Source organism: Oryctolagus cuniculus, chromosome 17 (assembly GCF_051225735.1).
Source record: "Oryctolagus cuniculus isolate XC-2025 breed Fujian yellow rabbit chromosome 17, ASM5122573v1, whole genome shotgun sequence".
NCBI lineage: Eukaryota > Metazoa > Chordata > Mammalia > Lagomorpha > Leporidae > Oryctolagus > Oryctolagus cuniculus.
The window spans coordinates 23802646-23930235 of NC_142883.1; the positions used below are offsets into that span (position 1 = coordinate 23802646).

The 127590-nt window shown below is 44.3% G+C and overlaps 1 protein-coding gene and 1 pseudogene across 3 annotated transcripts; both read left to right on the forward strand.

Annotated features, from left to right (window-relative positions):
- The first annotated feature begins 6951 nt into the window (after positions 1-6951).
- On the forward strand, positions 6952-120107 carry NPEPPS (aminopeptidase puromycin sensitive). Of its 2 annotated transcripts, XM_002719328.6 has the most exons (23): positions 6952-7471; positions 23207-23291; positions 58034-58111; positions 66935-67056; positions 72540-72647; positions 73911-74111; positions 74561-74657; positions 74772-74805; positions 75623-75737; positions 80013-80177; positions 81014-81118; positions 82090-82150; positions 83356-83465; positions 88149-88212; positions 94994-95133; positions 99441-99575; positions 100757-100976; positions 105559-105701; positions 106924-106980; positions 113055-113162; positions 113706-113861; positions 114114-114161; positions 118625-120107. In XM_002719328.6, the coding sequence occupies exons 1-23, from the start codon at positions 7211-7213 to the stop codon at positions 118775-118777; spliced, it is 2766 nt and encodes a 921-aa protein (XP_002719374.2). In that variant the 5' UTR covers positions 6952-7210; the 3' UTR covers positions 118778-120107. The 2 variants fall into 2 exon arrangements, with proteins under 2 accessions (XP_002719374.2, XP_089174211.1); XM_089318085.1 differs by lacking the exons at positions 6952-7471; positions 23207-23291; positions 58034-58111 and adding an exon at positions 64934-65034.
- Positions 52199-54383, forward strand: LOC149121145 (Y-box-binding protein 1 pseudogene; annotated as a pseudogene). Its single transcript, XR_016224119.1, has 2 exons — positions 52199-52203; positions 52936-54383. The product of XR_016224119.1 is annotated as a Y-box-binding protein 1 pseudogene (transcript).
- Positions 120108-127590: the final 7483 nt, after the last annotated feature.

A 127590-nucleotide genomic window follows, 5' to 3' on the forward strand; every position in this document is an offset into this window, starting at 1 on the left:
GGCTGACAGCAAAAAGATTTTCATCCAGTTATTTATGTGGCTAAGGCTTCAAGGGAAACTGCTTTTATAAAATCATATCCCATGAGATGTGATTCTACCAGCTTGGCAAGACTTCATGTGTTATGCCTCTCTTCACCCCACCCTACACCCAGGGTTGGACAAAAGTTGAGCTTATTGTCTTTGCTAGGCACAGGATCAGATATTGAGATATTGAGTGAGGATTAATTCTGATGTCAATTCTTGTCAGGGTTTGAAGAAGCAAACAGAAATCAAGCCAAGGGTGGAGAAACTGAGGCCCTCTGATCGTTGCCAAGCTGCTGAGACTTCTAATGCTCTTGGTTCAACCTGAACCCGCACTGATATTTTTGGATCTGAAGTCAATGCAAACTCGATTCTGGCCTGCCAGCTCCAGAACACTGTAACCTTTAGAGACTTGGGATTCCACGGGAAATATTGTAGCAGCATTCCAGAGACCCACGCATCAGGCACCGACATATGCATTCTTGCCTGCAGCACAGGGTGTTGGCTTCCATCCCTAACTCACATTCTGCAAAGCCCTGATGGCAAACCCTTCACCAAAGAATGGAGCCAAACAGGCTCATCTCATTTTGAAGATCATGAACAAAGGGACCTGGTTTTAGTCAGGTAGCTGCCAGTCACTCAGGATTGATAAATAAGCCGACAGTAGTGGTTTTGAAAAAGGAAGCATAAGTCCTGAGGAGGGGGGAAGGAGGGGTTGCAAATAAACAAGACAGGTGGAAGCGTGTGACTTTTTCAACTTCCTGATGGAAACATACCAAGAGAAATAAAGCTCTATGGGACCAGATGGGACATTTCTTTGGCCACATTTAGATGTATAGAATGTCATATTGTCACCCTCAAATTAATCTACATGTATCCTCTTCATGTGTATCACGTATGACTTCATCGTATTTTGTTATCTATCTATAACTTTCAGAGCAAATGGAATTAACCCACTTGCCTTTCCTGGGGAACACAGCATGGGAGGGCAACGTTCTGTCCACTCACGTTTCCAACTGTCATTCCAACAGCCATTTTCATTACAGAATGAGGCTGGGCTCTCCCGGTATCAGCTTCCTATGGATTGCTCTTTGACGTTTTGTGTCCCTAATTTTTGGAACCCCTTCATCATATTCCACAGGTAAGACTCATATTAATGGAATCAGAGTGGTAATTTTGACCCTGGAAGGGCATAGTTTCAAGTCAGTGAGGCTACCTGGTAGCAGCTAAGCTTTGTTTCCATCTCAACACTACAGGTTTTGCCATGGTCTCCCAAGCTTTCCACATCTTTCTCCCTCTCACTGCTTCATAGCCAGGGTTTCTTTTCCTCCTACCTAAATACCTTGGCCCACAACCCAGCTCCCTTCTAGTCTCTCTCTCTCTCTCTCTCTCTCTCTCTCTCTCTCTTTCTTTTGAAAGGCAGAGTGGACAGTGAGAGAGAGAGAGAGACAGAGAGAAAGGTCTTCCTTTGCCATTGGTTCACCCTCCAATGGCCGCACCGCGCTGATCCGAAGGCAGGAGCCAGGTGCTTCTCCTGGTCTCCCATGGGGTGCAGGGCCCAAGCACTTGGGCCATCATCCTCCACTGCACTCCCGGGCCACAGCAGAGAGCTGGCCTGGAAGAGGGGCAACCGGGACAGAATCCGGTGCCCCGACCGGGACTAGAACCTGGTGTGCTGGCACCGCAAGGCAGAGGATTAGCCTGTTGAGCCGCGGTGCGGGCTCTTCTAGTCTCTCTTCTTTGGGACCTCTCTCCATGACTTACGTCTACTCGTGTCCTTCCCTCCCACTCTTTACTACTCTTGCTACAAATACCCTTCTGACAGTCATACAATGACGGGCTTTTTCATTTTCTTTTTATTCTCAAACCACAGGTGAAATAATATTGCACATATCTGCTTTAGGGATGGGAAAACCAAGGCAGGGAAATTTTAAGACTTGCTCTAGGTCACAAAGTCCATGATGATACTGAAACTATTACTTCGTGTCCTCAGACTCTCAAACTAATGCTTGAAGATTGAAGGCAAAAGTGCCGCTGACTTGGGGCCGGTGCTGCGGCACAGTGGGTAAAGCCACCGCCTGTGACATCAGCATCCCATATGGGTACTGGTTCCAGTCCAGCTGCTCCACTTCTAATCCAGCACCCTGCTAATGTGCCTGCGAAAGCAGCAGACGACAGCTCAAGTGCTTAGGCCCCTGCATCCACGTGAGGGACCAGAAAGAAGCTCCTGGCTTTGGCCTGGCCGTTGTGACCACTTGGGGAGTGAACCAGCAAATGGAAAGATCTCTCTCTCTCTCTCTCTCTCTTTTCTTCTCTTTGTAACTCTGCCTTTCAAATAAATAAATAAATCTTGAAAAAAATCTTTAAAAGCAAAGTGCTCTCACTAGAACAGCTCCCCCCCCCCCCTTTCTTTTCTTCCTTCAAAAAAAAAAAGTATTTATTTAATTGAAGGGCAGAGCAACAGAGGGAGAGGAAGACACACATGGATAGAGATTATCTTCCAACCTCTGCTTCACTCCCCAGATGGCTGAAATGGCTGCTGCTGGACCAGGCCACCTGAAGCCAAGAGCCAGGAGCTGGGAACTCCAGCTGGGTCTCCCATGAGGGTACCAAGTGCCTGAGTACTTGTGCCATCATCTCTTGCCTCTCAGGGTGCACATCAGCAGGAAACTGGAGTTGGGAGCAGAGCCAGGACTCGAACTCAAGCACTCTGATATGGGATGCAGGTGTCCCATATAGTTTCTTACCACTAGACAAATGCCTGTTCCCTTTTTTGACTTTTTATTGATATATACAGATTTCTACAGGTTTTTTTTTTTTTTGTTGTTGTTTGTTTGTTTGTTTTTACTTGCAGGTTCTCATCAAGGGCTTGGTAAACAGAGAAGCCTGGAAGTAAATAGGGGCAATACTGGACAGGGCCTAGTAGTCAAGATACTGCTTGGGATGCCCACATCCCACATTGGAGTGACTGGGTTTCAGTACCAGCTCCATTCCCAATTCCAGCTTCCTGCTAAGGTGCACCTTCGGAGGCAGCAGGTAGCTGCTCAAGTAGCTGAGTTCCTGCTACCCAATGGGAGGCCTGAACTGAATTCCCAGCACCTGGCTTCAACCTGACCTACGCTTGCAGGCATTTTGGGGAGTGAATGAAAGGATGAGAGATCTCTCTCTGTGTCCATTTTTATCTCTCTTCCTTTCAAACAAATTTTTAAAAGTAGGGCTAACCATTTTGAGACATTAATGATGTCCCCTTGCTGTCTTCTTTTAGATTTATTTATTGATTTCAAAGGCAAAGTGACAGAGAGAGGGGAAGACACAGATCTTTCATCTGCTGGTTCATTCCCCAGATGCCTTCAACAGCCAGAAATGAGCCAGCCCCGAGGACTCCATCCAGGTCTCTCACATGGGTGGCAGGGACCCGAGTATTTGGGCAATCTTCCACTGCCTTCCCAGGTGCACTAGCAGGAAGCCGGATAGGGAGCAGAGCAGCTGAGAGCAAGCCTGCACGATATGGGGCATTACAGACTTTACCTATCGTGCCACAGTATCAGCCCCCTCTCCCAGACTCCTTTCTGAAGCACAGTGGAGAGAAGTGAATTTCCAAAAGCCCTGTGCTCTTCCTTTCCATGATTTCAGAGAAGACTGCAGGGAGCGCAGGCCAGGCTGCCGTCTGGTCGTGTGTAAGGGAAACTGCATGTGATGGTCCACTCCCTGATTCCAAGTCCATGGCCCTGGCATTTTTATTTTTCATGTTTTCTGTGATTTTTAAAAAGTAAAATAGCCTCTTTCCTTAGGCTTACACAGTTACTCTGTAGAGCACACATCTTGTCTATAAAGGAAAAGCCAGAGACTGGATGAAATCTTCTCTCTTGGTCAATTGGTTTATCACCTCATTAACAACTGAGACATTTTTTGTGCAGTAGCCAGAACTGAGAGTAATAAAAGAATGATAAAGCAAGTTCTTGCTAGAAGTACATCTTGTGAAGATATACATATAAAACAAATTTCAAAATGCAACAACAGAACAAAAGAACATGTACAAATAAATCAGCAAAAGCTGATGGGAAAAGGGTTAGAGTTGGGTGGAGTTAGTCAATGAGGACTTTCCGGAAAAGATGAGTTTTGTAGGAAGGGAGGGGCAGGGGTTTGCCAAAAATGATGAGGCCATTTCAGCAACAGCGCATGAGCAAGGGTAGAGAGGAGAGAATGAACCACCTGTAAGTGCCAAACAGTAAAGACTTTAGCTTGTTAAGACTGGAGCATTTATGCTGAAGGGTAAGAAAAAAATAACTCTGAACATGACAAGGGCAGTTCAGGGAGAGCCTTAGAATGGTTAAGAATCAGATTTGCTTTAACAGACAAGAAGGAGCCTTATGGGTTCTTCTTCTTCTTCTTTTTTTTTTAGATTCATTTATGCAGAGATACAGAGAGAGAGAGACAGGGAGAGAGACAGGGAGGGAGGGAAGGAGGGAGAGAGAGAGATCTTCCATCCATTGGTTCACTCTCCAAATGGCCACAATGGACAGGGCTGGGCCAAGCCAAAGCCAGGAGTCAGGAGCTTCTTCCAAGTCTTCCATGTGGGTGGCAGTCCAAGGACTTGAGCCATCTTCTGCTGCCCTCCCAGGCACATTAGCAGGGAGTTGGATGGGAAGTGGAACAGCCAGGACTTGAACCAGTGCCCATATGGGGTGCTGGCACTGCAGACGGCAGCTTAACCTTCTACACCACAGCGCCAGCCCCCTTAAGGGTTCTTGCACAATGAAAATAACATTTTGAGAAGCTGACATACAGATAGATTAGAATACAACAAAAATGGAGAGTTAGAAAAACAGGGAAGCTGCTGCCAAATTCATTAGCAGAAAACAATGCCTAAGTCTCTGTTCCAACACTGGCGAATATTAGCTAGATGAGCTTGGGAAAGTCACTGTATTTCTGTGCACCTGCTGTTACATCTGTAAAGTGGGGATAATGGCGTCCACCTCACAGAGCTGTTGAGATTAAGTGAATTAATGAATGACAAGTGTTTAGTAAGTGATCAATATTCAATTATAATCTAATTATTTTATGTTCCTTAGATTATTGTTATTTTTATGACCCATAAGTGGTCACAGAAATTCATTCATATAACAAAAGCCTTCATTTCATAACTCAGTTTGAAAGGATTGCAGCTTTTCAGACGGTCCTTCTAAAATGTAGGATTCAGAGGACAAGAGGGCAGGCCCAGTGTCCAAAACTGTGCTGCCCACCACAGTAGCCACCAGCCATGGGTGGCAACTGAGCACCTGGAATGTGGCTAGTCAGAACCAAGGAGTGCTTGTAAGTGCAAAATGCACACTGGATCTCAACAATAATATAAAAATTAAGTAATATTCATATTTTTAAAATTGGTTACATGTTGAACTGAAAATATTTTGGGTATGTCAGGGCCGGCGCCGCGGCTCACTAGGCTAATCCTCCGCCTGCGGTGCCAGCACACCGGGTTGTAGTCCCGGTCGGGACACCGGGTTCTGTCCCGGCTGCCCCTCTTCCAGTCCAGCTCTCTGCTGTGGCCCGGGAGTGCAGTGGAGGATGGCCCAAGTGCTTGGGCCCTGGACCCCATGGGAGACCGGGATAAGTACCTGGCTCCTGGCTTCGGATCAGTGCGGTGCGCTGGCCGCGGCAGCCATTGGAGGGTGAACCAACGGCAAAGGAAGACCTTTCTCTCTGTCTCTCTCACTGTCCATTCTGCCTGTCAAAAAAAAATATTTTGGGTATGTCGGGTTAAAAAAGATGTATTATTCCACTGCATTTTTTTCATCATTTTGTGATGTGGCTGCTGGAAAACTTAATACCACTAGTGGTGCACAGCCTACTTCTGTTGGGCAGCATTGGTCCACCACAGCCCTCTGCCTAGAGTTTTGGGGATGAAAGCGTTCTGCCCGAGAAGTTTCTCCAAAGGCACCTAGACTGTGGATAAATCTCTGTGGGGAAGCATCCATCAGAGCTGCCAGAGTGAATAAGGAAGGTGCAGCCAGTACACCACTGAAGAGGCCTCAACTGGTGCAGGGCTTTTTCGTTTAAAAAGGCAGAAACAGCCGGCGCCGCGGCTCACTAGGCTAATCCTCCGCCTTGCGGCGCCGGCACACCGGGTTCTAGTCTCGGTCGGGGCGCCGGATTCTGTCCCGGTTGCCCCTCTTCCAGGCCAGCTCTCTGCTGTGGCCAGGGAGGGCAGTGGAGGATGGCCCAGGTGCTTGGGCCCTGCACCCCATGGGAGACCAGGAAAAGCACCTGGCTCCTGGCTCCTGCCATCGGATCAGCGCGGTGCGCCGGCCGCGGCGGCCATTGGAGGGTGAACCAACGGCAAAGGAAGACCTTTCTCTCTGTCTCTCTCTCTCACTGTCCACTCTGCCTGTCAAAAAAATAAAAAGGCAGAAACAAAGATGAAGGGGGGTGGCAACACTTTATTTTAAACATTAAACTATGGAAACAAAACTGTTGCTAATTTTTGAGATCACTTCCTCAAAGGTCTAAATCGCACTGGAGGTGATAACCTGGATTATTCAAGGTCTTCTGACTAAAAACTTCTTTTTCAAATCATCTCTTGAACTCGCTCCTTAAAACAATAAGAATTAGGGTCAAAGAACTCAAATCAGGGCTTTCCGCTGATCTGGAGTTGGGGTTGTGTTTTGAATTTCTATTTTAACATGTTACCGCGACTGAACTGGCCAGTGGTGCGGGCTTCCACTTCCCAAGGCAGCTCAGGGAGCCCTCACGCCTTCCTCGCCGCTTCTCAAGCGCTTCCGGGTTCCTTGCGGCCCGCAGGCCGCCCCCTCTCCCGAGCCGGGGTGACAGGTGCAGCGCCGCCGGAAGCCGCCTCTGGCCCTCCTGCGCGGGCGGCCACGCCCTCGCCACCCCGCCCCCCGCCCCGGTGCGCGCGCGCACTCCACGGGGGCGCGCCCGGCCGCCGCCGGCGGGGCCGCGCACGCAGCTGCCGCCGCCGCCGCCTCCCTCTCTCCCTCCCTCCCTCCCTCCTTGCGGGCCCTCCTCCCCTTCCCTCCCCTCCGCCCCCTTCCCCGTAGGCAGCCCGCCCGCCCGCCCGCCCGCCGGCCCGCCCGCACGGCCTCCCTCCCGGCCCCTAGCGCTCCGGCTGGGTCTGTCCCCCGCCCCCAGGCTCCCCAGTGGCGCTCCTCCGGCGGTCGCCCGCGCTCGGTGGATGTGGCTGGCAGCCGCCGCCCCCTCCGTCGCTCGCCGCCTGCTCTTCCTCGGCCCTCCGCCTCCTCCCCTCCTCCTTCTCCTCCTCAGCCGCTCCTCTCGCCGCCGCCGCCGCCTCCACAGCCTGGGCCTCGCCGCGATGCCGGAGAAGAGGCCCTTCGAGCGGCTGCCTGCCGATGTCTCCCCTATCAACTACAGCCTTTGCCTCAAGCCCGACTTGCTGGACTTCACCTTCGAGGGCAAGCTGGAGGCCGCCGCCCAGGTACGGCGACCCTCGGGCGCCGGGGGCGAGCAGTTAGGCCGCGCCTGCGGGCTGGACCTGGGGCCCGGCGGGGAGGGCGGGCGGGCCTCGGAGCCGTGGGTCCGCGGGGCTGGGGCTGGGGGGCCGGCTCGGGGGACGGACGCGCCCCTCCGGGCGGCCGCGGGGCGCCAGGGCCGGCGTGCTCTGCCTGCTCGGCTGGGGCTGGGCCCGGGGCCGCGCTGCGGAGCGGACGGGCCCAGGCGAGCACACCTGTGTGGAGCTCCCCCCACCCCTGGCCCTGCGGGGCTTGGTAGTGCCCGGGGAGAGGCCGGAGGGGTCGTGGCAGCCCCCGCTCCGTCTCAGTCTCCCGCTCAGTTCTTTTCTTTGGTTCTCCCTACACCCGACGGGGATCGATTGAAAGGGGCGGTCATCTGCGAGGCCGGCCGCCGCGCTGGAGCGAGGAGGGGAGCTTCTAGAAAGGGTGTGTGTGTGGGGGGGGGAGAGGGTGAGAACGAGAATGTTAATCCCAGGCAGCCTTGCCGAGTTCTCTCCGCCTGCTCCGGCTCGGGGGCTGGGTTTCCGAGATGATCAGCCCCCTCCCCCTCCCCCTGAAGTGACAGTGCAGCAGTGACTTTGTTCTCTCCTAACCTCCGGAGAAGCTGCGGGAGGATCCCGTGTCCGCTCTTGCCCCTGTCTTCCCAGCTTTGCCACCTTCCAGGCGGGCGGATTTATTGCTAGAGTGCTGGCTGTTGCTTAGCCGTGCCCTCCGCTGAAAGAAGCTGCATTAGTTTTTGCATACCGCGGGTGAAAATCTTCCATTACTCTTCATTGCAATTTTTGGTGATTCATACTCCCCCCCCTCCTCCCACAGCATTATCTGTAGTATTGTTTGATTTTTGGAGACCGTTCGGTATAGATGCCCTACAAAGATCCTGAACAATAGACATTTATGATACCATGTTACAGGACGGGTTATATGAAGTCCCTAAGGAAAAATGGGAGTTGCTTAATAGTTATCTGTGAAAAGAATGGTGTATATTTTGTTTCAAGCTTAAAAAAAAAAAAAAAAAACACCAGACCGTATGTAGCAACGAAATGAAAGAAATGTAGACTAGTACTCCCAACGAATTGCAAGTGGGAAGTTGCCTTTAGTGCCAAGAAGGTTTGATAGTTACATTGAAAATGTATCTAAAAGTACAGAATTAAAAGGTATATGGTCAGATTCAGGGTGCTGTTGTGACGGCCTGAGGGCTTCAGGGTCTGGCTGCTTCCAGGCGGAATTCAGCCCTGGGAGAGTCAGTTGACTTAAAATTTTTCCATTAAGAATGTGAATCAGAATGAGTGCCTCTTGGGTCTAAATTAGGATTTGAGTGAGTTCTTGGGAAGACTGCAGTTTAAGCCAAGTCACTAGAGTGTTTGATACATATTGGCAGGGGGCAGATGGGAGGGATTGTAAACAGTGGTGTGTCTTGTGACTTGGCAAACCTTTGGGAAGAGGGAACTAGCAATGGATGAGTTCGCATTATGTGAAAAGACTAACATTTAAAAAGTCATTTGTGTTTTGCTCCCCGGGTTGGCATCATGAGTTGATAGTTTGGGGAGGCATACATGTTTAGGAAAAAAGTTTCAGAAGAAAAGGATTCAGATTTTTAAAATGGTTATTGAGAAGTGAGTTTTATTGAAGTGTTAGAACAAACAGCAGTGCTTCTCCTTACCCCTTTTCTAGTTTTCCCAAGATGTGAGGAGTACCGGGTATGTGCCATTGAGGCAGCACTGATAAGATATTCATTAGGTATTAGCAGGGACTTGCTAATGTGATACAAGGAAATAAAAGGATCTTTTGAGTAATAAGAATTTTTTGAAGCATTTTTTTTTCAGATTAGGTGGCAACACAAAGAGAGCGTGGTAATGAATTTTGGTGGATTTGACTGCAGAGTGATTGGACCCTTTAACTATACCCATTGACACCTTTGGGAATACAAAAGAGGGGTCAACATTAGAAAGGAGTACCTGGAAACTTAGGGATGTTTTTGAAATCAAACTGAAGCAGTAAGTTTTTAAATGGCGCTGTCAGGTGGTATCTTGTGGAACTGTGAGGATAATGACAAAACATCTCTCTGGAAACCTAGATTTATAACTGATGATGGGTCAGTTTCCCAACAGTTGGGATCACATTGCACAAAGTATTCAAGTTGTTATGTTGCTTTAGTTGCAAAATTTTATGATAAGACCAGAGTATTTGTACAGGTTATATATTAGAAACTTAGTGGATTTTTAACCTGGCCTGGGGTGTGGACTCCAGGGGAAGGTGAAGAAATTAGAGTGTGTGCAGTGATTTAACAATTAGTTGTCTTCCATGTAGGTGAGTATAGTCCAATCCGGTAGGTTTTGAAACTGTCATTATGAGCCTAGAGAAATTTATCCAGGCTTCTTTGATTTCTTTCATTCTTTTTTTTTTTTTTGACAGGCAGAGTGGACAGTGAGAGAGATAGAGATGGAGAGAAAGGTCTTCCTTTGCCATTGGTTCACCCTCCAATGGCCGCCACGCTGCAGCCGGCGCACAGCGCTGATCCGAAGGCAGGAGCCAGGTGCTTATCCTGGTCTCCCATGGAGATGGGAGTGCAGGGCCCAAGGACTTGGGCCATCCTCTACTGCCATCTGGGCCACAGCAGAGAGCTGGCCTGGAAGAGGGGCAGCCGGGACAGAATCCAGCGCCCCGACTGGGACTAGAACCTGGTGTGCCGGCGCCGCTAGGCGGAGGATTAGCCTATTGAGCCGTGGCGCCAGCCATAGGCTTCTTTGATTTCATTCCCTCTTCCCTCTCTTTGCATTAGCTCTTTGAGAGCAATGGAGTTTTATAGTTATTGCAAATTTTGACTCTCTTTGTAGATAATTTTAAAAAGTATTGGAAGGTTTATGTGAGTGTTGCTACAATTCTGATTGTGTATGGTGGTTGGTACAGTAATTGGGTTTCCTGTCATGGAAAGATTTTACCTGTGCCAGAGAAATGAACTTCGTTCTTCGAGGTCAGAAGTCAGGATAGACTAGCCAATCCCTAGCCTCCATCAACAGAGTACTCGCGTTGGAGATGACTAAATTGGCACTGATAATCAGAGAGTTACAGATATAGTTGTTTGTTTGGCAGGCTAGAAACTTGGCATCTAAATGGATGTTATTGTTAACCCTGAGTTACAAATTTTTCTGCCCAAATTTCGCATACTTTCTATGCAGTCATTTTGGCCATTTTTATTCCTTTCAAGTAAATGGTAGGATTGTATGTCAGTGTTGTGCTAGAGCACTAAATGGTCTTAAGAAATTAAATTTAAAAGATTAGTGATAAGGAACTGAATTTATTCAGATTTTCTGTTCTGCTTTTTGAAATTTTGAGAAAAGATGTAAAAGAAACAGTTTTAGTTGTTAACCTTTATCTACTTGTCATCTGGCAGTGAATTCTGCAGGGAGTTTTCCAGATAACTAGAGTTTACCCTTTGAGGCACTTAGACTTTAAAAAACAGACTGATTTGAATGGAAATATTCCTACAGTATATTATGTTTTGATCTTTGTAGTTCCTCATAAGGTGAGGTTGTTTGTTTTCAAATTTCTTCTAGGTATCTGTAATTGATGCTGAAATACTTATAACCATAGAAGTTATCTCAGACTATGTACAATAATTTATTAGTTTCGAATCTGTTCTTTGAAAGTTCTGTTTGTTTTCCTTACTTAAGGTTTTCTTGCTACTTATTGTGCCTTGTCACTGCCTGTTGTGCCGTTTTCCCCCTCTTTTATTCTACTGGTCTTGATCTAAAGAGGTCTAAGTGACCAGATAAAAATACATTTCTGAGATGAGAGTCTGATGGGTTCTCTTCTGAGTAGAGTGTATAAGCTTTATTATGGACTTCATATCATCTAGTCTTGCTTTTTATCCAGGCCTTTTTTTTTTTTTTTTAACTTCCTGGTTCTAGATAATTGATATTGCTAAAACAACCTGTATAAATGTGGTCTTGTGTAGTAAATTATCTGTGAAGCTACTTTGAACTTTGCCACCTAAATGAGCCTGTGCTTAAAATTTAAGTTGTATTGTAATCTATATGGGAGTCAATGGTGAAGGACTGAGTCTTCCGATAGCTGTTTTTTTTTTTTTTTCTTTTTTTGACAGGCAGAGTGGACAGTGAGAGAGAGAGAGAGACAGAGAGAAAGGTCTTCCTTTGCTGTTGGTTCACCCTCCAATGGCCGCCACGGCCTGCGTGCTGCGGCCGGCGCATTGCGCTGATCCGAAGGCAGGAGCCAGGTGCTTCTCCGGATCTCCCATGGGGTGCAGGGCCCAAGCACCTGGGCCATCCTCCACTGCACTCCCTGGCCACAGCAGAGAGCTGGCCTGGAAGAGGGGCAACCGGGAAAGAATCCGGCGCCCCGACCGGGACTAGAACCCAGTGTGCCGGCGCCGCAAGGTGGAGGATTATTAGCCTGTTGAGCCGTGGCGCCGGCCTCCGATAGCTGTTATGTTGTTAACTGAGATTACTGTTTTGCAGATTTGTGTGATTTCACTTTGAATATCACACAAGTGTGTGTTCCTGGTTTATTTGATCATTTGTAATCTCTTTAAAACTTTGTTTTCTTGGGAAATATTTCAGAAATAGGAAAATAACCCACCACCCAGATTTTTTTTTTTAAAGATTTATTTATTTCAAAGAGTTACAGGGAGAGGTAGAGACAGAGAAAGGTCTTCCATTTTCTGGTTCACTCTCCAAATGGCCACAATGGCTGGAGCTAAGCTGGTCTGAAGCCAGGAGCCAGAAACTTCCTCCAGGTTTCCCACTTTGGTGCAGAGGCCCAAAGAGTTGGGCCATCCTCCGCTGCTTTCCCAGGTGCATTGGCAGGGAGCTGGCCAGGACTCAAACCAGTGCCCATATGGGATGCTGGTGCTGCAGCCGGAGCTTTAACCCACTGTGCCACAGCACAGGCTCCCACCACCCAAAATTAACAGATATTAATATTTTGCCCCATTTACTTCAGACTGTGTGATGTTTTTTGGGAAATAAAGTGTCACAGATACCAATAAAGCCCATTTTCATATCTTCCCACTTCCATCTTAAGGTAGTTACATATTATTCCCATGTAGTTTTAAATTTTTATTACATATGTAATTAACCATAAACTGTAAATACCAGTGTTTGTATGTAAAATTTTACATCAACAATACTTAAAATTGACCTTCTGCAACTTGTTCTTTTTTTTTTCTTAAGAGTTTTTTTTGTTGTTTTTGTTTTTGTTTTAAAGATGTATTTATTTACTTGAAAGTCAGAGTTACACAGAGAGAGGAGAGGCAGAGAGAAAGAGAGGTCTTCCATCTGCTGGTTCATTCCCCAATTGGCCACAACTGCCAGAGCTACGCCAATCTGAAGCCAGGAGCCAGGAGCTTCTTCCAGGTCTCCCATTCGAATGCAGGGGCCCAAGGAATTGGGTCATCTTCTACTGCTTTCTCAGGCTGTAGCAGAGAGCTGGAGCAGAAGTGGAGCAACCGGGTCTTGAACTGGTGTCCACATGGGATGCTGGCACTTCAGGCAGTGGCTTTACCTGCTGTGCCACAGTGCTTGGCCCTGCAACTTGCTCTTTTCAACATCTCTTTTGTTATAAAATGTGTCTCAATTTGAGTTCACTAATTGTTTGATTTTTGTTGTCTTTAGAAATTATAGCATCATTCCACCAAAGCAATGATTATTTCAAAATTTTACTAATGAAATCACTTATTAGGCCAGGTGATTCAGGCTTCGGGTTGGTTGGTATTTGAAATTATACATAGTGGAGATTTTATTTTACTAAAATCTCCTGACTTTAAATCAGAACAAAGGAAAACCTCTTGAGTCCTGCTATAGTAAATGCAAGATGTATTCTTGAGTGATGTAAAAAGACTCATTCAGGAAAAAATTGTCTCAGATTGTGGCCTCCCTTGCTCATGGGAAGCTTCCATTGTGAAATTCTTACAAGAGTCAAGTTGCCTCTTTAGTGCAACCATTTCTCAGTATCTGGCTCAGTAGAAGTACAGTGTGCAAAGGGTCCAAGAGGACTTCACCCTGGGTGTGAAGCAAGGGAAGGATATGCTACCATGCCATCCTATCATAGCATCACATAGGAAGACTGAAGATGAGCTTGTTACCAACACAGGCTATATGCCAACTAAACAGTTCACTCTTATTTTAAACTTGGAAATCAAAGATTTTAATGCTCATATTCCCTTGAATTATTCCCTGTTTTGTTTGTTTTTTGACAGAATGCAGGTAATGTTTATGAACACGATTGTGTCAGCATATGAGAAACCACATACTGCATCATCAGTCAGGTCAATGCTGTTGTTGAGAAAGTATCAGAAAGAGCAGTGTTGAACTGTATTGTCAGCGCACTTATTTATGATACTGTGGGTATTTAAATTATGCTCTTGGGTATACTGCTCCTATCCAAAATGCTAAATAGTATAGTGTATAGTTTTAACATTTTACGTCATTCTCATTGGGCACTTTATAAACTGTTAGGTGAATCCTGTTAGATGATATGAGAATACAATTTTTAAGTAGCATGTTACTTTCTTTTTTAAAAAAAAAAATTATTTATTTAAAAGGCAGAGAGAGAGATTATCTTCCATCTGCTGGTTTACTCCTAAATGCTTGCAACAGCCCAGGCTGGGCCAGGCCAAAGCCAGGAGCCTACAACTTGTGGGTCTCCCACATGGGTGGCAGGGACCCAAGAACTTGAGCTGTCATGCGCTGCCTCTAGAGTGTGTGTTAGCAAGAAACTGGATCTGAAGCAGAGCCTGGACTTGAACCCAGAGACTTCAGTATAGGATGCAGGCATCACAAGCAGCGTTTTCACTCTTGTGCCACATGCCCACCTGGATACCAGAGCACATTTAATTGTGTGTATATGTGTAACAGAATGACATCTTTTAAGGGATTACTGTGTATCAGGTACTAAGTACTAACACAGATACTTAATTATCCCATATTTGGTAAGCTTTTTATCTCTTTTCATTTAAAAAATCTTTTTTAAAAAATTATTACTTGAAAGGCAGAACAAGAGAGAGAGATGGAAGGGAGGATGGGGAGAGAGCGCCCATGGGGGCTTACTACAGTCCAGTGGTTCACTCCCTAAATGACTGCAAGGCCTGGGGCTCGGCCAGGCTGAAGGGGGCAGGAGCCAGGAACTCCATCTGGATCTCCCGTATGAGTTGCTGGGGCCCAGGTACTTGAGCCATCTTCTGCTGCTTTCCCAGGTGCAGTAGCAGGGAGCTGGATCAGAAGTGGAGCAGTGGGGACTCAAAACTGGCACTCATGTGGGATGTTGGCATGTCAGGCGGTGACTTAACCTACTGGCCCCTAAAATTTGTTTGTTTTTTTTTTTTTAAGATTTATTTTTAGGGGACAGTGCTGTGGCATAGTGAGTTAAGCTGCTTCCTACAGTACTGGCATCCCATATGGTATCCCATATGGGCGTCAGTTGAATCCCAGCTGCTGCACTCCAGTCCAGCTCCCCTGATGCTCCTGGGAGGATGGCCCAAGAGTTGGACCTCTGCACCCATGTGGGAGACCTGGAAGAAGCTCCTGGTTCCTGGCTTTGGCTGGCCCAGCCCTGGCATTTGTGGCCATTTGGGGAGTGAACCAGTGGATGGAAGACCTCTTTGTGTACCTTCCTCCCTCCTTTCTCTCTCTCTCTCTCTCTTTCAAATAAATAAAATAAATCTTTAAAGATATTTTTATTTATTTGAAAGGAAGAATGACAGAGAAGGTGAGAGGGGTGGGGATGGGAGAGAGAGAGAGAGCAATCTTCCACCTTCTAGTTCACTCCCCAAATGCCCACAACAGCGAGAGTTGGTCCAGACAGGAGCCAGGAGTCAGGAACTCCATCTGAGTCTCTCACAGCGGGATGAGGAACCCAAGTACTTGGGCTATCACCTGCTGCCTCCTGGGCACATTTGCAGGAAGCTGGATTGGAAGTGTAGAGTAGTCTGGACTTGAATCCTCAAGTAGGGAATGCAGGTGTCTCAAGCAGTGGCTTAACCTGCACCACAGTGCTCACCCCTGTTTTAAAACATTTGAATGAAATCGTGGTTGTTTCCTTTTTTTGGAGAGGGGAGTATTTATTTATATTTATTTGAGAGAGGGAGAAAGAGAGGGAGGGAGAGAGACTGAGATTGAGCTGGTTTGTTCCCCAAATAGCCTCAACAGCCAGGGCCGGGCCAGGCCAAAGCCAGGAGCCTGAAGCTCCATACAGGTCTCCCATGTGAGTGATGAGGGCCCAAGTACTCTGTCCCTCTTCTGCTGCCTTCCCAGGAACATTAACAAGAAGCTGGATAGGAAGTAGAGTAGCCTGGACTTGAACCAGTGCTCATATGGGATGCTGGCATTGCAGGCAGTTGTTTGACTTGTTGTGCCACAGTGCAAGTCCTCTTGAATTCTATTTTTAAGACACATATTTTTATCCCTTTGGTTGGTCCTTCTATTCTTTCAGAAATTGAGGTATTCTGGGAAAAAAAAATTAAATGGCAGCTTAATTCATTAGTATAAACAGGTGGGTTTTCCACAAACACAGGAGGAATTGGAATGTACTTGTAATTGGATGTTTTGCACTGTGCCTTTCCAAAGTATATAAACACTTTCTCTCAGAATGATTATACAAGTAGCACGCTAAATGTGATTTGGCATATATAATGTACAGGTATCTTGACGTTGGTATATTAACTGCTTGGCTGCTATTGAAATTCACTATAGATGTTGATGGATAAAAATGTGGTTGCCTAGATTAAGGATTAAGACCAGTAGCTATACCTCTATTATTATTCTGTTGGGAAACTTCAAACTCTGGAAGATTTTTATTCATTTTACTTTCTGGAGCAAACCCCAGTAAATGTGTGCTTTTGAAATTTTTTTAAAGTCAATTTATGAGCAGGCAGAGAGTTTTTTCCTTTTATGTTTGAATGTAGTGCTATAAATAACCAGTTTGGCATACAGGTTTTAGTGTTATTCAGGTATGTTCTGTTGAAATAAACAGAATGAAGGAATATTGCCATTTCAAAAAAAAATCTGTTCATTAAATTACATTTTTATTTTGGAATAAAATGAGAAGGATTTTTTTATTTTTTATTTATTTATTTATTTATTTTTTGACAGGCAGAGTGGACAGTGAGAGAGACAGAGAGAAAGGTCTTCCTTTGCCGTTGGTTCACCCTCCAATGGCTGCCGCGGCCGGCGCGCTGCGGCCGGCGCACCGCGCTGATCCGATGGCAGGAGCCAGGAGCCAGGTGCTTTTCCTGGTCTCCCATGGGGTGCAGGGCCCAAGCACCTGGGCCATCCTCCACTGCACTTCCTGGCCACAGCAGAGGGCTGGCCTGGAAGAGGGGCAACCGGGACAGAATCCGGCGCCCCGACCGGGACTAGAACCCGGTGTACCGGCACCGCTAGGCGGAGGATTAGCCTAGTGAGGCGCGACACCGGCCGAGAAGGATTTTTTTAAAAAGCCAAAGTAGTTTCACACGTTTTGAACTTTTGACAACTTGTTATATGTTTAATATCATATGCTTTTTAAATTTAAATCGAGTGATTTTAGCTTATAATCATAATTATTATTGATTCTTAATAAAATGATTTTTTTTTGGTAAAGATTTATTTAATTATTTGAAAGTCAGAATTACACAGAGAGAGGAGAGGCAGAGAGAGAGAGAGGTCTTCCATCTGATAGTTCACTCCCCAATTGGTTGCAACGGCCAGAGTTGTGCCAATCCAAAGCCAGGAGTTTCTTCTGGGTCTCCCACGTTGGGTGCGGGGGCCAAAGGACTTGGGCCATCCTCCACTGCTTTCCCAGGCCGCAGTAGAGAGCTGGATCCGAAGTGGAGCAGCTGGGACTCAAACCGGTGCCCATATGGCATGCCAGCGCTTCAGGCCAGGGCGTTAACCTGCTGCACTACAGCGCTGGCCCCAATAAAATGATTCTTGGATATAGCTTTTTCATACAGATACCACATTACTTGTGTCCTTACCTAGTTCTGTGGTTTGTTCAGTAGCATGAAGCACTGTTGAAATGCACACAGGTTTTGTTTGGTATTCATGGTGTTTTTGAAAGCTTTGAATTATTTCCCACCAATTAAAAAATTGGGAAATACATTTTTTAAAAGGTTTATTTTATTTATTTGAAAGACAGTGTTGGGGCTGGCACTGTGGTGTAGCGGGTAAAGCAGTGCCGACATCTCATATGGGTGCCAGTTTAAGTCCTGGATGCCCCACTCCCAATCCAGCTCTCTGCTATGGCCTGGGAAAGCAGTAGAAGATTGGCCCAAGTCCTTGGGCCCTGTACCCAGGTGGGAGACCTGGTAGGAGCTCCTGGCTTCGGATTGGCCATTGCGGCCATTTGGATAGTGAAACATCGGATGGAAGATATCTTTCTGCCTTTCAAATAGATAAATCTATTTTTTTTTTTTTTTTTTTTTTTTAAGAAAACAAGTGTTACAGAGAGACGTAGAGAGAGAGAGAGAGGTCTCCTATTCGCTGGTTCACTCCCCAAATGGCCACAACAGCTGAAGCTGGGCTGATTCACAGCCAGGAACCAGGAGCTTTTTCCTGGCCCCCTGTGTGAGTACAGGGGACCCAAGGACTTGGGCCATCTTCTACTGCTTTTCCTGGCCATACTAGAGAGCTGGATTGGAAGTGGAGCAGCTAGGACTTGAACAGGCGTCCATATGTGATGCCGGCACTATAGGCTGTGGCTTTACCTGCTATATCACAGCACCGGCCCTGAATTTGCAACTTTTTACATTGGGAAATTTGCCAATATCAAGTGTGCTTTTCTCTATAGCAATGATTGGCTTCAACATGGCTACCTGCTCCTTTCTTTAGGGTATGATGCATAGATAGCTTCATGTGGTCCACTACACTTGTTTGCCTGACTGGCCTCTGTGGGCACATGTTTGTGATTTAGGGCATTTGTATTTTTGTTATTTTAGATTTAGACTATTCAAGTGTTTGAAAATAAATGTGAAATTTTGTTTGAAGAAACTAAATATACATAAATAAGGTTACAACCAAATTGAAACATGAGCAAGAGTTTTAAATTTATATTTACTATTTTTATTTGAAAAGCAGAAAGAGACAAATAAACAGGTCTTCTGTCCATTGGTTCAGACGCTGAATGCCTGAAACAACCACGCCTGGGCCAGCCTGATACTAGAAGCCAGGAATTCAATCCAGGTCTCAACTATTTATCTGTTATCTATTTGAGCTGTCTTTCTAGGGTATACTTTATCAGGAAGCTGAAATCAGAAGCAGAACTGGGATTTCAACCCAGACATAACTCCAATATGGAGGGAATGCAGGCATCTTCATCTCTAGGCCAAATGCCTGCCTCTGGGCAAGGGATAATTTTTTTTTTAAGATTTTATTTATTTATTTAAAAGACAGTTACACAGAGAGAGAAGGAGAGGCAGAGAGAGAGAGGCAGAGAGAGAGAGGCAAAGAGAGAGGTTTTTCCATCCACTGGTTCACTGTCCAATTGACTGCAACGGCTAGAGCCAGGAGCCAGGAGCTTCCTCCAGCTCTCCCACACGGATACAGGGGCCCAAGGGGCCATAGCAGAGAGCTGGATTGAAGAGGAGCAGCCAGGACTTGAACCGGAGGCCATATGGGATGCCAGCACTGCAGGCTGCAGCTCTACTTGAGACATCACAGCGCCCCCCACCCCCCAGGCAGGAATTTTAAACAGTTAATTCACAGCAAAAAGGAACTTAATCTCTCTCTATCCCCCCCCCCCCCAAAATCATTAGGAAAAATTTTTTTTTTTTAAGATTTTTTGATTTGATTTGAAAGGTGGAGTTACAGAGAGAGAGGTCTTCCATCCGCTGGTTCACTCCCCAGATGGCTGCAACTACTGGAGCTGAGCCGATCTGAAACCAGAAGCCAGGAGCTTCTTCCGGGTCTACCTTGCGAGTACAAGCATTTGAACCACCTTCCACTGCTTTCACAGGGCTGTAGCAGAGAACTGGATAGTAAGTGGAGTAGCCAGCACTTGAACTGGCACCCATATCAGGAAATTCTAATTAAAACAATAACGGAATACCATTTAATATTGTCAAATGTCAAACAATTTTGTTCATTTTAGAAGATGCTGCGGGGCCAGTGCTGTGGCCTATTGGGTAAAGCTGCTGCTTGCAGTGCTGGTATCCCATATGTGCGCCGGTGTGAGTCCCGGCTGCTCCACTTCCAATCCAGCTCTCTGCTATGGCCTGGGAAAGCAGTAGAAGATGGACCAAGTCCTTGGGCCCCTGCATCTGCATGGGAGAGCTGGAAGAAGCTTCTGGCTCCTGGCTTTGGATCAGCACAATTCTGGCTGTTGCAGCCAACTGGGGAATGAACCAGCAGATGGAAGACCTCTCTCTCTATCTCTGTCTCTCTAATTCTACCTCTCGAATAAATAAATATTTTTTTAAAAAAAGGAATTTCTTTATTTTTTCATGGAGTATTTTTTTAAGATTTATTTATGTGTGGCTATCTGGGGAGTGAACCAGCAGATGGAAGATCTCTCCCTCCCTCCACCCCCTTGTAGTTCTGCCTTTCAAAGAAATAAATAAATCTTTAAAAAACTATTTAAATACAAAAGTGGAAATAACTTTACTTCCTTCAGAAAGAGATTAAATAACTGGTTTGTTCATATGCAGGAATTAAAGTAAATGAATTAGGTCTGCATCTATCAGCATTCACTTGTTTAAAAAATTATGTTAAGGGGCCACCTGTTGTGCCAGCATCCCCATATGAGCACTGGTTCTAGTCCTGGCTGCTCCACTGTCAATCTAATTCCCTGCTAATGTTCTCAGGAGAGCAGTGGAAGATGCCCAATTACTTGAGTCTCTACCACTCATGTGGGAGACCCAGATGAAACTCTACTGGTTTCAGGCTGGCCCAGCCCCCAGTATTGCAGCTGTTTGGGGACTGAGGCAGCAGGATGGAAGTTCTCTTTATCTGTCTACCCCTCCCTCTGTAACTCTGTCTTTCAAATAAATAAATAAAGCAAGTTACAAAAGGTTATGCATACTTTGATACCATTTGTGTAAAATATAAAGAACATTGTTTGCAGATACAGATATGAAGCAAAAGTACTAAAACATATTGGAAAGACAGACATTAGCTTTTGAATGGAAATTATCTCTAGGGAGAGAGAAGGGAAGGAGTATGGAAACCATAGATAATGCCAAAACGGTAAATATAGAATGTATTTTCCTATATATATATATTTTTTTTTGACAGGAAGAGTGGACAGTGAGAGAGAGACAGAGAGAAAGGTCTTCCTTTGCCATTGGTTCACCCTCCAATGGCCACTGTGGCTGGTGCGCTGCGGCCAGCGCACTGCGCTGATCCGAAGCCAGGAGCCAGGTGCTTCTCCTGGTCTCCCACGTGGGTGCAGGGCCCAAGCACTTGGGCCATCCTCCACTGCACTCCCGGGCCACAGCAGAGAGCTGGCCTGGAAGAGGGGCAACCAGGACAGAATCCGGCGCCCTGACCGGGACTAGAACCCAGTGTGCCGGTGCCACAGGCAGAGGATTAGCCTATTGAGCTGCGGCGCCGACGTATTTTCCAATATTCTGTACTGTGTTGCCACATGGTACTGGAGTTAATCTGTCCTTTCATGGTTTTTGCCTTGGTATCTCCTTTGCATCACTTCTCCTGCTCTCTGGGAACTACTGTTAAGTAAAATAACCATTCCTTGAACACTTGAGCACTTTAATACTTAACAAACATGTGTTTAAAAAACCAGGATGGCTACTAAGTGATAAATGACTCAGTGACTAATGAATAGATAGTGCGCATGGTGTGGATACTGGGCAAAGGGATGATTTCCAGGGTGGAGCCAGATTTCATCATGTTATGTGTGTCACACGATTTAAAATGTATGAGTTTCTGAAATTTTCTATGTGATATTTTTGGGCTGCAGTTGACTTCAGATAAAGGGGTCTAGTTTCTTGGTTCTGAAACAAATAATGCGATCGTAAAAGTTGATTTAATCTCGATGGTGGGTCATTAATTTACTAGTCCATTCCTCAGATGGCCACAAAGGCAGATGCTGGGCCAGGAAGAAACCAGGAACTCCACCTGATTCTTCCTTTGGGTGGCAGGAGCCCAAGCACTTGGAACATTATCTGCTATTTTTCCAGACATTAGCAGAGAGCTGTATTGGAGGTGGAACAGCCAGGGCTTGAATCTGTACTTCTATATGAGATGCTAATTTTATAAGCTTCAGCATACCCTGCTGTACCTCAATGCTGGTCCCAGTCAAATGTTTCTTTGGGAAAAGAAAATTTAATGTTTTATGAAGTTTTTACATAGTTTGTGATACCACCTTCCTTCTATCCTCACAGATCATCTTCTGGTGGGTTTGACATACAGGTTAAAATACATAATTATTGCAACATGTAAGAATATTTACTAATTGATTTTTTGAAATTAAAAATTTTTAATTAAATTGGGGTTGGAGCTGTGGCACAGTGGTCTAAGCTGCCACCAGCATCCCATATGAGCCCTGGTTTGAGTCCCAGATGCTCCATTTCCAGTCCAACTCCCTACTAATGCCCCTGGGAAAGCAGCAAAGATTGCTCAAGTGCGTGGACCCATGCCACCCAATGGAAGACCAGGACAGACTTCCTGGCTCCTGACTTTGGCTTGGCTCAGCTTTGGCTGTTGCGGTCATTTGGGTAGTAAACCAGCAGATAGAAGATTTCTCTCTCTCTCACTCTGAATTAAAAAATGTTTTAATCAAAATGTTTTAAGTCAAGGTTTAGGTAGGAAAAATAATTTGTCTCATTGGTCTTTTTTGAAAAAAAAAAAAAAAAGAATTGAAAGAGGGACAGAAAGAGAGGGAGGGACACAACCAGAGGTCTTCCATCCACTGGTTCACTTCCCAAATGACCGTAATGGCCGGAGCTGAGCTGATCCCGAACTGGGAGCTTCCTCTAGGTCTCCCACCTAGATACACGGCCCAAGGACTTGGGCCACATTCCGTTGCTTTCCCAGGTGCATTAGCAGGGAGCTGGATCAAAAGTGGAGCAGCTGGGACTCAAACTGGTGTCCGTATGGAGTGCTGACATCACAGGCAGCAGCTTTACCCACTATGCCACAACACTGGCCCTGGTCAGGTTTTTGAGTGGTATGAAATAAACATTTGGTGGTGGTGTTAATGTAATTTGCAAAATGTGAATTGCTTTGGATTATTAAAACTACTTGTTTATTTTTACCACTGATGCATAAATATTCAATCTAGATTTTAGTGAAGTCCAGATTTAAAAAAAAAAAATCACCTGTGACATTATTCCAAGATGAAGATGTACAATTTTTTTTTAAGATTGATTTATTTATTTGAAAGTCAGAGTTTATACAGAGAGAGAGAGAGAGAGAGAGAGAGAGAGAGAGAGAGGTCTTCCATCCGCTTGTTCACTCCCTAATTGGCTGCAGCGGCAGAGCTGTGCTGATCTGAAGCCAGGAGCCAGGAGCTTCTTCCGGGTCTCCTACATGGGAGCAGGGGCCCAAGGACTTGGGCCATCTTCTACTGCTTTCCCAGGCCGTAGCTGGGAGCTGGATCAGAAGTGGGGCAGCCAGGACTTGAACCAGCACCGATATGGGATGTCAGCATTGCAGGCAGCAGCTTTATCTGCTACACCACAGCACCGGCCCCAGATGGACATATGATTAATTCAGGCTATTTCTGACTGCTATTTTTTCTTCTTCCCTTAGGTGAGGCAGGCGACCAATCAAATTGTGATGAATTGTGCTGATATTGACATTATTACAGCTTCATATGCGCCAGAAGGAGATGAAGGTAAGAGTTGTTTTCCATTTTAATTTGGGATATGTTTGTGTGTGTGTATGTCTGAGAGAGAGAGAATACTTTCAGGTTAAGACATTAGTATTTGTGGAACTGGTCCTGTGGCGTAGAAGGTTAAGCCATTGTTTGCAGTGCTGGCATCCCATATGGGTGCTGGTTGGAGTCCTGGCTGCTCCACTTCTGATTCAGCTCACTGCTAATGGCCCAGGAAAGCAGCAGAAGATGGCTCAAGTGCTTGGGCTCCTGCATCCATCTGCACCTGGAGGAAGCCCCTGGCTCCAGCCTGGCCTAGCACCAGCTATTGCAGCCATTTAGGGAGTGAGCCAGCGGATGGAAGACCTCTATCTCTGCCTTTAAAATGATTACATAAATCTTAAAAAAAAAAAAAAAAGGGCATCAGTATTTGTTAAGAAATAGGAAAATTCTTTGGAAGTTTTTCGGAAATATTTGAATAATTTAGTTGTAGGATAAGATAAAGAATAAGTCACAATTTAAATTCTACTTCAAACACTAACTTATTTTGTGATCCTGATTAATTACATTTTTCCAAGAATAAAATAACTATAACAGAATGCATAAAATTGCTGAATTATTTTAAAAGTTAAGTACTTTGAACCTGAAAGCTTCATGAAGGGGTTTAGTTTATATGTATTCTTTTTTTTTTTTTTTTTTTTTTTTTGACAGGCAGAGTGGACAGAGAGAGAGAGACAGAGAGAAAGGTCTTCCTTTGCCGTTGGTTCACCCTCCAATGGCCGCCGCGGCCGGCGCACCGCGCTGATCCGATGGCAGGAGCCAGGAGCCAGGTGCTTCTCCTGGTCTCCCATGGGGTACAGGGCCCAAGCACTTGGGCCATCCTCCACTGCACTCCCTGGCCACAGCAGAGAGCTGGCCTGGAAGAGGGGCAACCGGGACAGAATCCGGCACCCCGACCGAGACTAGAACCCGGTGTGCCGGCGCCGCTAGGCAGAGGATTAGCCTAGTGAGCCGCGGCGCCGGCCGTTTATATGTATTCTTAAAGGTTTTTTCCTTCTTGAAAAATTGAGATAATAAGTTTATTCACAGTAGGTACAAAAGTACTTCCTTTGTGAGACTGATAAGGAAGGTAAAAAGATGATGGAATGAGTTATAGAACAATATGTTAAAAAGAAACATAATTAGTGAACATGAGAAAACCCTGTTAACATTTTTAAAATGAGAACTATTTCAGAGCTTGTTTCTATAAGGTTGTATTCAATTTTGTCCTGAAATCTTTTTCCTACTTAAGTTACATTTTTTAAAAAAAGATTGATTTCTTTATTTGAAAGAGCTACAAAGAGAAGGGGGAGAGACACAGAGAAAGATCCTTCATCTGCTGGTTCATTCCCCAAATGGCCAGAAGGGCCAGAGTAGGGCTAGTCTGAAGCCAGGAGCCAGGCGCTTCTTCTGGTCTCCCATATGAGTGCTGGAACCCAAACACTTGGGCCATCCTCCACTGCTTTCTCAGGCACATTAACAGCCAGCTGGATAGGAAGTGGAGCAGCCATGACTAGAACCGGCACACATATGGGATGTTGGTGTTGCAGGTGGTGACTTTACCTGCTAGGTACAATGCTGGCCCCATATGCTACATTTTTAAAAAATTGCAAGTTTGGCATAAACTTATATAGTACTGAAATTGAATTGCTTTATTACTTTCAACTTCATCTTGGTATTCCTTGTCAAATGGCTTCTTGTTTACCCTGAGGCATCCTCTTAGAAAGTCTTATTTATAAGTTTAACAAATGGTTTAAATTTTTTTAGAAGATTTATTCATTTATTTGAAAATTAGAGTTACACAGAGGAAGAGACAGATTGGGAGAGATCTTCCATTCTCTGGTTCACTTCTCAAATGGCTGCAGTGGTCCGGGCTGGGCCAGGCTGAAGCTAGGAACCAGGTGCTTCATCTGGATCTCCCACATGGGTGTTGGGGCCAAAAGACTTGGACCATCTTCCACTGTTTTCCCAAGCCATTTGCAGGGAGCTGGATCAGAAGTGGGCCAGCGGGGACTATAACTGGCTCCTATATAAGATGCCAGTGTCGCAGGCAGTGACCTAACTTGCTATACCACAATGCCAGTCCCTGATTTTTTTTTTCCCTGAAGGTTTATTTGTCTATTTAAAAGGTAGAGTTACAGAGAGAGGAGAGACACAGAGATCTCTCCAAATGTCTGCAACAGCCAGGACTAAACCAGGTCAAAGTGAGTAGCCAGAAACTTCTTCATGAACCAGGCCAAAGTCAGGAGCAAGGAGCCCCCTCTAGGTCTGCCACATGGTTGAAGAGGCCTAAGCACCTGAGCATCCCCTGCCACCCTCGAAGGCACACCAGTTGGGAGCTGGATTGGAAATGGAGCAGCAGAGAATTGAACTGGCACCCATATAGGATGCCAGTGCTGCAGGCTGAGGCTTTAACCTTCTGAGCCAGGTGCCAGGCCGGCCCCTGATTTTTAAAAAAAATTTTTAAATTTTATTTTATTTTGAAAGGTATATACACACACACACACACACACACACACTTCCATCTGTTAGGTCAATCCCCAAATGCCTGTAACAGCTGGGACTGGGCCAGGCTGAAGGCAGGAGCTGGAACTCGATCTGGGTCTTCTACATGGATGACAGAGACCCAACCACTTGAGTTATCTCCCTTTGCCTCCCAGGGTGTGCATCTGCAGGAAATTGGATCAGAGCCAAGAGCTGAACGAAGGCACCCCCATGTGAGAAGTAGCTGTCCAAACCAGCATCCTAACCACTATACCAAACAGTTGGATCCAATGTAGGGTTTTAAGGTGTTGTCCAGTTTGTAGATCGGTAGCTGTAATAAAATAAATGCACAGTCTTCAGCTGACGTGTTGTCTGCGTGTGTCTGGGTTTTATCTGCCTTTATTAATAAACATGCCAGGAAAGAATTCAGAAGACTTAATTTTTTTTTTTTTTTAAGATTTATTTGAAAGGTAGAGTTACAGAGAGGCAGAGGCAGAGAGAGAAGTCTTTTTTTTTTTTTTAAGATTTTATTTATTTATTTGACAGGCAGAGTTACAGACAGAGAGAGAGAGAGAGAGAGAGAAAGAGAGAGAGAGAGAGAGAGAGAGAAGGAAAGGTCTTCCTTCTGTTGGTTCACTCTCCAAATGGCCACAATGGCCGGAGCTGTGCTGATCCAAAGCCAGGAGCCAGGTGCTTCTTCCTGGTCTCTCATGCGGGTGCAGGGGCCCAAGCACTTGGGCCATCTTCTACTGCTATCCCAGGCCACAGCAGAGAGCTGGACTGGAAGAGGAGCAACTGGGACTAGAACCAGCACCCGTATGGGATGCCGGTGCCACAGGCGGAGGATTAACCTAGTGCGCCGCGGCACTGGCCCCAAGAAGTCTTTCTGTCCACTGGTTCACACCTCAAATGGCTGCAGTGGTCAGAGCTGGACCTATCTGAAGCCAGGCCCTAGGAGCTTCTTCTGGATCTCCCATGCAAGTGCAGGGGCCAAAAACTTGGACCATCTTCCACTGCTTTCCTAGGTGCATTAACAGAGCTGGGTTGGAAGTGGAGCAGCTGGGACTCAAACCAGCACCCATGTGGGATGCTGGCACTGTAGGTGGCAGTTTTACTCGCTACGCCACAGTGCCAGCCCCTTAAAATGTTTTGTCTTGTTTTGTTTTGTTTTATTTTTAAGATGTATTTAGTTATTTGAAAGGCAGAGTCACAGAGAAGCAGAGGCAGAGAGAGGGATCAAGGTGGCGGCTTCACTGACTGTGCCACTGCACTGGCCCCTAAAGTGGGTTTTAATATGTGTAACTGAGTGATGCTAGTATTGTATTGCAGGGAAGCTGAGTCAGTGTTTTCAATAAGAGTGTCAGGGGGAATATCTTAGAGAACTTGAATAGAGATTCAGAGAAAACATTTACTTTTTTTGGGGTACATAAAATATTTTCCTTCAGAGACAGCTAAGAAACCTTTCTCAGTACCTTTCTCCTATGGCAGCTGGGAAAACCTGGAATCATTATCAGTCTATTTAATTTTAGAGTATAAGAGATAAGCTGGGGGGCCTTGGGACCTGGATTTGTTTTTCTAAATAAAGTTGGAAAAGCAAAAAAAAAAAAAAGAGAGAGAGAGAGAGAGAGATAAGCTGCATTAATTTGGTGTTTTAGGGTTTGGATCAAGAACAAAGATAGGTTTGGTCTTCCACAGGTACATATGTACATATGACTTTGTGTGCTTACTTTACGGGAAAGTATAATATGTGCTTTTTAAAAAAGATTTATTTATTCATTTGAAAAGTAGAGTTACAAAGAGAAGGAGGGAGGGAGGGCATGAGAGAGACAGAGCATATGCTTCTATCTACTAGTTCACTCTCAAAATGTCTGCTCCTGGACCAGGCTGAAGCCAGGAGCCTGGAACTCCATTCTGGTCTGCACTGTGGGTGCAGGGACCTAAGGACACAGACCATCTTCCTTCCACTGTCTCCTAGGCACATTAGCAGGGAATAGGATTGGAAGTGAAGCAGGCTGGCGCCGCGGCTCACGAGGCTAATCCTCCGCCTGTGGCGCCGGTACACCGGGTTCTAGTCCCGGTTGGGGTGCTGGATTCTGTCCCGGTTGCCCCTCTTCCAGCTCTCTGCTGTGGCCCAGGAGTGCAGTGGAGGATGGCCCAAGTGCTTGGGCCCTGCACCCGCATGGGAGACCAGGAGAAGCACCTGGCTCCTGCCTTCGGATCAGCGTGGTGCGCCGGCCATGGCAGCCATTGGAGGGTGAACCAACGGCAAAAGGAAGACCTTTTTCTCTGCTCTCTCTCGGTCCACTCTGCCTGTCAAAAAAAAAAAAAAAAAAGGAAGTGGAGCAGCTGGGACAAGAACCGGTGCCCGTTTTGGATGCCAGAATTGTAGGTGGTGGTTCAACCCTCTGCACTACAATGGTGGCCTACATTTTTTTTTCTTTACCAGGGCTTTATACTGGTGACAGGAAAATAAATGAGTTAATACAAGAGATACCATTTTTTAACCCAGCTAATCTTATTTTGTACCTATTAATACATAATGATTGCCTTCTACAAGATTGATTTATTAGATAGTTGTAGCCACTAAATCTAGGTGCTTTAAGATACAACCAGAAAATTATTTGAAGTCATGAAATTATTGCTTTTTTGTGTAATTTTTTAATTGATGAAGAAAGGCTGTCTTGTGATAATTTGCAGTAATCCTGAAAGAATTATTGGCATGTACTCTTTAAGATACTGTCTTTTAAAACCTATTTAAGGCCAGCACCGTGGCTCACTTGGTTAATCCTCCGCCTGCGGTGCCAGCGTCCCATATGGGTGCCGGGTTCTAGTCCCGGTTTCTCCTCTTCCAGTCCAGCTCTCTGCTGTAGCCCAGGAAGGCAGTGGAGGATGGCCTAAATGCTTGGGCCCCTGCACCCTAATGGGAGACCAGAAGGAAGCACCCGGCTCCTGGCTTCGGATCGGTGCAGCACCGGCCGTAGCGGCCATTAGGGGAGTGAACGAATGGAAGGAAGACCTTTCTCTCTGTCTCTCTCTCACTGTCTATAACTCTCTCTTTGTCTCTCTCTCTCACTGTCTAACTCTGCCTGTCAAATAAATAAATAAAAACTTTGCTGGCCACATAGAACATTTGTGTGCCACATTGAACATTTCTGTGGCCATACTGAATACTGTTGAATTTTCCACCTCTATGGAAGGGTTCTTAGGGAACAGAGGTGAGTTGTGCATATTCTCTATTTACTTGGACCTGAAGATACAACTTAAGCTTAATGGTCTCATTAAAAAGAGGGAACACTGGCCGGCGCCGCGGCTCACTAGGCTAATCCTCCGCCTTGCGGCGCCGGCACACCAGGTTCTAGTCCCGGTCGGGGCTCTGGATTCTGTCCCCGTTGCCCCTCTTCCAGGCCAGCTCTCTGCTGTGGCCAGGGAGTGCAGTGGAGGATGGCCCAGGTGCTTGGACCCTGCACCCCATGGGAGACCAGGAAAAGCACCTGGCTCCTGGCTCCTGCCATCGGATCAGCGTGGTGTGCCGGCCGCAGCGCACCAGCCGCAGCGGCCATTGGAGGGTGAACCAACGGCAAAGGAAGACCTTTCTCTCTGTCTCTCTCTCTCACTGTCCACTCTGCCTGTCAAAAAATTAAAAAAATAAATAAATAAATAAATAAAAAATAAAATAAAAAGAGGGAACACTTTCAAGATTCTTATAGGTTCTTAATGGAAAAGGATATAAATAATGTTTAATACATCATTATTATTAAACATATTAAGGGAATTGTTTTAGTTTGCTTTAATCTACTCCAGTGGAATATACTCAGATATTCAGAATCTATCATAATACTTCTTTTTTGGTAGCTTTTAGTAAATTTGCCTCATTTCTGAGATTTTGAATATGCATATGTGTTTGTTTATATCTTTGGTTTTTATTCACTATTCCTGAATGTACTGAGTGTTGAAAATTTTGAGCATGCAGTCTGTTTTGTGCTATTGCTCTTCTGTAAAATGGGTCAATTTATGCATAAACTAACCACTAATACAGGCTGTGGTTGAGGAACCAAATATTTTCCCAGTTTTTTTTTTTTTTTAAGATTTATTTATTTGAAAGTCAGAGTTATACAGAGAGAGAAGGAGAGACAGAAAGAGAGAGAGAGAGAGAGAGAGAGAGAGAGAAAGAGAGGGGGGTGTCTTTCATCTGCTGGTTCACTTCCCAAATGGCTCAATGGCCAGAGCTGAGCAGATCCGAAGCCAGGAGTCAGGAGCTTCTTCCAGGTCTCCCACGCGGGTGCAGGGGCCCAAGGACTTGGGCCATCTTCTACTGCTTTCCCAAGCCACAGCAGAGAGCTGGATTGGAAGTGGAGCATCTGGGACTTGAACTAGTGCCCATATGGGATTATGGTAAACTTTTTAAAAAATATTTTTTTATTTGAAAGGCATTAGAGAGAGGGAAAGACAGAGGGAGAGATCTTCCATCTGCTGGCTCACTCTTCAAATGGCCAAGAGTTTCTTCTGGGTCTTCCACATGGATGCAGGGGCACAAGCACTTGAGCCATCATCCCTTACTTTCCCAGGTGCATTAGCAGGGAGCTGTATTGGAGGTGGAGCAACTGGGACATGAACCAGGACCCATATATGATGCAGGAGTCACAGGTAGTGGCTTAACCCACTGCATCACAGTGCTGGCCTTAATAAACTTTGTTTTTCAAGGGCCGGCACTGTGGCATAGTGGGTAAAGCTGCCACCTGCAGTGCCGGCTTCCCGTATGGGCTCCAGTTCTAGTCCTGGCCCAGCCCTGGCCATTGCAGCCATTTGGGGAGTGAACCAGTGGATAGAAGAGATCTTTCTCCCTCCCTCTCTCTAACTCTGCCTTTCAAATAAATAAATCTTTAAAAAAATAAACTTTGTTTTTTTTTTTTTTTAGAGCAGTTTTAATCTCACAGCAAAATTGAGCAAATACATAATAGAATTCCATTTACCCCTATATCCCCAAACTCTCATAGACTTACTCCTCAACTATCAATATCTGTTTGTTATAGTTGCCGTGGTACAGCAAGTTATAGCCCTGGCCTGCAATGCTGGTATCCTATATGGGTGCCAGTTTGTTTCCTGGCTACTCAACTACCGACCCAGCTCTCTGCTAATGTGCCTGGGAAAGCTTCAGAGGATGGCCCAAGTGCTTGTGCCCCTGCACCCATGTGGGAGACCCAGAGGAGGCTTCTGGCTCCTGGCTATAGATCAGCTCAGCTCTGACCATTGTGGCCATTTGGGGAGTGAACCAGTGGATGGAAGATCTGTCTCTCTCTCTCTGTTTCTATCTCTCTCTGTAACTCTGTCTTTCAAATAAATAAAGTAAAATCTTTTAAAAAAAAGTCATGAGGGCCAGCGCTGTGGCGTAGAGGATAAAGTCACCTCCTGCAGTGCTGGCATTCCATGTGGGCACTGGGTCAAGACCCAGCTGCTGCACTTCTGACCCAGCTCTCTGCCAGGGCCCAGGAAAGCAGTGGAAGATGGACCAAGTGCTTGGGCCCCTGCACCCACATGGGAGATCTGGAAGGAGCTCCTGGCTCCTGGCTTTGGATCTGCTCAGCCATCATGGCCATTTGGGGATTGAACCAGCAAATGGAAGATTTCTTTCTCTGCCTCTGCCTCTCTGTAACTCTTTCAAATAAGTAAATCTTTAAAAAAAAAAATCATCACCACCTAAAGTCCATAGTTTATAATAGGATTCTTAGTGCTGTGTAATCTATGGCTTTTGACAAATGTATGATATATATTCACCATTATAGTACCTTACAGAGTAGGCTTCTACCCTAAAAAGTCTCTGTACTCTGCCTATTCATCCTTCCTCCATCCATATTCCCTGGTAACCACTGGTCTTTTTACTGTGTCCATAGCTTCCCTTTTTCCAAAATACATGGTTGGACTCATAGAAGTATACAGTATTTTCAGATTGTCGTTTCTCACTTAATAATAGTCATTGATGTTTTCTCATTCTTCATGGCTTAACAGGTCATTTCTTTTTAGTGCTGCCTAATACTCCATTGTCTGGATGTACCACAGCTTATTTACCCACTCATCTATAAGGACATCTTGAATGCTTCTAGGTTTTGGCAGTTATGACTAAAGCTACAATAAACATGTGTGCTGGTTTTTGTGTGAATGTGTTTTCAGCCCATTTGGATAAATACTAATGAGTGTGATCACAGTCGTCTGGTTGGAATATGTTTAGTTTTGTAAAAACTGCCACTCTTTTGCAGTGGCTGTACCATCCCCACCACCAGTTATTGAGAGTTCTGTTGCTCCACATCTTTTCCAGCATTTGGTGTTGTCAGTGTTTTAGATTATAGCCATTTTGACAGTTTTTTTTTTTTTTTGACTTGTTAGTATTGTTTTAATTTGCATTTCCCTGCCCGCATATGATGTTAAGCATCTTTTCACAGGCTTCTCACCTGTATGTCTTTATTGAAGAAGTGTCTATTTAGATTCTTGCCATTTTTAAATTGGGTTCTATTTTTAAAAAAATGTTTATTTTCACCTACTTGAAGGGGAGGGGTGGGAGTGAGAGAGGAAGAGGTCTTCCATTCACTGGTTCACTCCCCAAATACCTGCAAGCAGCTTGGCCTGGGCCAGACTGAAACCAGGAGCCAAGGAACTCTATTCTGGTCTCCCACATGGGTGTCAGAGATCCAAGCTCCTGGGCCATCGCCTGCTGCTTCCTAGAATGCACCAATAGGAAGCTGGATTTGAAACAGAGGTTCTGGAACTCAGACTAACCCTCAGATGTGGGATGTAGATATCTCAAATGGTGGCTTAACCCACTCTCCAAATGCCTGCCCTTCATTTTCTTGTTTTACATGTCTTATTTTCATTTACTTGGAAGGCAGAACAATAGAGAGAGAAAGAGAGAGAGAAACAGAACCCATTTCCTAGTTCACTCTCTAAAAGCCTGCAGTAGTTATGACTGGGCTGGGCCAAAGCCAGGATCCTGGCACTCTATCTGGTTCACTCCCCAGATGGATGTAATGGCTGAAGCTATACTGATCCAAAGCCCAGAGTTGGGAGCTTTTTCCAGGTCTCCCATGTGGGTGCAGGGGCTCAAGGACTTGGGCCATCCGCTACTGCTTTCCCAGGCCATAGCAGAGAGCTGGATCGGAAGAGGAGCAGCCAGGACTGAAACCGGTGTCCATGTGGGATGCTGGCACTGCAGGCAGCAGCTTTGCCCACTACTCCACAGCGCTGGCCCAGGAGCATCATTTCTTAAAATGACATTGTCTTTTCTCCATTGTATCGTCTTTGCTCCTTTGGCTTTTGCTCTTTTGTCAAACTGTGTGTAAGTCTGATCTGTTTGTTCTTTTAGTAATGCTACACTCTCTTGATTACTGTAGCTTTTTCTTTTCTTCTTAAGAGGCAGAGAAACAGGCTCCCATCGGCTGGTTCACTTCCCAAATGTCCACAGCAGCCCCCTGCTGGGGCTGAAACTGGGAGCTTGGCAACTCAATCTGGATTTCCCACATGGATGTCAAGAACTCAAAAACTGGCCGGCGCCGCGGCTTACTAGGCTAATCCTCCGCCTTGCGGCGCCGGCACACCGGGTTCTAGTCCTGGTCGGGGCGCCGGATTCTGTCCCTGTTGCCCCTCTTCCAGGCCAGCTCTCTGCTGTGGCCCGGGAGTGCAGTGGAGGATGGCCCAAGTGCTTGGGCCCTGCACCCCATGGGAGACCAGGAGAAGTACCTGGCTCCTGCCATCAGATCAGCGCGGTGCGCCGGCCGCAACGCGCCGGCCACGGCGGCCATTGGAGGGTGAACCAACGGCAAAGGAAGACCTTTCTCTCTCTCTCTCTCTCTCTCTCTCTCTCGCTCTCTCTCACTGTCCACTCTGCCTGTCAAAAAATAAATTAAAAAAAAAAAAAAAAAACTCAAAAACTCAAAAACTTTAGCGTCCCAGGTCAAAGCCAGGAGCCCAGAACTCAGTATGGGTTTCCCACATGGATGGCAGAGTACCAAGTACTTGAGCCATCACCTGCTTCTTCTCAGAATGTACATTAGCAGGAAGCTGGATTTTGGAGGCGGAACATCCAGGCCATGAACCAGTGCCCATTTGGGAGGCTGGCGTCCTAGGTGGTGGCTTTACTCACTATGCCACAATGTTGGCCCCTGCTTAAAAATATTTTGGAATTTCTTCTGGGATTCTCCTTTGACCCATGTATTATTTAGCAGTATGTTGTTTAATCTCCAAATATTTTGGAATTTTCCATCTTTATTTCTGCTGTTGAGTTTCAATTTAATTCCATTGTGGTATTAAGACAAACTGTATGATTTCTGTTCTTGTAAATTTGTTAAAATGTTTATGACCAAGAATGCTGTCTGTCATGGTAAATGTTCCAGTATGAACAAGAGAAGAATGTGTATTTTGCTGTTGTTAGATGCGGTAGTTTATAGATGTCAGTTATATTCAGTTGATTAATGATGTCATTACTGAGTTTCTGTCTGATGTATTTCTGCATTTCTGATAGAGGGATGTTCAAGTCTCCAATTGTTTATCTTTGTAGTTCTGTCAGTTTTTGTTTCTCTGTTTTGATGCAGTGCTGTTAGATGAATATATATTAAGGATTGTTACGCCCTCTTGGACTTTTGACTGCTTTATCATTATGCAATACCCCTCATTATCCCTGATAACTTTACTTGCTCAAAAGTCTGCAAAATAGCCACACCTGCTTTCTTTTGATTAGTATTAGCACAATGTATCTTGTCTAACACTTTACTGTTTTGTTTGTTTGTTTTTGGACAGGCAGAATGGACAGTGAGAGAGACAGAGAGAAAGGTCTTCCTTTTTCCATTGGTTCACCCCGCAATGGCTGCTGCGGCCGGCACACCGTGCTGATCCGAAGCCAGGAGCCAGGTGCTTCTCTTGGTCTCCCATGCGGGTGCAGGGCCCAAGGACATGGACCATCCTCCACTGCACTCCCCAGCCACAGCAGAGAGCTGGACAGGAAGAGGAGCAACCGGTACAGAATCCGGCACCCTGACCGGGACTAGAACCCAGTGTGCCAGCGCCGCAGGTGGAGGATTAGCCTATTGAGCCACGGCACTGGCCATACTGTTTTTTTGTGTGTTTTTTTTTAAAGACTTAATTTATTGGGGCAGGTGCTGTGGCACAGCAGGTTAATCTGCGGTCTTACAGCACTGGCATCCCACATGGGCACCAGTTCGAGTCCCAGCTACTCCACTTCTGATCCAGTCCCCTGCTAATGCGCCTGGGAAATCAGGAAAGATGACCCAAGTCCCATGCCCCTGCACCCACATGGAAGACCTGGGTGGAGTTCCAGGGCTCCTGGCTTTGCTCTGGACTAGCCCCAGTCATTGCAACCATTTGGGGAATGAGAGATCTCTTCTATCTGCCAATCCATGCCCTGATTGGCTGTAATAGCCAGGCCAAAGCTGAGAGTCAGAAACTTCAACCTGGTCTCCCATGTGCATGGCAGGGACCCAAACACTTGGGCCATCTTACACTGGCTTCCGAGCAACATTTATTTGGGAAGCTGGTCGGAAGTGGAACATTTGGGACTGGATCTGGCTCTTCAGTATGGGTTGCTGGAGTTGGCAGGTGGCAGCTTAACCTGTTGTGCTTCAATGCTAGTGCCTCCAACCCTTTACTTTTAAGTCTATGTGTAGGGCCGGCGCTGCGGCTCACTAGGCTAATCCTCCGCCTTGCGGCGCCGGCACACCGAGTTCTAGTCCCGGTCGGGGCGCCGGATTCTGTCCTGGTTGCCCCTCTTCCAGGCCAGCTCTCTGCTGTGGCCAGGGAGTGCAGTGGAGGATGGCCCAAGTGCTTGGGCCCTGCACCCCATGGGAGACCAGGAGAAGCACCTGGCTCCTGGCTTCGGATCAGCGCGGTGCACCGGCCGTAGCGTGCCGGCCACAGCGGCCATTGGAGGGTGAACCAACGGCAAAGGAAGACCTTTCTCTTTGTCTCTCTCTCTCACTGTCCACTCTGCCTGTCAAAAAAAAAAATTAAAAAAAAAGTCTATGTGTATGTTCATATACAGAAAGAGGTTTTTTGTAGCCAGCATTTAGTTGAGTTTTGTTTTTGATCCATTCTTACAATCTGTATGTAGACTGTTGACTTTAAAAAAAATTTTATTTATTTATTTTAAAGAGTTACAGAGAGGCAGAGAGAGAGAATGAGATCTTCCATTAGCTAGTTTACTTCCCAAGTGGCCACAACAGCCAGGATGGGGCCAGGCCAAAGCCAGAAGCCAGGAGCTTTTTCTGGGTCTCCCACATGGATGCAGGGGCCCAAGTACTTGGACCAGCTTCCACTGCTCACTGCTTTCCCAGACTCATTAGAAGGGAGCTGGATTGAAAGTGGAGCAGCCAGGACCTCAGCTGGAGCCCATATGGCAGCAGGCGCTGCAGGCAGCAGCTTTACCTACTGTGTCACAGCACTGGCCCTGACCATTGACATTTAAAGTGATTATATAGGGGCCAGTGCTGGGGCAGAGCGCTGTAGTGCCAGCATCCCATATGGGCACTGGTTTGAGTCCTGGCTGTTGTACTTCCAATCCAGCTCTCTGCTATAGCCTGAGAAAGCAATAGAAGATGACCCAAGTCCTTGGGCCCTTGAACCCTCGTGGGGACCTGGAAGAAGCTCCTGGCTCCTGGTTGCTGGCTTCGGATCAGCCCTGCTTCAGTCGTTGCAGCCATTTGGGGAGTGAACCAGTGGATGGAAGACCTCTCTCTCTCTGCCTCTGCCTCTCTGTAACTCTGCCTTTCAAAGAATAAATAATTTTTTTTTTGAAAAATAAAATTGTTATATAGTTGGCTTAATATTTGTTATGCTTTTTGTATTTATCTTACCGTTCTTTGTTCCTGTTTTGTCTTCCATGCCTTTTCTGGCACGGTAGTTTTGTGGTTTCACTTGAACATTTTATGTTTAAGTTTTATTTTCGTTTTATTTGAAAGGCAGAGACACAGAGAGTTTCAACTTGTTTATTGATTTTTTTTTTTAGATTTATTTATTTATTTGAAAGGTAGAGTTACAGAGAGCGAGAGAGAGAGAGAAAGAGAGAGAGATCTTCCATCAGCTACTTTACTCCCTAAATGGTAACAATGGTCAAGGCTGAGCCAGGCCAAAGCCAGGAGCCAGGAACCTAGTTCCTTGAGCCCGCGTCCATGTTTCCCAGAGTCTTCAATGGCGGAAAACTGGAGTCAGGAGTGGAATTGGGAATCAAATCTAGGTAGTCTGGTGTGGGATATGGATGGATATCTTAACTGACAGGTTAAACACCCACTCCATTTGCTCATTATTATTATATTTTTAAGATTTATTTATTTACTTCAAAGGCAGGTTTAGAGAGAGAGAGATATCTTCCACCCGCTAGTTCGCTCCCCAGATGACCTCAATGGTCAGGGCTGGGCCAGGCTGAAGACAGGATCCAGGAGCTTCATCCAGGAGCTTCATCTGGATTTCCCATATAGGTACTAAGTGTGCAAACACTTGAGCCTTCTTCCGCTGCTTTCCCAGGTGTATTAGCCGGAAGCTGAATTGGAAGTGAAGCAGCCAGGACTCGAACTGGCACTTGAACATCAAAGATGGTGGCTTAACCTAGTGTGCCATAATGTCTGCCCAATTGCTTATTTTTCAATCAGTTTGTTACTTAGTGGGTTCATATAATTTCTTCATATATTCTGGATATGTCAGATTTATGATTTGCAATATTTTTTTCATTGTGTGGGTTACCTTTTCTGTTGAGTTTTTTTACTTGGATGTATAGAAAATTTTGAGTTCAAAGTAGTCCAATTTGTCTTTTTCTTAGTTGCATGTGATTTTGAGATCATATTCAAGGAACTATACCAAATCCAACAACCTGAAGTTTTTCCTTATACATTTTCTTCTAAGAGTATTATAGTTTTAGTTCTTTATTTCATATCTTTGATCCATTTTGAGTTAATTTGGAGTAAAGAATCAAGCTTCATTCCTTGTGTATTGATACTAAGTTTTTCCAGGAATTTTTCCTTGTCAAAAATTTTTTAAAATTTTTATTTATTTATTTGACAGAGTTAGACAGTGAGGGAGAGAGACAGAGAGAAAGGTCTTCCTTCCATTGGTTCACCCTCCAAATGGCCGCTACGCTGGAGCTACGCTGATCCGAAGCCAGGAATGAGGTGCTTCTCCTGGTCTCCCATGCGGGTGCAGGGCCCAAGCACTTGGGCCATCCTCCACTGCACTCCTGGGCCACAGCAGAGAGCTGGACTGGAAGAGGAGCTACTGGGACTAGAACCCGGCACCCATATGGGATGCTGGCGCCACAGGTGGAGGATTAACCAAGTGAGCCACGGCACCAGCCCCCTCTTGTCAAAATTTCATGCTTTGAATTTTGTCTTTTTGAACATAGTAAACAAGTATCTGAATAGTTTAGTGCTGTGTAATGGGTTCCTGTTGCACATTATTTCAACTGTTTTTATTTCTTTTATCTTTTTCCTCTGATGTGCCAGGATTTATTTGATTAAATGTTAGATAATGAATTAGGAAAATTGTATGATCAAAATAGAATGGTGTTAGCTTTATCTAGAGATTTTTGTTTGCTTCATCCTAGGGTTACCAATACTCAGATATCATCTTTTTTATAATATTAGAGAATCCTATTTTCTAGAGTTTAATTGTACTCTATGTGTGGATTACTTTTTTGATAAATATTTATTTTTATTTTTCTTTGAAAGAGTTACAGAGAGAGGTAGAGACAGAGAGAGGTTTTCCATCTGCTGGTTCACTCCCCAAATGGCTGCAACCACCAGAGCTGAGCCAATCTGGAGCCAGGAGCCAAGAGCTTTTTCTGGGTTTTCCACGTGGTTGCAGGGGCCCAAGGACTTGGGCCATCCTCCACTGCTTTCCTAGGTGCATTGGTAGGGAGCTGGGTCAGAAGTGAAGCAGCTGGGACTCGAACCAGTGCTCATATAGGATGCCAGCGCTGCAGGCAGAGGCTTTATCCCTCTATGCCACAGTGCCAAACCCTACTTTTCTTTCTTGTTCTCTTTTATTATTAGGCTATCATTTTTTGGGGTTTCAGGCCCAAAGCAAGGAGTTGTTTACCAAAGTCCCCAGTCTTGACTGGCCCTGGATTCCAACTTTTGTCTGTAGAGCCTTGCACACTCAGTCTTAGGCATCTTTGATGTATCAACAAATAACCTCAAGGCAAAAGTGGCCTAGAGTACAAAGCTTCCTCCTCCTGGACTCTGTCGTCGTCTTCATCTGACTTCTTTATCTTACTGTACATGCCTTCCACCCTCCATATAGCTTTTTTAATTTTAAGGGAGTTGAGTAATGGAGGAAATGTTTGAATTATATACTCCACCACATGATATTAAGTCCATAATTGTTTTACTGATGAAGGACTTGAGATCCAGACAGATGAAGTAATAGTGTACGACCACAAAATCAGTGTCAGAATCGGATCTAGAACACAAGTATTTGTATTATTCTAGTATTTGTACTACTGCTGAGTAAATTTACCTAAATAATTAGTAGTCATTTATTAAGAATAGGTCTAGCGATAGAAGAGATTTCCCTGTTCTTTTGGGTCAAATTTATATTTGACATCTGCTAATTCTCTTTAGACTTTTTAGATAGTCTGATAGTGTAGGACCGTTACTGTCTTATATAAATATTAAGTTCATTTTGAAATATGGAACTGTCAGTGACCGTACTGCTGGGGCTTTAATTATGCATATATCTGAATGGTTCTCCCTAGACTGAGAAGGAGGTCCTCTTAGAACCTTTCAAAATAAGAAGTATCGCTGAGCTCTTTGTTCTATTTTTCTCTTTAGCCTCCTTTGGAATTTTTCCAGAATGGTGAGTTTCTTTTTCCCTATTGCACTAAATATACTCTGTATTTTTATTTTTTATTTATTTGGAAGGCAGAGTTATAGAGACAGAAGGAGAATTAGAGAGAAAGAGATTTTCTATCTGCTGGTTCATTCCCCAAATGACTGCAGTGGCCAAAGCTGGTCCAAGCCAAAGCCAGGAGCCTTGAACTCCACCCACATCTCTCATGTGGGTTGCAGGTACTTGGGCCATCTTCACTGCTCTCCTAGGTGCATTAGCAAGGAGCTGGATTGGAAGTGGAGCAGCTGGAACTTGAACCAGAGCTCATGTGGGATGCTGGCACTGCAGGCAGCTGCCCCACAGTCCTGTCCCCACTATTTTAAGCATTATGAAGTAGCAGGTGGCCATTGCAAGCCCTTCTTTTTTATTGCACCATGAGCTGCTTTCCAAAACCACATGAACAATGTGGTGGGTAGATTGTTATCTGAATAAAAACCAAAACAAGGGGCAGGTGTTTGGTATAATTCTTAGGATGTTGCTTGTGGTGCCTACATACCATATCTCAGAGTACCTGGGTTTGTGTCCCACCTCTGCTTCCAGTTCCAGCTTCCTGCTTATGTGTACCCTGGGAGCAGGTGATAGCTCAAGTTATTGAGTCCCTGCCACCAGGTAGGAGACTTGGGTTGACTTCCTGGCTCTTGGGGCCAGTGTTGTGGTGCAGCAGGCTAAGTTGCTGCTTGTGATGCAGATACCTCGTATCAAGGTGCAGTTTGAGTTCTGGCTACTCTGCTTCCAATCCAGCTCTTGCTAATGCACTGGGATAGTAACCAGGGGCCCCTGCCACCCATGTGGGAGACCCAGATAGAGTTCCCAGCTTCAGCCTGGTCCAGGCCTTACTGTTGTGGTATTTTGGGGAATAAACCAGCAGATGGAATATCTATTTCTCTCTCTCTCTCCCTCCATCTTTCTTTCTGTTTCTTTTTCTCTGTATCTCTCCATCTCTGTCTCTCTGCCTTTCAAAACAATCAGTCGAAAGAAAGAAAAGAAGCCAGAGAGTGAATGAGACCAAATCTGGTCTCTTGTACATTTTGAGGGCATGTTCCCAATGAACACGTAGGCCTTTAGGGGACATTCAGCATCTAAGACATAGCATTTTGCCTATGGCCCCCAAAGGTTCATATCCACTTCCAATGCAAAATGTATTCATTTCATCCCCAAGAATTCTAAAGTCTCATTTGTGATTCAAGGCAAATTTCCTTAACTGTGAGCCCCGATAAAAATTAAAAAGAAAAAAAAAAGAGAGAGAGTTACATACTTTTAAGGTATAGTGGTGGAACCAGCAGAGGGTAAATATTCCCATTCCAAAAGGGAGAACTAGCAATAATGAATTAGCCCAAACAAAAATGAAAGCCAGCAGGGTAAATGTGAAATCCTGAATGCGCTGTGTTCAGTATCCATTACACTCTGATGGGAAATGGGTGCCCAAGGACTTGGGCAGCACTGCCCCAGCTGTATGCTGGGTACAGTCCATGTGCTCCTCTTTTGGGATGGTTCTGTGTGCTGCGTACAGCTTTCGCCATGACTGCTGCATATTGCTGTCACCTCTGCCTTCCTGGGGTTTCCCCTGCAACTGCGCTCTCACAGCTCCACTACGCACCTCTCCATCAGGGCCTCCAGCCCTGTGCAAAATGTGCCTGACCTCTTAGGCTTCCTTTGAAATCTCAGTGGAAACCACCATAACTCTATTTTTTTATTATTTATAAAATATATATTATTTATATTTATTGCATACCTGCCAAAATTAGCATCACGTGGGAAATGCCAAGGCCTACTGCATGTGTGAGTCCACACCTGGACCAGCCTTGGAGCACTTTACCAGCTGAATGTTAGAAAGGAATCTCCAGGGTTAAGCCTCTGTCTGTGGCGCTGGCATCCCATATGGGCACCGATTCCAGGGATGCTGCTCCACTTCTGATCCAATTCTCTGCTAATGACCTGAGAAAGAAGTGGAGGATGGCCCAAGTGCTTGGACCCCTACACCCACATGGGACACCCTGAAGAAGCTCCTGAATTCTGGCTCTGGCTCTTGTGGCCTTTTGGGGAATGAACTAGTGGATGGAAGACCTCTCTTTCTCTTTTTGTTGCTGTCTCTGTCTCTACCTCTCTCTGTCTATAACTCTGCCCTCTTTAAAAAGAAAGAAAGGAATCTGTAAGTGATCTTGAGTAAGCCTGCAGAAAGTGTCCTGAGGTTCCATGAAACAGTCCTGCCCTTCCCCTGCCTCCTGGCTTGTGATGGGAGAGGCATCAAAGATTTGTGAGATGCCCTTGAGGCCTTTTTCCCATTATCTGTTGGATTAGCATATGGCTTCCTTCTACTGGCTCTCATCTCTTTAGCAACTGCTTTCACTGCCACACTCTCCTGTTCCAACCACTTTTATTTATTTATTTATTTATTTATTTTTAAGATTTTAATGGAAAGGCAGAGTGATGGAGTGGAGGGGGGGAATATCCTCCATTGGCTGGCTCACCTTTGAGGGTTGGGCCAGGCCGAAGCCAAGAGACAGAAGCTACATCCAGGTCTCCAACATGGGGGCAAGAACCCCAGTATTAGGGCCATCTTCTGCTTTGCTGCTTTCCCAGGTGTGTTAGCAGGGAGCTGGATCAGAAGTGGAGCAGCTGGGACTCGAACTGAAGCTCATATGGATGCTGTCGTTGCAGTCAGCGGCTTAACCTGCTGGCCCCTAGGCACTTTTTCTTCCTCCTCGCTTGCCAACCTCTCAATTTTCCAAATATTCCACTCTGCTTATTTTTGCTCCTGATTCTCACTGGAAAACTAAAAGTAGCCACCAATACCCATGCTACAACTGGAATACTTTAATGTTTTGAAATCTCCTTCTTCAAATATTCTTCCTGGCCAGCACTGTGGCTCAACAGGCTAATCCTCCGCCTAGCGGCGCCGGCACACCAGGTTCTAGTCCCGGTCGGGGTGCCGGATTCTGTCCCGGTTGCTCCTCTTCCAGGCCAGCGCTCTGCTATGGCCCGGGAGTGCAGTGGAGGATGGCCCAAGTGCTTGGGCCCTGTACCCCATGGGAGACCAGGATAAGTACCTGGCTCCTGCCCTCGGATCAGCGCGGTGCGCCGGCCGATGTGGCCATTGGAGGGTGAACCAACGGCAAAGGAAGACCTTTCTCTCTGTCTCTCTCTCTCACTGTCCACTCTGCCTGTCGAAATAATAATAATAATAATAAAACCAAATATTCTTCCCCGCTCCTGGCTTTGGATTGGCACAGCTCTGGCCATTGGAGCCAATTGGGCAGTGAACCAGTGGATGGAAGACCTCTCCCTCTCTCTCTGTCTCTCTGCCTTTCCTGCTCTCTCTGTGTAACTCTGACTTTCAAATAAATAAATAAATCCTAAAAAAAAAAAAAAAATGAGGTGACCAAATGGCCCAACCACAAGCGTCAGTAGTACCCCACCCTAACGGGATTTAGTGCTCCCACTTCCTTACTTCTGCAAGGAATATAAGACCTGTTCTCCTAGTACAGGCTGCTCTTCTCTCACGCACGGGGAGGCAGCCTGACAGGTTTCCCTCACCCGACAGTAAGCCTTTCCCTTTACTCTGGCATTTGTTGTGTTTTATGGTGGCCTTTCAGTAGGTCCTGGGAGGCAGCAGTGATATTGAGTAATTGGGTTCCTGCCACCCATGAGGGAGACTTGGATTATGTCCCCAGCTCCCATCTTCAGCTGGGTCCTGGCTATTGCAGGCATCTGGGGAGTACACCAGCAGATAGGAGCGCTGTCCGTTCATCTCTCTGCATCTCAAATTAAAAAGCAGAACCGAGAAGGCTGTTTGCTCAAGGTTCTGGTGGTTTGTAGTCCAAGACCAGGTGGGCCCTGTTGTTTCAGCCTCTGTGATTCTTATTGGCAGAGTCCTGGGGTGGCATAGGATATCAAATGGCAAGAGAAAGAGAGCACATGTCTCTGTATCTTTCTCTCACCTTTTATAAAGCCACCTGATTCAATCATGGGACCCTGTTCTGATGACTTACTAAAGACCTTGCCTCCAAGCACTGTAACTGCATTAAGTTCTTACTCATATACCATTAACATAATACTTTGGGAACTGGACTGTTGAGTTTGAGGGGATCAGATATTCAAACTACAGCAATCTGTATCCCGGTATTGTACTGGAATCCACTAGAAGCTTATAGTGATGAAATAACGATAATTTTGCTTGACTTTATTTTTTTCTATTTCAACCTTTTTTTAAAAAGAACATTTGAAAGATTTTTGTTGTTGTTTAAAGATTTATTTACCTATTTGAGAGGCGCAGTTACAGACAGAGAGGGAGAGACAGGAAGAAAGGTCTTCCATCTGCTGGTTTACTTCTCAAATAGTCACAATGGCCAGAGCTGAGCCAATCCAAAGTCAGGAGCCAGGAGCTTGTTGTGGGTCTCCCACATGGGTGCAGGGGCCCAAGGGCTTGGGCCATTTTCTGCTGCTTTCCCAGGCTGTAGCAGAGAGCTGTATTGGAAGTAAAGCAGCCGGGACTTGAACCTGTGCCCATATGTGATGCCAGTACTACAGGCAGCGGCTTTACCCACTAAGCCACAGTTTCGGCCCCTTCCTCATGTTTTATGATTAAATAGTACTTTTTTTCCTCGAAGTTATACAAGTTTTATGTAGGTTAAATAGTATTCTTCAGAATAAATTTATAACCCATCAAGTCATTCTTCTACCAATAGTCATTTAAGTGAAATTCCATGTTGTAATTAACAGCCATACACATATCTCATGTCCTTTTGACCATATGAGGAAACATCTATGGGATAAATTCCTGGAGTGGAAAATGCTGGGAAGAGGGTATATTTATTTGTAATTTTGAATGATATTGCCAAATCGCACTTCAAAGATACTGTACTAACATCCACCAGCTAATTAACTAAACAGTTTAGTCAATACCTTCACCTTATGATATTTTGATCTTTGGATCTAGTAGGCAAAAGGGATTACCTTTACTTTACATTGTAAGATAAATAATATTTTCATATATGCTAAAAAACTCTTTTGTCTTTTTCATAATCTGTCTTCATATAATTTCTTTTTAAAATAATTTTTAAAACATTTTATGTATTCATTTTCATTTCATTGAAAGGCAAAGAATGACAGAGACAGGGAGATTTTTCATCCACTGGTTCACTCCCCAAATGCCTTCAAACAGCCAGGGATGGGCCATGCTGAGGGAGGGAAGGAGCTGCTATGACTCAAGTGATGGGATTCCTGCCACCCCTATGTTGAGTTCCTGACTCCCATATTCAACCACAGCTGGGGGCTGTTGCAGGCATTTGGGGAGTGAGCCAGTGGATAAAAGCTTTCTCTGTCTGCATTGGCAGGAAGCTAGCGATAGTGCTCTGGGTGTCAAATCCAGGCACTGTGGTAAGGGATGCTGCTCGTTGGACCTGAATCTTAGCTGCTAGGCCAAACACAATTATCTTCTGAAAGCTCTTTTGTCTTGACTTTATTATCTGCTTCTTAGGTGTGGGGCAAGTCCAGGCCAACTCCTCTCCTCCATGGAAATTTTCTTGTCCCATGTACCACTTAGTAGAAACATTATCTTTTCGGGGCTGATGCTGTGGCTCAGCTGGTTAACGCCCTGGCCTGAAGCGCTGGCATCCCATATGGGTGCCGGTTCTAGTCCCGGCTGCTTCTTTTCAATCCAGCTCTCTGCTATGGCCTGGAAAAGCAGTAGAAGATGGTCCAAGTCCTTAGGCCCCGGCACCCACGGGGGAGACCCGGAGGAAGCTCCTGGTTCCTGACTTTGGATGGGCGCAGCTCTGGCTGTTGTGGCGTTGCAGCCAATTGGGGAGTGAACCATTGGATGGAAGACCTCTCTCTCTCTCTCTCTCTCTCTCTCTCTCTCTCTCTCTCTCTGCCTCTCCTCTCTGTGTAACTCTGACTTTCAAATAAATAAACAAATCTTAAAAAAAAAAGAAATATTATCTATTCTCCACTGCCCTTTCCATTCAAAATGGTGTTTTACATACTAGTAGTAATGTTTTTAATATCTGCTGACTTAGAAAATTGCACTTTTTGTTCAGTCTACTATGAGTGAGTTTAGAAATATTCTTGGGGCCGGCACTCTGGCATAGCAGGTTAAGCCTCTGCTATGGGTGCCATTTCGATCCTGGCTGTTCTGCTTCTGATCCAACTCCCTGCTGATGTGCCTGGGAAAGCAGCAGAGGATGTCTCTAGTACTTGGGCCCTTGCAACCACATGGGAGAACTGGAAGAATCCTGGCTCCTGGCTTTGGCCTGGCCCAGCCCTGGCCATTGTGGCCATTTGGGGAATGAACTGGCAGATAAAAGAGTGTCATATTCTCATTCTCATTCATTCTCTCTCTCTCTCTCTCTCTCTCTGCCTCTGGCTCTCCTTCTCTGTAACTCTGATTTTCAAATAAAGTATTTAAGAAGTATTCTTGGCCGGCGCCGCGGCTCAATAGGCTAATCCTCTGCCTGCAGCACCGGCACCCCAGGTTCTAGTCCTGGTCGGGGCGCCGGATTCTGTCCCGGTTGCTCCTCTTCCAGTCCAGCTCTCTGCTGTGGCCTGGGAGGGCAGTGGAGGATGGCCCAAGTCCTTGGGCCCTGCACCTGCATGGGAGACCAGGTGGCTCCTGGCTTCCGATCAGTGCAGTGCGCTGGCCGCAGTGGCCATTGTGGGGTGAACCAACAGAAAAGGAAGACCTTTCTCTCTGTCTCTCTCTCTCACTGTCCACTCTGCTGTTAAAAAAAGAGAAGTATTCTTAAAATATATTAGGAGTCTTCAAAAACTATAGAAAAATGGAATCAGGAGGGGCAAGTGTTTGGTGCAATGGTTAAGTTACTGCTTGGAATACCCACATCCTATGTTGGAGTGCCAGGAGTGAATGCCAGCTACTCTGCTTTTGACCCGGCTTCCTGCTAATGCACACCCTGGAAGGCAGCAGAAGATGGCTCAAGTACTTGAGTTCCTGCCACCCATGTGGGAGACTCAGGTTGAGTTCAGGCTCTTGGTTTTGACCTAGTTGACCCTGGCTGTTACAGACATTTGGGGAGGGAACCAGCAAATGGAAAATCTGTTTTGGTCTATTTTTCTGTCTCTCTGCCTTTCAAATAAAAAATGGAAAGAAAAAAAAAAAGAATTAGGAAACAATATGAATTTTACACAAACTTTTTGAAGCTCCCCTTTATTTGATTTTTAGGAATATCAGTTGTATTAAATTTGAGAAAAACATAACATTTCAATATCTAAATAACATTTTATGCTTTAATTGTTAATTTAAGAAATAAAACAGTGACACCTTTGGGAAGGAAGCCATTCACTTCTTTTTTTTAGACATTTATCTGAAAGGCAGAGGGAGGGACAGTGTTAGCAAGAGCATGCACTTCGGTTGGCTGGTTCACTCCTAGGTGGCTGCAACAGCCAGTTTGGGCCTTCCTCTCCAGCTTTCCCAGGTGCTTTAACACGGAGCTGGATTGGAAGCAGAGCAACCAGGACTTGAACCAGCAGTACAATATAGGATGCTGGCATCACAAGTGGCAGTTTAACCATAATGCTGCCTCCTGTTTGTTCTTTATTCTTTATATTTAATGCTTTATGTAAGAGTACTGATTGGCCACATGGTTAATTTGAGGTATTACTAGAACATAAGGGCATGTGGACATACTTACATATTTTTATTTAGGAGAAACATTGATCTAGATTTTATTTAATAAGGAGGGCAGGAGTTACCAAATAATTATTGATTGTGTTGTTCATTTATAATTCAAATTGATTTTAACAGCAACAGTGGGTTCCCTGTGGCAATGTGTGCTTGCCAGAGAAAAGTCACAGTATCTCTCTTGAGCCATGTTATAACAGAAGGAGAGAAAGAGAATTAATATGTTAAATAACAGAATGGAAGAGGCCAAGGGCCTGTGCTGTGGCCTAGTGGGTAACACTACCACCTGCCGTTCCAGCATTGTATATGGGCCCTGATTTGAGTCCCGGTTGCTCCACTTCCAATTCAGCTCTCTGCTGTGGCCTGGAAAAGCAGTAGAAGATGGGAGACCCACAGGAGGCTCCTGGCTCCTGGCTTCAGATTGGCCCGGCTCTGGTTGTTGGAACCATCTGGGAAGTAAACCAGCAGATGGAAGACCCATCTGTCTCTCTCTCTGCCTCTGCTTCTTCCTCTCTGTTACTTTCACATAAATAAATCTTGAGAAAAAAAAAAAAAAAAAAAAGACTGGAAGAGGCCTGCAGTGAGAGTGGTAATTATGAATTAAGTAATGGGGGTTCATGGTGGAGTTCATGGAAGTTGGATTTGTTTCATAAGGACTCTGGTATTCCTTGTGAAAGTGAGCAGGGATATAAGGCAAGCATTGCATCAAATAACATATCTGCACAAATGTTGAACAGAAAACTATTCTCAAAGTACTCTCATGAGAGAGGTGCTGAAATTTTCGCAGTAGCTAAGTGGCATGGTAATTAAGAGAGCTTGACTTCTTTTTTTTTTTATATATATAATTAGAACATCATTGCATGCTGAAGGCTGTTACCCTCTGGAAAGACTGAGTGTGCAAACAAGATGAGCTTCACCTTCAGAAAGGTGTTGTTTTTTTGTTTTTTTTTTTTTTTTTTTTTTTTTTTTTTTTTTTTTTTTTTTTGGACAGGCAGAGTGGATAGTGAGAGAGATAGAGAGGTCTTCCTTTTGCCATTGGTTCACCCTCCAGTGGCCGCCACGGCTGGCGCGCTGCGGCCGGCGCACTGCGCTGATCCGATGGCAGGAGCCAGGTGCTTCTCCTGGTCTCCCATGGGGTGCAGAGCCCAAGTACTTGGGCCATCCTCCACTGCCTTCCTGGGCCACAGCAGAGAGCTGGCCTGGAAGAGGGGCAACCGGGACAGAATCCGGCACCCCGACCGGGACTAGAACCCGGTGTGCCAGCGCCGCTAGGTGGAGAATTAGCCTAGTGAGCCATGGCGCTGGCCCAGAAAGATTTTAAGCATTTAAAAACTTTTCATAGGTATACAACATAATGCCAGATTCAGAAGGTAAAGGTGATATACATTACAAAAGGTCTATTTCCCTTTCCTACCTCTTAGCTCCCCTTCATGGTACTAGACTTGATAAGTTTCTGCCATTTTCCTTGTTAGAGTTCCTGTGTACTTTATAGACATACGTATTCGTACATGAATATGTATATAGAGAGAGCATGTGTTCCAAAAATGATAGTGCATTGTGTATATGGCTCAGAGCTTTTTTTTTAAAGATTTTATTTATGTGATTTATTTGAAAGGTAGAGCCACAGACAGAGAGAAGGAGAGATAGAGAAGTGTTGCATCTGCTGGTTCACTCCCCAAGTGGCCGCAATGGCTGGGGCTGGGTCGAGCCAAAGCCAGGATCCAAGAGCTGCTTTCGGGTCCTCCTTGTGGGTGCAGGATCCCAGGCACTGCACCATCTTCTGCGGCTTTCTCAGGCCATTAGCAAGGAGCTTGATCAGAAGAGGAGCACCAGGACACGAACCAGTGCACATTTTTTAAAGATTTATTTATTTACTTGAAAGAGTTACACAAAGAGAGATGAGAGGCAGAGAGAGAGAGAGGTCTTCCGTCCACTGATTCACTCTCCAGTTGGCCGCAACAGCCAGAGCTACACTGATCCAAAGACAGGAACCAGGAGCTTATTACTGGTCTCCCACGCAGGTAAAAGGCCCAAGGACTTGGGCCATCTTCTTACTGCTTTCCCAGGACATAGCAGAGAGCTGGATCAGAAGTGGAGCAATCAGGTCTCGAACCGGTGCTCATATTGGATGCTGGCACTGCAGGCGGTGGCTTTACCCGCTACGCCACAGCGCTGGCCCCCAGACCAAATGATTTCAAGGCATTATACGGCCTATAGGCCTGGTGTTCCCCACCTATTTAAGCAGAACATATTGAATATAGTTTCACTTTTGTTGCTATCTAGAACAATGACTTTTTAAAAACATTTATTTGAAAGAGTTACAGTAGAGACAGAGAGTAAAAGGTCTTCCATCCACTAGTTCACTCCCCAAACGGTTGCAACAGCCAAAGCTGGGCCAATTTGAAGCCAGGAGTCATGAGCTTCTCCCACGTGGATGTGGGGACCCAAACAGTTGGGTTGTTCTCTGCTGCTTTCCCAGGCCATTAGCAGGGAGCTGGATTGGAGGTGGAGCAGCTGTGATTTGAACCAGCACCCATTTGGGATGTTGATGTCACCGGTAGCTGCTTAACCCGCTATGCCACAGTGCCAGCCCTGAAGGAGTATTTCTTGATGAACATAACCAGGCACTATGCTAAGCACTTTACAAAGAGTATATTGTATAACTTTCAGATATTTTAGAAGTAGATAATTATATTTATTTGAGAGGCAGAGTTATAGACAGAGGAAGAAAGAGGTCTTTTTTTTTTTTTTTTTTTTTTAAGAATTATTTATTTGAGAGGCAGAGTTACAAAGGGGGAGAGACTGAAAGAGAGGTCTTCCATCCACTGGTCCACTCCCCAGATGGCCGCAATGGCTGGAGCTGCACCGATCCAAAGCCAGGATCCAGGAGCTTCTTTCGGGTCCTCCATGTGGGTGCAGAGTCCCAAGCACTTGGGCCATCCTCTGCTTTCCTAGGCTGTTAGCAGGGAGCTGTATCAGAAGTGGAACAGTTGCATGGCAGGCTGAGGCTTAACCTACTATGTCACAGCACTGGCCCCAGATTTTTTTTCCCTCTCCCTCCATCCTTCCCTCCTTCCCTCCTTCCTTCCCTCCTTCCCTCCTTCCTTCCCATTTGACAGGTAGAGTTATAGACAGTGAAAGAGAGACAGAGAGAAAGGTCTTCCTTCCGTTGGTTCACTCCCCAAGCCATCCTCTACTGCCCTCCCGGCCCACAGCAGAGAGCTAGACTGGAAGAGGACCAACCGGGACTAGAACCCGGCGCCTATATGGATGCCGGTGCCACAGGCGGAGGATTAACCAATTGAGCCACGGCGCCATCCCATTTTTTATGCTTTAAATTAAAATACTTTTTAAAAAAGTTATTGGTGAAGTTTGGCCGGCGCCGCGGCTCACTAGGCTAATCCTCCGCCTTGGGGCACCGGCACACCGGGTTCTAGTCCCGGTCGGGGCTCCAGATTCTGTCCCCGTTGCCCCTCTTCCAGGCCAGCTCTCTGCTGTGGCCAGGGAGTGAGTGCAGTGGAGGATGGCCCAAGTGCTTGGGCCCTGCACCCTATGGGAGACCAGGATAAGTACCTGGCTCCTGCCATCGGATCAGCACAGCGCGCCAGCTGCGGCGGCCATTGGAGAGTGAACCAACAGCAAAGGAAGACCTTTCTCTCTGTCTTTCTCTCTCACTGTCCACTCTGCCTGTCAAAAAATTAAAAAAAAAAAAAAGTTATTGGTGAAGTTTAAAATGTTATACATGATGCATTGTGAAGTGTCTATGTACAATGCTGAATTTTAAATGTGTAAAGTTTGAATATATTAATATAAACTCAGGAAGGATTGGGAAAGTTGTTTTTTGTGTTTTTTTTTTTTTTAAGTGGACAGTGAGAGAGAGAGGAGAAAGTTGATTTATAGATGCTAAGTTATAGTTAGAGAAGACATTCCAGTGTCTTGTTGCAAAGTAGGGTAACTGTAGCTAGTGTACTGTATAATTCTCTTAAAAAAAAGTTAGTGTAAAGGATTTTTAATTCATTTACCATAAATAAATAAAATGGTTTTTAATATTTTCACCATAAAGATGTTAAATATTGGGGGTTGGTATCGTGGCACAGAGGGTAAAGCTGCCAACTGCAGTGCCAGCATCCCATATGGGCTATGGTTCTATTCCTGGCTAGTCCACTTCTGATCCAGCTCTCTGCTGTAGCCTGGGAAAGTGGTAGAGGATGGCCCAAGTCGTTGGGCCCCTGTGCCCATGTGGGAGATCCGGAGGAAGCTCCTGGCTCCTGGCTTTGGTTTGGCGAAGCTCCTGGCTCCTGGCTTTGGTTTGGCAAAGCTCCAGCTGGTGTGCCATTTGGAGAGTGAACCAATGGATGGAAGACCTCTCTCTCTGTCTCTGCCTCTCTGTGACTCTGCCTTTTTAATGAATAAATAAATATTTTAAAATGTTAAATATTTGAAGAGATAGCTATGTTTATCCTGATTGGACATTATATTGTACATGCATGTATAGAAGCATCAGGGTACCCCACATTTGTACAATTTTTATGTGTTTGTTAAAATATAAAATATATATCAGAATTAATGCTAATTTTTAGAAATATTACCTTTTCTTCTGTAATGAGGCATATTTAGTCTTTCTTGTGCATCTTTAGTATTAATGACTTTGCATTCTTTGAGCAGTCTAACAGTTCCAAAGCAAATATCTTCTAAAGTGTTTGAGACAGATTCATATTTGAATTAATGTTGTAAATGGAAATTTTATCTTTAGACATAGGTCCTCTCATATAACCTTATAAAGGTGTTTTTTTATCAATATATCTTACATGATGATCTCTGTGATGTAATCATCATATCATAATAATGACATAAAGGTGGTTTTTCATTAATATAATCTTACGTGATGATCTCCATGACGTAATCACTTAGTCTGTTGGCTTTAGAGGTGATTCACTCATTCTGCAAATATTTGCTGACCCCCCACTAAGTGACAGAAACTGCTAGCATTGGAGGTGGAAAGATGAATAAAACCTAGTCTCAGCATTATCTTTGGGGGCCCATGCTGTGGCATAGCAGGTACAGCCACCGCCTGCAGTGCTGGCATCCCATTTGGGCACCAGTTCTGCAACTGATTCCAACTTCCAGCTAATATGCAGCCTGGGAGGCAGCAATGGTGGCTCAAGTCAGTTATATCCCTTCCACCAACATGGGAAACCTGGATTGAGTTTGTGGTTTCTACCTGGCCCATCTCAGCTATTGTGGACATTTGAAGAGTGAACCAGTGAATGGAAAATCTCTACCTTCATATCCATGTCTTTCAAATAAAAATAAACTTTAGCCAAGAGCAGGAGCAGAGTAGACCGCAGAGAACTCTTTGAGGAGCCCCACAGCCTCCACCGCCCTAGTTACCATCACAACACGAGCAGTGAGGCTGAGACCCAGCAGCCACCTGCAGCCTTCCCACTTACCTCCTCCCTCTGTACTGTTCAAACCAAGCCTGACACCACAGGCCACAGCACTGGGAGCAGTGACCTGGGCGACCTCACATCAGAGGCACCTGTCAGCAGGGACAAAAATGTCATTGCAGTAAAGGCTTTGGGAACAGTAAAAATGATTAATTGTAAGAAACGGATATGGTTTCATCAACAGGAATGACGCCAAGGAAGGTGTAGTTGTACACCAGGCTGCCGTAAAGGAGAACAACCCCAGGAAGTGCCTTCACAGTGCAGGAGACGGAGAGACTGGAGTGCAGAACTGTTGAAGGAGCCAAGGGTACGGAGGCAGGCAGTGTTAGAGGCCTTGGTGGAGCTCCAGTGCCAGGCAGTAAATAGGCAGCAGACCAGAACTATCCGTAGGGTCCTCTACACAGTAGCCAGCAGGTACCAGGTGGTGAGAGAAGGGAAGAGAATGAGGGATCCAGGGCACTCCCGAAGGCCAGGCACAGACACGCTGGCCCTACTGCGGGCGAAGGTTCTCACCTTACTACACGTGGAGATCCTACAGGCATGGACCACAGGATTCCAACCCTCATGTGCAGGGAGAAGTGGAGGGAGGTGCTGACAGCCAGGGTGCAGGAGAGCAGGGTAGCCCAGTGAGACAGAATACATATCAGGGTTGTAGACCATGATTCTGCAGGGGCCTCCTTTCCAAAGACAGCCTAGAGGGGACAACAGTGAAGAGGGTTAGGGAAATCCAGGAGATAAGACCCAAGGCCAACAACCACATCAGCATCAGTACTGCTACACTTAAATTCTGATGCAGATGCACCAGAGAGCCCTAAGCCCTAAGATGGCGAAGAGGTAACAGCAGTAACAGCAGCAGATCCACCGGCTGCTTCATCCTCTCCCAGGGCTTAGCAAACACCAGCAACTATCTCTGCCATCAGCCGGGTCAGTCACCCAGCAGGAAGACATGGATGTGAAATTCCAGCAGTAAGGACTGAAGAGAAGATTGGTGCAGAAGGCGTGAAGTGCTTGTACCTTGCCCCTTGACCAGATTCCCAGAACTGTCAGCATTATCTCTGCAGCATGAGGAATTTATTATTTTTATCCAAAGATGTCTCTTTGTTAATGACAAATGTGCTTTTATAAAAAGCCTGATTTTTGTCAATACATCTTTAAATATTTTTAAATTGTTTTTATATCTGGTCAAATTGAGAATTTTAAGAACTTCATGTTAAATTTGTAATAAAAGTTTACAAGTTGATTTTTTTTTTTTAGAAAAGCCAAAAAACTGCACACACATGTTAAAAAAAGGTCCTTAATAGATGTTTTAAAAACCACATAAAGGGGCCGGCACTGTGGTGCAGCGGGTTGAAGCCCTGGCCTGAAACGCCAGCATCCCATATGTGTTCTAGTCCTTGCTACTCCTCTTCTGATTCAGCTCTCTGCTGTGGTCTGAGAAAGCAGTACAAGATGGCCCAAGTCCTTGGGCCCCTGCACCCATGTGAGAGACCCAGAAGAAGCTCCTGGTTCCTGGCATCAGATTGGCTCATCTCTGACCTTTGCAGCCATCTGGGGAGTGAACCAGCAGATGGAAGACCTTTCTCTCTGTCTCTAACTCTCTCTGTAACTGTCTTTCAAATAAATAAAATAAATCTTAAAAAAAAAAAAAAAACAAACACATGAAGATACAAGGTGAGAATTGTTCTTTACAATGACAAGAACAAGGATGGTGCCACAGCTCAATAGGCTAATCCTCTGCCTGCGGCGCCGGCACACCGGGTTCTAGTCCCGGTCGGGGCGCCGGATTCTGTCCCGGTTGCCCCCCTTCCAGGCCAGCTCTCTGCTGTGGCCCAGGAGGGCAGTGGAGGATAGCCCAAGTGCTTGGGCCCTGCACCCATGTGGGAGACCAGAAGCACCTGGCTCCTGGCTTCAGATCAGTGCAATGCTCCGGCCGTAGCACGGCGGCCATTGGAGGGTGAACCAACGGCAAAAGGAAGACCTTTCTCTCCATCTCTATCTCTCTCACTGTCCACTCTGCCTGTCAAAAAATTAAAAAAAAAAAAAAAAAAAAAGAAGATGGTCCAAGTCCTTCAGCCCTGCCACCCACATGGGAGACCTGGAAGGAGCTCTTGTTCCAGGCTTCAGGCTGGCCCAGCTCTGGCTGTTGAGGCCATTTGGAGAATGAACCAGTTGATGGAAGATCCCTCTCTTTCTCTCTCCCTCTTTCTCTAACTCTCTAACTCTGCCTTTCAAATAAGTAAATCTTTAAATAAATAAATAAAATGATAAGAACAAGTACCTAAAGAAGTTTATTTGAACAGGGACCTGAGTAATATAAAGTGTTTCCTTATCTAGAGAAAAAAGATGCAGAAACCCTAGGGTAGGAGAATGCTTACAGTCTTTGAGGAACAATAAAGAGGCAACAGAGTGAAACAGACATCTCAACAACAGTTTTGTTCTTAAATCTTTTAAACATTCCCCATTCTTGGTCCATGGGCATCAATTCGAGTCCTGGTTGCTCCACTTTCGATCCAGCTCTGTAGTGTGCCTGGGAAAGCAGCATAAAGTGGCCCAAATGTTTAGTCCCCGATACCCACATGGGGACCTGGATGAAGCTCCTGGCTCCTAGCCTTTGAAAGGAACAGTTTACGTTGGCCGGCGCCGCGGCTCACTAGGCTAATCCTCCACCTTGCGGCGCTGGCACACCAGGTTCTAGTCCCGGTCGGGGCGCCGGATTCTGTCCCTGTTGACCCTCTTCCAGGCCAGCTCTCTGCTGTGGCCAGGGAGTGCAGTGGAGGATGGCCCAAGTGCTTGGGCCCTGCACCCCATGGGAGACCAGGATAAGTACCTGGCTCTTGCCATCGGATCAGCGCGGTGCGCCGGCCATGGCGGCCATTGGAGGGTGAACCAACGGCAAAGGAAGACCTTTCTCTCTGTCTCTCGCTCTCTCTCTCACTGTCCACTCTGCCTGGGGGGGGGGGGGGGGTGGAAGGAAAGGTTTAAGGAAGGAAAGATAGACACACACATATAGAGAAAAAGGGATCTTCCACCTGCTGGTTCACTCCCCAAATGGCTGCAACGGCCGGGGCTGGGCCAGGCTTGTGCCAAGCTGAAACCAGGAGCCACATCTTGCATGTGGGTGCGGGGGCCCAATCACTTGGGCCATCTTCCACTGCCTTCCCAGGCCGTAAGCACAAAGCTAGATTGGAAGAGGAGTAGCTGGGATACAAACCTACACCCACCTGGGTTGCCAGCACCACAGGTGGAGGCTTAGCCTACTGTGCCACAGTGCTGGCCCCTGGCAGTCTATCTTTTTATCTATGGATTGGCCTGTTCTGAATATTTAATATTAATATTCTTTTCATGTCTGGTTTCTTTAACTTAATTTTATTTGGAAGGTAGAGTTACACAGAAAAAGAGGGAGAAACAAGAGAGATCTTCCATCCACTGGTTCACTCCCCAAATGGCTGAATCCTCAGAGGTGGGCCAGACTGAAGCAAGGAGCTTCATCCAGGTCTCCCACATGGGCGCAAGGGCACTTGCACTTGTACCATTGTCGCTGCTTTCCCAGGCATATTATCAGCGAGCTGGATCGGAAATGGAACAACTGGGACTCAAACCTGTGCCCATATGGAATGCCAGTACTGCAGGCAGCTGCATGACTTATTATGCCACAGTATTGGCCCCTAGCTTAGATTATTTTTCAAGATTCATCTACATTGTAGTATGTTTCAGCACTTCATTTCTTTTTATTGTTGAATAATATATAAGTGTATGGATATTCCACATTTTTTCACCCCTCAATTGATGGGCAGTTGGGTTGCTTTCACTTTTTGGGCTATTAAAAATCATGCTACTGGGCCCGGCACTGTGGTGTAGCGGGTAAAGCCTCCACCTGCAGTACTGGCATCCCATATGGGCACTGGTTTGAGATCCGGCTGCTCCACTTCCAATCCAGCTCTCTACTGTGGCCTGGGAAAGCTGTACAACATGGCCCAAACCTTTGGGCCCCTGCACCCACGAGGGAGCCCCGGAGGAAGCTCCTGACTGCTGGCTTCAGATCGGCACAGCTTCTGCTGGTGCAGCCATTTGGGGAGTGAACCAGCAATGGAAATCTCTCTCTCTCTCTCTCTCTGCCTCTCCTTTTCTCTCTGTGTAACTGTTTCAAAGTAACTAAATAAATCTTTTTTTAAAAAAATGCTACTGTCAACATTTGTGTACAAGTTTTTGTGTGGATGTGTGTTTTCATTTCTCTTGGGTGGGTGTATACCTAGGACTGGGATTGCTGAGTCATGTAGTAGTATATAATTAAGCTTTGAGGAACTGCCAGACTTTTCCAAAGTAGCTGCTCCACTTTACATGTCCACCAGCAATATATGAGGGATCCAGTTTTTCTGCATCTTTCCTTATGCTTATATCATTTTGATTATAGTCATCCAAGTAGGTGTGAAGTGGTATCTCATTGTGATTTTCCTGAAGGTTAATGATGTTGAACATCTTTTCATCTGTTCACATGCTTATTAAGGCCAAATTTTTCTTTGAGTGGGGATGAGACTATGTGTAGTTGGAAGTTGGTCTAAATTATCAATCAAGTAAGCAGTCTCTTACAACTAGTAGAGAGCAGCTGAAAGCTTGCATTTAATTTTCACGTGTGGTTTCATCTTTATTTCTGTAAAATGTACTAACAAAGAATTTTACACAAAGTGGGTATGATTTATATATTAGTTTGAAGTGTTCCTATTTAAAACTCATATATATATATATGAGAGGTAGAGTTACAGAGAGAGAGAGAGAGAGAGAGAGAGAAAGATCTTCCATCCCTAAATGGCCACAATGGTTGGAGCAGGGCTGATCTGAAGCCAGGATCCAGAAGTTTCTTCCAGGTCTTCCATGTGGGTGCAGGGCCCAAGCACTTGGGCCATCCTCCACTGCACTCCCGGGCCACAGCAGAGAGCTGGACTGGAAGAGGAGCAACCAGGACAGAATCCGGCGCTGCATGCGGAGGATTAGCCAAGTGAGCCGCAGTGCCGGCCGGGAAGACCTTTCTGTCTCTCCCTCTCACTGTCCGTGACTCTACTTCTCAAATAAAAATAAAAAATAAAATCTTTTTAAAAAAATAACATTTAACCTAGGTCATGTAACTCAAAATAGGCTATTTTGAAATGACAAAGCTAGATTTACTAAATTAAGAATATTTAGTTTTGGTACACATTCTACCCTTGTAAATGTTAGTTGCTATAGTCTGGATTTGTTCTCATCTGTCCAATTGGATTAATGAAGTCACTTTTTTTTCCTCATTCCAGAAATACATGCTACAGGATTTAACTATCAGAATGAAGATGAAAAAGTCACCTTGTCCTTTCCTAGTACTCTCCAAACAGGTAAGAGATGTTGCTTTTGTAAAATCTCATAAATAGTGACATCTTATTTCTTCCAAAGAAATGTTTTATGCTGTTTCTCTCGTTGTGGTTGTTAGCAGGTTAAATACCAAGAATGAACTTTTGAAAAAGCTTCATTACACCAGAGGTTTATTCTGAGTATGTTGGGTTATGAGAAGAAAGGTTTGCAATTCTACTCTGTGTCCTCTTTGGGCAAAAAAGAAAAAAGAAAAACTAAAGATCATTCACTCTAGAGTATAATGCAATGTCTTTCAGCTTCAGCTTTTTTTTTTTTTTAAGATTTATTTATCTATTTGAAAGTCAGAGTTACACAGAGAAAGGAGAGGCAGAGGGAGGGAGGGAGAGGGAGAGGTCTTCCATCCACTGGTTCACTCCCTAATTGGCTTTAATGGCTGGAGCTGTGCTGATCCGAAGCCAGGAGCCAGGAGTTTTTTCTGGGTCTCCCATGGAGGTGCAGGGGTCTAATCACTTGGGCCATCTTCTACTGCTTTCCCAGGCCATAGCAGAGAGCTGGATCAGACAGGCTGCAGCTTTACCTGTAGCACCTGCCCCAGCTTCAGCTTTTTAAAAACGTTATTTACTAGCTCCACCCCCTGCTGTTTGATTCCAGGTCTCTGAGGTGAATGCTCTGCAGATGACTGATGTGTGTAGCCAGAGGTCAGACTGGGTTGTGAGGACACAGAGGGAAGAGCTGCTGCCAGTAATTCTGTCACTTACTGTTGTTAGGTATAGCACCAGAAAATAGAGGACTTTGTGAATTTAACATAGTAGTAGAAATACTTACAAATCAACTAGTAAAGCTCTACGAATTTGATAAATGAGCAAAGGAAAAGGAACAGATAATTAATAAGAAAATACAAATGACTAATAAACATATGAAAAGATATTCAGCCTCCTAGAAATGAAAGGTTATCAAAACAGTAGTTCCCAATTTTTCCTGTCATGTAAGTGAGAAGTTAAGAAAAGATTCCTGATGATGTAACTGTCTTGGTATTACTAGTGGGGGTATAAATCCATGTAAGTTTTTTGAAAAGCAGTCTGATAGTATGTATCAAGAGCCTAAATGTGTTCCTGTCTTTTGACCCAGCAATTCTGCTGATATCTCCTAAAGGACAAATAATAAATACAGAAGAATATATCCTAAAGGAAAGATAATAAATACAGAAAATTATATATGCCCCCAGGTGTCCATTGAAACATTGCTTATTTGTTTAACACCAAGAAAATTATTTAGCTAATTATGACATATCAATATAGTGGAATATACTTAGCAATGAAGGTTTGTGAATTCTTAATAATACTGTGGAATGCTTATAATAATGTAAAATTGAAAAGCAGAATCTAAAATTACATATTCAGGGTGATGAATCATATCTCCAAAGGATGCAGATAAAATAACGTCTGGGTTATGTCTGAGTGTTGACATAATTGGTGATTTTTATTCTTATTTAAATTTAAGTGCCTTTGGACTTGTGTCTGAAATTTTTATACTGAGATTGTATATCCTTAATATAAAATATTTTTAGAAAAAAATTAATATACAGAAATGTGAAAATTGAGATTTCCCTCTCTGTAACCACTGTCTGATGAGTCCTTCCAGAGATACTCTATATATTTATAAATGTTTGTGTACATTTTAACCCACAAATAGGATCACAAATCTCAGTGGCTTACAGCAAATACTTCTTGCTTCGCTATAGGCTGAGAGGGCTGCTGATCCTCTGCAGCTGTAACTGGCTTGACCAGGCTCCACTCAGCTCACAGGTCTCTCATTCTAGGACCTGTAGAGCTACTATCTGCAGCTTACTCTTCTCAAACATGGCAGAGGGCAGAAGGTCAGGGATGTGCTGGGAGCCAGAGCACAAAGATACAGTTCAAGCTTGTTTATAGATGGTGGTACACTTGATATGCTCTCAGTTTTGGTTGGTCAAAACAAGTAGCATGACCAAACAAAGTCACTGGGGCAGCAATTAGCAGACATATGAGAAAAGCTTCTGGTATGAGAGAGCAAAAACCAAAACAATAAGTTTAATAGGAACATGGGAAGTTGGAAGAAACAAAAACAAGTAAGTTTAAAAAAGAAAGTAATAGGGGCTGGCACTATGGCATAGCAGGTTAAGCCTCCATCTATGATGCTGCCATCCCATTTAGGTGCTGGTTCAAGTCCTGGCTGCTCCACTTCCTATCCAGCTTTCTGCTAATGTGCCTAGGAAAGCAACAGAAGATGGCCCAAGTACTTGGACCCCTGTATCCACGTGGTAGACCTGGATGAAGCTCCTGGTTTTTGCCTGGCCCACTCCTGGCTGTTGTAGCCATTTAGGAAGTGAACAGTGGGTGGAAGATCTCTCTCTCTCTCTCTAATTCTGATTTTCGAATAAATAAAACAAATGTATGTATAAAAAGAAAGTCATAACTGTCTAATTTCTTTAGAGAGTTAAGAGAAGGTACTGCATTTATTAGACAAGAATAGGACAGAATACCCAAAGAGCAAAAATTAGAGTAAGAAAACTCTTGGAAATTATAATATGCTAAATATTAAAAAACCCAGTAAGAGTTTGGGAGATGAAATCGAGGAGTCTTCCAAATAATAGGAAAAGCAGAGATGGAAAACAGAAATAGATTTGCCACCCAATCCAGCAGAACCAGCATCCATCTAGTACTTGGGAAAAGGAATTAAAGACATCTAAGAAGAGTGTAAACTAAGATGAAGCTTCTCGTTCAAAATACTAAGTGAGGGGCCGGCACTGTGATGCAGCAGGTTAAAGTCCTGGCCTGCAGCACCAGCATCCCATATGGGTCCCAGTTCGAGTCCCTGCTACTCCACTCTGATCCAACTCTCTGCTATGGCCTGAGAAAGCAGTAAAAGATGGTCCAAGTCCTTGGGCCCTTTCATCCATGTAGGAGACCCAGAAGAAGCTCCTGGCTTCAAACCAGCTCAGCTCTGGCCATTGCAGCCATTTAGGGAATGAACCAGCAGATGGAAGACCTCGTTCTCTGGCTCTACATCTCTTTGTAACTCTGTCTTTCAAATAAATAAATCTTTAAAATAAAAATAGATACTAAGTTTTCACCTGATAATTCTCTGCTTAGGTAAACTATGAATTCAAATGTGAGAGTAAAGTAAAGATACTTTCAAATTTGCAAAGTCATAGGAAATTTAATTCTTTGTAAAATATGTGGAAGTGGAGAATGGTTTAACTTCACTTTCTATAGTGAGGAGAAAATATTGTCTAAAATTGAGAAACTAGTTACTCATATAAGCAAATATTGGTAAAATCAGAGTTGAGATTGGTGGTTTATAGTGGCAGGGTGAGGGCACAGGATGATGTTGGGCAGAGGATGCGCATAGCCTCACAGAACCGATGGGTTTTAAACTATGTTATTTGATAAAAGTAAAATAATTTTTTTAAAGGTTTAGATCTATATCATTACAGACTTCATTCTGTTCACATTGAAAAAATATTAGAAGTCAGTAGTAACTGGAAACAGAAATCTTAAATATTTGTAAAACTGAATTATTTATGAGTAAAAGAAGTATTGCTATGAAAATTAGAAAATATTTAAAATTGAACAGTGAAATTATCACATAGCAGAACATGAGGGATGCTGGTAAAACATAACAGAGAAGATATATAATTAAAAAGACTGAAAATGAATAGCTAAACAACAAACTCAGAGTTAGATAAAAATAACTGATAACCTGATGAGAAATAAAGATTTAAGAGCCAAAATAGGGGCCAGCGCTACGGTATAGTAGGTTAATTCTCTGCCTTTGCCACCAGCATCCCATATAGGGGCTAATTCAAGTCCTGGCTCTTCTACTTCAATCCAGCTCTCTGCTATTGGCCTGAGAAAGCAGTGGAAGATGACCCAAGTCCTTGGGCTCCTGCACCCACGTGGGAGACCTAGAAGAAGCTCCTAGCTCCTAACTTGGTATCAGCCCAGTTCCAGCCATTGGGCCATTTGGGGAATGAACCAGCGGATGGAAGATATCTCTCTGTCTCTCCCTCTTTCTGTCTATAACTGCTTCTCAAGTAAATAAATAAAGTCTTGAAAAAAGAAAAAAAATGAATGAAATAAAACATGAAGAAAGGAATGGAAATAATTTTTTAAAACTCTGAATTGGAAAATAGTCCAAGAAGATACATAAATCTAGCAAGTACAGGAAGGAAAAAGACATGCATTTAGTTGTTGTACAGCATTAGGAAATAAGACAACACTGTTAATTAAATCAGAAAATTAAAGATGCTATTTATCAAAGAAACCAGAATGTATTTGCTAGAACTCACTGGGTAAGAACACACAGACATTCCTGACATGATACATTATATATGTGTATATATATTTACTGAGTTACTAATCTGTGCCAATCATATTTTAAATGCACCAAAAATATTAATTTAATTCTTTTAACAATCTTGATATAGATTCTTTTATCTCTACTTAATAGATAAGAAAACTAAGGACTTTCTTAATAGATAAGAAAACAATTTAATTAATTTAAATTGTCCAAGGTAACACCACTAGTGAGCAGCAGAGGTGGGGTTTCAACCCAAGCAGTTTAACTCGAAAGTCTGCACTTCTGCCACATTTTGCTTTTTATTTATTTTTTAAAGAATTATTTTTTTAAAAGAATTATTATTTATTTGAAAGTCAGAATTACACAGAGAGAGGAGAGGCAGAGAGAGAGAAGTCCTCCATCCGATGGTTCACTCCCCAATTGACTGCAACGACCAGAGCTTCACCGATCCGAAGCCAGGAGCCAGGGCCATCTTCTGCTTTCCCAGGCCATAGCAGAGAGCTGGATTGGAAGTGGAGCAGCTGGGTCTCAAACTGGTGCCCAGATGGATGCCAGCGCTTCAGGCCAGAGTGTTAACCTGCTGAACCACAGCACCGCCCCTTGCTTTGTTTTTTTGTTTTTTTTGTGGTTTTTTTTTTTTGTTTTTTTTTTTTTTGTTTTTTTTGGACAGATAGTTAGACAGTGAGAGAAAGAGACAGAGAGAAAGGTCTTCCTTTTGTTGGTTCACTCCCCAAATGGCTGCCACGGCCGGTGCTACACCGATCTGAAGCCAGGAGCCAGGTGCTTCCTCCCAGTCTCCCATGAGGGTGCAGTGGCCCAAGCACCTGGGCCATCCTCCACTGCCTTCCCGGGCCACAGCAGAGAGCTGGACTGGAAGAGGAGCAACCAGAACTAGAACCCGGCGCCCATATGGGATGCCAGTGCCACAGGCGGAGGATTAACCAAGTGAGCCACGGCGCTGGCCCCCGGCCCCTTCCTTTTATTTTATAAACTAAATATTTTAAAAAACATAATACATGTCTGTAGTTTGAAGTCCAAATGCTGTACAGTGAGTTTGTCATTCTGTCCTGTCTTGCTCTCTCAGCTCCACTCCTCAGAAGCAACCAGTTTCCTATGTATCCTTTTAAAACTATACCCTGTTTTGTAAGCACTTATATATATGCTTTTTAAGAATACAGAAGTTATCACACCATAATAATAGTCTGAACCTTTCTTCTTGTCCCTATAATGATTAGACATCATTTATTATCAGTATATAAGAGCTGCATCATTTTTGATACGGAATATTTTCAGCAAACATACTAAATGGTGAAGCCATTTCAAATACTAGCAGGAACAAGCTAGGAAAGGTTATCATTAATATAGTATAAGTCAACATAATTTTTGAGAATTTTAACATAACAAATAACTGATAGAAATGTTAGAATAGAAAATTTATCTTGTGGGTGAGACTATATGGAATTAATTGCTTTTACAATTTACCAAAGCTCTATAGGTCAGTGTTACCCAGTCATTCTTTGCTTTAAGATAAGCATGAAGTTTTTACCCCACAAATATGTACAATTATGTGTTGATTTTTAAAATTTTTTTTAAAAATGAAGTTCTAACATTTTCACATTTTAACAGATTGCACAAGTGATCTGATAATGGAATAAATATTGAACTTATTGAGTACATTGGTACATTGGTAATGTTTGTGTTTCACTTCATCAAAATTAACAGATGTGCCAATTGTTACATAGTTAAGTGAAGCATCTTTGTCTGAAGCTGACACCATTCCAAATAGTAGTTTTATATATATATATATATGCTTATATATATGTGTGTTTATATATATAGTGATTATAATCATTGTAAGGTTTGGCAACCTCAGAATAAGTGGTTAAGGGTCTTGTAGAGTGTATGGAGAAAGCAGTTCTTAGAAACATTTTAAAATGCTTCCTGAAAAACAAGAAGCGGTGACACAAAGTCAGACTTTCCCTTTTTATGTAAATTAATGTCTTTAATTTTATTGAGTTTACTAAACTTATTAAATTTCTTATTACTAAAGTATTTCAAGATCTCTTCCAGGTTTTACAACAGCTATATTCTCCCAAGGTTTAAACATTTGAGGTTTTTGGCAGAGGTCCCACATTTTTAGTTGTTCAGTTTATAAATGAGCCTGTTGTATGCATTAAAAGGCTTACCACCTTTAACAGATAAATATTGCATACACTCTTTATTGAAATAAGGTATTATCTGATTTGAGGAATCAATGTAAATTATGTGTATAAATAGGTATAAAAGGAGACAGTCTAACAGTTCATTATGGTGTAAACATGGTAAAAATTTGATAAGTGAAATTTATCAAAAAGTCCTTTTTCTCCTCCTTGCCCTAAAATTCTATATTACTAGTAAATACTTTGTAATTAGCATTGTATAATGTGACAGTAGTTAAATTTACTAATGATCTTTTTAAAACTTTAACTTGTGTTTTGTTTGAATTTCAGGTAATAACCCTTTCCAATACTTTGTATTTTGTTTAGTATGCCACTTTTTGGAAGTGGTCACTGTCAATATCTTGTTATGGTTTGATGGCCTTGGAGATTTAAAACCGAGTAAAAGTGTAAGCAGCCTTTCTTATTTAGTTATGAGTTTTAAATCCACTTTTGTTCCAAACAGAAAAGGTTGAAAGTAGTTTTACCATGAAATACAAGTTATATTTTAAAACCTCTTAACACTTAATGAAAACAGACTGGCCAATTCCATTTATGGAATAAAATTCCATCAAGCAATTCCCTTTAAAGCTAGTGGGGTTTTATCGTCTATTAGGTCTTCCATGCATATTTGACTAATGTGAATACATCTGTTTTTAAAAAGAAAGTGAGTTCATAAAAGAAAATAGAGAAAACATCTTTAAAATTTTCATATTTATAGTTTTTTGATACAGTCATTTAGCATTCTTATTGATTCTTTTACTATATTTATATTTATTGTCCCAGTAATATATCATTCTCTAAAGAAAAAAGTATCCATCATCACTTCAGATATTTATGAATGTTTGAATAAAATAAAAAAAAAAGACCATCACAGCATTCAGTTGAGTTGTTGATATTATTGTTTTCCAGCATGATTACTTTAAGAATGTGGCACTTTTCTTTAGTGATGACTTTGCTGTAAAGGTGTGAAATTTTCACTTAAATTACTTTCAGAACTAGTTTGAGTCACATAGAATCAGTTTAATTGCTTCACTGACACACTTTATTTTTGTCTAGCAACAGTTTGCAATTTGTCATTCACTCACTGTATAGACTTACACTTAATGACTTTTGGTCCTTTCCAAAATGCAAATTCAGTTTTAGAAGGTGAAGATTTGACTTTGAAATCATGCAAAAGAATATGTCAGAAAGTCAAGAACATTTTGACAATGTCAGTGTCATTGCACTATAGCACTCAAAAATGACAGTTTAAAACATTAGGATATATAAAAGCTTGGTATGATTGGCTAATCATTTTGCAGTCATATCATATCTGATTTGTTAGACTCCTGCACTTTAGATCTTGTTATAAATAGGCACTTGAAGGATCAATTACTAAGTCAACATTTCCTGAGTTTTTTGTGACTCAGTTGCAAAATATAGAATTACTGTTCTACTATGCACCTGAATGTAGCAGATGAGAACTAGATAGTATTAAAATATTTCTTGTATTATATAAGAAAATACATATACTCACAAAACTCACATTTTATCTAAATTAGTTTTGCTCTCATACACTAGAGCACATTTCAGTTGTATTTTTATTTGCGTTTAGTTTACTGATTAAATGTATGTATATATTCTGTCAGGTTTCAGATGGTTGAGATGACTGAGAATTTGTTTCTTCCTCTGATCAAATCATTGGTCCTCCCTGTGATTCTTTACAGAAGAATGCAATCAGTATTGCATTTGACTTGAATGGATAGTATCTTGTCTTAATGATTAATTGGCTATATTTCTCTTTCTGTGCCTGAAGTTCATAGTGTAACTGGCAGAGAGCATGAATTTTGGGTTAAAGCATTGTATCCCATTCTTGCTGCTTACTAATAACATCGCCTTAGGCAAGTTGCTTAGCTTTTCAGCCTCTGTTTCCTTATGAAAAAACAGCAACAATACCTACCTCCAAGTTTATAAGTAGTCACAAATAGAAAGGCACCATGCATAATAGCATGTGTCAGACATTTAAAAATAAATGTTTCCTTACCTGTTCTTAACTGCATGTGTTTGTAATTTGAGTCCAAGTTAATAAAGTTAAAGAACTTTCTGAACAGTCACCCTAAACGTGACTTCAGAAATTTTTTAGGATTAGTCTGTCATTTACTTTAGTAAATGCCGTATTCTCTGCAGTGGCAGGAGGAGTATTTAAGAAAGGAAGGATTGATTAGAACACTGTAAATAACAAGCTGAATATATTGTCTTGATGACATATTTTTGATAACTGTATTTAACATCTCTGTTAAAATGGTTTTTATCTATCTTCAATCACAGGTACAGGAACCTTAAAGATAGATTTTGTTGGAGAGCTGAATGACAAAATGAAAGGTTTCTATAGAAGTAAATATACCACCCCTTCTGGAGAGGTCCGCTATGCTGCTGTCACACAGTTTGAGGTATGTGTTATTCTTTTCTAAAGTATTGTCCTTAAATTAGGCATTCTGAGAAAGCTTTGTTTCATTATATGGAGTATATATATTGAGGATAGGTACCTTTGCCCATAATTCTAGTCATGATTTTAGAATTTTTACTTTATTTTAGCCATTGGTTCTATCTATAAAAGGGAGAGAATTAAGGGTGTGGACTGAGAAATGATTATGTACAGATACATATGTAGACATACAGGTAGCAGAATTTCAATACTTGAATTAATTTCTTTCTTATTTATTTATTTAAAAGGCATAGTGACAGAGAAAGAAATCTTCTGGGGGCTGGTATTGTGTTGCAGTAGGTTAAGCCACTGCCTGTGACACTAGAATCCCATGTGGGCGTTGGTTTGGGTCCCAGCTGCTCCATTTCTGGTCTGGCTCTCTGCTATGGCCTGGGAGAGCAGTAGAGGATGGCGTGGGCCTTGGCCTCCCAAACCCATGTTAGATATCTAGAGGAAGCTCCTAGCTCCTGGCTTTGGATTGGCCATATTCTGGCCATTGCAGCCATTTGGGGAGGGAATCAGCTGACGGAAGACCTACCCATCTCTCTTTCTCTGCCTCTGCCTCTCAAGTAAATTAATAAATCTTCAAAAAAGAAAAAGAAAAATTTTTAAAAAGCACTTGGAGTTGGACATTGAAACACAATGAAACAGCCGTTTGGGACACTGGTATCCCATATTGGAGTGTCTGGTTCAAGTCCCAGCACCTCTGTTTCCGATCCAGTTTCCTGCTAATGCATTCTGGAAGGCAGTAGATAATGTTTCAGGTGCCTGGACCTCTGCACATGTAGGTATGGAGTTCCAAGCTTCTGGCTTCAACCTGGTCCAGGGCTGGCTGTTGTAAGCATTTGGCGAGTGAACCAGTAGATAGAAGATATCTGTCTGCTGCCTGTCTCTCTATCTCTCTCTTTTTGATAAGATTCATTCATTCATTTATTTGAAAGGCAGTTAGAGGGAGAGACAGAGAAAGAGAGATCTTCTGTCAGCTCATTCACTTCCCAAATGTCTGCAACGGCTGGAGCTGGGCCAGGCCAAAGCCAGGAGCCTGGAATTCCACCCAGGTCTCCCTGGTGGGTGCAAGGGCCCAATGACTTGGGCCATCTTTTGCTCTTTTGCCAGGTATATTAGCAGGGAGCTGGATCGGAAGAGGAGTAGCCGGACTCTAAACTCGCATCCATATGGGGTGCCAGCATCACAGGCAGTGGCTTCACCCACCATACCACAATGCCAGCCCCAATCCAAGTAATTTTTTTTAAAGATTTATTTATGTATTTGAAAGTCAGAGTTACACAGAGAGAGATGGAGAGGCAAAGAGAGAGAGAGAAAGAGGTCTTCCATCCACTGGTTCACTCCCCAGCTGGCCGCAACGGCTGGAGCTGTGCTGATCAGGAGCCAGGAGCTTCCTCCAGGTCTCCCATGTGGGTGCAGGGGCCCAAGGACTTGGGCCATCTTCTGCTGCTTTCCCAGGCCATAGCAGAGAGCTAGATCAGAAGAGGAGCAGTTGGAACTAGAACCCAGTGCCCATATGGGATGCCAGCGCCGCAGGCAGAGGATTAACCTACTGCACCACAGAGCCGGCCCCCAAACAGTTTTTAGAGAGAAGATATGTGAGGGTATAAACCCTGAAACTTTGTGTAGAATCTTTCATTTGCCTTTATACATGACTAATTTTACTAGGTAGATAGATTTGTTAGCTAAAAAAAAAAAATCTCAAACATAGAACTAGCCCTTGTTACTCTCCTGTTGAACATAAACAGTACCACAGACAAGGTTACCCTAAGACTGACAGAGATAAAACAAGGACACCTCATAATTTCATCTAGGTACTTAGGATAACAAGGTCACTGCTACCTACACAAAATGCCAAATATTTGCATCTCTTGGTTAAAATGAGTGACCACTATGTGTTTTTTGTTTTTTATTTTAAGTTTATTTATTTGAAAGGCAGAATGACAGAGAGGGAAGCGGGGAAGGAAGGAGAGAGAAATCTTCTGCCTTGTAGTTCACTCCCCACATGCCCTCAACAGCTGGAGCTGGGCCAGGCTTTAGCTGACACTTCCATATGTTTGGAATGTGAGTGTCCCAAGCAGTGGCTTAACATAGTATGTCCCAATTCCCACCCTGACCACTGCTTTTTAACCAATTGTGCTTTTAGACTTGCTCTAGTCTGCCTTCCCTATAGATAGGAGTTATTGAGAAATGAATTACCGCCTTTGTGGCAGTACCTAATCTAGAGTAAAACCCTGCTTCCTTAGACTCTCTCTCAAATCACCTAACTTAATCCCAAATTGTATAATAAATTCCTTTTTAAGCTTTTACTGAAACACATTATGGTTACTTGTATAAGTTCGCCCTTGCAACAAAGGATAATAAGTCCATCTGTTAACTATCAGAATAATACGATTGGAGCCAGCATTGTGGCACTGTAGGTTCAGCTGCTGCTGGGGTGCAGGCATCCCTTATCAGAGTGCCAGTGTGAATCCTGGTTCTTCCAGTTTTGATTCAACTTCTTATTAGTGCACCAAGGAAGGCAGTGGAAGATGGTCCAAGTACTCGGGCCCCTGCTACACCGTGTAGGAGATCAGGATAGAATTCCTGGGACCTGGCTTCAGATTGGCCTAGACCTGGCTGTTGCAGCCATTTGGGAAATGAACCAGCAGATGGGCAATCTCTCTGTCTCTCCCCTTCTCTATTACTCTGCCTTTCAAATAAAAAAATAAATAAATATTTTTAACAAAAGACAAATAACAGATTATAATTTCCCCCTTCAAAAGTCTGTAAATTTCTAGTCTTTCATATCACATTGTGTCAAGAAGAGGAATTAGAATGTTTCTGCTTTCTTTGTAGGTAGCCTGTTTTGTTTTCTTCCTACTTGTCTGTTAAATTACTTCTTCAAAAAATTTTTGTAATTAATTAATTTTTATTCTATTTGAAAGGCAGAGAGAGCGACAGTGACAGACAGATCTTCCATCCTCAGGTTCACTCCCCAAAAGCCTGAAGCCAGGAGCTGGGAACTTAATCCGAGTCTCCCACATGGGTAGCAGGAACCCAATTACTTGAGCCATCATCTGCTACCTCCTGGGGTGTGTATTAGCAGGAAGCTGGAACTGGAAGCAGAGCTGGAAAATGAACCTAGGCATTCTAACATGGGATGCAAGAGTCCCAAGTGGTGTGTTAACTGCTGTACCAAATGCCTGCCTCTGAATTATTTCTAGACCCTGAAAATTAAAGATTTTTACTAGGTGTTCACATTTCATTAATTTTTCTTTGGTACTAAATGAACCCCATTGATTTTTAGATTTGTATTTTCCTTTTTTTAAAAAAAATTTTATTTATTTATTTTGAAAGTCAGAGTTACGCAGAGAGAGAGAGAGAGAGGTCTTCCATCCTCTGATTCACTACCCAGATGGCCGCAACGGCCAGAGCTGCACTGATCTGGAGCCAGGAGCTTCCTCTGGGTCTCCCATGCAGGTGCAGGGGCCCAAGGACTTGGGCCATCTTGTACTGCTTTCCCAGGCCATAGCAGAGAGCTGGATTGGAAGTGGAGAAGCCGGGTCTCGAAGCTGCACCCGTATGGGATGCTGGCACTGTAGGCGGCAGTTTTACCGGCTACGCCACAGCACTGGCCCCTGTATTTTCCTTTAGAGTAGCAAAATTATCTTCTGTTATGTCTTCATTATGGTTTCTGTTTTTATCTCTTCTTCACGTACACCAGTGAATAATAGGTTTAGCTCTAGTGACTGTCTGACAAATGTACCTTTGATTGCTTTCATCACTTTATCCTGGATATTTTAGAAACTTTTAAATCTTGTTACCCATGTCATTCATTTAATTTCCTCTAGTATAAACTCATTTCTCTACTGCTACATCTAATTTAGATTTTTCTGTTCTGTCAGTTCTTTACGTACATTGTACTTTTCAGATGTCTTATCTGTTTGTTGATAGAATTCATGATTTATTTAACTTCGCGAATGCAGTCAGCCATCCAACATTTTTTTCCCTTGAACAAATCTTTTTTTCAGATGTAGAGGATTCCTCTACTTTTGCATATTTTTGTATTTTCATCCTACAGAATCTTACCATTGGTTTCATGATTTTATTCTGTTTCCTAAAGTTTCTTTTACAACTGAGATCCTGCAGAAGCACTAAATTTTGCCTTAATAAGTTTGGTCTTTTTTTGAAAAAATTTTTTAAGAATTATTTATTTATTTGAAGGAGTTACAGAGAGGGAGTGAGAGACAAGAGATCTTCAATCTGGTTTACTTCCCAAATGGCCGCAACGGCCAGGCCGGGCCAGGCCTAAACCAGGAGCCAGGAGCTTCATCTGGGTTTCCACTTCGGTGGCAAGGACCTAAGTGCTTGGCCATTTTCTGCTACATACTTAGGCTGTTAGCAGGGAGCTGGATCTGAAGTGGAACAGCCAGAACATGAACCAGTGCCCATATTGGATGCCAGTGTTACAGGCGGTGGCTTAACTCTCCGTGCCACAACACTGGCCCCGGTCTTTTTTATTTTTAAAGAAGGAATGAGGTCTTGTTAAGTAGGTCGAATGGTGACAGTTTTATGTGTAGTATATCTAAATGCCATTAAATGAATGAGGTGTTTAAAATGGATAGCGCCTTCTGTCTTTATTCCCATTGCTGCCATTCCAGATAAAGTACAAAGCACATCAAAGATTGAGAGTATTTTTATTTTATTTTTAAAATAAAAACCAGAGAGGCAACCTGTTATGTGACTCTATCCTCTGAATCCTTACAATGTCCTGTTAACTGTTCTGTGCTTGATGGTGTAACATTATTGATGAAGACACTCCATTAAATTTGAAATGTTAAAATGTTTTATTAAAAGCAAAAATATAATTACAAATGATCCTGCTGTATGATTAAGATGTGTAGCAGGGGTGAGCATTGTGGGGCTTGCGACACCCACATCCCAGGAGTTCCTGCTTCAATCCTGGCTGCTTCACTCTTCCATTCCGGCTTCCTGCTAGCATACCTGAGAGGCCACAGATGGTAGCACAAGTACTTGGGTTTTTGCTACCCATGTAGGAGACTCAGATGGAGTTCCTGGCTTCTGGCACTGGTCTAGCCCAGCCCTGGCTGTTGTGGGCATTTGGGGAGTGAATCAGCACATACATGGAAGATGGCTGTCTTTCTAGTTCTATCTCACCCTCTCTCTGTCACTCTACCTTTCAAATAAATAAATCTTTTACAGAAAGAAAAAAGATGTGTAGCACTCCTAGTTCCTGAATAATTACTAGTACAACAGTGGTAGCAAGTGTTGTGTTTCCTTTGTAGTCCGTTCCTAACTTGTTGCCTGGTCCACAAAGTGGGATGTAAATATTTGAAAGAGCAAGTGAATGAATGAATGATACAAGTAACAGCTGCTTCATGAAGTAGCCTCTTAGGCGAATTCAGTAATTTTTTTCTTATTTCATATTCTTTTTTTAAGGCTACTGATGCCCGAAGGGCTTTTCCTTGCTGGGATGAGCCTGCCATCAAAGCAACTTTCGATATCTCGTTGGTTGTTCCTAAAGACAGAGTAGCTCTATCAAACATGGTATGTATATGTTTGTACATCTATTGGAATTGTTAATAGACTTTAGCATATTTAATTAGCTGATTATATGGGATAATATGAAACCACATATTATGCTTGGTACATAATAGGACACAAATTATCAGTTTTATTTCTAACCAGCCCTCTTTTTCTTAATAGCCTTATTTTTGGAGGACTTTCTCCCTCATGGGGAGAAAAAAAAAACCTTGTTAAATACAAGATTATTTATACTTGTTATTTTTATTACTTATACCTGTAAATATAAAATTAAAAATACCTGTTCTTTTAATTTGGAGACATAAATAAATGATTAGTTTAATAGCTGATACCTGCAAAAAGAAGTTCTTGACTTTCTTATTAATCACCAGAAGAGAGAACTATATAATGAACTTTATTAAGGTTTTGGCTGGTTGTATTTTTGGAATAAGCTCTCTGTCACTGATGCCATTGCTCTCATATTCACCATTCAAGGTGTGTTGTTTAGGACTGCCTTGTTTAAGATGTAAAATAGCTTGCATCCTATAATACAACTCTTGGGAAATTGGGAAAGCCTATTGTATCTGAAAATAACCGGCTTTTGCCTGCTTATTGGTGGAGGGACATTCATAGGTAACATGTTCTCTTCTCAAATATTCTTAAAGAGGCGGCTAATATTTGAAACTGAAATATTCATTTTATTTTAGTGTGAATGAATTTATCAGATTGGTTCTTGAATAAATCTTCCTAGGAAAAATTGAGAGAGCTTGACAAAAATGAGTCTGAATAGGAAAAAGAGGGAGAGCATCAGAGGGAAGTTAGGGATTACAAAAGTAAAGTGGGAATTTCTTCACAAATTCGCTTAGAGTCAGCCTTTATATAGAGAATTCTCTAGATGTGGAAATTCTTACCCTCTGGAAGGAGAGACTCCATCATTACGTTTATTATCATTTTCTCCTATCCTTATTGCATTTGAAAAGTTTTGAGGTTTTAAAACATTCCAGTGCCTGGCATACAATAAGCATCCAAGGAAAGTTGATTCCTCATTTTCCTCATAAGCCTTTAGCAGTTTTATTGCTTTATTCCTCCAGCTTCTTAGTCTGAGTGCTTTATGAGATCACTTTCCTTCTGAAGAGGAAAGATCTTGACAGTATAAAAGCACTGGATGGATTAGGTTGGAGAAGAAAGGCAGGAGAGATGATCAGGCCTGCACTTTGTGGGTAGTGTTTGCTCTAAGGTATCAGTGTAATCTCTTTAAATTTTCCTTTTTTTTTTTTTCCCTTGAAGAATGTAATTGACCGGAAACCATACCCTGATGATGAAAATTTAGTGGAAGTGAAGTTTGCCCGCACACCTGTTATGTCTACATATCTGGTGGCGTTTGTTGTGGGTGAATATGACTTTGTAGAAACAAGGTCAAAAGATGGTGTGTGTGTCCGTGTTTACACCCCTGTTGGCAAAGCAGAGCAAGGAAAATTTGCGTTAGAGGTAAATGTACTTGAAGAGGATTGTTCCAACAGTCCGTAACTCCAGGTTGGGGAATTTACATTTCTGATCAATTATTAGTACAATTATTTATAATTTAATCTGAAAGTGACTGTGCTATTTTGGTTTTTTAAAAAGAATTTTAGAATGCCAACTTGATGTTGCATTAATATTTTACAAGATAATGATTAAGGGAATATCATGGATTTTTTTTAATCCAGGGAATGGGTGGGAAATTATGTAATTATATTTTTCATACTAATTTATAATGGATTAAAGCTTACTCGGCATATACAAAGCTTGGGCTGAAGTACTCTTTGAAGGTAGGGCTTCCCAGGACTAGTTTCTAGTAACCTGAAGTACTTTGGCTTGCAACAGGATTCCTTTGTGGATTTCTGTATGAAGTATAATAAAATATTTATCAAATGTCTCTTTTGTTTATACTTTCATAGGTTGCTGCTAAAACCTTGCCTTTTTATAAGGACTACTTCAATGTTCCTTATCCACTACCTAAAATTGATCTCATTGCTATTGCAGACTTTGCAGCTGGTAAAGTAAATTTCATTTTATTGCTGGATTGTAAAAACATTTTTTTTGAATTTTGTGATTTTGAGGAAAAAGTATGTACATATATCAACAAATGTTTATATTTATTTTATGAAGGTGCCATGGAGAACTGGGGCCTTGTTACTTATAGGTATGTTAATGATGCATTACCCTTCCTTATCTTTTTAATCACTGATTTCATAAGGGCTTCACTTCTAATTACAGTTGAGTAACTTCTGCCTTATTATCTGGCATAAGTTTTCCCACCTCCCCCCAGTTCCATGCATGTTTCAGGAATGCAGAAGCACCCTCTCTGGTGCTGTTATTTGAGAGTATGAGATTTATAGTGAGCATCTGGCTTAGTAGCATTTTTTGGATATGCTGTTGGCTGAGTTTCTCATTTCAGTGCCTCTCGTCCCTCCCAGTAGTTTCACAGTTATTTATCCAGCTGGAAGAACCTTCCCTGGTTTCATATCTTCTGGCCAAGTTTTTACATGTCTGTCACCACAACACAAACATGTGGGATGTATAATTTTTAAAGCAGAGACTGTAAACAAGTTTTTGCCTTCTACTTTCAATTGCCTTTTTAGATGAGTTAAGTTTTGGACAGCCTGCTCAGTATTCATTTTGGGACTATGGAATGCACCTTCCACCGCCCCTCCTCATTTAATGGAAGGACTATCTTTTTCTACCTAGCATAATAAATCCCAAGTTCTTTTAAAGTTTTTCTAAAACTTTAAGTAACTGTCCTATCAACAGATTGACAGTTAAACTCATGTACCTCTTTGACCCATTATCTGAATTCTATCGAGGGAGTCTTTAATCTTCCTAGAACTTGTTCTGTCTTTTATATATGAAAAATATCTTCTTGATATTTCTAAAGCCTACCTTAACCATCTCATTTAAATCTCCCCCATTTGTGCATGTCCACTTTCACTACAGCACTTTATTTATTTTTTTGAACACAGGGAGACTGCATTGCTTATTGATCCAAAAAACTCCTGTTCTTCATCACGCCAGTGGGTTGCTCTGGTTGTAGGACATGAACTCGCCCATCAATGGTTTGGAAATCTTGTTACTATGGTATTTAATATTTTTAAGTGCTCAAATATATTTATTTTCATTGTACTGCATATTAATTTGGCTACATAGTATGTCAAGTTTGTCTGTAATAGTATGCCAAAAATAATTGTGTGATAGAAAAATTTTATTTTAAAGGGTTCATTTATCAGAATTCTGTGTTGATCAACAACATACAATCTTTACTCAACAAAAAACACTTCTAAATTTTTCTAGAGTTTGTTTGTAAAGAAGGAAGTGAAGATACTAATTTGAGTGAGAGATTCCTCTTGTAAAGATAAATGAATCATGCAGTAAAGGTTCCAAGCTAACTACAGTTTCTTGAGTCGTGATTGTTAGATAGTTTACTAGTTGAAAAGTAAACTGACAAATAAATTGGTCTTTGATTCTTTTAAAGTTTTTAGGGGTCATTTTTTTCTTTGTCTAAATGTTAAGTTGAAGTTTGATTAAAAACAAACTGCAGAATAACGGTTTATTAAAAATTCCATTGAAATCCCCATTTATTATGTTTCCAGTGAGGGATCTCTGTCTTTTAGTTCTGCCCTCTTGCAGTTACTCTAAGTAAATACTATCTCTGGGAACTAGATATGTTACATATTAGAAGCACAGAGTTTAATAAGTGAACTAGAGGTACCACTGTAATAAACGAACTGGAGATTCTGGAGCCAGCCAAATTTCCTTGACAGCATTTTAGGCTGCCAAAGAACACAGCATTGGACTTAGGTGTTGGTTGAGTCCATATGTCATAGAAATAGGCAAGAAAGTAAGATATTTAGCAACTTTTACAAGTTTCTAGAGAAAGTCAACCCTTGTAAATAAACCATTTCCTTTTACTTTGGATGTTTAAAATTTTACTTTGGAACAAAAATATTTGAAATATAATTTCATGTGGCGTTACATGTGTTAGTGCTTGTATTTGAATATATACAGAAATGATCTTTTCTCCTAATGTAGCAAGTTTGCTGCTTCATACAAATAATTTTTGCTAAGCTTTGAGAGAACTTTGTGATTTTATTTTGAAACTACCAGCAATAAATTTTAGTAGAGGAAATGTGTGCATTATCATGTTGTTGTTGTTTTAAAGATTTATTTATTTATTTGAAAGGCAGAGGCACAGAGAGAGAGATAGGTCTTCCATCCACTGATTCACTCCCCAAATGGCAGAAGCTAAGCAGATCCTGAACCAGGAGCTTCCTTGGGGTCTCCCACTGGGTGCAGGCGCCCAAGGACTTGGGCCATCTTCCACTGCTTTCCCAGGCCACAGCAGAGAGCTGGATCTGAAATGAAACAGCCAGGGTTCAAACCAGCACCCATATGCTGGAACTGCGGGGTGGGGAGTGGGGAGGGCAGAGCTTTAACCCTATATGCTGCAGCGCCGTCCTCATCATGTTGTTTTTAAGCAGCATTTCCCTGGGTTTCTGTGGCTGTTCTGGCTATTAGGTGTCCATTGTTTCATAAACTGAAATTCCAAGGACTCAGAGATAGAATGGAGAAAATCCCTTTAGCTTTGTCCTAGCTTATCCCAGTGGAACCTACTAGCTAAATAGCGCAAAGTGTTTGAACAAATGGCCATTTGTCACTTATTTTAAAAACATTTCATCTTTTCATAATTTCAAATGTTTTTCACCATTGTTAGTCCTTTGGCCTCAATCTTGGTTCATGTATTGCCTTTTTTGACTAACAGATTTAATCAACTGTAATGAAAATTAGGTTGTTGTAATCTCTTTTTTAAAAGTTAATTAGGAGCGAGCGTCGTGGTTCAGCAGTTTAATCCACTGCTTAGGATGCCCATGTCCCATATAAGGCCTGGGATTAAGGCCCATCTTTCCTTACTATCCAGCTTCCTGTTACTGCACACCTTGGGAGGTAGCAGATGGTGGCTCAAACAATTGGGTCCCTGCTTCCCACATGGGAGAGATTCCTTGCTTCATCCTGCCCTAGCCCAGGCTATTCCAAGCATTTGGTAAATGAACTAGCAGATTGAAATTATTTGTCAAATAAATAAATAAACAATCTTAAAAAGGTTAATTTTTAAAAAAGATTTATTTATTTGAAAGAGTTACACAGAGAGAGGAGAGAGAGAGAGAGGTCTTCCATCTGATGGTTCACTCCCCAGATGGCCGCAACGGCCAGAGCTGTGCCAATCCGAAGCCAGGAGCCAGGAGCTTCTTCCCGGTCTCCCATGTGGGTGCAGGGGCTCAAAGACTTGGGCCAAAAAAGGTTAATTTTTAAAATCAACTTTATGTGTCACTCATTACATTCTTTAACAGTTCTAGTCACTTTATTAGCAAGTAAGAATATTGTATTCATAAATGCTTAAACATCATTCATTACTGAACTGCTTCCTGCCATAGCATTTCTGTTAACTTCACATAATCCTTATGTAAGCAGTATTACTTTTCTGTTTATCTAGGAAATTCAACTTGTAATTTTTGATAGTAGTTTCCAGTTTTCCTTGTTGAACTCTGAAAACTTTGATTTTTTTTAAAGATTTATTTATTTATTTGAAAGTCAGAGTTACACAGAGAAACACAGACACACAGAGAGGTCTTCCATCACTGTCCAATTAGCTGTAATGACCAGAGCTGTGCCGATCTAAAGCCAGGAGCTTCTTTCAGGTCTCCCACGTGGGTGCAGGGGCCCAAGGACTTGGGCCATCTTCTACTGCTTTCCCAGGCCATAGCAGAGAGCTGGGTGGAAAGTGGAGCAGCATGTGACTAGCACCCATATGGGATGCCAGCATTGCAGGCATCTGCTTTATCTGCTACGCCACTGTACCAGCCCCTGATTTTTTTTTTTTTTTTTTTTAAAGACTTAATGGGGCTGGCACTGTGTCATACTGGGTAAAGCCACTGCTTGCAGTACCAGCATCCCATATGGGCGTCAGTTCAAGTCCTGGCTTTTCCACTTCTAATCCGACTCTCTGCTATGGCCTGGGAAAGCAGAAAATGGCCCAAGTCCTTGGGCCACTGCACCCGCATGGGAGACCCAGAAGAATCTCCTGCTCCTGGCTTTGGATCGGCTTAGCTCCAGCTGTTGTGGCCATCTGGGGAGTAAACCAGTAATGGAAGACTTCTCTCTTTCTCTCTGCCTCTGCATCTGCCTCTCTGTAGCTCTGCCTTTCAAATAAATAGATAAATCTTTAAAAATTAAAAAAAAAAAACTTATTTATTTGAAAGGCAGAGTTACAGAAAGGGAGAGAGATATCTTTATCTTCTGGTTTACTCTCCAAATAGCTGCAATGGCCCGGCCTGGGCCAGGCTGAAGCCAGGAACCGGAAGCTTTGTCCGGGTCTCCCACATAGGTGCAAGAGTCCAGGTACTTGGGTCATCCTCTGCTGCTTTTCCAGGTGCATTAGCAAACGGCACTCTTCAAATGCCCAGATGCTAGGAACTCAGTCCAGATCTCCACATGAGTGGCAGGGACTCAGCTATTTGAGCCATCATCTACTACCTCCCAGGTGTACATTAGCAAGAAGCTAGAATTGGGATCAGAGCCAGTAGTTGAACCCAGACGCTCTGACGTGAGTCACAAGGAGTCCCAGACAGCACCTTATCTGCTATACCAAACAGCCATCCCTGTTCTTCTTCTTCCTCTTCCTCTACTACTGCTACTACTACAGTAAATTCCATATGATGATATTCTCACCTCTACTCTTGCCTACATTGATCTACTCTCTTTTCCTTTACATATATAGACTTATTTCCTATCCCCTATCCTTTTCTACCTTTGATAATGAAAAGTTATTTAGCAGTGTTTTGAAAATACCCCTCAGGTATAATTCTAATATCACCATTTGACATTTAAAAAATTATTTATATATTAGTGTGGGAGAGATAGGTAAGCAGATATCTTCCATATACTAATTCACTCCCTAAATGCCTGCAACACCTAGGGCTTGGCCAGGCCAAAACCAGAAGCCAGGAACTCTATCTGGGTCTTCCACATGGTTGGCAGGAACCCAGGCAGTTAAGCCATCATCTGCTACCTTCCTAGGCACATTAGCAGGAAACTGGATTGGAAGTAGAGTAGGTGAGACTCAAACCAGGCACTCCAATATGGGATTCAGGCAGTCCTAAGCAGCAAATTAACCCACTACACCACAATGCCCAACTCCATTTGGCCTTTCTTGACATGTCTTTTAAGTGTCGTTTTTGAGTTCGAGTTGATTTTTAGTTCATTAGGTTGTAAGTCTTGGAGTATAGTGGGAGAGACATGTTTTTCGAATTAGTGGAATGACAATCATTTTGTTTATGTATTTTTACCTTTTGTTTTTAGGAATGGTGGACTCATCTTTGGTTAAATGAAGGCTTTGCATCCTGGATTGAGTATCTATGTGTAGACCACTGCTTCCCAGAGTATGATATCTGGACTCAGTTTGTTTCTGCTGATTATACCCGGGCCCAGGAGCTTGACGCTTTAGATAACAGCCATCCTATTGAAGTGAGCCATACCTCCCAGCCATTAACCTATGACTAGTCTCATTTTCAGTGAAAGAAATAATTTGTTATAGAATGCTTAGAATTCTGAAAAGAGAAAATTGCGTGAGTGATTTCACTTGTTTTTATAGTTTATATTTCCAGACTTAAAAATGTAGTAAGACCAAATTCTAATTAACTTTTTAGTAGGCACTATAAAAATTTGGTCTTTATAGAGGCAGGTGTTATGTACCCATAAGCATTCACTAAGTGCTTATGAATGAATGGATGACATCATATCTGTTATGTAACACTATTATTCCATTGTTTCTTTGAAGGGAAATTCTGGACATATTTTATTATTATTGTGATTGTTTTTTTAATTCTTTGCATTTAATTCATTGTCTGCATATTTAATTCTCTTAGACTGTTTTTACTTCAGTTAATTTATATGAGTAAATTTTGCATCCAAAGAACTGGAGATAAAATTCCATTTTGACATATTTAATCAGTCAAATGTAACTGTAAGCCATTGCAATTAGTATAAGAAGTTGAATGTTTTCCGTTTCCACGTTCCTCTCCTTCCTTTACTTCACCCCGAAATAAACAGAGCTGTAGCGGTTGACCTCCCGGCAGAGTAGTCAGGACTAGAAGGTCGTCTCCAAGAGATGACAGCGTCATGTTTCTTATTCTACTTTATTAGGATTAGTTACTCCTTTGAAGATCATCATTATATATTATGAGTGAGTTAGAGGCAGGAAAATGTCTAGTTAGAAGGGTTTTCCTAGAAAGTTTTTTGTGTAATTCAGTGTTACAGGCTGGCTGCTTCCTGTCCTAACTCTGAATCCTACTGTCTGCCAGGTCAGTGTGGGCCATCCATCTGAAGTTGATGAGATATTTGATGCCATATCATATAGCAAAGGTGCATCTGTCATTCGAATGCTACATGATTACATTGGGGATAAGGTAAGAAAGCACTTTTTAGGAATCTTCATTTTATGGTGAAATCATCCTAGTTTTACATAGATTTAATGTAGGATTTTTTAGAAATTAAGCTCCTAATTTTTTACTTCTTTTTTTAGTATTGACTTTTGTTATCTCTTACATGAATGTTATGCAAGTATATTTGTGAGTGGGGATTTGTGGCTGGTATAAAAAATAATAGCACTGCCAGCATTGTGGCATAGTGGGTAAAGCCCCGGCCTGTGATGGTGGCATCCCATATGGGTGCCAGTTTATATCCTGGCTGCTCTACTCCCAATCCAGCTCCCTCCTAATTGTCTGGGAAACCAGTGGAAGATGGCCCAACCCCAGTCATTGTGGCCATTTAGGGAGTGAACCAGCAGATGGGACATCTGTCTCTGTACCTCTCTCTCTCTAACTCTGACCTTCAAGTAAATAAATCCCTAAAAACAAAACAAAAAAACTTAAAAGTAAGAGTAGAAGGGAAAGTATGAATTCTTAAAGGTATTAGGCATCAGAGGGTTTTTTTCTTTTAAAATTTATTTATTTATTTATCTATCTGAGAGACAGAGTTACAGACAAAGCAAGGTCATCCATCCGTGGTTCACTCCCCAAATGGCCACGACAACCAGAGCTGGGCTGATCTGAAGCCAGGAACCAGGAGCTTCTAACAGGTCTCCCGCATGGGTGCAAAGACCCAAGCACTTGGGCCATCCTCTGTTGCTTTCCCAAGCACATTAGCAGGGAGCTGGATCAGAAGGGGAGCAGCTGGAACTTGAACCAGCACCCATATGGGATGCCGGTGCCACAGGAGGGGCTTAACTAGCTTTGTCACAGCACCAGCCCCAGGATATATGTTTTTCAGTATATCTGATACTTAAGTATTGGAGTAAATTTGTTTTTGACTAATATGCAAATATACTATAAATTTTGAGAATCTAACTCTCCTGGATTTTAAAATTGTGTTTTCTCAGGACTTTAAGAAAGGAATGAACATGTATTTAACCAAGTTCCAACAAAAGAATGCTGCCACAGGTAATTTTTAATAGCTTAAGACAGAAATGGGAAGAAAGGGTTGTTACTCTATCCAAGATGAGGTATTTCTAACAAGCTCCTGGGTGAACCCAGTGCTACTGCTTCATGGGCTGTACTTTGAATAACAGACCCACCATTTAACATTCTGTGTGTTTCTTGTCATTATTTATGAAAAACAGTTGGCAGTTCAAATCTATTTCAGTTACTGTTACTCAGCTTCATTCTCTTCCAGAATGTCCAGACCCCTCTGTTTAGTCCTTATTGCCCTTCCATAATCCAGGCTTCATCCTCGCTCAGCTGGAATCGTCAGTTGCTGACGAACTCAGCACGTCCAGCCCTGCTCCACTCCCTTCAGTTTTATGTCCTACACACTGACTAGAGTTGTCTTGCTATAATGAATGAGTGATTTTTTTACCCAACTTATTAAAAATCTTTGATGCTACGTTACCTTCTCAGTGAAGTCCATACTTTTAGTCATACAGTCGTAAGCATTTCAGCCCCTGCCTACTTTTTTAGCCTCATTTCCTGTTACTCACACTCGCATGCTGGTATCTCTGATGTTCGGTTTTTTGAATAACATATTATTGCTACTTTCTGTCTTACACTTTCCTGTTTGTACATAGACCATTTTTTCTGTCTGCTTAGAATGTCCTTTTTGCCTTGTCTGATGAACAACTCATCTTTAAGATGCAGACTAAAAGTCAGTTCTTGCAAAGCCTGTGTTTACTTCGGAGTTTCCCAGTGCTTTTCCGCATGCTTGCCACCATTACAGTATAGATCATGTTATGTTTCCGTCCAGCTCCTCCCACCACTGTGGTGTTTGACCTTATGAATATTGCTTAACTTCAGTTTGTTGAATGGATATAATGGCTTTAAATTCCTGAATATTTAGCAGTGATCTTGAACATGTTTCTGTTTGTTTCTAGGTTTTCTTGTTTGAACTCATTTGTCATTTATTATAACTTGTACTTTTTCTTATAAATTAAAATGGTTAAGTACATCTTAGAATAAAAGACCAATTTTTATTATAGGGTTTACTTAGTTGAAGGGAGAAGGGGCAAGAGGAACATTAACTTTATTCACTGTTTATTTCTGGAACCTAAAAGAACTAAAGAACTGGTCAGCAATGCAGTAAACAAAATTTTTGGTTTATTAGAAAAATGGAAGTATAAACATTTTAGATCATCATTGTGTTTGTCTTCTAGAGGATCTCTGGGAAAGTTTAGAAAATGCTAGTGGTAAACCTATAGCAGCCGTGATGAGTACCTGGACCAAACAAATGGGCTTCCCCCTCATTTATGTGGAAGCCGAACAGGTAAATTGGAAACATCCCTTCCATTTGTCTGATATTGTATTAAATGAAATTCAGTGCTTGTTAATAAATTTGTTTTCTCTGTTAAGTTTTCTAATGACATTTAAACCAGCCCTTGGACTCTTTCTTCAATGACTTTGTAATGAAAATGACTTTTCAGTGACTCTATATCATTAAAATAATACATGCTTAAGACATAAAGCAAGATGTTGTCTGCTTGTCTTTTTTTTTTTTTTTTTTTTTTTTTTGACAGGCAGAGTGGACAGTGAGAGAGAGAGACAGAGAGAAAGGTCTTCCTTTGCCGTTGGTTCACCCTCCAATGGCCGCCGCGGCCGGCGCGCTGCGGCCGGCGCACCGCGCTGATCCGATGGCAGGAGCCAGGAGCCAGGTGCTTTTCCTGGTCTCCCATGGGGTGCAGGGCCCAAGCACCTGGGCCATCCTCCACTGCACTCCCTGGCCACAGCAGAGGGCTGGCCTGGAAGAGGGGCAACCGGGACAGAATCCGGCGCCCCGACCGGGACTAGAACCCGGTGTGCCGGCGCCGCTAGGCGGAGGATTAGCCTAGTGAGCCACGGCGCCGGCCCTGTCTGCTTGTCTTGTTCCCAGGGAAATGACTGTAAATCCACTGACATAATTCTAAATTTACCAGGTGGCATTTATTCTTAGAAATGCAGGTTGGCTTAATGTTTAAAAGATATCAACATACTAATTCATAATCACTACATTAAAAGAATTTAGTGGGAGAATCACATAATTTAAGTAGATGCAGAAAAAGTGTTTGGTAAAATTTAACATGCATATAGAATATTCAATAGAGTTGGGTTTTTAGGGACCAGCACTGTGGTATGGTGGGTTGGGCTGTGGCCTGTGGTTCCAGCATCCCATGTGGGCGGTGGTTGAGTCCTGGCTGCTCTGCTTCCAATCTGGCTCCTTGTTGATAAGCCTGGGAGGTTGGCATAGGGTGGCCCAAGTCCCTGGGCCCCTAGTGTTGATGTGGGAGACCTGGTGAGGGCTCCTGGCTTAGGCCCAGTTGTTGTAGCCATTTGGGAGGTGAACTAGCAGATGGAAGATCACTGTATCTTTCTCTCCCTCTCCCTCTTTCTGTAACTCTGAATTTCAAATACATAAGTAAATCTTAAAAAAAAAGTTGGTTTTTAATGTTGGCCAGATGGCAGTGTGATTTTGATTATAATCATACTCATTCTCTGAACTGTTAATTGAATTCAGAAAGCAGTACTTCAGAATGAGTTATGCCCCAGAGGACTGAGAATTACACTTTAACATGTATTACCCTTGAAAAACTTTATCTTGGTTCAGTTTCATCCTATAAAGTTGTTCTCTTAAATTTCTCTGCTGTGGTTTTGTGAGCTGCATGGGGAATTGCTTACTGGTCATTTCTTAGGGAGAAGGTGTCAGCTCTTGTGTGTGTGTGTGCGTGTGTGTGTGTGTGTGTGTGTGTTTTCTTGTGATCCTGCAAAGGCAAAGCTACAGAGAGAGAGAGAGAGAGATCTTCCATCTACTGGTTCACTCCCCAAATGGCTGCTGGGGCTGGGCCAGGCTGAAACCAGAAGCCAGGAGCTTCTTCCGGGTCTCTGATGTGAGTGCAGGAGCCCAAGGATTGGGCCATCTTTGACTGCTTTCCTGGCCTCATTAGCAGGGAGCTGGATAGGAAGTGGAGCAGCTAAGACTCAAACTGGTACCCATATGAAATGCCAGTGTGGCAGGCTACGCTATTTTATAGTGCCAGCTCTGAGTCTATTATTTTTGATGACTGATGGAACTTGTCAGTGACACTTCATGTAGATTGACAAGTTGTTTTCTCTCTGACTCAGATTTTAAGAATATTTACATACAAAGGTAATTGTTTCATCTCTGAGGATTTCAGTCCCTCAAAACTATTAAGCTATATAATGATTATAAGGTGGGCCATTAAGCCATAATTTTTTTTTCTCAAGTAGAGCACACTTTCAGAGAGATACAGAGTTCTTCCATCAACTCATTCACTCCCTCAATGCCCACAATAGTCCAGACTGGGCCAGAATGAAGCCAGGAAACTTGAACCCAGTTGGAATCTTCCACATGGGTGGCAGGCACCCAAGAACTTGAGTTACCATCTGCTGCCTCCCAAAGCGTATATTTAACAGTAAGCTGGATAAGAGGTGGACCTGTGACTCAAAGCCAGACACTCTGATATGGGACGTGGGCATCCAGCACACTTTAAGAGCCTAACAGTCGGCTGGCGCCGTGGCTCACTAGGCTAATCCTCCGCCTGTGGCGCCGGCACCCCAGGTTCTAGTCCCCGTTGGGGCGCCGGATTCTGTCCCGGTTGCTCCTCTTCCAGTCCAGCTCTCTGCTGTGGCTGGGAAGGCAGTGGAGGATGGCCCAAGTGCTTGGACCCTGCACCCACATGGGAGACCAGGAGGAAGCACCTGGCTCCTGGCTTCGGATAGGTGCAGCGTGATGGCCGTAGTGGCCATTTTGGGGGTGAACCAATGGAAGGAAGACCTTTCTCTCTGTCTCTCTCTCACTTTAAAAAAAAAAAAATAGTACTAGCAACAAGATCAAGGACTGTTTCTGTTTGAACCATGGGCATTAACAAGTGAGAAACAAAGGGATTCCAAGTAAAAATGTTTATCCATAAAAACTACAAAACTCAAATACAATGTAATTTATCAAGATAATTGCCTCAATTAAATATAATTCTATTCCCAAAGGAAAAAAAATAAAGAAATTAAAAACAGAACATGATAGTCTTATCAGTTAGACCAGAGAACACTCATCCCACTTCTTCCCCTTGTTGAAATTCGGTTAACTTTTCCATCCTGTTACCTTCAAGGTCTTGCTTTCTTGGTTTTATGCCTGCAGTCACAACCAAACTCCATTTTACATTATAATAGAAAGCCTGCCCGTGACCCTTAATTCTTTTTCATCTTACATCCCCTAAATTTAAATATTTTTGCTTTATTTCTGAATGAGTTTTAAAGTCAGTTTTCAAGGAAATCTATATGATGTAGTATTGATGTTTATTAATAATTTTTTGGCATCAATATGAAATGCTTCCTTACTGCAACTTTTATTCTTAGTTTTTCAGTTCTGTTTCTTGAATTCCATTTATCCATGAAGGTCACTAGCTCAATTTTATGCTTGATTTGTATGACCTTAAATCTGCTACATCTTCTGTTTTTGAAATCTTCTAGGATGTAGTCACTATGATAAATGAAAAGAATGTATTTTTTTAAGATTTTATTTATTTATTTGAGAGGTAGAGTTACAGGCAGAGGGAGAGACAGAAAGTTCTTCCATCTGCTGGTTCACACCCCAAATGGCCACATTGGCTGGAGCTGCTGCAAAGCCAGGAAAAAGGAGCTTCTGGGTCTCCCACGTGGGTGCAGGGGTCCAAGCACTTGGGCCATCTTCTGCTGCTTTCCCAGGCCACAGCAGAGAGCTGGGTTGTAAGTGGAGCAGCCAGGACTCAAACAGGCACCCATATGGGATGCTGGCACCAGAAGCGAAGGATTAACATACTGTGTGCCACAGCGCAGGCCCCTAAAATGTATATTAAGATACTTATAAAACGTGTACTCAGCATTGATGCTTCTGGCTTGTCAGTTACTTGCAGCCTCTCCCATCCCCACTATTTGACTTTCATTGCGTAAACCTCATCCTTTGAAAAACAAGGTGTATGTGCTCAGCAGCACATGTACTAAAATTGGAATGAAAAACAGGGTGTGTGTTTCATGTTTATCAACATGCTAATCTTAATGTTGCTACTTCTAGCACTGGGAAAGACTAAAGACATAACCTTTCTCTGTAAAGGCTAATATAACTTGCTGTAGCAGTATTTATTGTTGCATATACCCTTGAAAAGTAATGCTTTAAAGCTTTTAGGATCCTGTTTCTATCTGGTTACATAAAAGAGCATTTCAAAAGGTTTGTGGGAAATGAAATTAAAAGATAAGTTTATTTCAGTACAAAAAATTTAAATCTATATGTACATATAAGGTATCTTCAGAAAATTTACATAAACAGTGTCTTATCAAAAAACCAGGCCTTGGGGCTGGCACACTGTGGTGTAGCAGGTAAAGCTGCCGCCTGCAGTACTGGCATCCCATATGGGTGCCGGTTCAAGTCCCGTCTGCTCCACTTCTGATCCAGCTCTCTGCTATGGCCTGGGAATTCAGTGGAAGATGGCCCAAGTCCTTGGGCCCCTGCACCCGCTTCGGATCGATGCAGGTCTGGCCATTGCAGCCAATTGGGGAGTGAACCAGTAGATGGAAGACCTCTCTCTCTCTCTCTCTCTCTCTCTGCCTCTCCTTCTCTCTTTTTAAACTCTGACTTTCAAATAAATAAATAAATCTTTAAAAAAAAAAGAAAAAATGCATGGATTTTAAAGATTATTTGCACCAAAATCAATATACATTTTAATTGTTTCCCACAAACATTTTGGAGTGCCCCTTCTCTTCTGAGATCATATTATATAGGACTTGGTCCTTTATTTAGAGTGTTGTTATTTTGAGGCCAACATGAAGAATGTGATTTTTTTTTCCCCACCATTCTGTAGTATCATCTCTATTACCATGGCATTGGGTTTACTCAAGAATTTGGTTTGTATTGGTTATCACAGAAATGCTGTCCTTACCCCTCAAAAAGTGTTTATACTGTTACAGCCTTTGTTTTCTTCTTTAGGTGGAAGATGACAGATTACTAAAGTTGTCTCAAAAGAAGTTCTGTGCCAGCGGACCATATGTTGGTAAGCAAACGGCTATAAGTGGGAGCTGATCAATGAATTTGGATACTATACTAGAAGGAACTATTCGTAGTATTTAGTTACTTTCATATATTTAAAATTTTTTTTCTTTATTTTACATCAAAGACAGGAGAGAATTTGTCTGCTAGATTCATTCCCAAATGCCTGCAACAGCTGGGCCAGGCCAGGCCAAGCCTAAAGCTGGGAACCAGAAACTCAATCCAGGTCTCCCATATGAGTGTCAAGAACCCAAGGACTTGGCCAGCGCCACGGCTCACTGGGCTGATCCTCCGCCTGTGGCGCCGGCACCCTGGGTTCTAGTCCTGGTTGGGGCGCCGGAGTCTGTCCCAGTTGCTCCTCTTCCAGTCCAGCTTTCTGCTGTGGCCCGGGAGTGCAGTGGAGAATGGCTCAGGTCATTGGGCCCTGCACCCACATGGGAGACCAGGAGGAGGCGCCTGACTCCTGGCTTCGGATCGGCGCAGCACGCTAGCCGTAGTGGCCATTTGGGGGGTGAACCAACGGAAGGAAGACCTTTCTTAAAATAAAAAAAAAGAAGGAAATAAAAAAAAAAGAACCCAAGGACTTAAGCTATCACTGCTGTTTTCCAGGATGTGAATTAGCAGGAAGCTGGACTCAGAAGCAGAGCCAGAACATGAACCTGAACATTCCAGTATAGGATACTGCTATCCCAAGTGACACTTAACCACGACACTAAATGCCTGCTCCTTTAAAATATTTTGTTAATATTTTCAATTTTATTTGAAAGGCAGAATGAGAGGAACTTTCATAGATTTTTGAAATTCCATTTTTCTTTGTGTTGCTGAAGGCAATAGTGAAGGATAGAAACACCCAAGAGGTGTTTATAACCTTAGTGTGGCAGAACTCTTCTTTTAATTCTTAGTAAAAAAAAAGCTCAATGCTTATTTCGATTTATTATATACCAGTCATTGTGCTAAGCATTGTAACCTATTATCTTACTTTATACTCTTTTTTTTTTTTAAAGATTTATTTATTTATTTGAAGTTCAGAGTTACAGAGAGGCAGAGGCAGAGAGTGAGAGAGAGAGAGAGAGAGAGAGAGAGATCTTCCATCCACTGGTTCACTCCCCAAATGGCCGCAATGGCTGGAGCTGGGTTGATATAAAGCCAGGAGCTTCTTCCGTGTCTCCCATGCAGGTGCAGGGGCCTAAGCACTTGGGCCATCTTCCTCTGCCTTCCCAGGCTGTATCAGGGAACTGGGTTGGAAGTGGAGGAGCTGGTGCCATGGCTCACTTGGTTAATCCTCCACTGCTGCGCCAGTATCCCATATGGGCGCCAGGTTCTAGTCCCAGTTGCTCCTCTTCCAGTCCAGCTCTCTGCTATGCCCTGGGAGAGCAGTGGAGGATGGCCCAAGTGCTTGGGCCTCTGCACCTGCATGGGAGACACGGAAGAAGTACCTGGCTCCTGGCTTCGGATTGGCGCAGCGCCAGCCATGGCGGCCATTTGGGTGATGAACCAACGGAAGGAAGACTTTTCTCTCTGTCTCTCTCTCTCTCTTTGTAACTACCTGTCAAATAAATAAAATAAAATAAATTTAAAAAAATTTTTTAAAAGAAGTGGAGCAGCCAGGTCTCTAACCAGCACCCATATGGGATGCTGGCACTGCAGGAGGTGGCTTTGCCCGCTACACTACAGCGCCAGCTTCTATTTTATAGTCTTATCATCTTTATAAGGTAGGTAATGTTGTTTCCATCTCACAGATGAGGGAGTTAGCACAAATAGATTAGGTAAAACCACCTATCCAATAAGTTAGAAGAATAGGAGACGGGTTGGTGTTGGCACCTGCAACACTGGCATCCCATATTGGCATTGGTTCATGTCCTGGCTGCTCCACTTCTGATCTTGCTCCCTGCTAAAGCCTGGGAAAAGCAGCAGAATATGGCCCAAAGGTTTGGGCCCCTGCCACCCATGTGGGAGACCCAAATGAAGGTCGTAACTCCTGGCTTTGGCCTGGCCCAGCCCTGACCGTTGCGGCCATCTGAGGAGTGAACCAGCGGTTGGAAGATCTCTCTCTCTTTCCCGCTCTGTGACTCTGACTTCCAAATAAATAAATCTTTTTTAAAAATTTAAAAAAGAGGAGACAAAAAAATTGTTGAACTCAAATATTAATTGAAAAAAATTTTTAAATGTTTCTCTCTATATTTCTTCTTTAAAATAGTAGTTTTCCAACGGAAGGAAGACCTTTCTCTCTGTCTCTCTCTCTCTCACTGTCTAACTCTGCCTGTCAAAAAAAAAAATAAATAAATATATAGAACAGTAGTTCTCAACTGGGAAAGGTATGTATCAGAATCACCAGTGCCTTGTCATGTTATACACTGAATGTGATATATTTTACTAGGGTTTAAGAGGTGTGCCTTCTACCTTTAACCTTCCTTAGCATTTAGAATTACTCTCTTAACAAGTAGGTCTGACAAGTCAGATCACACATTTATTACTCAAATAAATTCCCGACTAGGGTGGAGGTGTGATGCAGCCATTAAGTTGCCATTTGGGGCACCTCCATCCCATATCTGGGTGCCTGATTCAAGTCCTTGTTACTCTGCTTCCTGCTAACGTGCACCTTCCCAGGCACCAGGTGATGGCTCCTATACATGGATTTCTGCCACCCAAGTGGGAGATCTGGATTGGGTTCTGAGCTCCTTATTTCAGCCTGGTTCAGCTCTGGTTGTGGGCATTTGGGGAATGAACCAGCAGATTAAAAAAAACAAAAACAAAAAAAAAAACTCTCTGTCTCTTTTCTGTCTGTCTGTCTTTCTTTCTTTCTTTTTTTTTTTTTTTTTTTTTTTTTTTTTTTTTTTTTTTTTGACAGGCAGAGTGGACAGTGAGAGAGAGAGAGACAGAGAGAAAGGTCTTCCTTTGCCGTTGCTTCACCCTCCAATGGCCGCCAGGGCCGGTGCGCTGCGGACAGTGCACCGCGCTGATCCGATGGCAGGAGCCAGGTGCTTCTCCTGGTCTCCCATGCGGGTGCAGGGCCCAAGCACTTGGGCCATCCTCCACTGCACTCCCTGGCCACAGCAGAGAGCTGGCCTGGAAGAGGGGCAACCGGGACAGAATCCGGCGCCCCGACCGGGACTAGAACCCGGTGTGCCAGCGCCGCAAGGTGGAGGATTAGCCTAGTGAGCCGCGGCGCCGGCCTCTTTTCTGTCTTTCAAATAAAATGAAAATTAAAAAAAATCCAAGTGTCATGGTTGCTATTTTTAGCCCCATAACTGTATAATCTACATTTTAGGCTCTTCTCTTCTCTTCTCTTCTCTTCTCTTCTCTTCTCTTCTCTTCTCTTCTCTTCTCTTCTCTTCTCTTCTCTTCTCTTCTCTTCTCTTCTCTTCTCTTTTCAACAGGCAGAGTGGACAGTGAGAGAGAGAGAGACAGAGAGAAAGGTCTTCCTTTTCTGTTGGTTCACCCCCCAATGGCTGCTGCGGCCGGCACACTGCGCTGATCTGAAGCCAGGAGCCAGGTGCTTCTCCTGGTCTCCCATGCAGGTGCAGGGCCCAAGGACTTGGGCCATCCTCTGCTGTACTCCTTGGCCACAGCAGAGAGCTAGACTGGAAGAGGAGCAACCGGGACAGAATCCAGCGCCCTAACTGGGACTAGAACCCAGGGTGCCGGCGCCGCAGGCGGAGGATCAGCCTATTGAGCCGCAGCACCGGCCTGTAGGTTTTTCTAAAGCTTTGTGACTAATACAGGTAATATTAAAACCTATAATATCCCAGGTTCAGGGAGACATTGCTAATTGATGGTTTAGCCTGATAGCATAAAACTATGTAACTTATTTAAATAGCTCCATTAATGGACTGCACAAGGACATCCGATTGTTTAGTATTTTATTTTTTTCAATTTTTTTACATCAATCCACAGGTTTTTTTTTTGTTTTTTTTTGTTTGTTTGTTTTTTAAGATTTATTTTATTTATTTGAAAGAGTTACAGAGAGATATAGAGACAGAGAGGTCTTCCATCTGCTGGTTCACTCCCCAGTTGGCTGCAATGCCTGGAGCTGTGCTGATCCAAAGGCAGGAGCCAGGCGCTTCTTCCGAGTTTCCCATGTGGGTGCAGGGACCCAAGGACTTGGGCCATCTTCTACTGCTTTCCCAGGCCATAGCAGAGAGCTAGATCGGAAGAGGAGCAGCCAGGACCCAAACTGGCGTCCATATGGGATGCTGGCACTTCAGTCCAGGGCTTTAATCCGCTGCACCACAGCACCGGGCCCCCCTGTTTAGTATTTTAATGTAAACTCTGTTTTACTGTCTGATATCTAAAATAGTGTTTTTGCCTAACAAAAGCTTTGGGCTTTATTTGTTTAATTTTTATTTATCTTTTTTCCTTTTATTTGAAAGGCAGAGAGACAGACAATAGGAGGATCTATCTGCTGGTTCACATTCCAGGTGCCCACAGCAGCTGTGGCTGGGCCAGCCTGAAGCCAGGAGTCTTCCAGTGTCAGTGGCAGGGACCCAGCTACGTTAGCCATCCCTGGCTGTGTCCACAGTGTGTGTTAGTTGGAAACTGGAGTGGGAAGTAGAGCCTCTGGTGGGGGGTGCAGACATCACAAGCATCATCTTGACTGTTGTGCCAAATGTTTGTCCCAGCTTTGGCTTCTAGATAGGATTCGTCAGTGATGAACACAGCAGTTCCAACAGTGTCCTGTCATAGCAATAAAAACCAGCTCTTCAGGGGCTGGCATTTGGCTTAGGGATTAAAATCCCTGCATCCCACATCTGAGTCCCTGGGTTCAATAAATTCTAGCTCCTTATTCTAGCTCGCCACAAATGCAGACAGTAATACCTCAAGTAAATGAGTCCTTGCCACCAGACCTGGATTGAGTTATCAGCTCTTGGCTTTGGTCCCAGCCATGTCAGCATTTAGGGAATGAACCAGTGGATAGGAGCTCTCATGTTTCTCTCTCTCTCTTTCTCTTTCTCTCTCTATGTCTCAGTCTCTTTGTCTCTCAAATAAATAAATACTTTTTTAAATTAAAGAATCAGCCCTTCAGTGTCTCAGTAGTATGTATACCTATTTTGAATTTCACCTAAGAATTTGTTTTGAAATGCTGTGTGGGGGCCAGCACTGTGTTGTAGTGGGTAAAGGTGCCGCCTGCAGGGCCAGCATCCCATGAGTACTGATTCGAGACCTGGCTGCCCCACTTCCAATCTGGGTCTCTGCTATGGCCTGGGAAAGCAGTAGAGGATGGCCCAAGTGCTTGAGCTCCTGCGCACGCGCGGGAGACGTAGAAGACACTCCTGGTTCCTGCCTTCGAATCGGTAGTAAACCAGCAGATGGAAATCTCTCTCTTTCTACCTCTGCCTCTCTGTAACTTTGGCTTTCCAATAAATAAATAAATCTTTTTTTGAAAAAAAAAAAAAAAAGAAAGAAATGCTACATGAGCCCTTTCTCCTCAAAATTTATTTGAACCGTAAAATCATTGGTATCCCTATTGGTCTATAAAAGGAAAACAAGTTAAAATCAATACATTAGGGGCCGGTGCTGTGACTCAGCGGGTTAATGCCCTGGCCTGAAGTGCCGGCATCCCATTTGGGCGCCTGTTCTAGTCCTTGCTGCTCTTCTTCTGATCCAGCTCTCTGCTATGGCCTGGGATAGCCCAGTAGAGGATGGCCCAAGTCCTTGGACCCCTGCACCCATGTGGGAGACCCGGAAGAAGCTCCTGGCTTCTGGCTCCTGACTGTGGATCGGTGCAGCTCCTGGCCGTTACAGCCAGCTGGGGAGTGAACTAGTGGATGGAAGACCTCTCTCTCTGTCTCTACCTCTCTCTGTAACTCTTTCAAATAAATAAACTAAATCTTTAAAAAAAAATCATTGCATTAGTGATTCTTTAAGTGAGTTAACTGTTCTCTTTTTTTATATGCTATTGAAATTTTGTTAGGAAATTGTCTCTTGTTAGCACTAATATTCATATTACCTAGAGGAAGAGTTCATGTACTAAGAATGAGCTGTTGACTCAAGAGTTAAGACTCAAGCCTCTGATTAGGACACCAGGCCTCTCTCTCTCTCTCTCTGTCTCTCTCTCCCTTTTTTTTTTTTTTTAAATAAAGATTTATTTATTTATTTAAAGAGTTAAACAGAGAAGGAGAGGCAGGGAGAGAGAGGTCAGCCATCCGCTGGTTCACTCCCCAGTTGACCACAATGGCCAGAGCTGGGCTGATCCAAAGCTAGGAGCCAGGAGCTTCTTCCAGGTCTCCCACGAGGGTGCAGGGGCCCAAGGACTTCAACCGTCTTCTTACTGCTTTCCCAGGCCTCAGCAGAGAGCTGGATCAGAAGTGGAGCAGCTGGGACACGAACCGCGCCCATATGGGATGGCAGCACTGCAGGTGGCACCTTTACCCTTTATGCCACAGTGCTGGCTCCTCTCTCTCTCTTTTAAAAATTGATTTATTTGAAAGGTAGAGTTACAGAGAGAGAGAGAGAATCTTCCATCCACTGGTTCATTCCCTCAAATGACTGCAACGGCTGGAGCTAGACCGATCTGAAGCCAGGAGCTTCTTTCTGGGTCTCCCACATGGGGTGCAGGGGGTCTAAGGACTTGGATTATCTTCTACTGCTTTCCCAGGCACATTAGCAGAGAGCTGATTTGGAAGTGGAGCAGCCGAGACAAACCAGCACCCCTATGGGGTCCTGGCATTGCAGGTGGCGGCTTTACCTTCTGTTCCACAGTGCTAGTCCTGTCTCTCTCCACTTTACCATCTGTTTCTCCCTGTGCAAAATTATTTGTCAAGTTTTATGTGTGTTCTGTTGCTTAGGAGAAGATTGTCCCCAGTGGATGGTTCCTATCACAATATCTACTAGTGAAGACCCCAACCAGGCCAAACTGAAAATTCTAATGGACAAGCCAGAGATGAATGTGGTTTTGCAAAATGTCAAACCCGACCAGTGGGTGAAGGTAAGTCCAGAGATGGCATAGCTGTTTTGCTTTTAAAGATTTATTTATTTATTTATTTATTAGAGAGGCAGAGAGAGAGAAATCTTCCATTCCACTGGTTCACTCCCCAAATGTCCACAATAGCTAGTGCTGGGCTAATCCAAAGCCAAGACCCAGGAGCTTCTTCTGGTCTCCCATCTGGGTACAGGGGCCCAAGGACTTGGGTCATTTTCTACTACTTTCCCAGGACATAGCAGAGAGCTGGATTGAAAGTGCAGCAGCCAGGAATCGAACCGGCGCCCATATGGATGCCAGCACTGCAGGCAGTGGTTTTACCCACTACACCACAGCCCTGGCCCCAGCGTAGCTGTTTTTAAAAAGATGATTGTTACTGTCACTTTCTTTATTCAAATTGTTTTGTCTAGCCATTTGCCCTTGTAGGTAAGGGAGAGGTAGCTAGGTAGACAAAAAGGGATAGGACTAAGGAGGAAAAGCAAATGGAAGGCTGTGTATAAAATCACATTAACCAGAACATTTGTAGTCTCTCAACTTCAAACTGCCCTGTCTTGTAATGACATGTTAACTTCAGTGATGTGTTGTCATCATATGTGCACAACTGTAATCAAATGAGATCAGACAAACATAATGATCAGTTTGTGTTACTGAAATGTGACATTCCTTTAGCAAAAATACCTGTGGGTAAGTGTGATTTTTCATTATTCTATCTTCTGCACCTTCATAATGAAATTAGCTCTTACAGGCGCCAGCACTGTGGCACAGTGGGTTAAAGCCCCAGCCTGCAGTGCTAGCATCCTGTATGAGCGCCGGTTCATGTCCAGGCTGTTCCACTTCCGATCCAGCTCTCTGCTATGGCCTGGGAAAGCAGTAGAAAATGGCCCAAGTCCTTGGGCCCCTGCACCCGTGTGGGAGACCTGAAAGAAGCTTCTGGCTCCTGGCTTCAGATCGGTGCAGCTCCGACTGTTGTGGCTATCTGGGGAGTGAACCAGCGGATGGAAGACCTCTCTCTAACTCTGTCTTTCAAAAAAAAAAAAAAAAAAAAAAGTTGTTAACTCTTATAGACTCTTCTCCAGGGGTGAAAATTATACAGCATTTCAGACTTTTGCACTTTTCAGAAAAGAGCTATTTTTCTGTTTTTATTTGTAAAATATATTTTAAAATATACTTAGACTATTTATTACTGTTTTATTATATATGAAATTATAATCTGAAAGTATGCAGCAGTAAGAAACATTTCTTACAAATGGGCAAAAGGTATATATGCTGATTTTTTTTTTTTTTTTTTTATTCATTTGAAAGATTTGCAGAGAGAGCTTCCATCTGCTGATTCACTTCCTAAATGGCCACAATGACCAGGACTGGGCCAGGCCAAAGCCAGGAGCTGGAGCTTCCTCTGGATCTCCCACATGGGTGCAGGATCCTGATCACCTGGGCCATCTTCCACTGCCTTTGCAGGTGCATTAGCAGGGAGCTGGATTGGAAGTAGAGCAGCTGTGTCTCAAACCAGCGTCCATGTGGGATGCTGGAGTCGTAGGCAGAGGCTTTACCTGCTACACCACAACACTGGCCCCTATGATTTTAATTAGGTAAAGGAAAAAAAAAAAGGTTATTCCTACAGTAAAAGATAAAGGAAATCAATAAAATAATTGCATTAAATTGTGGGATAGATTCAACTCCCTGCTAATGCATCTGCTAATACTTGGGCCCCTGCCACCCAGGAGGGAGACCCTCCTGATGGAGTTCCTGGCTTCTGGCTTCATCCTGGCTCAGCTCTCACTGTTGTGGCCATTTGGAGAGTGAACCAATGGATGGAAGATCAATCTCTTTGTTTCTGCCTTTCAAATAAATATTTTTTTTTTTTACTTGTGAGATAATTTAAAGGATGTTAATAGGGGCCAGTGTTGTGGTACAGTGGGGTTAAACCACTGCCTACAACACTAGCATTATATACCAGTGCTGGTTCAGGTCATGGCTGCTCTACTTCTGATCCAGCTGCCTGATAATATGGCTGGGAAGGCAACAGAGGATAACCCACGTACTCGAGCCCCTGCCACTCTTGTGGGAGACCAGCATGGAGTTTCCCTCCCTCCCTCCCTCCCTCCCTCTTTTTCCTCTCTCTCTCTCTCTCTCTCTCCTTCCTTTCTCTCTTTTTCTCTCTCTCTTTTTCTTCTTTTTTTTTTTAAGATTTTATTTATTTGAGAGGTAGAGTTACAGACAGAAAGAGGGAGAGACAAGAGAGAAAGGTCTTCCATCTGCTGGTTCACTCCCCAGATGGCTGCAAAGATAGCTGCAATGGCCAGAGCTGAGCTGATCCGAAGCCAGGAGCCAGGAGCTTCTTCTGGGTCTCCCATGTGGATGCAGGGGTCCAAGCACTTGGGCCAACCTCCACTGCTTTCCCAGGCCACACAGCAGAGAACCGGATTGGAAGAGAAGCAGCCAGGACTTGAACTGGCACCCACATGGGATTCTGACACCACAGGTAGAGGCCTAGCCCACTATGCCACAGCACCAGCCCCAGGTAGGGGTTTCTGACTCTTGGTATCTGCCTGGCCCATACCTGACTATTGTGGCCATTTGGGAACTGAAAAAGCAAATGGAAGGTCTCTATCTCTTCCCTCCTTCCTCTCTCTCTGTGGATCCACCTTTCAAATAAGTAAGTAATTATTTAAAAATACATACTGTAAACAGGGGCCGGCGCCACAGCTCACTTGGTTAATCCTCCACCTGTGGTGCCGGCAACCCATATGGGCGCCGGGTTCTAGTCCCAGTCGCTCATCTTCCAGTCCAGCTCTCTGCTGTGGCCCGGGAAGGCAGTGGAGGATGGCCCAAGTGTTTGGGCCCCTGCACTCTCGTGGGAGACCAGGAGGAAGCACCTGGCTCCTGGCTTCGGATCGGCTTGGATCGGCTCTGGCTGTAGCAGCCATTTGGGGGGTGAACCAACGGAAGGAAGACCTTTGTCTCTGTCTATCTCTCACTGTCTAACTCTATCTGTCAAATAAATTTAAATAAATAAATAAGTAAGTAAATAAATATACACTTGCCTTTAAAATATACAAAGAGTAAAGTATGTATATATAATTATTTTACCATTAAACTACTGTGTATATAAATATTTTCAAGAAAGATTTTTGGCTGTTGGTAAATGACCTATAGAAAATAATTGTCCAAATATGTGATATTGCCTTTTGGCGCCACATAATTCTTTTTTTTTTTTTTTTTTTTTTTTTGACAGGCAGAGACAGAGAGAAAGGTCTTCTGTTGGTTCACCCCCCAAATGGCTGCTATGGCTGGAGCCAATCTGAAGCCAGGAGCCAGGTGCTTCCTCCTGGTCTCCCATGCAGGTGCAGGGCCCAAGCACTTGGGCCATCCTCCACTGCCTTCCCGGGCCACAGCAGAGAGCTGGACTGGAAGAGGAGCAACTGGGACAGAACCAGCGCCCCAGCCGGGACTAGAACCTGGGGTGCTGGCACCGCAGGCAGAGGATTAGCCTAGTGAGCCATGGCGCTGGCCTTGTTTTTAAATCAACCCTTTTCTATGTGTAAAAGGTTTTGGATAGGCATACATATGAGTGGGAAACAACAAAGTCCACATATGCTAACTGACAGGGGTCAAAAAGAAACAACACATAAAGAATCAGTTTGCAAAAATGAACAGAGGCAAAAGAAAACAGACACAGAAATTTGAAATGGGGGGGTCAAAGTGAGGGAGAGCAGAGAGAAAATGTCAAGGAGAGGAAAACTAATGTACATACATTTCTATTTCTAATCCCAATGGTCAGTTTCAGGTTTACAGAAAGTGTTTACTACATATAAAAACACTCGGACAGTGGAATCTTTGAGAAAGACCAAATCCTTACAAACACTGATCTATTGAGCCCAAAGCCTTAGCAGAATAACAATTTTCAGTTCCTACATTTTAAAGAATTTTGTGGAGATGGCCTGTGCCGCGGCTCACTAGGCTAATCCTCTGCCTGTGGCGCCCGCACCCCGGGTTCTAGTCCCGGTTGGGGCACTGGTTCTGTCCTGGTTGCTCCTCTTCCAGTCTAGCTCTCTACTGTGGCCCAGGAGTACAGTGGAGGATGGCCCAAGTCCTTGGACCCTGCACCTACATAGGAGACCAGGAGAAGCACCTGGCTCCTGGCTTCGGATCAGAGCAGTACGCCAGCCATGGCAGCCACTTGGGGGGTGAACCAACGGAAAAAGGAAGATCTTTCTCTCTGTCTCACTGTCTAACTCTAACTGTCCAAAACAAACAAACAAACAAACAAAATTAATGGAACTGTTAATGGTACCTATTGCATATCTTTTCAGTTAAACCTGGGAACAGTTGGGTTTTATCGGACACAGTACAGCTCTGCTATGCTGGAAAGTTTATTACCAGGCATTCGTGACCTTTCTCTGCCCCCTGTAGATCGGCTTGGATTACAGAATGACCTCTTCTCCTTGGTGAGCATCTCTCATTTATGTAATATGATGGATTCTATTTTTTCTGGAGTGTCTGAAACATAGTAAGAATATGGTTCTTCTTGAAGGTTACACACTTTTGGGACTAGAGCAAAAGACTGATTATTAATTTAACATGACAGATTTAAATTATATAATCTATCAGAAGCAAATTTCACTATTCCTAAAATGGTTTTTGCAACCATCTTTATTTAAATTGTGCTTTGTAATGTAAACAGCAATCAGTGTGAGCCTTGAAGAAATTTCCATACTGAGTATTTTTTTAATAATTCATTCAGAGTGATTTTATGTTTTTCTAAAGTAATGATTGTACTTCTCTGGGAAAGCTAGAATTTTTTCTTTTTAACATTTTATACAGATTATATCCCATTAGTTTTACAATTATATTTGGCTTTGTTCCTGTGAGGATTTAAAGTTGCAATTAGTAGTATTACCTTTATGATGCCAACATAAGTAACTTACGGATGTATTTAACTATGATAAAATGGTCACTCTTTCTAGTGTTCATTTAAATTGGACTTGAAATTTTCCCTTCTCTCTGTAGTCGCTGGTTTTGGGTTGTGCCTTTGTAGAAACACAGATTAGCACTGATGCGCAAAGCCTCCCATCTGCTGGTCTCATTGCTGAGAGCTCCCAGGAGAGCAGGCTGTTTGTGCAGTTGGCTGCTGTACCAAGTTCCTTTCCTAACTGTTAGTTCTGAAAGGATCGGAGTCTGTAGTGCCTTCAGTTTCTGTTCTTTCAGAAATGAGTAAAGCAGAGGCTTAAGTTGACACAGTTTGCAGGTCCAGTTTTGAAAGAGCCTCTGTCAAAAATCAAAGCCCTGACTATTTTTGCAACTTTTCTGAAAGTATGAAAATTTTCAACACAAAAACAAAGCCAAGGCCCCTGAAACGGAGTAGAAATAGGAAGTTAAACTGGTTTGTTGATGTTTCCAAATTAGGGGATTTTAATGTAATTGTTTCTAAGTAGTTCTTTTATAAAGAGCAAGAAACTGAATATGAAATATTTTCAGAATAGCCTTTTTATTCCACAGTATTCTTCTGAGTTTACATAGTCTTATTTCCTTAAAAAAGATCATTAACAATAAGACAGTGCCAAAATACATGTTTTTTTGTTTTGTGTTGTTTGAAGACGAGGTTAATTTATGTTTTTTCCTATCCCAGGCTCGAGCTGGAATCATTAGCACTGTAGAGGTTCTAAAAGTCATGGAGGCTTTTGTGAATGAGCCCAATTATACTGTATGGAGCGACCTGAGCTGTAACCTGGGGATTCTCTCAACTCTCTTGTCCCACACAGACTTCTATGAGGAAATCCAGGAGTTTGTGAAAGATGTCTTTTCACCTATAGGGGAGAGACTGGGCTGGGACCCCAAACCTGGAGAAGGTAATGGAAGTGCTGAATGGGGAAAGAATCCGTCAGAAATTTTAGTATCTACTGGATGTTACTATATATTCAGCTAGCCAGAAATGAAGACAAGACTGCTGGTGAAGCTGGTGGATCATCAGCACGCAGCCCAGCGCCTGTGTGTATTTGTTGCTAAATGGGACTTGTGCACAGTGATGGAAACAGAAGCCTTTGACAGAGTTCAAAAGGCCCATTTAGGTTAGAAAAGGCTCATGGGAATTTTGGATTATATTATGTATTACCATAAATAACACCTTGTGTACCACTTTTGAAGGTACTAAGAGTCATGGGGCCAGCTCTCTGAATGAAGTATGTTATTTGACTTGTCCCTGATTATTTCTATAATCATATATTTACTGTTTTTACTGTCATTTAAATGTTGGGAATGATGATTTGAAGGCTTTGAATATAATTATTTTCCACCATCTACTAATCACTAACGGTGGTATTTCCTTCTGCTTGTAGTCCTGATTTGGGAGTCTTTTGAAATGAGAACAATAGTAGTAATACCTAGAATTACGTGTCTTTCCTTCAGTGATTCAGGAAGTATTTATGCCATTAGTAAATGCCAGACACTTCTAGGAGCTGAGGATGCAGCAACTAACAAAACAATGCCCTGTGTGGCTTGCGCTCTGTGGGAGATGCAGCAAATAAATACATGATGTTCTGGGAGGTAGCAAGTATCATGAAGGAAAATAAAGTTGGGCAACAGTCACTAGTAAGGGATATTTGAGATTCAGCAGAGAGCTGAGGGAGGGAACTGTGAGGAAGACAGCTAGGAGAAAACTGGTCCTGTCAGGAGTGTGGAAGACCTGGGGCAGAAGCATGCTTGGAGAGTTCCAGGATGACAGAAGGCCGGAACGAAGTCAGTGAAAGAAGGGGCATGGGAAGCAGATGCGTCCCTAAAGGTCCACCCACTGTGTACATTTTATATATATATATATATAAAACTATGTATATATAGTATATATGCTATGTATATATACACTGTGGTGTGTGTGTGTGTGTGTGTGTGTGTGTGTGGAGAGAGCGAGAGAATGAGAATGAATCTAGGTCCTTTAGATAGACATCCAGGTGGAGAGTCCTCATGCCTGGAGGGCCAGACTGGCTAAGTACATTTGGGAGTCATTAGTGTATAGACAGTATATCCAGCCATGAAACTGGATGAGATCACCTAAGGACTGGTGGGAAAAAGGACTCAGTCCTAGGAAATCTGGAATTTAGAAGTTGGGTGGAGGATTCTGGGCAGTGAGGTAGGATTGAGCCGGGGTGGGGGGTGTCCCAGAACTTAAAGAAACAGTATTTTGGGGGTAGACATTTAGCCTAATATTTAAATCACCAGTTGAAAGATACCTGAGTCTCACACCAGAGTGAATACCTGTGTTCAGTACCTGACTCCAGCTTCCCACCTGTATAGACCTTGGGAGACGGCAGCAAGGGCTCAAGTACTTGGGTTCCTGCTGCCCACGTGAGAGACCTGGATTGAGCTCTTTTGGCTTTGGCCCACCTGGCCCACCTGTTGCAGGCATCTAGGGAGTGAAACGGTGGACAAGAGTTTTTTCTGCTTATCTTTTTCTTTCTCTATCTCTCAAATAAATAAATGAAAATTAAAAAGAAAGAAACAGGGGCTGGCGCTGTGGCTTAATAGACTGAGCCTCTACCTGCAGCACAGGCATCCCATATGGGCGCCGGTTCCTGTCCCAGCTGCTCCTCTTCCAATCCAGCTATTTGCTATATCCTGGGAAAGCAGTGGAAGATGGCCTGAGAACTTGGGCCCCTGCACCCGGGTGGGAGACCCAGAGGAACCTCCTGACTCCGGCTTCAGATCGACTTAGCTCCAGCCATTGTGGCCATTTGGGGAGTGAACCAGCCGACCCTTGTCTCTGTGTCTGCCTCTCTTTGTCTGTAGCTCTGCCTCTCAAATAAATAAAATGTTTAAAAAGAAAGAAAGAAACAGTATTTTTAAAGGAGAGTGAACAACTGTGTCAGATAATGCTGTAAGTCAAGCAAAATGATGAAGGAGAACTGGTTATTGAAGTTAACAAGTTTTAGGGAGTGATGGGGAACAAGTTCTTCAGAATGTGAAAGGAGAGGAAATGGCGACAATGTATTTAAACAACTTTTTAAAGGAGGTTTGCTGAAAAGGTGATCCCAAAAAAGAAGGTAGACTTGAGAGGCCTGGGGTGAAAAACGGCTGTTTTTTTAAGTTGGGAGATTTTATAGCATTCTTCTACTTTATATAAATAAAATATACTGTGTATTCTGTTCTTACTTGGCTTCTCTCACTAGACATGATGTTAAGATACATATAGGTTGTGGATTCCTTTTTATTGCTGTTTTGTATTTCTTTTTTCTTTTTCTTTCCAATATTTATTTATTTGAAAGGCGGAGTTAACAAAGAGAGAAGGAGAGAGAAAAAGATCTTCATCTGTTGGTTCACTCCCCAAATGACTGCAATGGCCAGGACTGGGCCAAGCTGAAGCCAGGAGCCTGAACCTCCATCCTGGTCTCCCACGAGTGTGGCAGGGGCCCAAGCACTCAGGCCATCCTCTGCTGCTTTCCCAGGCATATGATTGCTGTTTCATTTCATTACATGAATATACTACTTTTTTTTTTTTTTTTTTTTTTTTTTTTTTTTGGACAGGCAGAGTGGACAGTGAGAGAGAGAGACAGAGAGAAAGGTCTTCCTTTGCCATTGGTTCACCCTCCAATGGCCGCTGTGGCCGGCACGCTACGGCCGGTGCACCGCGCTGATCCGAAGGCAGGAGCCAGGTGCTTCTCCTGGTCTCCCATGCGGGTGCAGGGCCTAAGTACTTGGGCCATCCTCCACTGCCCTCCTGGGCCATAGCAGAGACCTGGCCTGGAAGAGGGGCAACCGGGACAGAATCCGGCACCCCGACCGGGACTAGAACCCGGTGTGCCGGCGCTGCAAGGCGGAGGATTAGCCTCGTGAGCCACGGCGCCGGCCGAATATACTACATTTTATTTGTCCTTTGTACTGTTGTCAGATTTGTCTGCTAATTTTTTTAAGAAAATTCACATACCATAAAATTCATCCTTTTAAAAAAAAGTGTATAGTTCAGTGTTTTTAGTATGTTCACAAGGTGTGCAGGCATCACCACTCTCTAATTCCAGAACTATTTCTTCACCCCAAAATTTCACCCCAGTATTGATTAACAGTTGCCATTCCCTGGCAGCCATTGATCTCTCCACAGCACGGGTTTGCTTGTTCTGGATGTTTGAAATCAGTGGAATCAGGCAATGCACGGCCTTTTGTGCCTGGCATCTTTTACTTAGCACGTCCTCAGGGTTCATCCGTATTGTAATGGATAGCAGTTCTTCCTTCCTTCTTAGGGTACAACAGCCCTCCATTGTGCGGCTGTAGCGTGTTTTGTTTACTCACCAGCTGACAAACGATTGAATTGTTCCACTTTTTCACTATTAGGAATTCTGCTATGAATATTGATGTACAAGTTTTTGTGTAGGCATGTGCTTTACTTTCTCGTGGGTATCTACCTAAGAGTGGAATTTCTATGTTTGACCTTTTGAGGAACTACCAGGCTGTTTTCTAAATGGCTGCACTAGCTGGCGCCGCGGCTCAATAGGCTAATCCTCCACCTAGCGGCGCCAGCACACCGGGTTCTAGTCCCAGTCGGGGCGCCAGAGTCTGTCCTGGTTGCTCCTCTTCCAGGCCAGCTCTCTGCTGTGGCCCGGGAAGGCAGTGGAGGATGGCCCAAGTGCTTGGGCCCTGCACCCGCATGGGAGACCAGGAGAAGCACCTGGCTCCTGGCTTCGGATCAGCGCGGTGCGCCAGCCGCAGCATGCCAGCTGCGGCGGCCATTGGAGGGTGAACCAACAGCAAAAGGAAGACCTTTCTCTCTGTCTCTCTCTCTCTCTCTCTCTCTCTCACTATCCACTCTGCCTGTCAAAAAAATAAAAATTAAAAAAAAAATGGCTGCACCATTTTACATTCCTATGAGCAGATCCACATCCTTGCCAACACTTGGTTACATCTGTCCTTTTAATTATAGTCATTCCAGTGGGTGTGAAGTCATATCATTGTGGTTTTGCTTTTCATCTCCCTAACGACTAATGATATTGAACGTCTCCTTAAAAGTTAACTGGCTATTTGCATGTCTTTGGAGGAATCCATTCATCAGATTTTTATTTTAAAAATAGAAGATTTCAATTTATTGTACACAGAACATACTAGTTCCAAAATGTGGTGTTTCTGTGAACCTTGGGCCAAAACTCTATGATCTAAGCCTGTTGTCATCACATAATCCTTAACAGTATTAACAGAAAAGATTTAGTAAATTATGATATTTGGCATTTATGACTATACATGAAGTCAGAAAATGATTTGTTGGTCTAGTCTGTTTACACTTCATTTCATTCTTTGGATTTAATGATAAATTTAAATCATTTTTCTCTCAAGTATTAAGATAATTGATTATTTAAGACCGTAGACATGGCACAGCATAATTATAAGATACCCAGGGGTTAATTTGTAAAAGTAGGTTTTTTAAGTAGTCCTGTGTCTCCTTTACTTCTCCATCAGGTCATCTAGATGCACTCCTGAGGGGCTTGGTTCTGGGCAAACTAGGAAAAGCAGGACATAAGGCAACATTAGAAGAAGCCCGTCGTCGATTTAAGGACCACGTGGAAGGAAAACAGATTCTCTCCGCTGATCTGAGGAGTCCTGTAGGTTTTTATAATAAATTCCCATGACTTTTAGGTAACTGCACCACTCTGTAAAGCATAGATATTTTTAAATAATAAGTAACACTGATATGAAAAATGACCCACAAGCCGTGTCTGATTATTTTAGTATGTGCCATTTAGGTGGTTTGTAACCAGCCCCTCGTTTGATTGAAATGTCTCAGTCAGCCCTGCGGTACTAAAAGGTGATTAGCTGTGCACATTCCCTGAGAGAACTGATGCGTTGTTCTGCTGTCAGCGCCTTCCGGGTACCTTGTGGTTGCTCACAGGACTGGTAGCTCCCTCCTGTAATTTATTTGTTATATTCTCACATGGTAGTTTTTTTTGTAAAGAATAACTTTTTTTAAGGGTTATACATTTGAAAGGCAGAGCAACAAAGAGAAAGAGGGAGAGGTAGAGAGAGCCTCTCTCCACTGCTTCACCCTGCAAATGGCCACATTGGTTGAGGCTGGACAAGGCTGAAGTCAGGAGCCAGGAATTCCATCCTGGTCTCTCAGGGTGGTGGAGCCCAAGTACTTGAGCCATCCTCCACTGCCTTCTCAAGCCCCGTAGCAGGAAGCTGAACTGGAAGCAGAGCAGTCAGCATTCCAGTATGGTGTGCCAGTGTGTAAACAGTGGCCTAACCCAGTGAACCAAAGCACAGGCCCCAACACATGGCTCTTTACAATTTTGCCCTTTTTTCCCTCTAAGATTTATTTATTTGGGTGCTGGTGGTGCATCCCATATGGGCTCCAGTTCGAGTGCTGGCTGCTCCACTTCAATCCAGCTCCTTGCTAATAGCCTGGGAAAGCAGCAGAAGATGGCCCAAGTGCCTGGGCCCCTGCACCCACATGGGAGACCCAAAAGAAGCTCCTGGCTCTTGGCCTTGGATTAGCCCAGCTCTAGCTATTGTGGCCATTTGCCGAGTGAACCAACAGATTGAAGACCTCTCTCTGTAATTCTGCTTCTCAAATAAATAAATAATTTTTTAGAAAGATTTATTTATTTGAAATAAACGGGCGTATTAGCAGGGCCCTGGACAGGAAGTAGAACAGCCAGGACTGAAAACAGGTGCTCATATGAAATGCTGGTGTTACTAGTGGCAGTTTAACATACTGTACCACAACATCAGCCCCTTTGTTTATGTTCTGTCCTTTCTTAATAGAGTATTTGAAGCAAGATATATTTAATCAAATGGCCATTTTGTTCCTGTATTCTCTTGTAGGTCTATCTGACTGTCTTGAAACATGGTGATGGCACTACCTTAGACATTATGCTGAAGGTGAGTATACAAATATGCATGGATTTCAAAAATTTTTGCACCAAAATAAACCTTTTAGTCCCACCATGAACTTTTTGAAGTACCCTTTTATTTGAAAAAGACTCTCATTTCCTTCTCTCTCTCTCTCTTTTTTTTTTAAAGATTTTTTTTTTAATTATTTGAAAGGCGGAGTTATACTGGGAGGGTGGGAGGTGAGAAAGAAAGAGATCTTCTACCCTCTGGTCCACTCCCCAGATGGCCACAACAGCCAGGACTGGGCCAGGCTGAAACCAGGAGCCAGGAGTTTCATTCAGGTCCCTGTAGGTGGCAGGAAACAAGCACTTGGGCATCTTCTGCTACTTACTCAGCTGCATTAGCAAGAGGTGGATCAGAAGCAGAGCAGCCAGGACTGGAAATGGTGCCCATATAGGATGGTGACAGCTTGGTGCACTGTGCCACAATGCTGGTCCCTCTTCTTTTTTAAAAAAATATTTTATTTTGGGGATGGCATTGTGGCACAGTGAGTTAATCTGCCTGCAGTGCAGGCAACCCATGTGAACAACTGGTTCAAGTCCTGGTTGCTCCACTTCCAGTCCAGCTCCCTGCTGATGAGCCTGGGAAAGAAGCAGAAGATGATGCAAGTACTTGGTCCCATATGAGAGACCCTGATGGATTCCAGACTCCCAGCTTTGGCCTGGCCTAGCCCTGGCCTTTATGGCCATTTGGGGAGTAAACCAGCCAACAGAAAATCTCCCTCTTTCTCTGTCTCTCTTTCTTGCATATAAATGAAACTTTTTAAAAAAAAAAGATGTTTATTTGAAAGAGTGACAGAGAATTCGATCTTCCATCTTCTGTTCACTCCCCAGATGCCCTCAATAGTCCGTGTTTTGCCAGGCCAAAGGCAGGAGCCAAGAACTTCATCCAGGTCTCCCATGTGTGTGGCAGGGAACTAAGTACTTGTGCTATCATCTGATGCCTCCCAGGAGATTGTGAATTAGCATGGAGCTGGATTAGAAGTAGAGGTGGGCCGGCGCCGCGGCTCACTAGGCTAATCCTCCGCCTAGCGGCGCCGGCACACCGGGTTCTAGTCCCGGTCGGGGCGCCGGATTCTGTCCCGGTTGCCCCTCTTCCAGGCCAGCCCTCTGCTGTGGCCAGGGAGTGCAGTGGAGGATGGCCCAGGTGCTTGGGCCCTGCACCCCATGGGAGACCAGGAAAAGCACCTGGCTCCTGGCTCCTGCCATCGGATCAGCGTGGTGCGCCGGCCGCAGCGCGCCGGCCGTGGCGGCCATTGGAGGGTGAACCAACGGCAAAGGAAGACCTTTCTCTCTGTCTCTCTCTCTCACTGTCCACTCTGCCTGTCAAAAAAAAATTAAAAAAAAAAAAAATTAAAAAAAAAAAAAAAAAAAAAAGAAGTAGAGGTGCAGGGGCCCAGTGCTGTGGCATAGCAGGTAAAGCTGCCACCTGCGGTGCTGGCATCCCATATGGGCACCAGTTTTGAGTCCCAGCTGCTCCACTTCTGATCCAGCTCTCTGTTGTGGCCTGGGAGAGCAGTAGAAGATGGCCCAAGTCCTTGAGTCCCTGCACCCGTGTGGAAGACCCGGAAGAAGCTCCTGGCTCCTGGATTCAGATAGGCACAGCTCGAGCCATTGTGGCCAATTGGGAGTGAACCAGCAGATGGAAGACCTGTCTCTGTCTCTCTGTCTCTCTCTCTTTCTCTTTCTCTCTGCTTTTCCTTCTATCTCTGTGTAACTCTGACTTTCAAATAAATAAATAAATCTTAAAAAAAGAAATAGAGGTGCAGGACCCAGTCCCAGGCACTACTGTATAGACTATGGTGTCCCAAGTGGCAGCTTAACCTGTTGCACCACAACACCTGCCCCCTCGCTTCCTTCTCTTAAACGTTGGATAAGCACACAAGGTTCAGCTTTGTGTTTTCATTTTGAACAAGGAGCATCACATTGTGGCATAGCAGTTAAAGTTGCTGCTTGGGACACCGGCATTCCATGTTGGAGTGCTGGTTTGAGTCCTGTCTTCTCCAGTGCCTTTTTTTTTTTTTTTTTTTTAAGATTTATTTATTTGAAAGGCAGAGCTATAGAGAGAGAGAGGCAGAGACAGAGAGAAAGAGATCTTCCATCCACTGGTTCACTCCCCAAATGGGAGTGGGCCGATCCAAAGCCAGGAGCCAGGAGCTTCATCCTGATTCCTGTGTGGATGCAGGGGCCCAAGCATTTGGGCCAGATGCATTAGCAGGGAGCTAGATCAGAAGTGGAGCAGCCAGAGCTCGAACCAGCACCTATATGGGATGGCAGCACCACAGGCGGTGGCTTCAGCAGCTATGCGCAGCACCAGCCCCTTATCCATTTCTGATCTAGCATTTTTGCTTATGCACCAGAGAATGATGATGTAAATTGTTAAGCCCTTGCCACCCATGTGGGAGATGCATAGGGAATTCCTGGCTTCTGGGTTTGACCTGGCTGCGAGGGAGAGAGAGCTGAATTTACTTATTACCATCCAACAAGATGTGCCTAAATACCAGATCATCCAAAAGATTCACACTGAGGACGGCTAGAGTAGAATGTGCTTTACCTCTTCTTCTTTTTGGGGATTAAGAACCCGTTTCTGATTCTAGGTGGGTCAGAATTACAAATCTGAATTCTGATATTTTAGTTTTAAACAAAGCATATTAAGATGGTTAGGATATTTTTAAAAATTTATTATAAACTTCACTGTTTAAGAAGAAATACCACAGGCCTGCACTGTGGAAAAACAGATAAAGCCACTGCCTGCAATGCCAGCATCCCATATGGGTGTCAGTTCAAGTCTCAGCTGCTCCACTGGGTGTATACACACACACACACATTTGGCACAGTGGTCAAGTCCTCATTTGGGACACCTGCATCCCGTATCTGAGTGCCTGGTTTGGGTTCTAGCTACTCTGCTTCTTAGCCAGCTTCCCGCTAATGTGCATCTGGGCAGTGAACAGATGATGGCTCAAATACTTGATTTCCTGCCACCCACGTAGGAGACCCAGCTGGAATTCCAGGCTCCTTGACCTCAGCCCACCCAAACCCTGGCTATTGGGATAGAAGATCTCTCTGCCCTTCTAATGATAGGTAGGTAGGTAGGTAGGTAGGTAAGTAGATAGATAAATAGATAGATAGATATAAAGAAAGAAAGAAACTATACTTCAAAATACACTACCTTTCCCATGCTGTACATAGGTTTTCCTTCTAATGATATAAAAGTTACATTTTGAGTAGTTTACCTTTCAACTAAACAATGAGGTCTCTTCTCAGTCTGTTAACTTCTCAGTCTGTTATCACGTGTATGAAATGAGATGTTTTATGTTTTTTAGTCTATTTCATATAAGTATGGGGGAAAATAGGGCTCTAAAAATAAGGTAATACCTTAACATTTTTGTATTATGACAACCCAAATTTGAAGAGTTGATGTGAGTGTACATATTTAATAGGAGTTGGGTGATGATAATCAGCTTTATTATGGGAAGAGCAGTGATGGAGGCAGAATTGAGTTATTCAAGAGACTGTGGGGTGAGGCATGTGTCTGTTGGTAGTTTGGGGTTTAGGAGTAAGAAGCAGGATAAAGAACTAACTTCGTCATGGTGTATTTGCAGGGTGGTATTTGAGTGCCACCTGGTGGACTAGTAGAGCAGGTTCTCTTTGGGAGAAAGGGTCCTTGAATGGCACCTTCAGACTTTGAATATGGGAGCTGAAAGGACCTTAGAAATGGGCTGGTGGTGTGGTGTGGTGTGGCAGGTTAAGCTGCCGCCTGTGATGCTGGCATTCTACATGGGCACAGTCTGTGTCTCCACTTCCAACCCAGCTCCCTGCTAATGGCCTGGAAAAAGCAGCAGTAGATGGCCTAAGTGTTTGGGCCCTGCACGCATGTGGGAGACCCAGATGAAGCTCCTGGCTCCCATTACAGCCATCTGGGAAGTGAACCAATGGATGGAAAATTTCTGTCCCTCCTCTCCCTAAACCTTCGACTTTCAAGATTTATTTCTTTATAATAAATCTTAAAACAAAAATTAGAAACTGGTCACCTCTCTATTTTAGTGATGGGGAAACTGAGACCCAGAGAAGTTAAGGATTAAGTCAAGATCACAAAGCTAGTGAGAAGCAAAACTAGCACTAGAACCCAGGTCTCCCAACTTGCTGTTTATTTTACCATCCTGTTGTTAAAAAAATCCAAAGGAAAGGAGGAGGACTGGGAGCTGCAATGTGGCTTCCAGAGACTGTTCAATGTTAAACCTTAAGAAAAAAGTTGGGCCGGCACATGACTCACTTGGTTAATCCTCTGTTGCAGCGCCGGCATCCCATGTGGGCGCCGGGTTCTAGTGCCGGTTGCTCCTCTTCCAGTCCAGCTCTCTGCTGTGGTCCAGGAAGGCAGGGAGGATGGCCCGAGTGCTTGAGTGCCTGCACCTGCATGGGAGACCAGGAGGAAGCACCTGGCTTCTGGCTTCGGATTGGCACAGCGTGTCAGCCGTGGCAGCCATTTAGGGGGTAAACCAACGGAAGGAAGACCTTTGTCTCTGTCTCTCTCTTACTGTCTAACTCTGCCTATCTAATAAAAAAGAAAGAAAAAGAAAAAAGGTCAGAAGGGCCTGTAAGTGAATTTTCACATATTTATAGTTCTGATTTTTTCAGAAAGATTTGTTTATTTACTTTGAAAGGTAGTTAGAGAGAGATCAATCTTCCATCTGCTGGTTCACATTCCAAATGGCTGCAATAGCTAGGGCTGGGCCAAGCTGAAGCCAGGAGCCTTAAACTCCATCTGGATCTCCCGCATGGATTCAGGGGCCAAAGCTCTTGAGGCATCTTCTGCTGCTTTCCCAGGCGCACTAGCAGAGAGCTGGATTAGAAATGGAGCAGCCTCGCCTTGCGGCGCCGGCACACCAGGTTCTAGTCCCGGTCGGGGCGCCGGATTCTGTCCCGGTTGCCCCTCTTCCAGGCCAGCCCTCTGCTGTGGCCAGGGAGTGCAGTGGAGGATGGCCCAGGTGCTTGGGCCCTGCACCCCATGGGAGACCAGGAGAAGCACCTGGCTCCTGCCATTGGATCAGCGTGGTGCGCCGGCTGCAGCATGCCAGCCGCGGCGGCCATTGGAGGGTGAACCAACGGCAAAGGAAGACCTTTCTCTCTGTCTCTCTCTCTCACTATCCACTCTGCCTGTCAAAAAATAAAAAAAATAAAAAAATAAAAAAAAAAGAAATTGAGCAGCCGGGCTCGGGCCAGTGCCCATATGGTATTCCAGCATCACAGGCAGCAGCCCAGCACTGCCCAACACCAGCCCCAATAATGCAGCTTTTTACAACAAGTGAATGATTACAATTATAGTTTTATTTCTTTTTAAAAAAAATTATTTATTTGAAAGAGTTACTAAGGTAGAAAGAGAAAGAGAGATCTTCCATCTGCTGGTTCACTCCCCAAATGGCCACAATGGCCAGAGGTGAGCCGATCTGAAGCCAGGAGCCAGGAGCTTCTTCTGGGTCTCCCACATGGGTACAGGGGCCCAACAACTTGGGCCATCCTCTGCTGCTTTCCCAGGCACAGTAGCAGGGAGCTGGATCAGAAGTGGAGCAGCCGGACTTGGACTGGCACTTGTATGGGATGCCATCACTGCAAGCTGGCGGCTTTAATCCGGTGCACCACAGCTCCAGCCCTATAGTTTTTGATTATCAAATATTTAGATTATTTTCAGTTTTTTGCTATTTATTAAATTGATGGTTTTTAATGCTATAAGATTATCCCAGTAAATAATATGGTTAATTGCTTATCTAACCTAGAACACTAGCCAGATAATAGTGATGTAAAAATTTGGTCATAGAAGATTTCTCCTTGGAGCCTGATGTTACAGCACTCAGAATCTGGGACACAGGGTCCATCCAATGGGCACCCAGACCTAAGGCCTTCCTTACTAAAAAGGAAAATGACAGATTTGGTACCCAAGCATTTGGAAATGTATTCTCTTACCAGTGGGAAGTAGAGCAGAAATTTTACCTCATTGGGTAGAAGCTCAATGAAGCATGTGCCAACTTCCAGGGGGAGAGTTCATACCTCTGTATTTTTTCCCCACAGCTTCACAAACAAGCAGATATGCAAGAAGAGAAAAACCGAATTGAAAGAGTTCTAGGAGCTACTCTTTTGCCTGATCTGATTCAAAAAGTCCTCACATTTGCACTTTCAGTAAGTTACAAGGAAAACTGCTCTTAGAGGGAACTGTTAGCTAACATTGGGCTGTGGCAGATGACTTTGGGTCAGTGTCCTCTTGATCTGCTTTAACCTTGGACTCAAGCATCCTCTTTCAGGAAAACCAGTGCCAGCTTTACCCCTGACTTCCATTCTCTCCCATTAGTGGTGGGAATCAGAATAGTTAGAGAGGAAATCCTCCCCCTCCAGAGTGGGGACATTGAGGACAGGGACTCCTGAAAACTGGGGAGCTGACTTCTCTGCCTGCCTTGTGTCTCTTCCTTCCTTCACCCTGCGAGATCGCAGCAAGTGGCTCAGGAGCGGCCTGTTCCCTTGCACCTGTCTCGGTGCCTTTTTCTCCATTTGAGTGATCTGTGCATTAAACCTTTTCTTTGCTGGAAGCTGCTGGCACCAGTTAATTCCTAAAACAAAGAATGACTGTCTTCAGTGTGGTTACTCGGGTTTCTCAACAGTATGTGGTCTCTCGGGGGTTCAGAGATGTGCTGGACACACTGGACTGTTCGTTCTTTCTCTTTGTAGGAAGAGGTACGCCCACAGGACACTGTGTCAGTGATTGGTGGAGTAGCTGGAGGCAGCAAGCATGGAAGGAAGGCTGCTTGGAAGTTCATCAAGGACAACTGGGAAGAACTTTATAATCGATACCAGGGAGGATTCTTAATATCCAGACTAATAAAAGTATGTGAGAATTCTGAGTAGCTTGCTAGTCATGGGTGTTACTGAGTGCCAGCCAGGATTCCTCAGACTCACAGGTTGTGGTCTGCTTTGTGAGTTTCCTTAGAGACTTTGAGGCCTTCTCCATCCCCTACCCCATACCCTCTGTCACAGCTGAAACTGGGAGAGAACAGAATGACTTGTCTGTAGGGCAAATGGAAGTTTGTTCCCAGCCTCTTTTATTGTCACTTACTACTTAAAATCATTGTTTTTCAGCTATCAGTTGAGGGATTTGCAGTTGATAAAATGGCTGGAGAGGTTAAGGTAAGGAAAGTACTGTTTACTTTTCAGTCTAGTAAGTAAAGACACTAACCTGGTTGTAATCACTGAGTGTTCGGATAACGTACTAACATACTTTGGTGTCTCCTTGCTTTTGCCTGGAGAAAGGTAATTTTTTTTTTTTTTTAAGATTTATTTATTTATCTGAAAGAGTTACGAAGAGAGAGGGAGGGGGAGACGGAGAGATCTTCCTTCTGCTGGTTCTCTCCCCAAATGGCTGCCAGTGCTGGGACCGAGCCAGGCCAATGCCAGGAGACTCTTCCAAGTCTCCCAAGAGGGTGCAGGGGCACAAGGACTTGGGCCATCTTCTGCTGCTTTCCCAGGCCAGAGCAGAGAGCTGGGTCAGAGAGTACCTGGAATGCCAACCAGCGCCCACATGAGATACCAGCACTGCAGGTTACGGCTTAACCCGCTGCACCACAGTGCCTGCCAGCCCCTAGATTATATTTTTTTAATGTCTGAAGAATTTAGAATTGAATTAGAATAATTCTGAGGACATGGAAGTATAATTTAAAGAATGTGAATCTCAGACTCTAAATCTGTGCTCTGCCCCATAATAGCTGTGTGTCTCTGAGCAGCTTTTACGCCCTGCAGGCCTGTATCTCGTCTAAAATGGGGTACCAAATTAAGTAACATGTCAGGGCTCGAACAGAGTAGTTTTTTGCTTGTTTTTTGTTTTTAATATTTATTTATTTAGGGGGCCAGCGCTGTGGCATAGCCGGTGAAGCTGCCACCTGTGGTGCCAGCATCCCATGTGGGCACCGGTTCAAGATCTAGCTGCTCCACTTCCGATCCAGCTCTCTGCTATGGCCTGGGAAAGCAGTGGAAGATGGCCCAAGTCCTTGGGTCTCTGCACCCACATGGGAAACCCAGAGGAAACTCCTGGCTCCTGGCTTTGGATCGGCACAGCTCCAGCTGTTGCAGCCAATTGGGGAGTGAACCAGCGGTTGGAGGACCTCTGTCTGTCTCTCTCTCTCTCTCTATGCCTCTCCTTCTCTCTCCGTTTAACTGTGACTTTCAAGTAAAATAAATAAAAATCTTAAAAAAAAAAAAGATTTATTTATTTAAAAGAGTTAGAGATATCTTCCATCCACTGGTTCACTCTGCAAATGGCCCCAATAGCCAGGGCTGGGCCAGGCCAAAACCAGTAGCCTGGAACTCCACTTGAGACTCCCATGTGGGTAGCAGGGGCCCAAGTGCTTGGGCGGTTGTCTTCTGCTCTCGTAGGCCCATCAGCAGGGAGCTGGATCGAAAGTCCAGGGGCTGAGATTCAAACCCGCGCGTGTATCTGGGATGCTGGCATCCCAGGCAGTGGCTTCGCCAGCTGCACCATGGCACCGGTACATTCTTGAGATTAGTTCTTTTTCCCTGTGTAAAGACCTTCATAGGTCTGTTGTGTACAGTGAGATTAGATGATTATGTAGGGACTGTCCTAGCCCTTATAGAGTTTGGTATCAATGTGGTATGGACTTGGGCCTGGTGAAGTTCAGCATTCTGGGGACAAATCTGCATCGATCAGGAAAACTGTAATTTTAAGACTTCCATTGCATTTATCTACTGAAAAAAATCTTTTTTTAAAAAATTTTATTTATTTGAAAGGCAGAGTTACTGATAGAGAAGGAGAGACAAAAAGAGAGATCTTCCATCCAGTGGTTCACTCCCCTGGCCACAACATCCAGTGCTGGGCCAGGCTGAAGCCAGGAGTCAGGGGTGTCTTCTGGGTCTCCCACGTCAGTTCAGAGACTCCAGCACTTGGGCAATCTTCCTCTGCTTCCCTAGGCACATTAGTAGGGGACTGGATTGGAAGTGGAGCAGCCAGGACTCCACCAGCTCTCACATGGGATGGCAGTGCTGAGGGCCATGGCTTCAACCAGTCGTGCCAGAGCACTGGCCCCTGAGAAATTCTAAGTGTCACTTTCACCTTCCTCTTAAAGACAAAGAGCTATCAGTTGTGAATTTGAAAGTTCTAAAATCTGTAACATAATTTGGTTCACTCTGTGAGCTGTTAGGAATAAGTTTTAACATTTCATATCTTGAGAAAATGGTAAAAAATGATCTCTGCCTTCATTTAGTTTACATTGTATTTTTTTTTAAGATTTATTTTATTTATTTGAAAGAGTTACAGAGAGAGGTCTTCCATCTGCTGGTTTACCTCCTAGATGGCTGCAAGCCAGGAGCCAGGAGCTTCTTCCGGTTCTCCCATGCAGGTGCAGGGACCCAAGGACTTGGGCCGTCTCTACTGCTTTCCCAGGCCATAGCAGAGAGCTGGATCAGAAGTGGAGCAGCCGGGTCTACAACCAGTGCCCATATGGGATGCCGGTGCTTCAGGCCAGGGCGTTAACCCGCTGCGCCACAGCGCCGGCCCCTAGTTTACATTGTATATTGTTATAGATGTAATAAGCACTATGAAGGAGAAATATATAATGGGTTTAGGGGGAAGAATAGTAGCCAAGCTGAGGCTACTAAGGTAGAGGGAGCCAAACCCTGCAGGGCCTTGGTGTCCTTATCAAGGATTCCCTAAGAATGGAAAATCTTCCCATGGCTTAGAAAAGTGAGAGTGACTTGATTGCACTTGTGTTATCAAAATTTCAGTCTCGCTAAAACCTGGAGAATTGGGAACAGAGAACATGCTGGAAAGCAAGAATGACACAGTAGTAGGGTGGTGGTGGAAGGCGATGAATAATAAAAGATTCAGGGCCTTGATTTTTTTTTAATTTTTAATTCCCCAATATTTACTGAGTAGCTTCTCTGTGTTGTAAGCATACCAGGGAAAGGAAGGAAAATTAGTCTGGGATAATTCCCAGGTTTCTGGTATGTAAATGTTGGTGCTATTTGTTGAGATGAAACTAAAGGAAGACTTGTATCTAATTGAGACGTTGAGAACGCAACCATGACTAGCAGCCCTGGAGTAGGAACCGTTGTCACCTATGTAAGTAAGATCATTGGTTTTTTTTTTTTTTTTTTTTGACAGGCAGAGTGGACAGTGAGAGAGAGAGACAGAGAGAAAGGTCTTCCTTTGCCGTTGGTTCACCCTCCAATGGCCGCCGCTGCAGCCGGCGCACCGCGCTGATCTGATGGCAGGAGCCAGGAGCCAGGTGCTTTTCCTGGTCTCCCACGGGGTGCAGGGCCCAAGCACCTGGGCCATCCTCCACTGCACTCCCTGGCCACAGCAGAGGGCTGGCCTGGAAGAGGGGCAACCGGGACAGAATCCGGCGCCCCGACCGGGACTAGAACCCGGTGTGCCGGCGCCACAAGGCGGAGGATTAGCCTAGTGAGCCGCGGCGCCGGCCAAGATCATTGGTTTTTGTAAGGTCCTGGCTTGCTCTAATGGAACAGTCAATTCTTGGGGCCGGCGTTGTGGCACCACCTGTGATGCTGACATCTCAAGTCCCGACTGCTCCACTTCTGATCCAGCTCCCTGCTAATGTGCCGGGGAAAGCAGTGGAAGAGGGCCAAAATACTCGGGCCTCTGGCCTCCCATGTGGGAGACCCTGATGGAATTCCAGCACTCTGGCTTTGGCCTCGAACAGCCTCAGCCATTGCAGCCATTTGAGGGAGCCAGGGGATGGAAGATGTCTGTGTCTCTCTGTGTGGGTCTCTGTCTCCCTTACCCTCTCCCCCTTCTCTATTACTCTGCCTTTCAAATAAAGCAGTCCTTTTTAGCAATGGTTTTCTCTTTCGTACCTGTGATGATTAGGTCAAAGGGAAGGCCCAGTCATTTTGCTGGTTGGTATTTATGAGTCATTTTGTTTTCTGTGAAACCAGGTCATCAGAAAATAATTTATTCAACTGTGTTGAATAATTTATTCAGTAGTTTATTAACTTAGTTAATCAATAAGCATTGTGGTAAATTAGAATAAACTTGGGAATGGTTGTGTTCTCTGAAAAATGTGAGACATGGAGTATTAAATTAGCAGGGTATGGCAGCAGTGAAATTAGTTTTATCATCCTTTGCAAATTTATCTTTATTTGAAGCAGTCAGAATGTGTTGAATCCTTAAATATTCTGTGCAAGGTATTTTGCTAAACATCTTTATAGGGTTTTTCTTTCCTCTTCTGGAATAAATATTTCCTCATGGATGACGAATCTGAGACTTAAAGAAGTTAATTTACTCAGAAGTCACAGGCTTATACTTGACCAAGCCTAGATTCAAGTCCCAAGTCTGAGCCCAAAGCCTAGATTAAAGATGAGACAGTTATCGAAGAAACGCAGTAGCTTCTGTCTGCACTGTTAACTCGGATTCGGTGCTAAGCGTGTCCCTTGGGGATGGGGGCAGAATCCTACACACAGGTCCAAGGAGAACGTGCGTGCTTGCTTTCAGCCTGCAGGTGGCAGTGGTCAGTTGTGTAGGCCTCTGTGTAGACGAGTGGGTGTCTTTTTCATAACCATGCTACTAACTTCTTCCTGCCACGACTAACGTGTCTGCATTCTGGGTTGTTCTACACCAGGCTTTCTTCGAGAGCCACCCAGCCCCGTCCGCCGAGCGCACCATCCAGCAGTGTTGTGAGAATATTCTGCTGAACGCCGCTTGGCTCAAGCGAGACGCCGACAGCATCCACCAGTACCTCCTGCAGCGGAAGGCCTCGCCGCCCGCAGTGTGAGCTGCGCCGCCGCGCGCTCCTGCTGCTGTGCGCAGGGAACGGTGGCGCCGAGCGGGTCACACGCCAAGAATCCAGTCTTCTTTCAAACCAGTGGGGGTTGGACAATGAATGTAGTTAACGGGTTCCTGCTCACACTCCAGAATTAAATTCTATTGAAAAAGGAAAATCAGCAATTCAGCAAAAAAAAATAAAATAAATAAAGTTTAAAATAAAAATGTAAATATGATAGTAATAAAATAGAGCATAACGAAACTGTGAAACTTCCTGAAGCCTTGTCAGTGGTGAAAAGTATTTAGCGCTCTCCTGCTGAGGGCAGCGTTCTGTGTCTGTGACCTGCCAGGAGGAACGAGAGGCTCTGGGGCAGAGGCCCTGTGCAGTGGTTCTGCAGGCGGCCTGCAAGCCCGGTGGGTGTCCATTGCTGAGAACGGTCAGCTGGGGACGGCTGACGGCGGGTGGGACATAGTTGGAGTCTGTGCATAATTCCAAGTGGTTTTCCTTTTTGGCATGGGGACTGATCAGGAAGATTTATTTTCCTGCATAACTCAATCTGAACCAAGGATTGTAGTTTCCTCCTTGCCTTCCCGTCTGTGTGACCCCTCCAGCCCCCACCACTACCAAAAAAAAAAATTAAAAAAAAAAACCTCTACCCCATCCTGTTCTGGGTTTTTCCTTCCTTTAGTTCCACTTCCAACCCCCACCACAACATCCTCCTTTAGAGTTAAAGAAATAATAAAGAAACATCTTTCATAGCCACATTAAATAAGAAAAACTGATATACATTATTTTTTCTTTCTTTTTTAAGATGACTTTTAAGAACCTGAAGTACATGTAGGTGAGACAATAGAACTAGATTTTCAGCCAGGCCTTTCTGAAGGAGTTACTCTTCCGCCACAAACGCTCCTAGTTGTCTGACGGGCCACTGTGGAGCCGCTTCCGAACAGTGTCAGCTCCGCTCCCCGGTCCCGGTCCCTCCTGTGCGCGAGCACGCGGGGCACAGAGCCCGTCCCTTAGCGGTGACTGCTTTCAGAACAGACCGGGAGCCCGTGTGTGCCACTCTGCTTTGACAGTGCACCCGCGACGAGCCTCAGTGTCTCACCCAGCCAGTTGGAACTCTGTCTCATGCCCTTCCCCTCCCCCTGTTTTCTTTTTCCTTTTATTTTTCTTTAAAAAATGTTCTGTGTGTTATTAACAGAAATTCATATTTGGTGTGGCTTGACTGTATTTCAGAAGGTCATCAGATCGTGAGACTGCTTCCTTGAAACATTTTTGTGCTATTGTTTTAAAAAATAATAATTAAAAAAGTTGGCGTTAATAAAAATGTCAATGTGAAGTTGATGTCATGATTTCTTTTATTTTCTTTGATGAGAAACCGCAGGTTTTCCTGTCATTCAGTAGGATTGTTGCATGTTTTATTACCATAGGGGTTTTGGAGTTTAAGAAAATCTAGTTCCTGAATTCCTAATGAATAGGACCGCTCTTGCCATGTGCCAGGGTCCCGGCAAGGCAGAGACATCGAAAGCACTGAGAAGAACGCGCAGAGATCCTGGAAGGCTGCTTCCGTCTCCGCGTGCACGGCTAGGTTCGCGCACTGGATTTATGCAGTGCAGAGGGCAGGCTGGACGAACCGTGCGTCCCACCCTGGCCCGGGTGTTGGCCCGCATGGACTGCGTCCACAGGCTCCCGTCCGTCTGCCTTCAGGCCGTGTTCGTCAGGAACAGCCGCTGAAGCTGCAGAGAGGCCGGGTGTGTGTTCCCCTGGCTGGCTTTTTGGCAGGTCACGTGTGTCCCTCTGCTGAACACCACAGCTTCTGTCGAGCAGCCATCTTCAGCTTCCGGCTCCTCCCAACCTATGCATAGAAAGGGCTTCCTTCCCAGCCCTGCGTTTCTCCGTTACTCCTTGTTGGTTTCCCCAACCTGCTCGTGAGTGTCGTGTTTTCCGCCAACACTGTATCTTCGGTACTTTGGCTCTCTAAAGATCTTAGGCCAACGTTTTGTGTGTCATGTTTTAATTATTGTTTGCTTCCCAAAGAACTCCCTAGCATAACTAATACACCCATTTTACCAATGAAAAAGCAGACTCCAAAGTTAGGTAAATTATTTAGTTATATAGCAAGTAATGTTCAGAACTAAAAGATCAGGTTGACCCAGGTGGTAGGCAACAGTAAAGCTTCTTGGGACAATGGTAGCAAGGGATGAATTCTTAAAATTTGTAAGGATGGTTTTAGGGGAACAATAAACTTCTTAAAATCATTGGTAAAAAAATTGTTGTTTGCAATTTAGAGGGTATAGGAGGATCTCTATTGCTTTGAATAGATTATTTGAATTCATTATTTGAAAGTAGAGTTAGAGAGAGAGGTATTCCATTTGCTAGTTCACTCTCCGAATGACCAGTGGCCAGGGCTGGACCAGGCCAAAGCCAGGAGCCTGGAACTCCATCAGGTCTCCCACATGGCTGACAGGGGCTCAAACACTTGGAGCATCTTTTGCTTTCCCAGGCCATTAGCAGGGAGCTGGATCAGAAGTGGAGCAGCCGGGACATGAACTGGTGTCCATGTCGGGTTCTGGCATCAAAGGCAGCAGCTTAACCTGCTATGCCACAAAGCCAGTCCTGATTCTTTGAATTCTGCAAGCCAAAAAGGCTCTGGAATGTTACTGAAAGACTTGACGGAGCTCATGTGAGGGCTAGTGACATAGTGCATTTTGTGCTCTTAGGACACATGAGGCTGGGTGATTTATAGAACAGATAGAGCTCTGGAGGCTGGGAAGCACAAGGTCATGGAGCCTGCATCATCCCCTGGCAGGAGGCAGAAAGGCGAGAAGGAACCAAACATGCTTTGAGAACGACATTCATTCATTCACGAGGGCAGAGCCCTCATGGGCCTAATCACCTCTGCCCCCAACCCCGACAAGTGTACTTGGGTTTATTTGGTTCATTCCCCAAATGGGCCAGGAGGAAGCCAGGCACTTCCTGTCTCCCACATGGGGGCAAGGGCCCAAGTGCTTGGGCCATCTGCTGCTGCTTTCTCTGGAGGAGAGCAGGCGGTGTTACAGCTCCAGCCCCTTAATCACCTCTTAAAGGTTCCGCCTGTCAACACTGTTGCTTTGGGGGTTAAGTTCCCTACACATGAACTTTTTTTTTAACATTTATTTGAAAGGCAGAGTTACAGAGAGGCAGAGACTGGGCAGGAATGGGAGTAGAGGGGGTGGTCTTCCACCTGCTGGCTAAGTCCCTAAATTGCTACAATGGTCAGAGTTGGGCTGATCTGCAGCCAGGAACCAGGAGCTTCCTCCGGGTCTCCTATGCAGGTGCAGGGGCCCAAGGACTTGGGCCATCTTCCACTGCTTTCCCAGGCCACAGCAGAGAGCTGGATCAGAAGAAGAGCAGACGGGATTTGAATTGGCGCCCATATGGGATACCGGCACTGCAGGCAGTGGCCTTACCCACTACACCACAGCACTGGCCCAAACACATGAACTTGGAGAGGACACATTCAAACCACAGTAGCCAATTTTGTTTTTGGGTTTGTTTGTTTTTTTTTTTTTAGCAAGGCAGAAGATAAAAGCAAGCATTTGGTAATATGTTTATAATGCTGAATTTACAAGTAGGGCATCATTTTCGACTGAAAAGTAAACCACCCGATGAGAACTGAATCTCATCGCGTCCTCTTACAAACTTTAGGATTTCAGAATTATAAAACTACCTTTTGTAAGAGTATGAAATGGTCACCCAAAGAAGGAGCATGTCTTCTTGGATCAACCTTGGTGCAAAGTATTTGGAGGCATTTGATTTCCAATGCTAAGGGCAAGAGACAGGAGATCCTTTTGTTAACGAATGCAGAAGATCTGCCGTATATGCATGGCCGTGTCCAAGGGCGGAGTCAGCGGGGTTCTAAGGCTCCCCTCCATGGCTGGTGTCTGGCAGTTCCGGCTTTCGCTACTGAACTTCCGATGCCAATACTGGGCTGGAATTAGCAGCAGAGAAGGAACATACTTTACCCTCATAATCTCTGTTTTCCCAGGGAGGCTGCCAGCAGATAGGCCACACACCAGTTAGGATGACAGCCAGAAAGGGAGAACTATAAACCATGCTGTGGTTTGGCTGACTCTCAGTGTGGTCCTCACCCCCACCCTAAACAACCTTCACCCCTACCATCAGGCTGGCAAACGGTGCGGGCGTAGTACATTACATTGCAGTTTCAGGCCACTCCTGCCTGATTTATTGGGATGCTGATTAACTTGCATCATTTGTATTAATCTTTTGGATATTCTCAATGGGAGGAGTCTCAAGACATGAACACAGGGGCGGCGCTGTGGCGTAGTGGGTAAAGCCACCGCCTGCAGTGCCAGCATCCCATATGCGTGCCGGTTTGAGTCCGGCTGCTCCTCTTCTGATCAGCTCTCTGCTACAGCCTGGGAAAGCGGTAGAAGATGGTCCCTGCACGCATGTGGGAGACCCAGAAGAAGCTCCTGGCTCCTGGCTTCAAAATGGCACAGTACCAGCCGTTATGGCCAACTGGGGAGTGAACCAGTGAATGGAAGATTCTCTCTCTCTCTCTCTCTCTCTCTCTCTCTCTCTCCCTGCCTCTCCTCTCTTTGTGTAACTCTGTCAAAAAAAATAAAAAAATCTTTAAAAAAAATTTCTTATGCTCACCAAAAAGGAAAGTTCTAGGCCTGTGTCCAACATGGTAGCTACTGGCCATAAGCAGCTATTTAAATTGATTTACATGAAATAAAAAATTAGGGCCAGCATTGTGGCACAGTGCGTTAAACAGTTGCCTGCGATGCTGGCATCTTATATGGGCACTGGTTCAAGTCCCAGCTGCTCTGCTTCTGGTCTGGGTCCCTGCTAATGTGGCCTGGGAATGCAGTGGAAGATGGCCGGGGTGCTTTGGCCCCTGCCACCCATGGAGGAGACCCAGCTGGAGCTCTTGGCTCCTGGGTTCAGTCTGGCCCAGCTTTGGCCAGTGCAGCCAGTTGGAGAGTGAGCCAGTGAATGGAAGGTCTGCCTGTCTATGTCCCTCTCTCTCTTTCTCTCTGTAACTCTGCCTTTCAAATACACAAATAAACATTAAAAGGAAAAATTAAGTTGCTTGGTTGTACCAGTCACGTTTCAGGCGCTCAGTAGCCACGTGTATCTGGTGTCCACTGCATGGGGACAACACAGATGCAAAACAGGCCACGGCTGAGCAGAGTTCTACAGGACCATCCTACTGCTCACCCCGACGCCAAGTGGGCTTTAGGGTGTGCTAGGCGGGGTTTTGTTTTGTACCAGCTTCCTTGTAACAATTTGCTATTTGTGGAAGAACAACAAATCACTAACGTTTTTTCATTTAAAATGTTATTTCTGTTCAAGAATGTAAAACATGTTCATTTTCCAAATTTTGATGGAAATTAAAGAGTAAGAAGTGGCTCTCCCTTCTCGCAAACTCACCTCCTAGAGACGACGGTGATGATCAGAAATGTGAGAAGGATTCTTCGAGCTGTGCTTTCATATTCTTGTTTATGCATTTGGAGTATTTTAAAAATATTTATTTATTTGAAAGGCAAAGTGACAGAGCAAGAGATCCTCCATCCAGTGGTTCACTCCCCAAATGGCCTCCATAGCTGGGGCTGGGCCGGGCCAAAGCCAGGAGCCAGGAGCTCCATCGAGTCTCTCTTCCTGGGTAGCAGGGTCCTAAGCACCTACACTAACTTCCACTGCGCATTAGCAGGGAGCCGGATAGGAGGCAGAGCATCCAGGATTCAACTTGTGCGCTCCAGTAGGGGATGCCAGCGTCACAGCCGCAGCTTAGCCTCCCGCTTGACCACGCTTAGTACTGGAGCTGGCCTGTGCCCCCTTTGCCTGTCCCCTCTGTAACCCGTGCCATGCGCTTTCAGTCTTTGCCTTTGCAAGCAAAGACTCCAAGTGTGCCAGGCGTGGGCCTGCCGATCGGATGTCACGGAGCTCATTGCCAAGGACGCTGGCGAACACAGTCACCGCTGGACAGTGCACTCGCGGAGAAGCGGCGCCTCCGGGTTCCGATCCATCGGTTCGGGCCAGTTCTGAGGAGTGCATGCATTTGAGAGATGTGGCTTTAAGCTCCTGGCTTGTGTAATGAATTCACTCAGTGTTCTTTCCTCACTGGAGATGGGAGCTGTGCTATATTTGGAACCGAACCTTGCAATCCTAGGCACTGTTGCCTGGGTGTTTGCCTACAAATTTCAGCTTAATATCACCAGGAACTGGATTTGAGAAGTTCCATGGTGATGAGCTTCACAAAGACTTTGGTAGAGAGAGATGTAGCTGGCTTTAAAAAATAATAATAAAAATCAAAAATTAAGCCTGCAGGGCCTCCAGCTGGCTGGAGCTGAAACGAGGCTGTGAGCTCCCCGCATGGGGCTCGCCCACTGCCACACCAGCCTGAGCAACTGTGTCACTTCCACACCTGCGCCTGCCCCATTAACTGGGTGACTGTGCCTCCCTGCCTCCGGCAGATACACCAAGTGTGCGCGAAGCCCAGAAAGGACGTGGGGGAGCAATCGTCTGGGCAGCTTTACGTGTCCCCATCACCCTGGCCCACCCTGGCCCTTCCTCCAGCAGGAAGGTCGCTGGCAGAGGTGGCCCCTGAAGTCGAGGACGAGGATGTCGCTGCCTTTTCTTGTCGTTGGCACACAAGGCAGTGGCCCGGCCGCTCTCACTGTGCTGGGTGTGCAGTGTGGTCACCTGTCCAAGGACCTTGGTAATTTTAAATATCAGAAGAGGCCGGCGCCGCGGCTCACTAGGCTAATCCTCTGCCTGCGGCACTGGCACACCAGGTTCTAGTCCCGGTCGGGGCGCTGGATTCTGTCCTGGTTGCCCCTCTTCCAGGCCAGCTCTCTGCTGTGGCCCGGGAAGGCAGTGGAGGATGGCCCAAGTGCTTGGGCCCTGCACCCCATGGGAGACCAGGAGAAGCACCTGGCTCCTGGCTTCGGATAGGCACAGCATACCAGCTGTGGTGGCCATTTGGGGGGTGAACCAACGGAAGGAAGACCTTTCTCTCTGTCTCTCTCTCTCTCACTAACTCTGCCTGTAAAAAAAAAAAAAAAAAAAAGGACGCTTGACAGGAAAAACGCACAGCATTGGACCTGAGGGCAGGTTTCATTTCCACACATGAGCGCCATGGCTACGGGACACAGACAGCAGACAGTGGTCACAAAAGCTGTCAGGGAGGGGCCTGCAGTGCAGTGCCGCGCTGAAGCTGCCACTCACAAGGCCGGCGTCCCAAACCGGAGTGCTGGTTCAAGTCCCAGTGCGCCACCTCTTCTTCTTTTTTCTGCTTCAAAGCACTTTATCGAACTCGTTTTGACAAAACTAGGAACTTGCACAAGAGAGTCGGGAGAGGCTTTCTAGGCGACAAGGGAGGGCCCCGCATTTCCTACCCAGTGTTTCCGCACTTGTCGACAGCCGCTCAGGCAAACACCAAGAAGATGCACGTTCTGACGACCCGCCCCGCATCCTCGCAGCAAAACCCGCTGCCGTCACGAAGGGCCCGCTCTCCACTGTCACAGCCTGAGGCTGAAGCAGCAGGAGCTGCTCCTCTGCCAGCCCAACACTCGGTCTCCAACGGGCCGGTTCCAAAACTTAGGCCTGCACCATCTCTGCGAGGGGCACTGCCCACGGCTGCGTGTCCACCGATAATACGGTGGAAGCAGTCTTAGAGACACCCCTCACCCCCAACACATACACACACACACATGCACACACACACGCACACACACACACCACTGCCACCGCCACCAATCAGGGCAGCACGGGCCAGGAAGCACCGCGTCAGTGTTCCCTGGCAGCCTCCCCGAATGCGACCAGCCCAGAACCTGCCGCACCGAGCCCAAGATTCCACTTCTGGTCCAGCTCCCTGCTAAAGCGCCTGGGAAAGCAGTGGAGGATGGCCCAAGTGCCAGGGAGTTCCCGGCTTCTGGCTTGGTTGGGCCTGGCCCAGACCTGGCCACTGCAGCCGTATGGGGAGTGAAACAATGGGTGGAAGAGGAGAGGGAAGAGTACTCAAACGGCAGCAACAGCGTGTGCTGAAAAGAGGCAGACCTTCCTAAGACAGCACGAGAGGCACAGGTGTGTGGCTGGGGGCTAACTGCATCTTGCGGGGCAGCAAGTGATGGCTCAAGTACTGGGGTCCCTGTGGCCCCTGTGGGAGACCTGGATGGAGTTCCTGGCTCCTGGTTTCAGGAGGGGCCAGCCCTGGCTGCTGTGGGCATTTGGGGAGTAAACCAGTGGATCGAAGCTTGCTCTCGCTCGCTCTTTCTGCCTTTAAAGTAAAGTAACAATTAAAAAAAAGAGAGAGAGGCTGGCGCCGCGGCTCACTAGGCCAATCCTCCGCCTAGCGGCGCCGGCACACTGGGTTCTAGTCCCGGTCGGGGCGCTGGATTCTGTCCCGGTTGCCCCTCTTCCAGGCCAGCTCTCTGCTGTGGCCAGGGAGTGCAGTGGAGGATGGCCCAAGTGCTTGGGCCCTGCACCCCATGGGAGACCAGGATAAGTACCTGGCTCCTGCCATCGGATCAGCGCGGTGCGCCGGCCGCGGCGGCCATTGGAGGGTGAACCAACGGTAAAGGAAGACCTTTCTCTCTGTCTCTCTCTCTCACTGTCCACTCTAAAAAAAAAAAAAAAAAAGAGAGAGAGAGAGAGAGATTCTGTGGTTCAGCCCAAGGGGGAACTAGCAGATTCCTCTCAGCCATCTCACAGAGCTTCCAGCAAGCAAGTGAGAAGAGTGCGGTGAAAGGTCTTTGTAGCTTACAAAGCATTATGGGAATATCAGTCACACTGTAGTATCAGTGGTAGTAAGA

Bases quoted from the DNA above. Each gene is read 5' to 3' on its own strand.
- NPEPPS (XM_002719328.6), top strand. From the start codon at position 7,211: ATGTGGCTGGCAGCCGCCGCCCCCTCCGTCGCTCGCCGCCTGCTCTTC. The intron at 88,213-94,993 runs GTAAGCAAACGG...TCTGTTGCTTAG, and splicing joins TGCCAGCGGACCATATGTTG to GAGAAGATTGTCCCCAGTGG. The intron at 113,862-114,113 runs GTATGTGAGAAT...ATTGTTTTTCAG, and splicing joins TAATATCCAGACTAATAAAA to CTATCAGTTGAGGGATTTGC.